A 129,472-nucleotide genomic window follows, 5' to 3' on the forward strand; every position below is an offset into this window, starting at 1 on the left:
CCTCTGTGTGGGCGGGGCTTTCCCTTTGGTGGTGGTCACCTACCCCTGCCCACCCATGGCTACACGGCTACCCTACTGAGTGCCTGGTGTGTGTCCACCACCTCCCCGTCTCGCTGGAGCGTGCTTGAGATGGTCTGCGGCATGCTGCTTAATGATGCCCTCTGTGGCCTTAGGGTCTAATTTAATGACTGCATCTGCATAGAAAAAGACAACATGCATTTAAACAACAAGTCTCCATATTTATGCAAAAAATACATTTCCGGTACATCCACTACTGGTGTAATCGTTAGTTAGTTATCGTTTATTAAGGGGACGCCTTTGTAGAAAGCGACTTACAAAAATAGGTAGACATAGTTGTGCATCTATACAGTCAAACTCCAAAAGGCTGAATGATTGAAAGTGTCCTTTTCTTTCAGGGGGAGGTCCCTTATCCTTTGGCCTCATGAAGGTATTTTGACAGGTAGAGCCATACTGGGTGTGGCCTCTGCCCATGGAAGTGTTCATGCGCATTAAAGACTTCCTCTACCCTGGTACAGCCATCCCTACTACGTTGTTATCATTTAGAATGAGATATTGATGATGTAATAGGGATGGCTGTCTATCCCTATCCATCCCTACTACATCATTAATATCTCGTTCTAAATAACGTAGTAGGGATGGCTGTGCCAGGCTAGAGGAAGTCTTTAATGCACATGAACACTTCCATGGGCAGAGGCCACGCCCAGTATGGCTCTACCTGTCATTTAATTACCTTGGGCCTCACTGCAAGCAAGGTATTTTTTCACAGGTAACGTCATACTGGGCGTGGCCTTTGCCCATGGAAGTGTTCATGCGCATTAAAGTCTTCCTCTAGCCTGGCACAGCCATCCCTACTACGTTATTTAGAACGAGATATTAATGATGTAGTAGGGATGGATAGGGATAGACAGCCATCCCTACTACATCATCAATATCTCATTCTAAATGATAACAACGTAGTAGGGATGGCTGTACCAGGGTAGAGGAAGTCTTTAATGCGCATGAACACTTCCATAGGCGAAGGCCACGCCTAGTAAAACTTTACCTGTCATTTAATTACCTTGACTGTCTCCCATCCATGTACTAACCAGGCCCTACCCTGCTCAGCTTCCAAGATCTGACAAAGGTCCACAAAAGTGACTACTCCGGTGTGTGTGACAATCATTAGGACTTTATGAATTTACCCTTGTGATGCTTAAGTTAAAGGTTATTGTATGTTAAAACATACCTGTCAAGAACTTTGTGAACAGTATTTCCCGCCAATACGGGAAAGTTGCAGCACCTGTTGGAATAAGTCCATGAAAACTTTGACCTAAAAAATAGTGTGCACGTGCACCTTATACTGTGTTATGCTGTTCATTAATTCCAGACTTTTGTAAAACTTACCAGGGTATTGAAAGCTTTGGCATCGGACAGGCGTTGTTCCTCTCTCTTGAAGGCTTCCATGTCCTCCATCCTCTCCACACGACTGGCTGAAGAGACCGGTTCAGCTCTTCCTATGAGTCTCACCTCATTGCGAATGTCTATCAACATGTTTAGCACTTTCTTCTGGTACACTGAAAGAAAGAAAAGTAACACTCTCAAAGCTTTTGTTGAAAACAAGGATGGGTTTGCCGTACTTCCTAGAGGTATAATCCCGTGAAGCACGGTCTTATTGCTTAAGTAATTGAAATACCGGCTCAGTGGCCTAGTGGTTAGAGTGTCTGCCCCGAGTCCGGGGAGGCTGTGAGTTTAATTCCCGGCTGAGTCATACCAAATACTACTTAAAAATAGTACCCATAGCCTCCCTGCCTGACACTCAGCATCAAGGGTTGGTTTGGGGGTAAGTCCTTACGACATACTAGCGTCATGTCCAGGGGGTGTACTTGTACATCAAGCTGCCTCACGCTACGGAAACAGGAGATATGCTCCTGCCCTATGAGCCTAACGGCTTGAGAACCATTGGTTCAAGGCTACTTACTAAGTCATTGAAATAGCTCAGCACTTACCTGCTGGTGGCAATGGGAATGTCCCTGCTGGCTTCTCAGTCACTGTCTCAACACCTGTAGTAAGAAAAAAAAGTTTAAAAAAGAGTGTTTTAGATTGCATTAAAACTTCCAAAGACACATGTTGGATATGGTTTAATATATTATATATTATTTAATATATTATTGTGAGCTTGCTTGTCTTTGTGGGATAAACCCAGTCTGGTTATTATGTATAAGCTGGGGAAGGATCTTTTCCAGTCTTTTGGCAAGGATGGCTGTATATAATTTGTAATCAATATTCACCACTGAAATTGGTCTGTATGATCCACATTCTAATCTGTCCTTTCCCTCCTTTGGGATAACCGAGATAACGGCCTCACTCCATGATGGAGGCATTTTAGCATCCATTAAACATGTATTGCAAGCCCGAAGAAGGTTTGTTATTAACTCGAGTCGAAAAGCCTTATACCACTCTGACGGGAAGCCATCCGGACCGGGTGACTTATTCGCTTTGAGCCTGGAGATTGCACTGTTTAGCTCTGTCTCAGTTACTGCAGCTGTTAATGTTTGATTTTGTTCCTCTGATAGAACAGGTAAATTGAGAGAATCAAGGAACTTTCCAATTTGTTGCTCGTCCTCTAAGCGGGGTTGTGTGTACAAGGACTTGTAGTATTTTTTAAACGTCCCTGGTCATTTTTTATCAGACTCCAGAGAGAGAGGATCCTTAGTGGAAGCATACTGTTGTGGTTTGGCAACCTGACTGAACAGGACCACAAAACCTGAGAAGAAACGGCTTCTGTTGCTCTCCCTGCGGTTTCCTTCCTATTTTTTCTCCTTGTTTAAGTTTTTTTTTTTTTTTTTTAGGGAGTCGTTCCTTACCCAACGCAAGGGTCCAAGGACAAGATGTTGTGTTGCTGTGAAGGCCACTGAGACAAATTTGTAATTTGTGATATTAGGCTACACAAATAAAATTGACTTGACTTGACTTGACTTGACTTCAAAAATCATAAGAACAGCACTGCCACAGCTTCAGGGCATGTGCACCACCCGTTGCAGAAGGAGCATCATGGTGTCCTTCATGAATGGTGTCCTTCATGATACCCTAAGCATCATGAAGGACACCAGCCAACCAGCACATGGTCTGTTCTTACTCTTTCCCTCTGATAACGCTTACAGAGCATCAGTGCTCAGACCAGTCGCCTCACAGTTTTTACCCCAGGTGGTCACAATAATGAACAGTAGGTGCCTTACATAACTTTCATTGATTTGTTATTTTGTGGGATTTCTGATTTCTTGTTCATTGTTTTTGTTATTACTTATTATTTCCTTATATATGTGTTAAGAGAGGCAGGCATATACATTTCATTACATTTGAGGGTACATGGTGCTTTTTTACATGTACATGACAATAAAGTGAAACTTGAACTTGAACTTGAATCAAACAATCATATATTTCATAGTTATGATAAAAACGGCTTCTATTGCTGGCTTCTAACTCAACACACACACACTTGCTTGCTTACTTGCTTAAGGTTGTCCGTCGTGTCCGGCAATGACAATCCTGCCTCTGTCACTTGTGAGTCTTCTTATGGCTGTAAAGCCCAATCTGTGATCCACAGGTGAGAGCACTGACTGGGGGTGTAGGTGTGGCACTCCATCACACACACACACACACACACACACACACACACACACACACACTCAAAAATCTATACTTGTGGGGCCCCCTCATTGACTACATTCATTTCCTAGCCTTTAACCCTAACCTTAACCACGCAAACTACATGCCTAACCCTCACCTTTACCCTAACCTTAACCTAATCCTAATTCTAACCTTAACCCTATAACCAAGTCCTAACCCTAAAATAGACCCTTTTACTTGTGGGGCCCCATAAAATGGCTCCACAAGGTAGGTGGTTTCTGGTTTGTCTATCCTAATGGGGACCAAATGTCCCCATTAGGATAGTTAAATATGGTACACACACACACACACACACGAATATCCTGTGGACTTGTGACTTGAATTGACAAGTCAGTCACTCTCAGCTCACATGTCATGGATCTCTGGTCACATGCATGTCTGTTGTTCCAAGACTCAAACACAGGTTGGTTTGAAATCTCTTAAATTTGTTTGGTGAACTTGTTTATCAATTAACAATATTTTTGCAATGACACATTAAAAGGGAAAAATGGAGCTGGCAAAAATGGCCCACGTTCTGAAATGAGAGGCAGGTCGCTCACCTGATTTTTTTTTTTTTTTTTTTTGTGTCATGCATGATACAATTTATTTCAAGTATGCATGTGAGTATCTGAACACTGCATGTATGGTATCCATGCTTGGTCTGAAAGATACTTCTTCAGATTTCTACTACGCAAATGTTTGCTCATGTGATTTGTGTGCGACATTCTGCACTGATAGTATGAGGAGCAAGGATCGGACAAAGGGACAAATGTATTGATTGCAGTTTGAGTAAACCCATTGTATGTCGGACAAATAAGCAACTTCACATCCACAATGGTGCACCATTCAGTGGTGCCAGACAGTGTATCAAGATTCGATGCGCTGATTTAATTGCAGTGGGTGGAAAAAGCACAAGAAGAAAGGCACATTGACTCAATTTCCACAATCATTTTAACGTGACAGGCTAGGATTTCATCCGGCCTGCAAATGTAAACCAGTTGCTTGCTGACAGTTAGTGGTATGTATGGCGATGTTGTACTGCGTCATGATCATTTAAAAGTTTGTTCAGGAGGCTTCCAAACATCAATGTTGCAAGAAAATAGGTCAAATCATTTGGAGACAATGTGGTCACATACATTATATTCATACAAATACATACATACATTCCTTAGGGCGTGTTTAACCTAATTCTGTTGCTCAGAGTGAGGAGTGTCATTTGTGACTATGAAGACTTTCCCATGACTATTAAATTAAGCATTACAAATACACATCTTCACACAGATAAAAGATGCTTGAACCTGAGCTAGAATCTGAGTAGAAACATGACTTGGTTAGTATCTAGTCTTTGGCTGGACCATGACTACTACTACGACTACTAGTAGTCGTAGTAGTAGTAGTACTTCTTCTTCTTCTTCTTCTTCTTCTTCTGCTTTCGGCTGCGGATCACCCATTTCAGTTACTTCCTGTCCTCTGTATCTTCCTCTGTCACGCCAGCCACCTGCATGTCCCCCCTCGCCACATCCATAAACCGCCTCTTTGGTCTTCCTCTTTTCCTCTTGCCTGGCAGCTCCGTCTTCAGCATCCTTCTTCCAATATACCCAGCATCTCTCCTCCACACATGTCCAAACCATCTCAATCTTAACTCTCTTGCTTTGTCTCCAAACCGTCCAACCTGAGCTGTCCCTCTAATATACTCGTTCCTAGTCCTGTACTTCTTCGTCACTCCCAACGAAAATCTTAGCATCTTCAACTCTGCCACCTCCAGCTCCAGCTCCTGTCTGTTGGTCAGTGCCACTGTCTCCAAACCATATAACATAACTGGTCTCACTACCATCTTGTAAACCTTCCCTTTAACTCTTGCTGGTACTTCTGTCATAAATCACTCCTGACACTCTTCTCCAGCCACTCCACCCGGCCTGCACCCTCTTCTTCACCTCTCTACTGCACTCCCCGTTTCTTTGAACAGTTGTCACCAAGTATTTAAACTCATCATTTATTATTATTATATATTATTATCCACCTTCATCACTTCTATTCCTTGCATCCTCACATTCCGCTGTCCTCCCTCTCGTTCACGCATATGTATTCCATCTTGCTTCTGCTGACTTTCATTCCTCTTCTCTCCGGTGCATACCTCCACTTCTCCAGGTTCTCCTCAACCTGCTCCCTACTCTCACTACAGATCACAATGTCATCCGTGAACATCATAATCCGTGGAGACTCCTGCCTGATCTCGTCCGTCAACCTGTCCATCACCATTGCAAACAAGAAGGGCGCAGAGCCGGTCATTGATGTTATTAAACGGTTGTTTTGTGCGACTATGTTTAAAAAGCGGCTGTTTTGACAGGTCCATGAACAGCTGACGATGTAATAGAAAACTGTTTGTGCAGCCAATGGGGAAACTCCAACTTGGCCGTCCGACCAATGGTGAAACTCCATCACTCACTTAGTCCCTCACTTACAGACAACTGCATGTTTAGGGCTAGCCTCGCTGTTGCAGTCCAGCCAAAACAACACACCGGAATAGCGGAGAAGGGTCTGTTTAAAGACTGCAAGACAGGGGCGGAATGTGTAGGGGCGTAACTTGTAGCAGAACTTTCATCACTTGCCCTAACACCTCCCAATCTTAACCTCAGCATGCGGGGGGGGGGGGGCGCGGGTGTTGTCTCTTTTTTTTACGTCAATTTCTGTGGTGTTTTCCATGGTATAGCATGCCTTGTGATTAATATGTAGTCAAAAAGGGGGGGTGTAATGGAAAAATTTAGACTTACACTTTTGTTGAACTTCTGCTATTAGAGACCATCTGTTTGTCCTGCACTTGCACTCTCGTTGAACTTGTTATTAGAAACCACTTTGGGCCACGACCGATATCCAAACGTAAACCAAGAACTGGTCTGGGCTGACTTTCGATCTTGTCTTGTACTTTATAGTACTTATATTAATAAAGAATGGACTGGAGACCAAGGCATAACGTTGACCATTTACTAGGCATATCTTCAAGTCTCAACACTCGCGCATGCGCACTCATTACGTATCAAAACCTGCTCACTACATCTCCCCCTTCTAAACTGATACTTTCAGGAAACTTAAATCATATGTTAACAAAGCCTAATACTGATTTTACCAACAAGGCAGGGGGACAGGTGGCACCTTAATCATCTCTGTAAACGTGAGCATATGTAAACTGGTTAAATGAACTTCACATTACACATCTCGTATCTAGACACACATTTCACATCTCATATCTAGACATACATTACTTACCACACATTCCACATCTTTTTTTTTTGACATATGAACATATCAAGACAAGTACATAACCTAACTGAGAGGTAGGGTAGACTACCTGATCCTCTCTGTTGTGGTATGGCGGTTATTCTGCTCCGTGTATACTCACAACACTAAATTACAAATTCAGTCTTTTAACAGGCTTGACTGCCCTGCCAACTCTGGTGTGTAGTCCAGAGTCCTGCTGGCTTCCAGACAGTGAAGGCACTACTCTCAAATGAGAACGGTTTCTTCAGAGACTGCCTGTTGAGGTTTGGATCACATATGAACATGGTGTCCCTGCTGATTCAGAGACGACTCCTGTGTGTGGAACATTCCGTATCCAAACTCTCTGACCTGGCTGGCGTGGTGGTGTCTCCCGTGCTCTATGTCGTCTGTTGTATTCTTCAGCCCGTTGTCTTTTAAGCTCCTGATCTTTCAACTCAAAAGCTCTCAAGTCTGGCCATGCTGGTTTGAGAGTGCTTGGACACACCGGAAGGGGTGTTTGGATGTTGCGCCCCATCAGGAGCTGCGCCGGTGATACTCCATGGGCAAGAGGAGTTGCTCTGTACGCCATAAGCGCTTTGTGAGGGTCCTCACTCTTCTGCAACAAGGATTTCACCGTCTTTACCGCACGTTCAGCTTCCCCATTGCTTTGCGGGTAACAGGGGCTACTGGTAACATGTTAAAAGTTGTAATCTTTAGCAAAATCTGCGAACTCTACAGCAGCAAACTGTGGTCTGTTGTCTGTGACGAGTGTATCCGACACCTCGTGGCAGCTAAAGATGGCTTTTATTTTCACAATCACAGCTGTTGCTGAAGTGCTTGTTAAATTGGCAACCAATGACTACTAAACAGACCCTTCTTCCACTCAAATAAGTCAGCTGCTAGCCGTTCCCATGGGCGTGATGGCAAGGGTGTGGTCATCAGAGGTTCTGTGGCATTTTGACTCTCTTTAGCACAAATTTCACACTGACGTACCTTCTCTCTGATCTGTTTGTCAGCCCAGGCCACCACACTGCTTCATGGGCCCTGGCCATGCATTTCACCATTCCCTGGTGACCTTGGCGAATTTTGTCCAAGATGTCCTGTTGCATGCTTTCTGGAATCAGTATTCTCTTTCCTTTCATCAACAGGCCATCCACCATCAACAGGTCGTTTCTGTATTGCCAGAAAGGCTTTAACTGTGGCGCAGAACTGCTTCTTTCCCACGCTGTGTGGATCAGGGAAGACAGCTGCTTACACACCGGATCTTCTTCTTGTGCTCTTCTTATTTGTAGCAACTTCTCATGTGAGGCCGGGAGTTGCTGAATGACCTCATTGATTTGAGCTGTCACGTCGTTCTGAAGCGCAAGGTCTTCCTCTGTTTCAGTATGCTGGAGTGGAGCTCTTGATAGAGCGTCGGCTGCAATAAGATTTTTCCCTGGTACATGTACGATTGAGTAGGAAAAACGCAGAAGTCTTAATCTGAAGCGCATTATACGAGGCGGGACGTCATCCAGCGGCCTTGAGCTGAGAAGACTGATTAACGGTTTGTGGTTGGTTCGCATCACAAAGTGTAGGCCCAGGAGGTAGGTCTGAAATCTTTTGCAAGCCCAGGTGACAGCAAGGGCCTCCTTTTCAATTTGGGCATATCTGCGCTCTGTTTCAGTCATGCTGCAAGATATGAAAGCCACTGGCCTCCAGTCTCCAGGTTCTTAAAGCTGAGATAAGACCCCTCCTAATCCGTAAGACGATGCATCTGCTGACACCCTGGTCGGTTTCTCTTGTACTGGGCAAGGACAGTAGATGAGCTGAGCTCGTTTTTCACTTTTTCAAAGGCACACTGCTGCACTGCTCCCCACATCCACATGTTTTCTGCTTTCATGAGTTCTCTGATTGGCCCAGTGAGCTATGCGATGTTAGGAGAGAATTTCCCCACATAGTTGACCATCCCCATGAAGCGTTTTACGTCGGCCACATCTTTGGGTGGTGGAATCTCCCTAATTGCCCTAATCTTCTCAGGATCTGCTTGTATGCCCTCTGAACTGACAACGTGTCCAAGAAATTTGACCTGCTTCACTGCGAACTGACATTTGTCATTCAGAGTTAGGCCCCGCTGCTGCAGTCTTTGCAACACTTGATGCACCCTGTCATCATGCTCTTTGGGCGTGGCACAGAACACCAGGATGTCATCCGCATGACACAAAGTTCCTTCTAGGCCGTCAAGTATCTGCGTTAAACGCTTCTGAAAGTGTTCTGGCGCGGATGATATTCCAAAGGGAAGCCGATTAAAACAGTAACGGCCAAATGGTGTGATGAAGGTGGTGAGTGGGGCTGAATCTTTGTGCAAAGGCATCTGCCAAAAACCGGTAGTGGCATCCAGTTTGGGAAAAATCCTAGCTCCAGCTAGCTCCAGCTAGCTTAGCTAGTGTCTCATCAACAGCTGGAAGAATATGTCGCTCCCTGCACACATTTTCGTTCAGGCGGCTTATGTCGACACATAGTCTAATTTTTCCATTAGGTTTTGGTACTACAGCCATTCCTGAGCACCACTCTGTAGCTTCCTCTATGGGAGAAATAACGCCCATTTCCTCCATCCTTTCTAACTCTTCTTGAACTTTTCCTCTTAAGGGCAATGGCACACGGCCTGGCACAGCGAGGGCAAAGCGAGTGGCATTTTCTTTTAATTTAATTTTGTATTCTCCCTCTAGCTTACCTAAGCCTGTGAAAACTCTGGGATATTGTTCTTTGTAGCTTACCTCAGCTGCTGTGACAGCTTGCACAGGGCTGAGCAGGCAGAGGTCTTGTATCACTGGTAAGCCAAGCAAAGGAGTCACTAACCCTGGCACAACATACACCTGCTGCTTCGCTACAATTCCATTGTGACTAATATCCGCAGTAAAATGTCCCTTCACCTCTATGGGAGCGTTACGTGGTCCACACAGTCTTTTGGTTGTCGGTAACAGCTTTCCATGTCGCTTTTGTGAATACAAATGTGCCGGGATAGCTGTCACTGCAGCGCCCGTGTCCAACTTGAACCGATTTCTGCCAGAATGTGTTGGATTTTGTACAATTCACCGTGCCCAGGAACAATGTCTCTACGCTTTCACCCAAGTCATTTTCCTTAATTTCTTCCACTCTCATTTTCGTTTTACAAACAGCGGCAAAATGCCCCCCTTTCTTACATTTCTTGCACTCAGCAGTGCGCGCGGGACAGGCATTGAATGAATTTTCATGTGTCTTCCCACATCTGCCACATTTGGTATTTGCATTATTTTGCACTCTTTCCTTTGGTTTAAAACCACTTTTTCCGTGTGGAGAGTATTTCTGTTTGAACTTGAATCTAACTGCATCCATGTTTGCATCTGTGCCATCTGTGCTACTCTGTCTCAATGCAGGCTGTTGCTTTTTAATTTCCTCACTTTGGTGGATTTTTGTGACAGCTTTCACGAGAGTCAACTCAGAATCTAGCTGTAACTTCTCTGCAAGTCCATGGTCTCTGATACCTACGACAAGGCGGTCTCTGATCATCTCATCTTGGAGAATTCCATACTGACAATGCTCAGCCAGTTGATGCACAGCAGTAATAAACGCTTCAACCGTCTCACCAGGCTCCTGGTTACGTTTGTTGAATTTAGCTCTTTCGTAGATCACATTATGCTTGCATATGAAGTGTTTATCGAACGCTTGCTTTACTTTGTCCTACTTTTTCTTGTCCTCATCCGTCAGTGCTAACGTGTTCAGAACGTCCTCCGCCATGTCTTCCATAGTGTAAGCTAGCGAGTTAACTTGATACTCTTGACTCTTTGCATTTAGTCCTGCTGCCGCTATGCGGAATCTTTCAAAACGTCGGATCCAATTAGGCCAACTACCAAAGTCTCCCAAATCAAACGCTTCAGGCGGACTTATTGAAAATAGAGAATCCATCTGTTTAACCTTCCGGATGCTCCTCTCAAACGTTATGTCAACGCAGCTCCACGTTAGCGTTAGCTCTGCTAGCTCAGTTCCTTTCTCACGTTGTCAGACTGCACGGATCATTCCGATCACTTGCGTCGGGTGATTGGATTCATCTGAGGCGAGGACGACGACTTCTGACACCATGTCTTGTACTTTATAGTACTTATATTTGTAAAGAATGGACCAGAGACCAAGGCATAACGTTGACCATTTACTAGGCATATCGTCTAGTCTCCACACTCGCGCATGCGCGCTCATTACATATCAAAACCCGCTCACTACAGGTCTGAGGCGTAACCACGAGACATTCCATTTCCCTCTCTCCCTTTCCTCCTTCCTGTGTATAAACGTGACTGCTGGACTACCCCTCTTTGAGCTTCTCTGACAGACTGCATAGCACTCTGTTACGACGTCGCTCCTTCTTGCAAGAATTAAATTCAGATAGACAACTCTGCTTCATTTGTCTGTTATTTCAGTTCTTACCAGAGACCTTGCAAAGACAAAATATTGTAACGTGCATGGGTAAGTAGACACGTTGGCCGTTGGCTAACGGGTCCGACCCTTTAGTCGAGCGGTTAGCGATGTTTCCCGCGGTGCGGGAGGTACGGGTTCGCGTCCCGGCTGCGGCAGTTCCTGTGGTTGCCCCCCGAATTCGCTACATTGGTGTCAGAAGTGGGATGCGCGTGGACGAGCTTTCCCGAAGGGGGAGGGGAAATGTAACGTGCATGGATAAGTAGACACGTTGGTCGGACCCTTTAGTCGAGCGGTTAATGATGTTTCTCGCGGTGCAGGAGATACGGGTTCGCGTCTCGGCTGCGGCAGTTCCTGTGGTTGCCCCCTGAATTCGCTACATTGGTGTCAGAAGTGGGATGGTGAGACCATAAGGCCATCGGAAGCGTATGCGCCCAGAAGCGTGAAGAAGTTGATATGCTTAAGCGCGGGGAAGCGCTCCCCGAAGGAGGGGGGCAGTGTAACGTGCATGGATAAGTGGACACGCTGGCCCTTGGCTAACGGGTCCGACCCTTTAGTCGACAGGTTAACGTTGTCACCCGCGGTGCGGGAGGTACAGGGTCGCGTCCCGGGCCCTGGCTGCGGCAATTCCTGTGGTTGCCTCCAGAATTCGCCACAATACTTCTGTTTCCACAACAGGGGGTGTTTTGCACTTGGAGGCGTTTCTTGAAATGGCAAATGGGCGTTTCTTGTACTTTGGGGGGGCGTGTCTTGTACGTTACACCCTTGTCTTGCAGTCCGCAGACAGATACTGTTGGAATAGGGGGGAGGGGGATACAACGACACCTTTTGTTCCCCCACTTTCGGGTGCTGTGGTCGCAATTCCCTACGACATTGCCGTCCGACGCACATGGCAAGACTCCACACACAGTTGTAGGTGCAGCAGTGGGAGACGTGGCAGGTGTTTTTAGTGAGGTAGACAAACTGCATCTCTGCCTCACTGTGTCAATGTCCAACGCCACAGACCTACATCCGATCTATATACGATGACAGAGAAACAGCTCAACAACCTGCTTTTCCTTCGCATCCACAAAGGCCTGACTGATGACTGGGACATGAACAAAGCGTTTGATAGATTTTGCTTTGGGAGTGATAGGCGCACTCAGTACTTTGGAAAATAACAGGGAACTAAACCTCGCTCGATGTTGACAGACATGCAGCCAAGTGTGGGATAATTATTGGATGTGCTCTGCTTGTAGAATACAGAAGTGTGAAGCACACTGGTCACGTTTCCTTATTACAAGATGTCATTTTTAATGTTAAACGTTAAAATTTTAAATCGAATGTTCTAATTAGTACCACCACTCACAATAGTGACCAAACTTTTCTACTTTTCAGGTTATATATTTACTTTCCAAGAGTTAATAAGTACATTTTTTTGTATAATACATCATCAACTTGTGCTGAAGAAATGTGCATAGTGTCACAGGAGGCTTGAACACGCTCTGCTGCTCTGCTCTCCACTTGTATTGGATGGGAAGAATCCGTTTTAATATCAATAAATCAATCAATCAGTCAATCAATCAGACTTTATTTGTCTAGCACTTGTCATACAAACAAATTAAACACAAAGTGCTTCACACAATAAAACAATAAACCCCCCCCCCACACACACACACACACACACACAAAACCAGCCCGGTCAAAAACCAACCAAAAAAAAAGTACAGACAAATTTTATAAAAGTACACACAAGTTCAAAACTGAGTTGGTAAAATAAATAGAAGTGCCATAAAAACTGGTTAATTAAAAGTAACAATCGGAGCAGAATAAATAGCAAAATACACTCACTCACTCACTCACACTCACTCACACACACACACACACCAAGAATTTAGCCATACGTATATGCTGTTTTAAAAAGTAGGGTTTTTTTTAACCTGCTTTTAAACGTGTCCAGTGTGGGGGCCTCTCTCAGGTCCTCAGGCAGGGCGTTCCATCTACTCGGGGCGTAAATAGAAAATGCAGCTTCCCCTGCTCCACACCTAGCATGAGGGATGGTTAAAAGGCCGCTGCCACTGGACCTGAGAGTTCCTGCTGGTCTGTAAGGCATTAGTGTGCTGCAAGGCCCCTTAGCGCTTTGTATACAGTTAACAGAATTTTAAAATCCAGTCTAGTTTTGACGGGGAGCCAATGCAGAGATGTAAGAACAGGTGTAATGTGCTCATACTTTCTAGCTCCGGTGAGAACACGCGCTGCCACATTTTGAATTAACTGTAGTTGGCGCACAACTGGTTTTGGGAGGCCGGTGAATAGTATAGTCTACTTGTTATAAATGCATGGATTCATTCTCACAGTCTGACTTTGACAGAAAGACCCTTAGTTCTGAAATGTTTCTAAGATGGTAGAAGGCTGATGTTGTGAGATGCTTGATGTGGCTCCTCACATTTAAGACCACTGTCCGTGATTACACCCAGATATCTAGCTTCACCTTTGCCCTCCAGAGACAGAGAGCTGAGATGAGCTGAGGTGACCTGCAATTCTCTGTCTCTGGGTCTTTGCACCAAAAATCGGTATCTCTGTCTTGCCTTTGCTCAGTTTGTAAAAAGTTCTCTGACGTCCATAGATTAGGAGGGTCAATACGCTGAGTTAGGGAACGTATGGGATCTAGGTCACCAGGAGATTGGGACATGTACAGCGTGGATCATCTGCATAATTATGGTAATTTATTACGTGTTTCTGTATAATGTGTATATAGAGCATATCGAGGTTGAATAGTAATGGTGCAGGCGTTGAACCTTGGGGATATAGGGCACGGATTCTGATTCTCTTTCCAACCTTACTAGAATAAACATATTGGCTGGTTGTGTCAGTTGATTGGCGACAGTGGAACAGTCCCCTAAGGGTCTGCACCGACAGGAGGGTTTGACTCAATAGGAGAAAGATCTGCTACCATCTTGATCTGAGAGTACCCTGACGAGGAGGGGCTGCGTTTCTTACCGAAATTTAGCTGTACGAAACCGCCTGGCTTGGGCGGAGAACGAAAGGAAGTCGACGTGAAAAAAGTTCACTATTACGTCATTCGAAACTGGATGTCCCCCCCCCGGCGCCGCCGCTGCTGCTGTTCAGACATATGTATAAAATCAATCAAAAGTTAATCTGCTTGGCCAGACTATAAAGAAAATGTCATCAGTGGCAGTAAGTGGGGGGGGGGGGGGAGAAGTGATGCGTCTACACTAACGTTATGCAATATAACGAGGCGAGTTAAATGAGCAAATTAGAAGTGGGTCTTATGTAAGTTATATTATAACAGGTGGCGATTCTTTAGCCTTGGATACTGTGAAGCTTTCTTTTATGTCCATTAAGTATGGGCTGCTTTCACCGTGCCCTGTGACTGTCAAGTCAGTTGTACTGTATGCTGAGCAAGATCGATATATAGATAGAGAGAGAGAGAGAGAGAGAGAGAGAGAGAGAGAGAGAGAGAGAGAGAGAGAGAGAGAGAGGGAGAGAGAGAGAGAGAGGGAGAGAGATTGGTTGGTTGATTGATCGATTGATTGATCGATTGATTGATTGATTGATTGATTGATTGATTGATCAGTTGATTGATCGGTTGATTGATCGGTTGATTGAATAGAAGCGGTGTGGCGGGGGTTGAGTGGGTCTACCGGCTCCTGCAGGAGAGGCTGAGCAGCGGGTTTTCTGGGCGGGTCTTTCCGGCTCTCCACTCCCCCTTGGAGTTCACTACTTTAGTAGGCAGCGCTGGTCGGATGCGGCTTCACTCTACACACGTGGATTGCAAGCAAACGACCGAGCGCAGCGCAGAAGTGTCGGGAGCCGCGGCCAGCGTTTCCCCCCCCCCCACCCTCCAGCAGCAGCAGCGCCGCTGAACGAGCCCTCGCCTCGCCTCGCCCTGCCGTGTAGCTTTCGGGCCAATGCTGCAAGAACGTGGCAAGTCCGACCAAGTTTTCAAGACACTCGTGCGGAGGAAACTTTTAGACAAGTCCGCCAGAGAGACCTGATGAGCATGAGCCTTGCGTAGCCTCGGAGTCTGTCTTGGGACCACTCCGCCACGGTTCTCCAAAGTGTCGTCACTGTGCACAAGAATGGTAGATAAAGGGCCCCTGTTGACCTCTGCCATAATCTTTTACCTGTCCATCGGGGCAGCGATCTTCCAGGTACTCGAGGAGCCCAACTGGAAGCTCGCTTCCGAACATTACAATGCCCAGAAGGATCAGATACTGGAAGAGTACCCTTGCCTGACGAATGCCGACTTGGACAAAATACTGAAGGTATGGCTATGTAGGAAGCATGCACTTGCACATGAGCACCTTTCCTGTTCCTCATCGGAACGGCCCACGTTACATAGCTGTTTGTAATGTAAAGTAACGTAATGTAACGTAACGTAGGCGTACTTGCCTGCAACTTGCAGAGGGACGTGTAGATTTATCAAAGTTTAACCTAAAATCACGAAAGAGAGAAAGGAAAAACGACTTTGCCCTTCGCTATCCTGAATTGCACTGTAACCCATCTGTCCATACTGACTCAGCCTGAGCTAATGCAACTTCCCTCAAGGCGAGCACCCACAATATTTCATCAGCAGCCCATTTCATTGGCCTTGCAGGCACGTGTTGCAGAAGCAATGGGGTTTTTATTTTTCATTCACAGGACTATTGACCAGAATGTATTTACCTCTCTTTTGCCCCCCCCCCCCCCACATTGCCAAATTTCTTACGCTTAGCTTTTTCAGTATGTGTCCACCATAGCTTAGTGTCTGTGTCCTTGTCCAATGGGGATGACAAGCTGGTTGACTTTAATTTATTTGGCTCGGATTGTAAATCTGCTAGATTTTTTTTTGCATTTCTGGGGATGCTGGTAACCTTTATGACTACCTGAGTCGCAGTTATCAGATAACCGAGGCCCAAATGTATTCCCAGTAGAAATGGCATTGCTTCTCTGTCGTTGTCTGGACGGGTGTATATGAGCTGCTGAGGTCTACAGATGAGGTCTACAGATGAGGTCTGTAGGTGAGGTCTGTAGGTGAGGTCTGTAGGTGAGGTCTATAGGTGAGGTCTGTAGATGAGGTCTATAGGTGAGGTCTGTAGGTGAGGTCTGTAGATGAGGTCTATAGGTGAGGTCTGTAGATGAGGTCTGTAGGTGAGGTCTATAGATGAGGTCTATAGATGAACGAACTGAAAACAGCCCGAGGCTCTGTTATCACGGTGTGCTTTGCACGTTACTTCCTTCAGCATGTTCCAGCTTTTGGCCCTTTCTATTGGTGTCTCTTGGTTGGGTCTGTCACTCCGGCTTGGCTTTCTGATCAGCACACCGGTATTGAACCCTGAATAGAGGATTTCCAAGTTAGCAACGTGTTTTTGATACGCTTGCTTGCACCGCTGCAGTTTCCCCCTCTTCTCTCCCTCTCTCTCTCTCTCTCTCTCTCTCTCTCTTTGCAGTTTGCAAGTATGGCCAGAGAGGAAAGACGTGTCTTAACCTGCCCTCCTTTTGGGGCCAACGTTAGTATTGGGAAGATTTATTGTTGCCCATTTTCTCACCTCCCCCCCCTTCCCGTGCTTTTCTTTTGCATTTAAGGAAAGTGAAAGTGGTTTACCGTAACCCCACACACACACACACACACACACACACACACACACACACTTTTCCACCTCTGAGACGCACACGTCTCTTTTTTAGTGAATACCAAAAACAAAACAAAAGTCCCAATGTCTGCAGAGAGAGAGAGATGTTGGTCTTCTCTCTACCGGGGTAGGTTTTTTTTTTTTTTGTTGCTCCCCCCTCCCCCATCTGAGTTGTGGTCTCAGTAGCACTCCCAGAAGCCGGTCAGGTCTCAAGGGTCAACGTCTGAGGCCGGAGCATGTCTCGCCCCCACCCCCTCCCCTCCCTCGTGCAGAAGGCAAAGACTGCAGCCGTGGACTATGAAGCCTCTCTGGAAAGGATAAAACCGAGTTGTTGTGTTTTCGCTCCATTCCCCAGTCATGCAGCTACTTCTCCTTCTTCTTCTTAATCCTCTTCTTCATCTTGTCCCCACACATTTCCTTCCCCAGCTGGTATTTGGTTTAACACCTGTTACAAATTCCTTGCATTTGCATCACCCACTCAATGTGCAAATGGAAAAAAAAAGGGGAGCGACTGCCCTCCCTACTGTGCCCTCCTCAGGAATCTTTTTTTAAGTTTCATTTCTGTCTTAATGAGTAGAAAGTCTACCAGATTTCCATAATGGAAAATTCGTTTAGCTTGTAAACGATAAAGGAGGGGTGGGGGTGGGAACCCTAAGCAGGGTTAACAAGGCGACACGTTTGAGAAAAGTAGATCTTCTGTGCTTTTATTAAGAGAGTTTACTAACTGTAAGAGCCTTGAAGTGGTCATAGTTGTACTGATTGTGTTTTTATGGCCCGTCGGTGTTTGGCTCTGGAGAAACCCTCCTAAACGTTTCCCAGACAAGCAGTGGCTCCGCGTTATCTGTAGTGCGAAGTAGACGTTCAAGTCGCTGTTGCTCTGGTTATAAGGTAAAAGGCTAGCAATGCATTTTGCAGCGTTTCTGCATCGCCCAAAGGCAACGAGGACATTGTTAGGAGACTGTCAAAGTTTACGAGCTACTCAAATCTGCACAGCACTTGAGCATTGAGCCACACACACACACACGCGTGTGCGTGTGCGTGTGGCATGGTATCGGACTCATAAGAACATGTCTTCATATTTCCAGATAACCTTTCTTCCTTTTTTTTTTATTACTCAGCTGATTCTTCTCGTCCTGGTGTCTCCAGTGTTGGCCTTTTGAAACGATGCAATGCAACCCCAAGCCTGAGTTGCATTGCATGCATGTGTGGGGCTGCTGCACGAATTCATTGCAGCCCCTGAAAAGTCCAAATGTTGCATTTCTTTATCGTTATTTTGAGAGACTCGCTCCTAGTTAATATCTCTTTTCCTGTCACGCATAGTGATTACAGATTAACCCACAACGGTCAAGGACTTTCAAAGCCGTCTGTGCAGGGAAGGTCCAGGTGACCTTAAAGAAGGACCCTGCTCATTATCCACTGTTGTTTTTCCACTTGTCCTGTTTTCACTGAAACTCAATCGAAGCTAAACGTTGTGTTTTGTTTTTTTTGTTTTGTTATTATTTTTTGGCAACACCACTGGTGTTGGCTTCGAAGTCAGTCCTGAAATTGATTTGGGAGGTAATGAAATGGCTGTATTGCTGTCAAGGTATATTTGCTGTGTGCTAAGCTTTGAAGAGATGGGACTTCCTCTTGGGAATATATCAGCCGGAATTTAAAGGATTTTACTCGACTGAAGCTGTTGACACAACATCCAGCAACGAAACGCCCGTGAATGTGTATAGGCGACTCTGTTTATTCGAGTTCATTCATACTTTTTTTGGTGATTGTTTGTTGCTTGTTTTGTTTTTGTGCTAATGGCCATGCTGAAGGCGCAAATGTGGGGTGAGTGACGTCACTAGAGGTGGGTTCCACGTAGGCGACACAGTCACAAGAGGACGATCCGCGGAAGGGCGTGTTGAAGATCGACGGGCTTGCAGTATTGTCTTGTCTTCTCCCGAGTTCTCCTTTTCCACAGCTACACGAGTCTCTTTGGGGGAGTCTCGTTGCAGCTGACTCCGGGGTGACTAATCGTGTTTGCGTTGCCAAACAAAGGAGTTTGTGAATACTGCAAACTTGTTCACAGACGCTCAGTTGTCACACAGAAAGTGAAACGTGGCTCCCGTTAGGAGTGTGCGTATAAGCGCCGAGTGAAAGAAGCACAAGTAGGACACAGTTTGAGTGGCGTGCCCACTCTGTCATGTGCTCGAGTTGCCGTCCAGTGACGTTTAGCTCGAAATAGACGAGTCTTTCATTTCCCCCTGCACACGGTGTAAAAACGTCAACGCTCATCATACCGAAGCAAGGGAAGATGGCCAGGGTCGTCACTGCCATGCACTTGGATGTAGGCTACTCATTAACCAGTAAAACAAAAAAAATGTCATCATTGACCCGCAGATTGGATTCGCTGCAAAACTTGAGTTGCTCAGTTCGCTGCCCAATGAAATTGTTATGTGCTTAATCCTGGAAACAAAGGCGAGCCCGGGCCTTTCAAGTGCATTCTTAAAACCATCAAACCATCACTGTTGCTATATTGCATTTCCATTTATTGGCCGAACTTTATGCACTGTGGAAAATGTTGAACGAGTAAAGAAAAGAAACGCCATGTGTTAAGTTCATAAAGTTACAATTTCATGCAATATAAGAGGCTTAGTTGTTTAAAAGCTCTCTTAAATCTCTTTAATGATATCATATGTGCTGCACAACAGATGTAAGTTGTAAAAGAAAGCCTTTCGCTATCTGGGAGTTTATAGCGTGCGTCTCTTTCCCCCTACCAGAGTTGAAGAAGGACTCGGCGCTGCATAGTAAGTGACGTGCGCGCTGAACACTTTCTCCAACTGCACCAGTTCCTTACACCCAGTCTGTGCAGGCGTTTACTGGTGCTTTGTTTTGGGGGGGGGGCATCAAAGTGCTCACAGTCTGAGTGCACATTAACCCCCCCCCCTCCCCGCCCCTGTTTTTTGTTAATATAACTAGTTTCTCATCTCATTCTGCACAGACCGCTTCTCACTGGCTCTTTGATGAGTGCAGACGGTGAATTCTCAGCATTGTTCACCCCCCCCCCCCCTAGCTGAAACGTGAAATCAGTGCGCGCCGACGAGGAGGAAGAGTTTCTCACTGACTTCATTGTTTGGGGCCCCGAGCGAGCGTGGTCCACGCGGGCGGGCAGCTGTTCCTAGCGCGCGCGCGGCACGCTGAGAGTGGAAAAGTACCCGGGGCGCGGCGGGGTCGCTCACGCAGCCCGCGGCGCTGATAACGGCTCGGGGTTCGGCCATTGCGGTTCGACCGGCCCTCCGCTCCACAGGTCAGCGCAGCGCGGGGCCCACCGTCGGCTAACATGCGTTGGGGTTTTGGCTAGCCAGCGGCACAGCACACATCGGTCTAAATCACCGGCTATAGATGTAGTTCCGAGATGAAGCCGCAAAATTGTTGTTTGTTTTGTTTTTTTTTAAAATTTGCTTGGCGCCATTATGTCGTCACTCACGTTACGTTCTTTTTTTTTCTAAATATGGGTCTGAGAATGACGCACGAGGTCTTTCTGTGACAGCCAGCAGCACAGCGCCCTCCTTCATCCCGTCTCCTCCTTAGCTTTATTGGTAAAGCTGCGAGCTTGGCTTGAGGTCAAATCAAGGAACGCTTTCTGGTAAGGAAATGGATAAACGGTTGTGAGGGCACTGACTGCATGACCATGACTGACAGCCCATTGGGGGATCTCTGTGTCGTTATCCTCGTAGCAAATGGTCAGCCTACAACGCCTCAAGTCTGACATACACCACCTCCAGTCATGTCTACGGGAATGGGGGGGGGGGGCACAGTGGTCGCTGTGATATATGGTTTGTGAGGCAACTGTTCTGGACTTGCAGAGGATAGCAAGACTTTGAATGAGCTACTTATTAGCAGTTCAGCAAGTTTGCCGCACAATCTTGTTTAGCCTTTTTGTTTTATTTTTGGTGCCCCGCCCCCCCACCCCAAATGATGGCCATTGCATTGTGTGCGCACTACTGGGTTACTTCAGGAGAAACCCCTCTTAACCATCCAGTCTTTTTTTTTTGCTTTGCTTTGTTTTAAGATTTCATCTTTGCAGAGGCCTTCTTGCGGCCCCAGCATTGGTCATATGTACTGAAATCCACATCAGTGACTGCAGATAGTGACAGTTTTGTGGGTTTTGGGAGAGAAGAGGGAGGATTTAGATGTCAGTAAGCGGCATCAACCCCAAACCCCAAGCTATGAATTTACTTGATGCACAACTTGTGTCAGTCAACCCGTTGGGAGGACCATTGTTCTTTGCTGCGTGTGCTTTTCTTGACAGGATCCTCCATTTGCTAAATGAGGCATTTTATGTAATAGGCAAGATTTATACCTCCTGTAACAACTGTGGTAACTTGGAATTTCTATGACAAAGCCTTTTTATTTAGTATATTGCAAAGGTTCGTCTCCCAGATTTTACTGCTGCTCTGTATTTTTTACGTCCATTTGGTATCAATTTAAGTCATGTCAGAAACCCAGTAGCCCAGAATGCATTTTTGAATGCATTCAAAACTACTTAATGCCTATGGTTATAATGACATTCTTGCATTAGGATGAGTTTGTTTTACTACGGTCTTTTGTTTTTCTTGTACAATTGATAACCCAATTTTTGCCAAATCATCACTGTCATAGGCTTCCAAGGTAACTAACTGCATCTTAAACTTTAAATGCCCGTATTAGAAAATGTTGCACCAGCAATGAATGTTACTTAAAACAGTGTTGTCATGTACAGTAGGGATAGAAGTAACGCTACTCATAAGAGGTTTTATCATTCACTTTTACAAAAGAAAATGGCCCGTGTGTGTGAGGGCGCTCTGATGGTCTTGGGACCAAAGACATTACATTGCAGGGTCTTCTTCATGGGGTCTTTTTCTCCTCTTGAGTTAAATACTTCATTACACCTGCTCTGCAGATGTTTGAAAGTGTGCAGATATTTTGATCTCTGGAAATAAAAACTGTCACCGGTTATGATCCCTGTCACAGGTCAGTTTTTCCATTGTTAAACATTTTGATGCATGCTCAGTAATCCAGGTAAGGAAATCCCAGAAAGTTTAATCGGTTCATCTGGACACAAAGTTTAGTGGGAGGAACATTTCATCCCTCATCTAAGTGACCTCTCCAGTCTCGACTGACTGCAGGTATCCCCACCCTTATAACAATGACCGAAACCCACACGCTGTTTCATATGCAAGTTGCCGAGACCATTAATTAGAGTAACAATGGCCATGTGTATTAAGTCACAGAGGATCGAGGAATGGGAGCAATCGCAGCATTGTAAGATAGTGACGGATTGCTACACATTTCCTATTGTTGAACATTTCCCATTGTGAAACGTTTCAGGATATTTTAACAATGCACTTTGATACACGTGAAGCGTGCATGGAAGATTTTTCTCTGTGCAACCTATATATGTGCTGACTCCTGTAAGACTTGTGGGTTGTCATGTGCATGGTAAATGGCTCGTCTGCTGCAGGTTACCAGAGATAAGCGGAACATCTTGTTTTTGTAGTTCCAGTTTCAGCTGATGCGGCGTTTGCTAGCATTTTCCTTTTTTCATTTGTCCTTCGCACCAGTGAAGAACAATTTCACTTATCATGTAGGGCATTAAACATAACCAGGATTTAGTGAGATGAAGTCTCTCTGTTGCAGAGTTAATTATTTTAGCATGCCGGTTGATTTTTATAATCTAAACTTGGAAGACTTTCAACCATTTCCTGTCAGCGGTTTGGCTTTCACCCTAAAGTTCCTGAAGGTTATACTTTGGTGTTCACAAAGCCCTGCTAATGATATCGACTAACTCGCTTGTCTTTTCTTCTGAGGCTTCATTTGGTTTGGTCTGGGCATGTAAGGAGATTGGTCCAAGTGATAAGATAAGTTGAAATCCAGTTTTCCGACATTCAGTGTTTTAGCAAAACTCTAAAACGGGCTAACCAGTTTTAAATTGCTGCTAATCTGTCGCTCCTCATCTAGTTTGCGCTTGAATGGAGACGGTGTCTTTCATTATGCCTCATGCAGGGCTCATGTTTATTGCTTTGTTCTCAGGGTCATTCATGACCTTAGGTCACTATGGGCTAACCAGTGGTTGACCTTTTTACCGTTTAAGGGTCCTAGTAAAATGGGAAAGCGCAGTCACAGAGGGTCATTGTCTTGAGGCCAAGTCATCACAGGCTGGTGGTTTGTGGCCTTCAGCACTTAAGACGACTGACAATTTCTCCTCACTAGCATATGTCCTTTTTGGGAGGGGGGTACTCCCACTTTTCAGTGACTTCTGTTTTTATATATGCAATCTTGCGAGCCGTGGTCTACTTTTAAAAGTCGATTTCTACTTTCAGATGGACATGAAACTCAAGTCACGGTTTTAGCAAGCACTCTTCCTCTATTCCTGTGAATCAGCACTTTCCATGTCTCAGACCTAAGCACTTTTTCTAAAGCAGACGGTGTGCCATGCGCAAATCAGCCTCATCAGCCGCACTACAGATTAGTGTTAACCGCAGACCCATGACACACAAAAACATGTCCCTTTGCAAATCTGATCGGCAGAGTAAACCTGGCAGCCGTTGCTGAGGAATTTCACCTTACTATCCACCGTAACAGAGATAAAACCTCACGTGACTGACATAGGAATCAGGAAGATATTTCCATTTATGGGTTTTAGGTGACATGTTTTAATTAACCCATTTCCTCATGTGGCCAACTCCTGCTACCTATATGCCTTTGTAGAGGTTAAGCAGCCAGCAGTTTGTAATTTCTTAGAAAGATTTTGGCTCAAGGGTTATCTGGTCATGTGTGGGGGGGAAATTGTCAAAAATTATATGAACTATGAAATTGGCTTGATTTGTGTATGTGTAGTAAATTTCATGACCGACCATGTTATTTACTTTTTAACAGTCAGGGGAAACCCTCAAGCTCACAATATTTAACTTCGCTGGTTTGTGTTGATGCCAGGTGTTAGATTCTCACTACTCGGTCTGGTGACCCAAAACCCACAACCTCCCCTCCGCTGATAAGAGGGAAAACAAGACAGGGCTGCGTCCCATCCTATGCGCTTTAACTCCTCCAGTTTGGAACAGAGGGATTTGGGAAGCGGCGTCCCTCATCCCACAGGGAAAGGTTTCCAGAGAAAATGTAGAAAACAGTGCCGGGGGCTCAGCTGTAGAGCCGAGTGAAGTCATCCCTCTTAAATTTCCAGTCACGGTTGGAGGACAGAACGTGTCCATCACCGCTGTCTTCACAAAGCTCGACGGGGGTGACTGTGTTGATTCAGTTGATTCAGCATGTGAAAGAATAGGCTGTTGTTGTGCCAGCTAATTACAGAGTAGGCACTGTCACAGACCGGTTATTATTAGAGAACTAGACGTCTTCCAGTACTTAAGAGCTCAAGTGATTTTTGCCAACCCATGCACAATTTCCCCTTTTTTGGGCACGTTTGGAGAAAGAAGGAACTTGTGTGTGCGCATGCATGTGTGTGGTGGGGCTGCATTGTCCCAGCACACCTCACCGGGGGTTTGCCAATACCCGGGAGAGACGATGCAATTTTCTTTTGTGGCTGTTAAAGCACACACATGGTCGGGAATGATTGATTAAGCATGTCATCTTCTTGTAAATGAGTTTTGTTTTGTTTTTTTTGTTTTTCCTCATTTTTTCATTCTGGAAGGCAACAGCAGTTGAACTAATGTTTGTCATGTTCAGGATGGGGAAACGGATTTGGCCCCCTACCCCCCCCCCTAAAATTCCTTCAGTTAATTAAGAAACACTTGGCTAATCCTGACAATTTATTGATTGAGGTGTTTGGAAGACGTTTCGCAGTGGTTTTTGACTCCTGGTTGTGTGTAGCACTGAAACGATTGATCTATCAGTCTATGTCGATTACAGTTTTGGTAGCTTCATTTAATCGTTTCGTCTTTTTACTTGATGAATGACTCAAACTTTTGTTGGTTGCAGTTTCATGAATGCCAAGATTTGCTTACCTTCCTCTGATTTATATCACTATGAAACGAACACAAGGCAGCCCTTGGAACCTTGAGATGGGCATTCATCAGTACTTTTTACTTTTACCAGACTTAATGATTGATTTAAAAAAAAACTAGATTAGTTGTGAAGATAACTTGGTTGAGGCCCAAGTTGTGTGTTGAAAATGAAGAAAACTGCATTGCATCAGTTTTGACCCAGTTTTGTCTTGTTTTGGGTTGATCTTATCAAAGGTTGCAAAGCTCTCCCGTCAGGAGGCCGAACCTGAAGAGGCTAACCTATCATCCAGTTCTTAACAATATTACAGGTGGAGATCCATTTAAAACACACAAACAAAGAAAATAATTGCTATACATCAAGTTTTCGTTAAACATAAAAAAAATCCATATAAAATTCATTATCCATAACATAGGCTGTTTGTTTTTAACTTGAATCTCATATCTTGGCCAATCAATTTTCAGCCCCCGAAAGGCCAACTACTTGACCCACCTGACTCTTTTTTTTTTATCTTATCTTGCGATGATGAAATGGTTGTTTAGGGCTGCGGGTCCTGGTTTTCCTGTTTCTCTGCCAGCGTAAGCAGTATTCGGTATTCTTAACCCCTCAGGTTAGGGAACATTCCCAAGGGTCCCCGAGTGCAGTCGCCGGCAATGTTCGGCCCATCAGAACTTCTCGAGATAGCATCAATGTATCTCAGGAAGGATGTGGTGGGAGAAATGGGGCTTATAGACAAAACAATCTTCCCTACTTCCTTCTGCGCAACCAAAATGGATCCTTGTATCTATCACTGTTATCCGTTTTTTTCCTCCAATCCCGTATCTCTCTTAATTGAATTCCAGCATGTAACTAACTTGGTCATTAGTGTGATTGTCTTGTGAGCACATTGTTATGATTCCAAAATGTTGTCTACCATCTCCCCCTTTTTCTCCCCAATTGTATCCGGCCAATTATCCCACTCTTCTGAGCCATCCCTATCCCCGTTCCACCTCCTCTGCTGATCCAGTGAGGGCTGCAGCCTACCACATGCCTCCTCCGATACATGTGGAGTCGCCGGCAGCTTCTTTTCACCTGACAGTGAGGAATTTCACCAGGGGGACGTAGCGCATGGGGGGATCACGCTATTCCCCCCAGTTCCCCCGAACAGGCGCCCCGACCGATCCATGTTGGTAGGCAACGGAATAGACCGCTACCCTACCCGGAAGCCGGACAGTTTTTTTTTTTTTTGTTTTTTTTTTTAATCAAACCGAACCAACTATAAATTCCTCAGCTCAGTTGGTATCGATGTTCATGCACAACTTCATGAAATTTCAAGTAGTTTTTGAGTTATCTGACTATCGGAAAAACAAGATCAACGATGAATATGTGCCATAAAAATTTAGGGCAAATATCCAAACTCGTTGAGCTTGACAAACTCCACTGATAGCATTGCATTATGCAAATGGCGCCTCATCTCATGACTTATTGACTGTTGTGAATACTGATTAACTGCACCATCTGTCAATCTGTCTTAGCATTCATGTAGCAGTCACATACCACATGAACATTTCTGAATTCTATCGGATTTCTCTTTTCCCCCTCAGGTGGTGTCTGATGCTGCAGGTCAAGGCGTCACCATAAGTGGTGACAAGACCTTCAACAACTGGAACTGGCCGAACGCTGTTATCTTTGCAGCAACCGTGATCACCACAATTGGTAAGTATTGTGTTAGGAAATAGTATAGGAAATAGGTTTGCATATATGAAAGGGGTAGTGATGCTTAAATTATCATTGCTACTCTGTAATTTTATTGTATTTAATAGTAAATTTGGATTGTTTTGCATTTCACATTTGACAGCAGAGAGTTTGTTCCAGCTGGACCAAATTTGCATGCTTGTATAAGCCACATGCACAGAACAACAGCAAAATGGGATTGTGTAAAAATAACCTTGATCAACCTAGCATGATTTGTCCTTTTTTCCTCTTTTTGGTGTGATGCCAAATCTGATAGGGCAACTGACTTTTCCATTAGTTGACTCAATTTTTGTAGCATTGACAAGATTTCCTATTCAAATTTGTTTACTGTGGCCTTTTTTGAGATAGTTGCAATCAAAGGTATGAAGTACTGTGTTATTTGTCAGACAGTTTTTCAAATTGCCTTTGAAAAACTGCGTTCCAAAACTTGCCTCCATATAACTTTGAGAGGCATTAAAGCATCAGTGCATGCATTTGTTTGTTTTTTAATCTACACTTTAACCAACCACTTTTCTTTTTCAATTTTTAAAGGCTATGGGAACATTGCCCCCAAAACATCGGCAGGTCGTGTATTTTGCATTTTCTATGGGCTTTTTGGTGTGCCATTATGTCTTACCTGGATCAGCGAACTGGGAAAGTTCTTTGGTGGCAGAGCCAAGCACCTGGGTCAATATCTAACCAAGAAAGGCGTTTCACTGGTAAGTCTGAGCTTTCAGTCACTGATAAAATTCAAATATGCATCTTCCCGTTTTTGACTTGAAAACCTTAATCTGAAATTTCTTCTTGTGTTTGTTCTTTTTTACAGAGAAAGTCACAATTCACGTGCACAGCTATTTTCCTACTGTGGGGAGTACTGGTTCATTTAGTCTTACCACCGTTTGTATTTATGTCCCAAGAGGGTTGGACATATATTGAAGGCCTGTACTTCTCCTTTGTCACTTTGACCACGATTGGTTTTGGAGATCTTGTTGCAGGTAAGCTCTTTAAAGGAATGGGTCGTCTTTTAAACTGTGTTTGGTTTATTTATTTTTTTAAAAATTCTACCACAAAAAAAAACTTCCAAAAACACAGTGATAGTTTCCACAATGCAAAGACAGTAAAGATTAGATATCAAATTTGGTCATTCTCTACATATTTCAATGAGCCTTCTTGAGTTTTCTCCCATCATTGGCACGGTGGCACAGTGGTGAGCACTGTTGCCTCACAGCAAGAAGGTCCTGGACTCGAACCCCGGGGTTGTCCAACCTTGGGGGTCATCCTGGGTCGTCGTCTGTATGGAGTTTGCATGTTCTCCCCATGTCTGTGGTGGGTTTTCTCCGGGTGCTCCGGTTTCCCCCACCATCAAAAAGATATGCATGTTAGGGTTAATACTCCTGTCTGTGCCCCTGACCGAGGCAAGGGGAAAAGTACTGGAGTTGGTCCCCGGGTGCTGCACGGTGGCTGCCCATTGCTCCTAGCTACACAGCTAGGATGGGTTAAATGCAGAGCATAATTTCCCTACAGGGATCAATAAAGTATCTCAAAATAAAAAAATCATATGCACTTTATTCAAATCTTATTTGGTTATACAGATGCATTCATCATATACACAAGAATGATGTTGTGATATGTTGTCAAAACAGGTGTGTTTTCAGTATTCAAGACCCCATTTGCACCCGTTATCATTCAATCTATACCTAGATAAGTTATCTGGATAAGGAAAATGCAAATAACGCAAGGTGTAAATGCAAACAGCACACATTGTGATTGGCTCTGCCGGAGGACCATCTCTGAAGTAGTAGTCCAGCTTGCATTATAGTCAGATCTCTGCCAGAACAGGCCAGGTATAACGGCAATGCATACAGCATGCTCACTTTGGTGTGGACATACCACCGCATTAGTAGAAACATTTTCAAGTGTGTCAATAGTTAAACGTATTTCAACTATTTCTGAAGGGCAATTTTGGTATTAACCATTCCACCACTATAAATGAGTCACTGTATTCACAGCAGTCACATTGAACGATTACGGCAGAACAGCTTGCTGTATTTGATACTTTAAAGTCATGAGGACCCCTTAAGGACAACTTTTGACAGTTTCGTTTGCTCCATTGGTTCTGATCACAATCGGTGGATGAGCCAACTTCCCATCCATTCGTTTTCCTTGTATAGCGAGCATATAAAATAAGATCTATTCACAATGCATACTAAAATGTATATATTAACACCAGGTGTAAACGCAAAAGGCTTTATCAGATTGTTCACTATCCAGATAAAGATCTCATGATACCAGGTGTAAATGAGGTCAAAGACATTTGGTTAGATGTGATTAGACGACATTAGAAAGTGTTTCCCAGAATTCATTTTATTTCCTCTTTCAGGTGTGGACCCAAATGCAAATTATCCCACTCTGTACCGTTACTTTGTGGAAGTGTGGATTTATCTTGGCTTGGCATGGCTCTCTCTGTTCTTCAACTGGAAAGTGCGGATGGTAATCGAGGCCCACAAGGCACTGAAGAAGCGCCGCAAGCGTCGAAAGCTGTCTCTCGATGAGCTTCGCCACTACAAAGAGACCCACAAAGCGGCGCTCCATTTGCCTCCCACTCCCAATGATGTCAATATCTTCAGCTTCCTGTCCAAGAAGCAGGAAGGCTACAATGACTTGATTAAGCAAATTGGCACCAAAAAACATGTTGGAAGCAATGGTAACAGTGCCGCCATTGCCAGTAAATCCAAAGAGATGAGTCGTTCCAAGAGCTGCAACGATGCCTCCACCTGCAATGGTCACACCATCCTTAGCCTTGACCGATCACCACGCCAAAAGAGACGCTATAGTTTCAGCGACCGTGTCACTGTGGCCTTTTCAAAGTCCAAGAACTACCTCCTGGGCTCGGACAATGGTTTGCTGCTAACGGAGGACCATGGCGAGCGTGAGCTGGAAGTCAACCAGCAGAGAATGTTTGAGAACCAGCTTGACAAAGAGGTGGATGTGGAGGGCGGAGGACAGGGAGGAGTAGGAGGTTGTGGAGCAGGTGGCCGGAGGACATGGGACTCCAAGGAGTACCAGGCCTTAACCTTCCAGAATGCAAATATCACATTTATCGACGAGGAGAACTTCCTAAACCATAACTTGGAAGAGGACGATGATGACGACGACTCTAAAGCCAAGCTGTCCATCACAACCTGCGACGAAAATGTTGAGTCAGAGACTGACTCCAAAGAGGAGCAGGGCTCTGAATCAGAGGGGTCTGTTTTCACGAGTGATGGGTCTGAACACGGACAGTCTTATGAAAAGCTTGTAGAGGAATATGCGAAAGAGGAAAATACAGAGTCTTGATTAACTTTTCCTTTTAGTTCACAATAAAAACCGGATTTTTCTGCTTAGGAGCAAAAAGACATTACGATCAAAATGTGATGATTCAAAGGAACCGAATGATAAATTAGCCTAAATTACCTGGACTGCTCATAAGAGATGTTGGATTTCCTTTTGAGACCTGAACAAATGAGGCCCTTTATCAGGAAGAATGTAGATCACAGGGCATGACATCTAACAACACATTAACAAGATGTACTATTTATTGCTTATGTACAGTTTAACAAATGGATCCCAAAGGTTTGTTGGAATATCTCCAAACAAGACAGGAGTTATTTTCCATGAAGATGTGTTATTTTCTTAAAGGTTGATAGGAAAATACAGAAAAGAGGTGATGGTGTTGATCTGATTGCAGCTAGCTTCCTTAATTATTTTCACCATATTGGTGCTTTTGTCATATTTATTAAAATGAAGGAAACGGTAGCTTTGCATATCTTGGTAGTCTGTCAGTGCACAGTCTGACCAACCGAGGAGGGGCAGTTTAACTTTCGATGCAGATTAGACAGTAAAACCTGAGCCAAACGATTGTCTTTAAAGAAAATGAAGGGCTATGGGGCCAATTCCCTCTTTGTGGTTTTTTTTTTCTTTTTCATTTTGTCTTTTTGTATGATCCTTATTTGTTGTGTGTGAGATTCTTATTAACTGCACTGGAGGTTATTAGGCATGGGCAACAAGTCGGAGTAAACTTTGAAAGTCAAACCATTTAGTGTTTCTGGATGAGAGCAGCACTCATTACCGTGACTCTACAACTGAGAGGTTTGAGCCAAATGTGAATGCCCTGCTGAAGTGGCACCCAAACAGTAGTTTTTCTATGTGCACCTTCTGAGTCTGAGCACAAAACCACCTTGTGAATACAACCGTTTGTTTCCTGTGAATGCTTCCAGGCTTCGATGAATGCTGCAAGTTTTGTTTTTTAAACCTCACGGCTTCTTCAGCTTTCTTGTTTGCTTAATGGTCCAGTGACACTTTGACCATTTTAAGACCTTTTTAAAGATGTTGTCTCAAACACCGCTAGAAGCATCTATTAGATGCTAACAGTCTAAAACTGGTTTTGTGAGCACAATTTTAGCCATTGTGGTCTGCTGCTGACAAAGTCAGGTGTCTCCACGCTTTCATTTTTGGGCATTTGAGCATGTCGGCACATAATGAGGTGAAACCCTGTCATTCCTTTGCAGACCTTTTTTTTTCCCACTGTGTCTCTTCTTAGCACCCTTTCACTTTTTATATTTAACATGTAAATATTGGCTGAAAGCCATCAGTAGCCACAAACACTGCATTGCTCAGGACGTGGCCTTGCTGCTTATATTTGCTTTTGGGGGCTCGTTCTGGCACAAATGACTGAAATGCAACTTTGTTAGCGAGCCAAGGTTGACTTTTGACAAATCAATGATCTCTTGACGTAAATTGTAGTCATGAGACGGCAGTATCGGTGTGCTCAGTTGAGTTTTCTATAGTATTTTCTTTCTTGTTTGCACATGAACACAAAACTCCAGGGATTACTTCATTTTTACAATTTTAGTGACCAAAATATCTGGACCTTGGCTTCTCACTGTGTTAACCTTGATCGGTTCCTTGTTGGTTTCTCTTCCCTTCTCTCATTGCCTTTTGCACAAGTAAACTTGAAACAGCGGTGCCAATCAAAACCGTGCATTGCACAACACTGCATAGTTGGATGGCAATGTTGTGCAATGTGACATGAGCCTGCTCAGGACACATCATCATTTAAGGCAGATATTTGAGAAGTTAACGATGGTAAATTTACAGTAAATGTATTTCTTACTTTAATGATACGGACACATGGACCACGCTCTTAATTTCCAACTCTGCCCTGATTTTAGATGATTACTAATGGGTACAAGTGCCTACAATCAACCCACTGCGAAACGGGGGATATGCAATTTTACATCTATTGGATTTATTCTCCTCCGCTGTAAAAGCCTCCACACTGGGTGTCTTTTTTTCTGTTTTTATCTTTGTAGAAAGCCACTGTGTGAACTGGTCCTTTCTTCCCCTCGGTTTTCCATGAGGGCAGCTTTTTACGCAGCGATGGCGCCCAGTAGAACTGTGATACAATTTCTAGCATATTCCATCATTGTTGAGAAGGAATAAGTTTTGACTGTCTTTAAGTTCTGCTCTCCTGACTCGGCTCCATTGTGTTGAGACTTACTCCGGCATATTTTGTCTGTTTTTATGATTAAATTATTCATATTTGTAAGTTTGTACATAAAATTCCAGTAAAACTGTATATGTGTACATAAATATATATATATATATATATATATATATATATATATATTTCATTTTAAATAAAATCTGTTTTAATAGAACCCTTTGGCATTCTTTCTTGTGACTGATCCCAGAGCAATGTAAAGATATAAGAGCTGAACTGTTTTTACAATTTTGCAGTGATTTCCTTGCGTTCAGATCAGCTATTAGAAGAGCTGTAGCTATTGGGAGGTTTTTGTGCATCAGCCACTTGTGCACTTCACTTCATTATGAAATTTATGCTTCAGTATTTGGTGTAAAAACATTTAACACTACGTGGAATTTATGTTATGCACTGGAAATCTGTAAAAACAAACACGGCGCAAATCGAGGAAGCCTTTCTTTGAGCGTTCCCTCTTTGGGCACAGTCATTTTTCTCTTGATTATACTCCATACAAGGGGCTCTTCATATCATATCTTCATGTCTTACAAAATAATGCAGTTCATTTTAATATGTTTAAGAGAGGATGTAATTATGGAGTTTACCAATACAAGAAAATGGTGCAGGAGTTTGCAAGCACGCTTGTCAAATTCTGTCATCGATGTTCAAGTTGCTATTTTGAGGACAACAGGATGATTGTCAAACGAGGTTCGAGAGGTTGTGAGATTTTCCAGAATGCTCCCCATGCTGCCATCCATTTCTGTTACACTGGATAGGTGTACATACACACTACAGAGTATCCGCACTTTAGGTGCAAATTCTGGGTAAAGAAAGAAGCAACTAGAATTGCCTGTCGTGTGTACATATTGCCAGGTTTGAGTGTGGCAGAAATTAGGCGAATGACTGCCATGCAAACTTTGCTAACGTGCTAGCTGTCTTAGAATTCTGCACCAGGAAACTCCTGCAACACAGTAGGAGCAGGACTGAATTAGGGATTGAAGACATGCCGGTTTTTCAACGTAAGCTCAACGTGTTTATATAAGTTAGCTTATCGGTTGATGATTGGAATGTGAGTGAATTTTAAAAAGCACAGAGCCAATAGCGTGTTTACATTTCCTGATCTGGCAAAAGGACCTGAGATTAGAGCGTGCATACCAGTCAGTTGTTGGCTCAAGCTAGGAATGAACACCGCCGTCTGAAATGGTTCAGGACAATAACCAATCCCTGGGCCCACCCTGAGCTATAGATACACCTCACAGACCCCTCGTCGTGTTTTTACGTACGTTCACGGATGACCTTTGGCAACAGGAACGTGGTGGTTGGAGGGTTTGTATTATATTCTGAAATGCCTTTTGTGGTTGGTTGGCGTGACCCCCCTCAAGCTCAAAGTGACACTTAAAGGGGGCTTTTATATACGATGATCATCCCACTTACAAGAAAAATCTGCCTCTCGAAAGATATTTAACAAAATATATCAGCTATGTATGATTCACCAGGATCTTGAGGGCATCCTCAGCCTTACTGAACCAAAGCTAAGAGTGTCCCCTTTGACAATTTTCTGAGACTGACGGAGAGCAGAGTGGGTCCTGTTACTGTAGGAATCCTAGCACACTAATCACTTTTGTGCTTGAAATGTCTAACGACAACCATGTTCTGTAAGTATCGTTCATTTATTGTGAATTCTGGAGCCAGTTCTACGTTTCCCAAAACGCTGAAAGTCTCAAGACTGGGAATCATCTTCCACACCCAGTTTGGGTACCACTCTTGCCCAACGATTGCAACAGCTGATGTTAGCAAACAATGTAAAGGCCGCATGCTTTTTAAATCTATTAAATCTGTCATTTCACATGCAATTTTCCAAATCCAACTCTTTATGTAATCCTGATGATGATTTATAGCCTATCTGCCACAATAACAGCAAGACTGACTTTGCAGCCAGACATAAAGTTGGTGAAGTCATAAAAAGAAGGCTTAAAGCATTTGCATTGCCCTGTTATATTTTGACCTTTGACCAGCTCAAAGTGTCTGCAATGTCAAAAGCATATCTTGCTTATCAGGTTGAGGTTGATGCATTTGTGAGGCCAGTTTACCTCTGTTCTAAGATACTACCCTGGATTGATTGACATACACCCATTTAATGGTCTGTGACACACACACACACACACATACAAAATCAAAGACATTCATATGACGTGATCCTAAAGTCCAAAGAAACAAGTCAGTTCCCGCACACACTTATCACCTCTGCATTGATCTATGTAAAAAAAGTGGATGTTTCGGCCGCAAAGACCTTCCTCAAGACATGTCAATCACAGTGACCCACTGCTGAAACACAGGCCATACCTGCATGGTACTCCACAGCAGTGCTGGAGGTGTGTGTCCGTGATCACATATCTTCTTCTTCTTCTTTCAGCTTTTCCCCTGTTTTTCAGGGGTCGCCACAGCAGATTTTACAGTTTCCATCAGGACCCTATGAGGGCACAGCACCAATGCTGGCTGCTGTTAATGCGGGCCTCGGCCAATGCGGTATGGTCTTGTCAATCCACATACTGATTTGGCAAAATTACGTCGGGTGCCCTTCCTGATACAACCACTAACCCTAATCCATGACCACATATCACATATTTATCTAATGCCCCGTTTAGACTGCAGGCAAATCCGATTTGTTTCTCAAATCTGATCTTTAGGACCGACTGTCCAGACTTTTATTTGCAGGTGATCAGATCGGCTTTGGCTTTGTTCAGACTGCAGCCAGACTGAGACACATCTTTAGAAATCAGATTTGAATCAGATGTGAAACCACCTCTGAATGTGGCTCAAATCCGACTCGCGAAGACCAGATTCCAATGTGTTTTTTGCTGTTCAGACTACATCAATCAGATTCCAATCTGGGTTTGCCAAAAATCAGATTTGGGCTGCCAGTCTAAATGGGGTCTAACCCTCAACTGGCAAAAGCATACAGCATCTATAGTCAGGCACATTCAAAATCCTTTTGATATCAGTCAAAAGCAAAACTTTTGAACTTTTTTCTTTTCAGGTTAGTGGTGTAATATGTAAGACACGGCGCAAGTCTGCAGTATACAAATGCCCCATGGGGTCCTATAACTTTAGATGCATCCGTGTACAAATATACAACATATATATAAACCAAAACACAGGTACTTTTCTAGAGGAAAAGCCCACCCGGGGGGGGGGGGGCAAACAAACAAAACCAAAAAAGGCATGTGTTATATGTGGTGGTGGGAGTATTGGTGCGGGGTTCCAAAGGGCTCAGATCAGTCAAACTAATCATGGAGGCACACGTCTTTTTCCCCCTTTGTTTTCTGTTTCCTTTGTGCTGGCTAGGTGTCTTCAGGAAGGTCCTTGTGACTCGTTCTGACAGATCCATGCGGAGGTGATAAGCGTGTGCAGGGATCGACTCTCCTCTTTGGAACTGGATCTTCGGCGGGGTGTCGATTCCCCTGCACCACGAAAGAGACAAAGCAAGTGGTGTGCCTGTTGCCTTTCCGCTCATCGTGATCCTCAAATCAGCGTTTTAAACTTTTAACATGCTGCCCCAGATGAAAAGGAGCAGGAGTCACTGGTCCCAGGACCTCGTGCTACACTTTACAATACAACCATTGATGGAGAAGGGGGTATCCCAGATTCGTCCCATCAACAACACACATGATGATTGTCCTCCCCATCTGCTCAATCTTCGGCACATTGACGAGGGATCCTTCCGAGCTGCACAAATGCGCCGCTTGTCCGCTCGGTGACTGGCCTCGGTGGTTCATCGCCGATGAGGATGAAAGGGGCGATTCGGAGCTGCGAAAGAGAGCGAGGAGACGCGACACCGCGCCGTCCGGACCTCTCGGCACGCTGGCCGGGGCGAGACAGCCCGCATCCGGACAGCCACGCCTCGTCCTTTCCTCTTTGCTTTCAATGTTTCTGGGGGATTCTTCAGTTTAGGGGGCACTTTTGGCTTTTGAAATTTTGAAAAAAAATTCTTTAAAATCGTTTTTATTTTTATTTTTTTCAAAATCTCTGTTAAGTGGTCTGGAACACGTATCTTAGCGCAGCTTTGAGCGTCCTACAAAATAATGTAAACTACTAATAAGACACGTTAGCCCCTAGCTAGCGGGCCTGACTCTTCAGCCGAGCGGTTAGTGACGTCGCCTTATGGTATAATACACCCATATCGAATCCCGCACCGGGCAAGAAAATAACCGGTAACACTAAGTTTGATATTATGATGCTTTTTTCAAAGTTGCAACAGCAAAATGTGATGGTAATGACACGTGACGGTAATGACAATTTTCCCTTTTTGGAGAGAACAAGTTGGCTACACATGACTAAGCTAACTTGTTAGCTAGCGTACGGCGTACAACGAATATACGTGAATAAAGTGAAATTTCTTATTTTTGAACTAAAATACTCAACTAGTAACTTGTTTAGTAATGAAGCCTATTAAACATACTCCCAGATCGGGACATGTAAATCTTCAAATTACTTACATTTGTGGACATGAACAAGTCACGCTTCTGCCACGGCTGCTCGTGCGCCTCATGCGCTTCCCGTTTCCATAGCAACCACATTGTTGTTGTTTGAAAAACGTTATTGCTCTCTTAAATGTTGGGTGTGATGGTAATGACAGATGTATGACGGATGGCGATATTTAACTATAAAAATGTGCAAATTGCACATATTTAAACCATATGAATTTGAAATATGTCTTTTAGAGGGGAAGTTAAAAAGTCTGGGTTGGGGACAAGCCCAAAACAGTGAAATTCTGGCACATTTGAATTTTCCACATACTGAAAAAGTATTAAAATGTCACCACTGAGACACAAATCTTTTTTTTTCATAGCTAACACAACCCAACTCTAACAAATACAATAATTGTTTTTTTTTTGTTTTTTTTAAACAATTTTTTTTTCTTGAAAATCTACCCCGGGGACAGAAAAACTCCCTTAATTGAAGAATCACCCTTCTACGTGTTTAGTGTGTAGCACACGGGAATGCAATAAACCATCCTCAAAAATCTGCAACCTGAACAGGAAAAATGAAACACAATGTGAGGAAATGATGAAAACAGACATGCATCGCTGCTGTGCGTATTTACACCTGTCTTGAGGGTATCGCCAACGTCACCACATGTAAGGAACTGTATAAAAGGACTCCACGTGTCTTCAGAAGCCTGCAGCAGTACATAAACTTAGCACAAAAAGTAAGAAAATGTGTATTTGGTAGATTATTTCTTTGGTGTAACAACGCTTCTTGGCAATAAATCTTATATCAGGCACCTGATTGTCAGCACCTGGGGTACCAGAAGCTCAAAACAAGGGTCAATAGCAGCAGCAAAATAAGCTGTTTGGCATTGGAAGGGAAGATTTGACAAATTTTTCATGGGCGCAACCCACATACTCAGCTCTGCTGCTCATCCCACAAATGCATGTTCCTTACAAATGTGGCCCCATTTAAAGGGTAAATAAACATGCTTTCCAACGGTATAAGATTTATTGCCAAGAAGCATTGTTACAACAAAGAAATAATCTACCAAACACAAACTTCCTTACTTTTTGTGCCAAGTATACGTTAGCTGCTAGCTGCTCCATCGACCTACACAGTATAGAGCCATTTATTTCAGTCATCTCCTCGTAGTGGTTCTCAGTCTGCTGTCAATCACTTATTTGTTCCTTCGGTTCAAGTTTAATTGATTTTATATCTTCCAGAATTTACATAATTCTTTACTTAGTCTGTTTTTTGTCATTACCTTCTTTTTAGCCATGCATTTCATTGCATTTTAATGTAAAAATTGTGCCATGGAGTTTGATCCATCAACATACTTCTCACAATGTTGCACAATAAGAAACTTTGCTTAAAAAGGACACTTATCTATGCATGCATATTCTGACTTTTTCCACCGGACATTGACAGGATATCAAACCTCACTCTTTATTAAGACAGAAATATTATTATTGCAGAATACCTTGTTATCTACGTAATTCCTTGAAATATTTACTGCATTGCACAGTAACCCTATTTTATAGTAAGGGCTCATAAAGAGATCAACATGTGTAAATTTGACCTGTGGACCTTTTTTTTTTTTGCCCTCATAAAAATATGATGAAGAAGCAAGTAACAGAAGTCCAAAAGTCTCCCAGCTGAAGAATGCAACCTATGACAAGATCCAGTCATTCTTTTTTTTATGGGCCATATTAAAAAGTGGGACGTGAGCAGATTTATCCGGGCACACAAGAGAATGACTTTCTCAGACGACACCAATATTAATTCTGGAAAGATCCTTCAGATTGGTTGCATAGCTTTGAGCCACGCCAGCCGATGAATCCCTGCAAAGGATGTTTCATTTTGATTAGGTTTTTGGGTTTTTTGGACTGCGACAGGATGAACTGATCCTTGTACACAAAGTGCTTGAGATATTATAACCGCCGCTGGACATGGAAAGCAGGTCGGAAAAATGGACCCTTGGTGTGACGAGTTGCTAAAATTTTGCACAGATGCGTTGAGGCAGCACCGGCGCCTGGCCAAAGCCAACATGTTATCTTACCACTGGGATGAGTTAAAAGAAGACTTCTGTGACAGGAATGAGGAGACTGTCTTTAAAGTTGTGTCACACCCGGTACACTTAAAACCTCTGACTTCTTCCTCCTCTCACAAGTCTGATGGAAGGTGCCCAATATTAGACTCCTAGAGAACACTACAGCAGGCCGAGAGCACAGTATTCACACTGGGCTTCCTGTGTGTGTGTGTGTGGGTGTGTGTGTGTGTGTGGGTGCGTGCATGCATAGGTGTGGAGAGACGCATTATGCAAGGTCCCCTGAGAGCAGCCAGCAAGTCAACCTCCGCCTTTCACACTATAATACTTCCTTCAAGGTTTGTGCTCCCCAGATGCAGAGTGTACTTGTGAACAGATTACAGCGGCGAGGCTGACCTGGTTTGACAAACTCTACAGCAGCCAGTTGCTTCAACAAAGGTCATGAATCTGGCTCACGCATACCTCAAAAAAGAAAAGAGGAAAAACCCAAACAACCCCTGGGATAAAATGTGAAAGCCCGTAATGCAGTTGCACACAAAAGGCAGTCGTTCCTCAGTAGAGTTATGTAACAAAATAACGGCCTTTATGGACAAATTGCCACTTAATCCAACTAGTCACACACAATGGATAGATGACACAAGTAGCTCATTTATTTTATTTCATTTTCCCCCCCTTTTTCTTCCCTATTGCACACGGCCAATTACCCCACTCTTCCGAGCCGTCCCGGTCTCTGCTCCACCCCCTCTGCCGATCCGGGGAGGGCTGCAGACGACCACATGCCTCCACCGACGCACGTGGAGTCGCCAGCCGCTTCTTTTCACCTGACAGTGAGGAGTTTCGCCAGGGGGACATAGCGCGTGGGAGGCCCACGTTATTTCCCCCAGTTCCCCCTCCCCCCTGAACAGGCGCCCCGACCGACCAGAGGATGTGCCACTGCAGTGACAGGGACACATACCCACATCCGGCCCGACCAAGCCGGAGGTAACACGGGGATTCGAACCGACAATCCCAGTGTTGGTAGGTAATGGAATAGACCGCTACGCTACCTGGACGTCCCTCATTTATTAATTATTGTACAGTTATTCTACTTCCTGTATAACACAGCCTAGGCTGTCTGGATTGGTTCAGCCTGAATGATGTAGGTTTCAAAAAAAGGGCAATTGCGTCATTGGAAGAAAAAAAAAAACCCCAAAAAAATCAAAAACAAACAAAACGTAAAACAAAATGAATCCTCAACGGTGCCCAGGCCATGCCAAGGGCCAGGATCGCCATTCACGAAGTTTGTATTTATAAACCAATGTCAACGCCCTGTCCGGGTCAACAACATGTCCACCCTGGGACCGAGTGATGCCAGCTTACATCCTTGTCAACAAAGGAAGAGGGGGAACCAGATGGAGAGTTGTTCTTGAGGCCTGTAAAACTCTGCACACAACAACAGCTCAGTAAGCAAAGGCCAAAGAGCGGGAAAACCTTTGGCAAGACAGGCCCAAGGTCCTCTCTGACACCCAATTGTTTCCTGAGTTTCTGTGTCCGGCCTTCCGGAACGGAAACTTTTGGGCACCCCCAAGAGGTGTGTGTGTGTGTGTGTGTGTGTGTGTGTGTGTGTGTGTGTGTGTGTGTGTGTGTGTGTGTGTGTGTGTGTGTGTGTGTGTGTGTGTGCACATGTTGGAGGATGAAGGGGTGCTGGGACTGTTAGTGAAGCTTAAGGAAGTGCATTGGCTAGGTGCCAGTTGTTTTCTGAGCGCGCATTAAAAAAAAAGGAAGGGAAAGAAAGGGACCGAATGGACGAGAGATGGGTTGAACAATGCCACAAAGGGCTGTTCACATTGCCCATGGGCTGTGTGCACACGGAGGGAGAACTTAAGACACCTTGACCTTTGACCTTACTTGATCCCGTCCATATGACGTGAACTGAAGGCATGACAGGAAACAAGAGTACGTAGGTACGTCTTCGTCATACAGCCGGTGAGAAGGACACGACGTGTTGATATTTATTTCTATATCAGAAGATTGTTGTGTTGTCGTGTTGTTATTCTATGTTAAGTAAACTGAGAGAGCCACGAAACCGGAGTCAAATTCCATGTTTGTGCAAACCGACATGGCCAATAAACATGATTCTGATTCTGGTTACATAGAGAGATTCTAACACTTGCTTTATTTGTCACAATAAACAACCTGTCGAATACTACTCATCAAGATCATTTGAAATAGTAACACTGTGTTTTTCTTGTCTATCTGAGCAACAGACAACATCAGAAGACATCGCTCCAGCACATCAGCGCAGAGCTGCCTGTAAGACCTCTCGTGTCATGTTATGCTATCTGCAGCTGACCAAATTGCGCAACGTAATTAAAATCAAATAAGCTTATCATAAACAGGAAATTTGCGGGGAGAATGTTGATACTATGTCGCTCTGTCAGCCAACGCAGAGGAGATGGTGTCGTGTGCAAGGAGGAAATTCAGCAAAGATAGGAGTGAGCAATTTTTTCCCCTCTTCTTGGCTTCACCACAACACCTCAAAGAAAACACATCGTCAAAACAACTCAAGAGGGAACACGACAAACTAAAGCTCAGTCTAGATTTGTCTAACTTGTTGGTAGACTTGGACACTATTTGTATATCATAGTTCCTCACACAGTTGTTGAATAACGTAGAGGCTCAAACTACACAAGATGCTTTGGATATATGAGACCAGTGTGGCCCCATTCAACAACACAGGAGCCCATTTGTAGTTGTCATTCATAGTGCTGAGCAATAGAGGTCAGCATTCAGGGTGCCGTTTCACATTGTGCCTTCAGGTCGTTATGATTGATTAAACAACTCAGGCCCATTTAATTAGCGGCTGGCTGCAGTTGCATGATAAATGCTTGAAATCACTCAATCATATACTTGAAATAGGCCTTTACAAGCTCAAAATATACTCTGGAATGTAACCTCGATCATTTGCTACATTTGTAAAATTGCAGTTTTTTTTATAAAGTGCTTTATAATAGCTGTAAGGAGAGCAACAACAAAAGAGAGCATGTGATGATCCTCTTCAACAACAGCTAACAAAACCTTTTATAAAACTAAACCACAAAAGTCGTTTTTGTGCATTGCTTCTGTGTAAAGGACCTATCCCATACCCTCTGAAAATAGGCTGGGATCAAATTAATTAGTTTGGTAATTAAGTCAAACTTCCACAAAATGTGTTCACTAACTTAGCACAATGGAAAACATGACACACTGTGCCAATATGATTACAATACTGAAACTTTTAAAATGTAAAAAAAAAAAAAAAAAGGAGGATATGTTTAGCTGGAAAATACCGTAGCAGAAGAGTGGGGAAAATAAAAGAGCGGGGAAAATCCTCTCGTCTCACGCCCTCTGGTGAATAAACCAAAATAGTGTAGATGCATAAACATTGATAAATTATGTTGTATGTCTCTCCTTACCGATTCCCTCATTTCAGATGGAAAACAGGTGACTTCACTTCATTGTATATGATTTCAACAACCAAACGCCTTTAAAAAAAAAAAACAACGACCTTTATCGGCTTTTATTTTGAAGGATAAGAAATGCTTACCCGGAAGTGCATCGGTCTCATTACGATGTGTCGTCACCAAAACACTACGGAGGACTGGGGTGGGAACTGCAAACATTGACACTAAAGACAAACATCAACTTATTGATATCAATCAAAGCAACAAATTTGGATAGAAAAAGTCTGAATTTGTGACAATTCGGGCGGGTTGTCATAGGACCGATCCAGCTGCCGGACTTTGAAAACCAAGTGTAGCGTTTCTCTGCTGGACTGCTGGTGACAGGGCAGATAAGCTAGCGGGCTAACGGGCTAACGGGCTACCTAACGGACGAGGCGGTGTGAGCTAACCTCGCTCCCTGTCCACTCGCCCCAGGACACGGGGCCGGGACAAGAGAGATGTCCTGCTGTTTGCTGGAGTTCTGCCGGGTCCAAGAGCTCAAAACAGTCAAGGGGTTCTTGTACCAGGAGCAGAAAGACGACCCGCCGGAGGAGGAGAATAATCAAACAGGTAGCGGGGCTAGCTTTTAGATGGGCAGATGGTGATTCGAGCACAAGTTGACTGTGTATTCACGTGTTCTATCGAGTTTGCAAGAAGTGATCCTTACAAGGTCTCTAGTGGTATTTTGCAATTAATATGAATCATCTAAATTCTGCTGTTGGTGTCGGCTAATACTGTTGACAGCGTGTCAAGTGCAGGAAGAGGGAAGGCACAATAGTAAGACACCGTTATGTGCCACTGTAAATGTACTTTGTACTTTGACTTTCAAATTCGCTGCCACCTGATGATCTGGTGCACATTTACACTAATGCATTTGATATGACATCACTACCATGTACCAAATTTACCGCCACTACTTGTTAAACTATGATATGAGTTCTATGTACAAAATGTACTATAACGTACTACTAGTAGGAGTAGACGCTGTATGACGCCAGTTAGTAACACTCCAATCAATCTGAAAATTGCTGGCTCTCTTGTAAGTTGCCTTGGATAAAAGCGTCTGCCAAATGAGTAAATTTAGGCTAATCCCACCAAATATTGTGCTCTCACTATCTACTACTTTCGGCTGCTCCCATTAGGGATTCGCTACAGCGGATCACCCTTTTCCATCGCTTCCTGTCTTCTGCATCTTCCTCTGTAATGCCAGCATGTGCTCCCTCACCACATCCATAAACCTCCTCTTTGGTCTTCCTCTTTTCCTCTTGCCTGGCAACTCCATCTTCAGCGTCCTCCTCCCAATATACCCAGCATCTCTTCTCCACACATGTCCAAACTATCTCAATCTCGCCTCTTGCTTTGCCTCCAAACCGTCCAAACTGAGCTGTCCCTCTAATGTACTCATTCCTAATCCTGTCCATCTCCTGTCTTTTTGTCAGTGCCACTGTCTCCAAGCCATACAACATAGAAGGTCTCACCACCATCTTGTAAACCTTCCCTTTCACTCTTGCTGGTACCCTTTATTCTTAAATCACTCCTGACACTCTTCTCCACCTACGCCACCCTGCCTGCGCTCTCTTCATCTCCTCTCTTCTGCACTCCCTGTTACTTTGAACAGTTGACCCCAAGTATCTCACTATCGAACCCACATAAAAGTTCTTGTATGGGGGACCCCTTAGCAAGTTTACAGTTGCCAGCAACCCAGTTGCATTACTGCAATATTGGTTGAAGAAAGTTCTGTTGTGTCAGAAACATCACATGAATTTGCAGCAGTTTGTGACAGTGGGGTTTGGTTATTAACGTTGATAAAACAGGAAGATCAGATAAGATTATGCAGGCACTCATTACAGGGGCATCTGGATGTCCACAAAATTGTTTCCTTGTGTCTTGCTGTGGAATGTAATGCAAGCAAGCAAAGATATCAACCGACCTCGCAATTTTAAATCCTCTACATTGATCTAAGGTTGGTATTGTCCGTATATGATTATGCTTGTCATACTGCATGAATAATAGCCAGGTGGTTAAAGGATTATATTCACATGGGCAAGGCATTGTGTAGGTGTGTGATGGAGCTTCAGTGGTGCTCTGCAATACCAGCAGGGGACAGAAAGAGGAGGGCGATGGATGGAGGGGGGAAAAAGGAGGGGAGGCAGAGGGAGGGGCGGGGGAGAGAGCTGCCTTTTGTGCAATGAGTCATCCCATACCTGAACAGATTACCGCAAGATGCTTAGTAAAAGGGAATGGACACACAGAATGAAGGACAACACTCTTTGCATTTGAGTGACATGCTTTCACGTCATAGGTCCTTTGATATTTTTCATATAGACATACGTATATGTTAGCACCTCAGCCTTTCAGTGCATTGTCAGTGGCTCAAACACACTACCTGGTAATGGTGCATTGTAGAGGACTGTGGCAACAGGACCTCTCTTTGGATGTTGCTGTAAGATTTGTCACTTTGTCCTCCCACTCATGGGTATTTTTAGGCTCTCTCTTCTCAACACAACCTTCAGCAGCCCTTCACCCCACCCCCACCCCCTCCCTCTCCCTCTCAATTTCTCAGTCCTTTATTAGGTTTATGTTTGTTCTGTTTTAGTAGTAATTGGCTTCAACAATTTATACTTTCAACATTTCGTAGCTGGTCACATTCTTTCATATCTATGTATGAGCTTTACAAACCCATTACTTAGTAACAGGTTATAGCATGTCAAATAAGACAGTTTTTCTTCTCATCTGGAAACTAGGGAGACAAACAGAAGGAGACTCTTGTCATGGGTTGAGCAACAAGAAACATATTAGAAACCACTTTTCAGATCCCTGACCCCGGTGACAAAAGCAATGAGCTAAACCATTGTTAAACTCATAGTTGGGGGAGCCAGGAATGCAAAAAGGAAAAATTGCCAGTGGGGAAATCGCACCTTTGCAAAAGAGATGCCGTCAACTTGACTCAGTCTTTCCCCAGCAGAGAATGAGCTTACCTGGGACACTTCTGACTGGGAATCGGCATGGGATAACCATGACGTCAAAGAGGATGATACCACCACTGCCACTGTGGTTTGTGACTACTTTATATTCATTCTTTATATCCACAATTCCTTCTACATTTGTTCATTACACATCCCTCCATGTATTATTTACCCAAGAAAACGCGTGATGATAAAATCAATGAAAATAACTTTACATGTTAGGGGAAGGAAATCCACTGACAACACACAGTCATGCCACGTGTGGATTTCATTTTCACCAGGCATATCCAGTATTTTTTACCTTATCTCACCTTATTTGCTTTTTAACTCAAGGTGTTGTACAGTTGTTTCTCTCACAAATTCTAACTGGGGGGGGAAATAAAACCTCTTAACAGTCTTCTTGTCTTCTTTAAAGGTGGAGGAGGAGAGCACTGAGCAGAGCGCCCCTTGGCTGCAGGACTGTGTGGTGTCCCTGTCACCCTGCTCTGATCTGCTTGTGGTGGCCCGAGAACACAGAGCTGTCTTTCTCTCAGGTCTGACAACACACACACACACACACACACACACACACACACACACACGCGCACACAAAACATAAATGGGTTATATAGTGCAATTTATTCCATCTTTCAGCCAAGTGGCGTACAGATGACAGTGGCAGGGAGGAGATGACTCTGGCTGTGTCGTGGACTGGAACCCTCAACACTGAGGAAGGGTAAATGAGAGACTGCACAGGGGATAAAGAGGGGAAGAAAGGGCAAAATGTTGAAACTATTTTGAAATCAGAGTTTCAACACAGGTTGGAAATATACTTGTGGTAGTTTGCGGGTGTCTGTTGGTAATATTAAACAGTGCTTTATTGTATGTAACTTTATTAGTCTAACCTAGACCCTTTTGCTACCACAAAAGGTACCGGAACATTTGGCCCCTTTTTGGCATTAGAAAATGTGAATTTGCTAATGTTTCAAATGCCACCGGTACAGTTGCACTGATTTCTTGTTGATTTTTGATATGTGTTTGAGTTGTGGGACTTGTCGTACCAATAGGACCTTAGGGGTGGGATGAGCAGCACTGTTTATCGCTGATTGGTTATGCACATTGCATCGCTCAAGTGACTAAAAGTAATCGCCATGTTTATAGCCATATACAATTCAATTGTGTGGTTAGTTGTGTTCTTTGAACACCTTCAACTTTGATTTGAAGCCGGTGGAAACAAAAACAGGAAAACTGTACCAGTTACTGTTGGATCCTGTTTGGGCCAATTCTTTTTTCCTTATGCAATGGAAAAGGGCCAGTTAACTTAATTCTTCTGTCTTTCTAATTGCAATTGCCCAAAGAGAAAATGGACATCACTGCTAATGTACAGCACAGTTGCCGTGGCGATTTGAATTCAAAATGACTAACAAAATCCACGTAATGACACAATAAGAAACAAGTGCTAGCAAAATTTGTGCCTGCTGCTCTCTCTTTCAGAGTATTTGCAGTAGTGTACATAGTAGTAGTAGTGTATATCCCTTTTTTGCACGAGGAAGCCGAGCGAATTGGGATGGGAAAGGTAGAGAAAGGGGTGTTGTCCTTTCGTTAATTGATCACAAATGGTATTTGTTTCTAGGATGGATAAGAAAAATTGAAGAGTTCTAAAATGGGACGGGAAATATAGCTAGTTGGGCCACCCAGCTAAAGCCTATGTGTGGAAAATATGGAAAATAGCTGAAAAGTACATGTTCCACAAAAGGGCAGATGACAGAGGAGAGAGATAATGTAATAAAGTAGGAGAAAACGAGAGATAAATCAATAGGAATGTAAAGAAATGCTGAGGATGGTAGACTGCCATGGCGACTAGAAGAGGCGTCCTTGAGACAGGCAATGTACAATGTGATGCGAATTCAGTTACATCAGCATCACTTTCTACAATGTGTGTGTGTTTTTTTTTCTAGAGAGTGTGTGAGCAGTGTCATCTGCATACCATTGGCTAGCCAGAAAAGGTAAAGCATCTTTCGTCCACATGTCGGCACGTGCAGGCAACACTGCCATGCGTTTCCCTGTGATATCAGTAGCTTTTGACAGCAAGAGATCATTTGCTGATGTATTTGTTTGTGTGTTTACTTGTGTGTTTTGTGTGTGTGTGCGTGTGTGTGTGCGTGCGTGTGTGCATGTGTGTGCAGGAGCTCAACAGGGAGGCCTGACTGGACGTGTATTGTAGTGGGCTTCTCATCTGGCTGCGTGCGCTTCTACACAGAGGTATAGTCTTATCATAGCCATAGTAGCTCTTTATTGTAAAAGACTCACTGTTGCATTTTTTCTGATTGTTTTATTAGTGAAATGAACCAGTGTTTATTTAAGTCCACACAGTATTTGTTTAAGTCCATGCAGTGTTAGGTTTCCTAATGCTTACTTAACACTGGAGTAAACTAGATCTGTATTTAGAGTTTGCTGACAAGTTGTGAAAGCTTTTCTTCTTTCAGTAAAACTTCTCCAGAATCCATTCAGAATGTCACAAACTTCAAATAGTCAACAGAACAAAAATGTTTACAAAATGCACTAGTGCTGCAGGTACTCAGTAATACAGTTGTACAAAATGTATTGTGTCTTGTCAGAATGGTGTTCTGCTTTTGGCCCAGCTGTTGAACGAAGACCCTGTACTGAGACTTAAGTGTCGCACGTATGAGATTCCCCGTCACCCTGGAGTCACTGAGCAGGTAACATATATATACACACACACGCACACACACACCTACCTTCTCCCATTTGTGTATGTCTGTTCCTGTGAGTACTGTGTCTGAACTTGCTTGTAAAGCTGTATGAATATGATGCTCTCCTCTGTAGCATGAAGAGCTGAGTATTCTTTACCCGACTGCTCTGGTAACCATTGATGGCTTCAGCCTCTTTCAGTCTCTGCGTGCTTGCAGGAACCAAGTGGCAAGAGGTATGGTGACCCATTTGTTTGAGTGAGGATGTGTGTATGTGAGTGTGCGTGTGTTTTCGTGTCTATGTAGAGAGACTATGCAGGACAAGGCTGAAAAAACTAAATGTATAGTATTTAAGGGTTATGGTTATTGCCATCGTATTAATGGAAACACAAACACACTTCCGTGCAGATGTGCATACAAATACACTGATTATTGGATTGCATTTATATAGCGCTTAACAATTAACGGCTCACATTTTACCCATATACACGCATACACCGATGGCGGTGTCAGCCGTGCAAGGTAATACTAGGTCACCAGGAGAAGCTAGGGGTTAGGTGTCTTGCTCCGGGACATATCAACATTTTTGCTAGGAGGAGCCGAGAATCGAACCAGTAACCCTCCAGTTACCAGACGACCTGTTTTACCTGTTGAGCTACTGCTGCCCTTTCAAATGAGCACATTTTCCTTATACATACCAACACATGTCTCTAGCGGGGGGCTTGACAACTTACAGCCAGATGTGGCGTACTGTCTTGCAGTGCTTACATTTGCATTTGTGTCTGCCTGCAGTTTGTGGCCCAAGACAATCTTTTCACAATGAAAAGTGCATGCCAGAATTTGTAAAATGGCTACCTTTCAGTAATGACCAGTTAGTTATGTCGACCAGTTAAGACTTGCATGTCCAAAATGTGACATTGTCCTTTTAGTTTAATTTTAAGCACCCTCCTTTTCTTCCTCTTTACCCACGACTGCCTGCCAACTCACCCTTCAAACACAATAGTTAAGTTTGCGGATGACACCACAGTTGTAGGCCGTATCACCAACAGTGATGAGACGGCTTACAGGGATGAGATTCAGTGCCTCACATTATGGTGCACTCCAACAATCTTGTCCTCAACATGCAGAAGACGAAGACACTGATTGTGGACTTCAGGAGATCTAGAAGCTGCAGCCACTCCTCCATACACATCAATGGGGTGGAAGTGGAGTGTGTCTCCAGCTTTAAATACCTTGGAGTCCACATCAGCGAGGACCTCTTCTGGACATCAAACACCCAGGCCCATGTGAAAAAGGCCCAACAACACCTGTATTTCCAGAGGAGGCTGAGAAGCGCCCGTCTATCCCCCAAGATTCTCACCAATTTCTACCACTGCACCATAGAGATCATCCTGACCAGCTGCATCTCGGTGTGGTACGGCAACTGCACCTCAGTAGACCAGAAAGCTCTGCAGGGGTCGTCAAGGCGGCCCAGCATATCACCGGTACCCAGCTCCCAGACATTTATCACAAATGCTGCCTTCAAAGGGTTCTCAGCATCAGCAGAGATTCCACCCACCCCAACCATGAACTGTTCTTCCTCCCTGCGCTCTGGGAGGCGCTACAGGAGCCTCAAAGCCTGCACTAACAGGCTCAAAAACAGCTTCTTTCCCCAGGCTGTTACCCACCTGAACCTGGCTATCCACTGAATGTCTGTAAAATATGTTTATACTCGTGCTCGTTTTTGTTTTTTACTTTATCTGTAGTTTCTAGTCTTCATTTGTCTATATCTTATACTATGTTTGTCTATGTCTGTCTTGCACTGTTTGGCGAAGCTGCAGCCCTCATTTCATTTTTACACATGTGCCTGCACATTGTTTTTGATTACAATAAATTGAATTGAATTAAATTAATTTATATTAACCTAATCAACGCTTAATTGCTTTTATCATTCTTGCCCCCCACCCCACCCTGTCTCTGCCCCTCCAGCGGCTGCTGCAGGTAGTGAGGTGATCCAGCCACCTCCCCTGGCCTATAAGAAGTGGGGCCTGCAGGACATGGACACCATTGTGGACCACAGCAGCGTGGGTAAGACCCAAAGGGATAGAGGAGGGAGTGGGGAGGCAGGAGGAATCGATGGGTGGGTGGGTGGGTGGGTGGATGTGATCGATAGCAGGAAATGGATGCAATCATACACCTCACCAGCAGAGTCTGAGAGGCAGAGGGATTTCAAGGACTGTGGCCAGTTAGCACGATTCCTACTACATTGCAGGTCATGTAGCTGCATAAAGGAGTGATGGGGGGGATGAATAGATACATGGTTGGAGAGAGGGAGGGAAGGAGGCTGTGGGAAGGACATGGGCAGCACTGAGAACCAGAGAGGAGGATAAAAGATAAAGTGATCGATGTTACTGTGTGGAGGACTAAAGGGGGGGATAGTGGAATCAGATGGGAGAGAACAATGAAGCTCTCACCATTGGAGGAAGATTAAATAGTGGTACTAAGTTGTTTCTTTCTCTCTTTTAACTCCTGATTTTGCCCCATCACTTTCTCCCTTTATCCACCCACACATTCTTTCTTTTCCTCATCCTCGTCATTTCCTTATCTGTCCTTCTCCCCCTGTACTGTCTGCCCTCCTATGACCCTCCCACATCTCTCTCCCAAGGCATTATGACGCTGTGTGTGTTCGACCAGATGAAGAACGCCTCTATCCTGGGGGGATTCCATGCCTCAGTCAAGGGCAGCCCCCCCGCCATGAGCCAGTACATCACAGTGGGTGGGGGGCCCTACACAGGCTTCTACTATGCCATAGAGGTAGATTTTTTGGGGGGGGGGTGTACTTGTGTTAGTATGTGTGAGAAAGAGAGAAGGAAGAGAGAGAGAGATTTGGAAGCGCTTCATTGACACAAATATATGCAACTTAAGCGCCAAGCGTTATCAATGATACACAGTGTCTGTACACGGTAGATACGGACACGGAGTACAAGGACAACAGGAAGAGAAACGCTGTGAAATGGGATGGATGAACACATACATGTATTAAAAATATGAGTGTGTGTGTGCATTTGTTTGTGTGACTAAATTCTGTTGTTCTAATGTGTAATTTAGTGTAATAATGTATCTCTCCCTCCATATCTCTCTTCAGGGGAGCTCCCAGCCACTGCTCTCCCACGTAGCTCTGGCTGTAGCCAGCAAACTCACCTCAGCCCTCTTCAGTGCCGCCAGGTCTGTGTGCGTGCTTGTGTGTGCGTGTTTCTGTGTTTTGAAGTGAACAAGCACAGGCGTTTCATTTTCCCCACCCAGACGGTGCTTAGTTCTGTCTGTCATGTATAGTTGACCCTGGGGAGGCCTGATTGCTGTTTGTATTGACAGTTCACTACCATTGCAACAGCAGCAGCCCAACAAAGAAGCTCAATCAATACTCTGAATTATAGCCTGCTCCCCAACCTCACTGCCATCTTAATCCATATAAAGCCAGAGTTACTGTTTTCTTTCTCCCCTGACACTCGCTTTGTTCTTGTGTTCCGTCTCTTCCATTCACTTACTCTCCTTTATTAATTTTCTCAAAACACAATTTTCTGTTATGTTGACTAATATGCCTCTCTTTCTGTCTCTCTCTCTGTCTCTCTGTCGCTCTCTCTCTCTCTCTCACTCTCTCAGTGGCTGGTTAGGGTGGAAAAACAAGAATGAAGAGGAGCCAGCTCAGAAACAGAAGCCCAAAGTGGAGCCAGCCACGCCCTTAGCTGTCAGGTAACCAATAACAAATCTAAACCAGACTGGACCGCCCATCCTTTGTGTTCCATCTTGTAACCATGAAAAAACCTGGAAGCACTTGGCATTTTCACTTGGTACCCATATTTATGTTTCAACAGAAATCCATGATAGACAACCATTCCAACCTGTTCCAACTTCAGGTCTATGAAAAAGACTTGAGTGTAGTCATATGAAGTTTCTTAGGGCTATGTTGTTATCAAAGAATGTCATTGTTCCTTATTAATTATTGTCAGTGTCTTCTTTAACCCTACCCTCCTAACCGGTCCCAATCACTTCTTCCAGGTTTGGGCTCCCAGATTCTCGGCGCCATGGCGAGTCCATCTGCCTGTCCCCCTGCAACACCCTGGCTGGAGTGACAGACGACTTTGGCCGAGTCACCCTGCTGGACTTGGCCAGAGGCATCGCCATCCGCATGTGGAAGGGTGAGGAGAAAGCGGGAGAGACTAAGAGGGAGAGGCTAAAGAAAAGCATGGGACAGAGGACAGGACATCTCTGTAGAGTTGGACAAGTTTAAACAAATTGATGACTGTCTATAATGTGTTATTATTCTTGGCAAAAATTATATCCAGAAATAAACCTTATACCAGGAGCAAAATAACCAGATAGCAGTGCAGCACTGTCGCTTTGCAGTTTTAACAGCACCAATTTATTTAATCTCTTGTGGTTGAGGTGTTTAAACCTGGTCTGCTCATTTGAAAGGAGAAAAGCTTTCTGTATTAAAAAGGGTTCGACCATTGGGTTAACTGTAAAGAGAGCTGTAGTTTCTTTTCAAGAATTATTTGTCTCTCCCTGCCCTTAGGTTACCGTGATGCCCAACTGGGTTGGGTGCAGGTGTCAGAGAGACGGGGTGAGCGGGATTCCTCTCCATCCACTCCCCTCCCTAGACGCCATGCACAGTTCCTGGTCATCTACGCCCCTCGCAGGGGAATCCTGGAGGTGTGGGGTACGCAGCAGGGGCCCCGGGTAGGAGCCTTCACCGTGGGCAAACACTGCAGGTAGACATGCACGCACTCACACATATTAATCACTTGGTTCATTGACCTGAAAGCAGAGAAACAATTGTCAATTGTGCAGTGTTGCTGAAGTAGCCAGCAACAGCATGGGTGGGCACAATGGTGAGCTTCAGTCCTACTTAACTGACCTTTTTTGCCTGTCACACCCTGCGGAAAAAGAGGTCTATTGTCAACACTCCTGACCAACCTCTTTTTGAGGAATGTGAGCCTCTTCCCTCAGGACAGAGGATCTGGTTCTGATGGGTTTCGTGCAATAAATTTGCATATTGTAAAAACTCTGCACAAAGCTCCTTTTAGACCTCAAAACTTTGTGTCTACTCCATTTTCAGACTTTTATGTTTTTATTTCAGTGGTTATACTGTTTTTGATTGTGTTGTGATTTGGTCTGGTTCTGTATGTTGTGTCATGATGCAAGCCAAATTACCCATGTGGGACAGTTAAGAACTGAACTAAAATAAACTGAACACATGCCAAATGACAAAGGAATAAATCACTTGATATTATTTATAACCTGTTGTTGCCTGACGTGTGTGTGTGTGTGTGTGTGTGTGTGTGTGTGTGCGCGTGCGTGCGTGCGTGCGTGCGTGCGTGTGTGTACGTACTTCCAGGTTGCTTTATGCTGGTTACCGTTTAATGGGGGTGAACAGTGTGACCAGCCAGGGTTGGCAACTCCACACTCAGCAGGTGTGTCTGCTGGACCCCACCACCGGAGCACTCAGAACAGTCACTGTGCCGTTCCACCTGGCCCTCAGGTCAGTACACACACACACTCAAATCCCAGAGGCGTGTTATGTCATAGCTTGTTTGTGACCTGGCGTCTCTCTGTGTCTCTTCCTCGTTCCAGTGACAAGAAGAGCGAGAGAGCCAAGGACATGCACCTGTTGAAGAGGCTGACCACCATACTTCGGAGCAGGGAGGTAGAACCAGGTAAGAGGCCGATAGATAGGACAGCCAGACGGACAGATCTGTACAGGTGACCTGGGAGGACTTTAACTCTTATGATCTTATTCTTCTGCCTGTCCAATTCTCTTCTCCTCTTAGATATCTTGGAGAATGAAGCCAAGAGTGTGTTGCTGGACATCAAGCACCCTGCCATTAAGAAGCAGGCAAGGACACCCCCCACCCCCACCCCCACCCCCCGACAGCACAGACGCAGAAACAAAATCAATTGCTATAAAACCCAAGAGTCATTTGCAATTTCCTAAAACTGCATGTTTTGTCATGGGTTGTTTTTGTGTTTTCCTTGTAGGCATTGGAGTCCCTGCTGTCCAATAAGAATGCTCCCGTCTCATGTTTGACCAACATCACACGTGCATTACACGACAGTCTCAAAGAACAAGGTACAGTATGATTTTGCTTGGATGTGCACATGGGATTACTCAAGATTCGGGATCCTTTATTGCGCCAGGTAAACTACAGCAGGGTTCAACAGGAATATGTTGTAAGAGGGTGTTGGTGCGCAGTTTGGGGTGAAAAGGTTTGATGATGGGGGGATGAGTTTATCACTGAGCTCTTGGCTGGATGCGGGACTGTTTACACCGCCATAATACATGAAAACTGTAGTGATGTAGGAATATTTGTTATCTCTGTGGTCTGCTGTTGTGGCTTTAAAATTTGCGCTCCTCTATTGGTGTGTAGTATGTTATTGGAAATTTTAAGAATTTAAATTTCCAATCCTGAATGTTTACGTGCAAACAAATATCCTTTTTGAGACTTGCTAAGGCTGGCATATTTAAAATGACAGCTAATTCACAGATGTCCAACTCATTAATGTTTTTGTAGCTGCTCAGTTTAATGCCAACTGTCTGGTCTGGTAGCAGTTTCCCGCAAAAAATAATTTGACTCATAGTTTTTACATCTTCAACATTGCTGCCAACTTTGGAATAACATGGCAGGTAGCAGCGAGTTCAAAACAAAGGGAAGTCGTGACTAATAATCCAATAATGCAGTCAAGGCTTGTAGGAGACCTACCAACAGATACCAAAACATCAACAGCTAAAACTCAGGTTCAGCTATGATATTTACGTGATGTTGTCGTGTTGTCTACCAACACGGGGATGGTCAATTCAAATCCCTGTGTTGCCTCCGGCTTGGTCGGGCGTCCCTACAGACACAATTGGCCGTGTCTGCGGGTGGGAAGCCGGATGTGGGAATGTATCCTGGTCGCTGCACTAGCGCTTCCTCTGGTCGGTCAGGGCGCCTGTTCAGGGGGGAGGGGGAACTGGAGGGAATAGCGTGATCCTCCCACGTGCTACATCCCCCTGCCGAAACTCCTCACTGTCAGGTGAAAAGAAGTGGCTGGCGACCCCACGTGTATCGGAGGAGACGTGTGGTAGTCTGCAGCCCTCCCCGGATCGGCAGAGGGGTCGGAGCAGTGACCGGGATGGCTCGGAAGAGTGGGGTAATTGGCCGGATACAATTGGGGAGAAAAAGAGGGGGGGGAAAGCCCAAAAAAAAAAGACGCAGAGTAACTTCTGTGAGCTTGTCATAGACTTTGTTTATGGCTCTATGTGTGTAAAAGCATTTGTGTGTCTGTATGTTTCTGTGTGGGCGTGCTTGTTCGCACGTGTGTGTGTTTACTCCTCTTATAGACCCTGAGGCGGTGGACCAAGCACTGCTCCAGCTGTGCTCCTCCCAGCTTAAACTGCTGCAGCTCTACACCGACATCCAGCAGCTGCACTCAGCTGCCGCGGACACTGAGGCATGCTCTGAAGCAGTGCGTTTCACACACATGCACATGTGCGCACAAACACTTGTACACATAAACTGCATCGCCACATAGTCGTATCCTGTGATAAATATTTGAATTAAAGAGACAGGAGTGTTTGCACCCTTAACAGTGACCCCACAGGGAATACACACACATACAAACCATACCGTTTTGAGCGTTGTACATTTTTACATTGCATTAATTTGATTTCTGTAGATTCAAGATATTTCTCTAATTACACAAATGGCAGAAATACTTGAAGCATCTCAGATGGCAATTGTTATATTCGAAATTTTAGATCATCTTTTACTCTAGTTGCTCTCTATTAGAGGCACTAAACTCTGGAGCTCATGACCCACCATTACCTGAAGATGGCATACCTTCATTAATGATGTTCAGTCTTGGTTAAAGAGTAAACAAATGTGCTATCATGATGATATATAATCTATACTGTACTCATATTACTTACTTATATTACCTTTAAAGTATTTTACTTATATTACTTATTACTTTATATTACTTATTACTTATATTTCCCCATAGTCCCATATCATTCGTTCTGTCTCCTCTTCTTCCCTTCTCTCTCTCTCTTCGCTTCCTCCCTCTCTTTGCCCTAGTTGGAGTCCCTGGTGGGCATAGAGGAAGAGTTGTCGCAAGTGGGCCCAACCCTGCAGCGTTACGCCCAGCTCACAGTGAGGCCCTGTGTCTCCTTTGCCCAGGACTCCCCCAACTCCCCCTTACCCGCCCATGCTTTCCTCTCCCAGCTGGAGTGCACCGAGGACGGGGAGGTCAGGGTCATCCGCAGGACAGATGCAGAGTGGAACCAGCTAGGTAACAAACACGCTCAAAGACATGGCTGCAAGGAAAATGCACCGACATACACACAATAATTTCGATATATACCTTATTAGTATACATTACTCATATGCATTATACTCCCCTTGACACTGACACAACATTAAGTTACAAAAGGGTTAAAGAAAATTAATATGCAAATGTGCATTTTATGTTTTCATTCTCAACCTTTAATCGAATAAGTGGACATTCTGTATACGGACATAAATGGTAGCTGAGAGACAGATTTAAAATACCATGTAGATAGTTACTGTTGTGGACTTTGTACTCATATTGCAGAGTGTGTCGGTGACTGAAGTTGTTTTCTTTGGGGTTCCTATGTAGGAAGCTTCCTGTTCTGGGGCTGCCTGTGTGGAGAGAGCCCCCTTCACAGGGTGTGTGACACACTACAGCAGACGGGCATCAGCCCACATCAGCTACTGGTGAGACGGAGGGAGGGAAAGAAGGGTTGATGGAGGAAGAGTCAATGATGTCACATATGGGTGATACTGAGGAGACTGTATGGGGCAGGTGGGGGGGTCAGAAATGAGAGAATTGAGAAATTATTATATAGTTGCCAATTATTTTATGGGTTTTTGTACATGCGTACAGTGATTGCCTGTTGGCTCGGTGCTCTGCCTAGAACACTAGCACGGTTCCTACCCACAAAAAAAGATAAATTTTAGCATTTCTGAATTTTTTCCCCCAAAATTGTTGGCAGGTCAACCACCGTCCTCAATATTTTGTTATTTTTCAGTGACTGTGCTTTCACCCCCCCCTTCTCTCTCTCTCTCTCTCTCTCTCTCTCTCTCTCTCTCTCTCTCTCTCTCTCTCTCTCTCTCTCTCTCTCTCTATGTCTCTTTCTCACTCAGTCTCTTGTGCTGAGTGTGTGGCTGCACAGAGAGAAGGAGGTGCTGAAGAATCCAGCGGGGAGTGTTAGAAAGCTACACACACTGCTCATCGCTCTCAGCAACATGAAAGGTGTGTGTTGCACGAGTGTGTGCATTGTACACGTTTGTGTTTCTTCATGGAGAAAAGAAGGACGCTTGTAATGTGATTGTTTTGATAGATGAACGCAGCAACAAGTCATGTGTAATCCAACGTTGCACTGCTTCTGCTTTTCTCAGGCGCAGTGGATGAGTCTTGGGATCCTCAGTCTATCTCTCCCTGGTGGCAGCAGGTGCGCTGTGCCTGTGTCCAGTCTCACAGTGCTGCAGCCTCACTACTGGCTGCCATGGTAGCTCACCGTGCCGCTAAGGCTAGCATCACAATCCTGGCAGACAGCAAGGTAGGGAACACACACACACCCTGTGCTATAACACACTTTCACATATAATACATAATACTGACCAGTAAGAGACTAACACACACTGTCATTTCTGTGTGTGTGTGTGTGTGTGTGTGTGTGTGTGTGTGTGTGTGTGTGTGTGTGTGTGTGTTTGTGTGTGTGTGAGATAGTTGCATTCAGAGTGGGAGGCAGTGTCCCTGGAGCTGGAGCAGTGGGCGGTGTGTGTGCGCCAGCTGGAAGATCTGCTGGCTCTGCAAACCCTGCTATGGGCTCCTCCACCCAAAGGAACAGCAGGGGGCGCTCCATCACAGTGCTCAGTTAAAACCCTGCTGGAGGGTGGCAGAGGTAGGTTGAAACACTACACCCCAACCAGAGGGAAGGATGTTCATCTTTATTCTCACTCTTTCTTTCTTTTGTTGTCTTTGTTCTGTTGTTCTTTCTTTTGTCCGATTACCTTTTTATTTTCTTGTCTATCTGTCTTTCTTTGCTCCCTTCCTCCTCACCTTCCAGCTACACCTCTACTTTGTTCACTTCTCTTCTTCTCTTCCACCAGTCTTCCCTCCAAATGTTACCCCCATCCTTTGACACTCATTTTACAGATCATGTATCAAGCAAAAGAGAGATTTCGGTGGGTTAATGTAAATGTGGGGGTCTCAAGCAAGCGTCTGGTTTTGCTAGCACTTTAAAAGGTTTGGCGTCAGCCTGGTGTTTGCAGGTATTCAAGGCACATCTTCTTTATCTATTCTTGAGTTGGTTATTTTATTTTATTTATTTTTTATTGTCTTTCTGTCTTTCACTACCTAGGTGGAATAGCTGACAGTGTATCGAAGTGGGTGTTCAGGCAGGACTTGGCCCCAGAACGTCTGAAGGAGATTCTCCAGACAAAAAAAGAGAAAGGGGGAGAGGATGGTTCAAAGCAACAAGAAGAGGGAGGGGGAGAGGAGGAGGAGGAGAAAGAAAGAAACCAGGAGGACACAGACCCCAACAGGACAGCAGGTCAGTGCTAAGGAAAATTTGGCCACTTGGCAGACACGGTGGTAACAGATCAAACTTGCAAATCTACTTCTTTCTTTCTTTTTTTTTTGTTTGGGACATGGTGTATCACAGGTCACTGTACCCATTACTTTGGTTCTGAATTGATCCTGCCTACGAGGGTGAAATTATCTAATGTCTGTTTAGTATTTCGGATGTCCCTGAAAATACCTGTCCTTTTATAGCAGTCTATGGACAATCTGCACTTTGTCCTCATTTGTCTATGGTCGGGCTATGACATAACTACCCCATGTGCTATAGTTTGTTATTTGACTCCCACAGTAACTACATTTTGTAATAATTTTAACTACATTCAACCAGGGAGGTGCTGTGAGATTTCAAGTTTCCTTCTCAAGGAAGTCTTGTTCAAGAAATGGCAGTGTTAATTACAAGTTTCACACAAAAAATAACAATAATGCACAGCAGTTTATCAAACATAGCATTTTACTCTAATACTCTTGTCTTACAGTACTTTCTCTGTGTTACAACACCCAATTCTTTAAATTCACACATCAGAGGTATAATAGAAAGTTTAACTTGCACAAACAGGTGTTGCTTGAGGACTCGCAGCACTAGTAACCTGTTTTGTTCACCTTGTGTACATTTTGAAATAAAATCCAAGCCAAACACTATATATATTTTTTGGCTGCAGAGTTGTTGGCGGCAGTGTGCCAGCGGTTCCCAGACTCCCTTTCTGCCGACCTGCTCTTCGCCCACTGCTGCTGGGAGTATGTGGTGCAGTGGAACAAGGACCCTGAGGTACACACCCATGCTGCTCTAGGCACATATACAAGCTGTGTAGTCACACACACACACACAGGTTTGTTTTGTTTTTTTTGTATGAAACTTTATGTATATGGGGAGGAGTTACAATCTGAGCGGCACGATGGCGCAGTGGTTAGCGCGGTCGCCTCACAGCAAGAAGGTCCTGGGTTCGAGCCCCGGGGTAGTCCAACCTTGGTGGGTCATCCCGGGTCGTCTTCTGTGTGGAGTTTGCATGTTCTCCCTGTGTCTGCGTAGGTTTCCTCCGGGTGCTCCGGTTTCCTCCCACAGTCCAAAGACATGTAGGTCAGGTGACTTAGCCATACTAAATTGTCTCTAGGTATGAATGGGTGTGTGAGTGTTTGTGTGTGTGCGTGCGTGCGTGCGGGCGTGTGCGTGTGTGTGCGGGCGGGCGGGCCCTGTGGTGGCCTGTCCAGGGCGTCTCCCCGCCGGCCGCCCAATGACTGCTGGAATAGGTTCCAGCATCCCCGCGATCCAGAGAGCAGGATAAGCAATTCAGATAATTGATGGAGTTACAGTCTGTTTTATTGAAAATTAAGGGGGAAAAATCGAAAGCTAATTAGATCACCTTGAAAGTAGGATGGGTGAAAAAAAAAAGGATGAACGACAATTACAGACGAACAGCAAATATATAAGAATCTAAATAAAAGACTGAAAAGATTTTTGCAAGGCATCCCAAAGCTAACAGGCACAATGGCAAAGACCCAGTAACCTCTTGATCTTAAACCTAAACTTGCTCTTCCTAGGAGGGTCGGTATATGTGTTTGGCTGTAAAACATTTGAAACTGGTCTCCAGTCCACACATCCAACTTGGTAAGTGGGTCACTTTACTTTCCTTAACATGCCCTTTAATAGTTTTACCCTAAAAGGATTATGACAAATACTACGGCTTACATTGACACCTGAATAAATACTATGTCGAATCCAGATATCTGCTGGTTGTTTAAACATGTAAAACATAACATACTAACATACATTGTATTGTTCATTTTTAAATTTACTATCTTTGCGTACGTCCGTTCCATCTCTGTATCTCTGGCCTTGGCTCTGTATAAACTATTAAAGTTACGTGTGAGCAATAGAAAATTACAAACAACGAATAAACAGTAAGACGGCAGTCGATTAGGGGAGGCAGTGATAGTATTTACATACGATAGTCTTAGCTTTGTGGTTAACAGGTTGTTACACTAGTTTTTTGTCGGTCATGGGCCACCATCTCTTCTGGCAGGGATTTCTTCAATGATGTGGAGCACATTTATCGTCAAGCGTATCTCAGCGGCGGCCTTCCTCATGGAAAAGGTGAGCTGCCCAGCACATTTCTGTGAGAGATGTCTTGATCGTGATGATTCACGATTGATTTACTCTGTTTAGTGTTTCCTTTTCTAAAATCTTAACTCTGATTCACAATTCATCTTTCGTAGGTGGGGAAGGCACCCAAAGACCGCTTATGTCGACGGGTAAGTAAATTCACCTTTTAACCACAAATTCCAAATGCCTCTTACTCTTTGTCAGATTTTTTTATTCCTAAATCTGATATTAATTTGTTGGAATATATATATGCAATAAATATATAGGAATACATATATATGCCACATGGTGTGTGTGTGTGTGTGTGTGTGTGTGTGTGTGTGTGTGTGTGTGTGTGTGTGTGTGTGTGTGTGTGTGTCCATGCAGGATGTGGGAATGGGAGACAAAGCCACAACATCATTCCTGGCCTCCTCTATTCAGCTATTGCAGATTCTCATGGAGGTGACTGGACAATTGAATAACAATCATTGCTCTTTATCTTTTATCACTTACAACGTAAGTAGTGAGAGCACAAGACAAAGCATGACGGATGATGCATTTCATGAATACGGCAGCAGAGCATGAACACTTAATGAAGCTTGGTGTCCCCCTGCACTGTCAGCTGTTTGCTGTTGTTGTATTCTTTTGCTTTTGACCAAATGTGAGACAAGAACAAGGTCTAACACAATTCTAAATTAGTTTTTAGATTGAAATTCACTGTTGTTGGTCCTATGGTTTTTAAATGACATGGGAAAGGGGGTGAGAAGTATCTACACTCACTAGTCCTGGAATTAAAAAGACTAGTGTGAATATAATAAAATGAAAAAAATTTGGAGATTGAGCTATATCGCATAGTTAGCTGGCTGGCATATGATTTGCGCATGTGCTGCATCCAGCACTTCAATATATGAGTTGGTTTTGGAACAGGCTTTCCATGAACCACTTCCATGAACCACTAAAACTGCAGGTTCTTACCATGTTTCCTCCTCACCAACCCATTCTTTGCCTCACCATTTCAGGCAGATTCGGCAGTAGAGGAGGTGCCTCCTCCAGAGCTGTGCGTGGAGGAGGTGTGGTGCGGGGCTGAGGGCCCGGCCTCCATAGCCGAGCTGGCCCTGGAGCAGAAAGGCGTCCACTACCCCTTGGTCCAGCACCACTGTCTGCTGGCTTCACTGCTGCATGCTGCTATGACCTTCAGTCTGAAGGTCAAACCTCTCAGCTTGTTTGATAGCAAGGTGAGGACTGCTTTGGTATAGACCCACACAGAGACGGAACCATAGAATTTGAGCCACATTTGTTTACTGATGTCTCTGTCCTGAACCAAGGGTAAAAATGCCTTCTTCAGAGATCTGACCACCATCCAGCTAATGCCCAGTGGGGACGTGGACCCTGGCCTAGTCTCACTACGACAGGAGGTAAGAAGAGAGAAACAGAAAGGTAGAATGATATACAGAGGACAACAAAATGCAGAGGAAGAGTTTGATGCTTTTTAGTGTAAAATCTCAGAAATGCATCAATCAACTCAATATATTTCTTCCCCGTCTTCTCCCACACCTCCCCTTCTGCTCTCCCAGTTCCTCCTGCATTTGCTCACAGGCTGGGTACAGGCCATAGACGATGCCCCCGGCTCAGCCCCAGGAGCCAGCTCAACTCCTCTCCCCACCAATGGCCCCCGGGCTGACTGGTGGCCCTCAATGTGCCTGGAACTGGGCTCCCTGCTGCAAGTCAACCCTGACATTCTCCGACGACACCTGGTCTGTGAACTCTACAACCAAGGGTTAGACCTCAGGGCCGAAGAGGTATGCAAGAAATGAGGGGTCAACAGCTAGTAATTTAAATAATTTTATTTAAGTTTCAAATGTGTTCTCTGTCATTGAATATGTTTACATACACTTTTATTACATATACTGGGAGTAATCAATTTAAGTTTATTAACCTTCCTGTAAACGTACTCGCTATGAAAACAGATCATTTACTGTGACAGTCACAGCTATTGAAATTCAAATCACCTGTCAGCAGGATTGTTCAGTGGCATACAGCAAGCGGTTTCCATTCACAAACTGTATTGGTATTCTGCATCTTTGCCTCCAGGTGATGTTGGAGGTTGAAGATAAGGACGTGTTGGGCTCCCAGCTGCTGGTGCTGACAGGCCAGAGGCTAAGCTACTCACTGCTTCACAGCCAGAGCCAGACACAGGCTGCCATGGAGCTGCTAGCACGCCTGCCCCCTACCCTGTGCACCTGGCTGAAGGCTATGGTGAATACTGTATATCTGTATACGTATATCAGGGATCTTAGATTTGCATTCCCATAATAATTATAAAACAATATAAGGCATGCAATATCCCAATATACTCTGTGTGTGTGTGTCTCTCTCTCTCTCTCTCTCTCTCTCTCTCTCTCTCTCTCTCTCTCTCTCTCTCTCCCTCTCCCAGGACCCAAGTGAATTGCGGTGCCCGCTGGTGCCCCTGGCCCAAATCAGCAGGCTGGTCAGCCACCTAATTGAGATCCTTCCGGAGAACCACGGCCAGTACAGCTTGGCCCTCCATCTGCTGGAGGCGGTGGAGGTGCTCATTATGGAGGACTGATGGAGGGATGGAGAGAGCATCCAGAAAGGGCGGAGGGAGGGTGAGTAAGGAAGAGGGTGAAGCTAAATAGATATTGACGTGAGGAGGGACAATGGGGAGAACGAGAGGGTGAGGGAGGAATGGAAACCGACTGGAGAGCTATTTTACCCGCAACAGAAAGGCAAAAACCCCTCTAACTTGGTCCATTGAGAATGTCTTACCTTTAACGAGGCTGATGAGGCCACTTCAGTGTATCGCATCATGGAGTCCAGATGTCTGGTGATACTCAAGAAAGAGGATCACATCCAAGGGGAAGGTATGACCTGTAATGTTGGTCTCATTATCCTTCTCGCCTGTCATTGTCAGAGATGAGAGAAGGCCGGGTTTTACGTCTTATGGGTTAGCTTGCAACATCGAATCATGGAAAGAAGGGGATAGGCAAGAGATATATACAGTATATAAATATGTATAGAGAATGAGAGTGGAAGGATATGATGGGCTTTTAAACAATTTTACTCAATCCGTCATTGTATTTTTGCCTAAATATGTAACATACATTATATGGAATATTAGTGTTTGTAATACTGAGGAGTATTTTGTGAGGATGTGTTTGAGATGGTTATGATAGAACTGAGCATGTCTTTACTCAAATGTCATTTATGTATTTTATTTCACTCTGGGGGGGCTGACTTTCCTAAACACCACTGCGTCCAACCTGTCCATTCATTCTGAATTAAGGCCGACTTTGCTTCTTTTTTTTTTCTGTATTGACTTGTGCCATATCAAAGTTCTGTTTTGCATCTCTCCATCCTCTTCATCGCACTAAAGAAATATGGACCTCGTATTTTTTTTTATTTATACACGCAGACTAGCTGTGCCTGTGGACCTCCTATTCTGTAGCTGCCCTCCACTGCAGTGATTTGACACGGAATAAAGAGGTTTGATGCTACTCAAACGGTTTGATTTTTGTCATGGCTGGGAGGGCTTATGGGTTGTTATCAGCTTGTTGTATATCACTTCTTTCAATATTGTCACAGTTTTAGATGAGCTAAAAGCTTCACAGATTTATAATTCAGACAGGTCTTGTGCATATTTATTTGAAGGGATGCAGTATCCAGGATAAAGGTTTTATACAAAGGTGTCCATTTACAAGTCCAAGAACAGTGGCCCATACTCCTAATTAAACTCCCCTTGTCACATAGTGACATTTACTGTAGTGACTTCCATTTCCACAATTTCAGACAACATACAAGCCCTCTATTATTGCCTGTATCCTCAATACACACATTTATACAGTACATTTACACTAAACTATCATGCCCATCCCAGAATGCTTGCTCAGGCAAGTTGTATTGAACAAATACTGATGCAGTCAAGCCTCAGTCCACTGACCAGGGCAAACATTGGCTTTTTTTCCCCCATCTATTTGTAGACAATTCACACATGCCACTTGTTTTATGTATGGCATTGCATTTAAAAAAAAAAAGACAACAATCCTCTCTTTACCGAATAAATAAAAACATACTTTGTTTCCCATCATTAATCCGTTCCCTCGCATTGCCAGGAAGTGTATGGACATCTTTCCAAGCAGCTGGTTCTCTTAGCTGGCTCCTCGCCATTAGGTTAGGGTGACTTTGCTTCACGATGCTGATCCAGGGCCAGCTTTACAACTCTGCATTTATTTGAATCAAAAGAATCTAGAGCAGGAAAACCATTTCAGCACTTAAGAGCAACTCCGGACTGAAGCAGAAAAACCAGAACAGATTTTGAGTGCTGTACGTCAGCTGTCAGGGTGACCATGCGGCTGGTGTGTCAGTGTGTGTTGGAGATGACAGACTGGCAGCGCGGACACAGGCAGTCTGCTGACTCTGCAGTGTAGCGACGGCACCGCGGGCACCGAGCCGCGGAGGTAGGCACCACTGCTATGCTGTAGGCACTGTCTTCACGTATAATACCACCTGACAACCGGAAGAAAATGACGGAAGGTTACTGGGTACTGCATATTCCACTCAAAAATGTAAATATTCCAAGGACTCAAGTCTAAATAGTCGGATGTCCTGACTCCATGTTTTGTTATGCTACCTGAAGTGCAGGGAGGTGCAGAGTTATTGTATACCTGAGAATATCCTTGTAGATGCAGTCAGAACACTGCTTATTGATTGTGGCTGTAATTACACATTATCTACCAAATGTTCTATATATCATGATGTACGTACACCAATGTGTCATCTATGGAACAACATCATGCTGCATTAACACAAATGTCAACATCTGACCAACAGGCTACCTAGCTATTACATCATTAGCTTAGCATTAGTATCGACCTTACCCTCAAGGTTGATGAGGAAGGTGCCGTTGCAGAGCAGGGCATCAGGGGGCAGGTCTCTGGGCAGGGAGCTGGTCAGGGTGGTCCGTGCAGCCATCATCAGCTCAGTCAGCTGGGAGGAGGTGGAGCTGGGCTCCTCCTGGAGAGACTAGAGGAAATGGGGCCTGATTAAATGTTTGAAATTTTACCTTACACTTTCATCCAGAAGTGTCTTACTCACAGTACCACTGTTGCCAAGTAAATAAATCTAAAGCTTTTATAAGGGCTAGCTGCCCGCTACTGCATACGTTTTTAGTTCTTGTTATGCCTTGGCGTTATCTTCTGAGACATACTGAGCTATAGAACCTATCCACCCCATTTTGTTTCACTGACCTATTCAAAATTAGTTTACACAGACTTGTAATCATAAACACCATTCTCAAATCTAGTTATGTAAAAGCACAAACCTCACGTTTTTCAAATAATTTCATGATTCTACCTTTGCATTATGTGTATTCATTTGTATTTATTTAAAATCTCCGAAGTACTTGCAGCGCTAGCCTTACCTCCATCAGTTCAAACAGCAGGCCGGGTTCAATGGCGATGATGAGGTCATACGTAGCGGCGTTTTTGCCCGGGATAGAGGACAGGAAAGAGTCTCTGATGGCACATGCCCCCTCCACCGCCTCCTCCAATCCTGGCCTCCGCCACACAGAACTGCTTTTGATCCAGCCACTCCTGAACAAGGTGTCCCCCTCTGTGGACACAAATACAGTTTAAAGACACCCATCTATATTGGTCATATATGGAGCGATTCTCTACTAAGAATAACTTGGAAAATGAACATGCAAACAAACACACACATATAGACATAGTACACACACACATACCCTCATGTCCAGGAGCATGCAGGTAGACCTCCTCAGCCAGATGAGGTAGGATGGGTGCTATGGATCTGGACAATCCATCCAGCACTTCTTCCAAGACTGTCTGACATGAACGTCGGCCCAGCGAGTCCTCTGCATCACAGTACAACCTGGGACGGAGGGGATAAGGTGAGAAATAGAGGAATATGGAGAAAGAGAGACAGAGAGAGGTAAAGTAATGAAAGACATTAAAATGAAGATTGCCGCTAGAGGCTTCCATGATCAAAGCTGCGTGCAGCATACACACAGTCTATGAATGCGGTAGTTATTGTACAGTAACAGTCCCTCACCTGTCTTTAATGATACTGAAGTAAAAGCTGGATACATCCCTGGTGATGAAGGCCTGAAGGATCCGGATGGCCCGGCCTGCGTCAAACTCATTGTATGCGTCTGTCACCTGCCAGAGACGCATGCAGGTGAACAAGTTTTTGTTCTTTCAGTTGGAGAATATTTGAGTCGTACCAGGCCACAAGAAGAAACAAACGCATGAGAACACAATTCTACATAAAGGTAACACACACACACACCTTGATACTGTACTCGCGGAGCTGGTGCAACATGTATTGGTCGATATAATACATCTCTTTGGGGTCCACAGCTTGAGTGCGGGGGTCAAACCCATGTAGATTGCCGAGCAGAAACTTCAGAGTGTTCCTCAACTGGGAAAGGGATGGAAAGGTTAAATGGAAGAGAACATGGAGTTGTTGAGCACAATGGCTGAATGTACCCGTTCCCTCAAATGTTTAGAAATTCAGTATCTAGCCAGAGTTAGTTCCATTTTGCTCTCATCATGCAAAGTTGGTCAAATTTTTTTTGTCTTGGTTTGTTGAACTGGGTTGGTGTGTAGCCACCTATATACCAGCACAAAGGACTTGACATCAGATCCTGCATGGTATCGAATGAGTGAGCAGTGTTGGTACCTTGCTGATGCCGTCTCTTGCTGAGTTGAGAGCGTTGGGGCCGATTTGGATCTCAGAAAAGACATTTGACTCTGCAACCCACCAGCGCAACGCGTCAGCCCCGTAGGCTGTTGTACCGGGGTCCTGAGGAAGCGGGGAGGGGAGATAGGATGAAGAAAGAGAAGGCAGAATTGAGAGAAAGGATAGTTTGATGTTCTGATGAACTGGCTGAGTTCTTGGGAAGAGTCATTGTTCAAAATGGCGGGATGACCTGAAGGCTTCAAATGCTAATATAATAGCCCTTTGTTAGGAAGAGTCATTCCATCCTGGAAAGAGTAATTATCACTTAAAAGGTCATCTTTTCTGTAAGTAGAGGAAAATGGGCTGGCTTCGTCCCAAAACCACCTAAATTTGTTTTACTTTAACAATGTTTGGGATAACATCAACATTCACCTTTAAGAACAAAAACCACAAACTGAAACTGACCAAAGGCCGTTTGTTTTCTCCTACTTTCTTTCCTACCTTCCCTCCATTAATGATGGTGTCAGGATCCACAGCATTGCCCAAAGACTTGGACATCTTCTCTCCCTTCTCACTGACCGCAAAGCCATGGACCACCAGAGACCTACACACACCACCACAAACATGAACTTAGGATCTCAAACATATGGCATATATATATTAAGGGCAACCCATGATGCCGTGATTATTTCTTTCATGCTGCATTAAAGCGACAATCCTTAAGATTTACATGCAAACATATGTCCTTATCTGATACTTTCTATTGGCGGTGAATCTGACAACAGTTAATCCAGGCGGATCTAATTAATGAACCACTTTTTAGGTTCTCATTAAAATGATCACTTGAATAGGACTTTACTGGGAAACAAGAAACAAAGAACAGCATTTCGTCTTCACTATAGCAGTCACCATAGCAGGGGTAAAGCTATGGATATAGGGGGCGTCCAGGTAGCGTGGCAGTCTATTCCGTTGCCTACCAACATGGGGGATCGTCAGATTGAATCCCTGTGTTACCTCCAGCTTGGTCGGGCGTCCCTACAGACACAATTGGCCGTGTCAGCGGGTGGGAAGTTGGATGTGGGTATGTGTCCTGGTCGCTGCACTAGCACCTCCTCTGGTCAGTCGGGGCACCTGTTCGGGGGGGAAGGGGGAACTGAGAGGAATAGTGTGATCCTCCCACACGCTACGCCCCCTGGCGAAACCCCTCACTGTCAGGTGAAAAGAGGTGGCTGGTGACTCCACATGTATCGGAGGAGGCATGGGGTAGTCTGCAGCCCTCCCCGGATCGGCAGAGGGGGTGGAGCAGCAACTGGGACGGCTTGGAATAGTGGGATAATTGGCTGGACACAATTGGGGAGAAAAAGGGGTAAAAAATAAAAAATAAAAAAATAAAAAGTGGATGTAGCAGACCAAGAAGGTAGAGGACCTTTACCAACATATATGTCATCGTCATCATCAGCTAAAATCCAGGTTCCGCCATGATTTTTATTGTTTTTCCCCCAGTGTTGGGGAAGGTGCAAACACAACAGCACTGGCATCTTTTTTATGAATTTTTTAAAACATTTTTGTTAATATTTTTTTATTTTGTTTTTATTTTTTTAATCTTTTTTCTTTTTTGTATATTTTATCTCTTATTTTTATTCTCTTTTAATGTTTTTTTTTTTTTTTGACCTCTTGGATTTGGAGTGGTCCAACATCACTGCAATTACTGGTATCACGATGGGCTTCATGTCAGTATACAACATAAAACGGCAACGTTCAGGATCGTAACTTTAAACGCCAGCAGTGCGAGTCCATGCGATACTGACCTGTATGGGGCTTTATTCCTCACGGCTACACTGGTGAGCAGCGAGGACTGGAACCAGCCACCAATCTGGTCCTTCCCTTCGATGTAGACATCCGCCCTGGGGTCAGACTCTGGGGTAGGGAGGGGTGGTGAAGGTAGAAAGAAAGAAAGCAGGTTATTTATATACCAATGACAGAGGCAATGAAGTAGGAAAAATATTGTTAGTATCTGGGGCAGCTCAAAGATTCTGGGAGGTAAACCTGACTTTATCCACAGACGATATAAAAAAACTGCCGAAGGAAGAAAAGCCATGACTTGAGTTAGCTTGGATGTCGCAACAAGACGTATTTGTACGTGCCAGTCAGAAGTTTTTACATGCAGTACTTTAAACCGACCACTTAAGATGCCTTTGGGAACTTCATCCCCCCAAACAGCCTGAAAACCGAGAGGAAAAAGAGCTTTTCAAGATGGTTAGTAGATCTGCAGTCCGACAGGCAGGTCCATTGCAGACATGCACAACAGCTTTTCAGCACCTCCAACTGCTTCAGCGACACAGCATTCAGACAAAACGGACAGGGGCAGAGGTGTGTGAAGCGTGTATCAACCCTGGGAAAAGAAAAAAAACAACACCCCAGTGCTGTTCAAAGCTTGCTGCAGGGTCGAGGAGAAGGGTGGAGAGACACCTACAGAAGGAAGTAGGGAAACGGAAGGAAATGAAGTAGTAGGTAAAATGGTGAAAGACAGAGAGATAGGCCAAAAGAGAGGGACATTATACATCGGGAGACAGAGGTTGCTTTGCTGCCAGTAGGTAGGTGGAGGAATAACCTGCGACCAGCGGTTTGCGGAGCGGAGCAGGAAGCCAGCTGAGACGCGAATCGGCCTCCTCAGAGCCTTCGTCCTCCTCCTCTGAAAGTCACAACACAAACGAAACACTGCTGTCGGGCACAGACAAACACATCCCCAGTCACCGCGTCCACTTGTTAGCCACATTACCACAGCTATGTGGAGTATTATAACAGAGTGCGTATTTGAGAAATGGAGACAACTGATGGGAGTCCTAAGGAACTGAAGGCAATGCAGTACTGGCTGGTTTTTCCTCATTCTTAAGTAACAATATGAGTGATGTTCATGAAGTCGGACCAAAACAACAGCGGAAGTGGGGAAAGTTGCTGTGTGCATCTTATGGATTGCGCCTCCGGGTAGCATAGTGGTCTATTCCGTTGCCTACCAACACGGGGCTAGCTGGATCAAATCCCCGTGTTGCCTCTGGCTTGGTCGGGCGTCCCTACAGACGCAACTGGCCGTGTCTGCGGGTGGGAAGCCGGATGTGGGTACGAGTCCTGGTCGTTGCAGTAGCACCTCCTCTGGTCGGTCGGTCGGTCGGGGCGCCTGTTCAGGGGGGAGGGGGAACTGGGGGGAGGGGGAATAGCGTGATCCTCCCACACGCTACGTCCCCCTGGTGAAACTCCTCACTGTCAGGTGAAAAGAAGCGGCTGGCGACTCCACATGTATCGGAGGAGGCATGTGGTAGGCTGCAGCCCTCCCCGGATCGGCAGAGGGGGTGGAGCAGCGACCGGGACGGCTCAGTAGAGTGGGGTAATGGCCGGATATGATTGGGGAGAAAAAGGGAGAAGAAAAAAGACAAATGCAAAAAAAAACAAAAAAAAAACAACAAACCACAAAAAAAGAACAAAATTATCATTTTTCACTGGTAAGTCCAAAAAAAAAAAAAAGATTTAAAGACTCATTACTGGATGAAGTTACAAAATAATAATAATAAAAAAAAGCATGTTTTCAACTTTATTGTAAACAGTCCTGCTAGAAATGAAAGCTTTAGAAAAGCATCTTGTTAATGAAACACAACACAATGGCTTGTGGATGCTGAGTTTGCAGCGCTGGCCACTAATCCAAGTTTCTTCTCAGCAAACTGCTGCAGTTCCTTTCAATGTGCTCTGTAACACAACAGACACTTCTTAAGACTGCATTATTCAGGTGTAAGAAGCTTTCTTCACTATAACACTAATTAAATGGGGCTTACAACCCAAGTGTGAGCTTATTGCCATTGGCTTAATGACCCGGAGACCTAATTCTGTTGTTTTGAGCACAACCTGAAAGAATGCCAGAAGACCGCACACAGTAACCTGGCAAGAAGATTTCTGACATCCTATAAAAGCAAATACATGATTGCTTTACAAGTGGCATACCTTAAAAGAATCCACTTTTCAGGCCCATGTCCACAATCTGTGGCTGTACAGACAAGAATCTCCCCCAAACCCAACCAGTCGCCCAGCCAGTACAAACTAACACATGCTTTGTGGAGGGGAACACAAAACGGGTTTGCCTCATAATGAGAGCAAAGCATTAAAATTCTCAAAATCCTTCCCCCGGTAGAGCCAAGAGAGACCGACAGATTTCAGACTTACCCTCAAGTACAGCAGCCCACGAAGCTCCACTGTCAAACCAGATGTCCAGCACGTCCTCCCCGCGGACATAGTCGGTCACTGGTCCCGCTTTACTCTGACAGAGACACACAGATGTTCATGTTAGCCGCAATGTGAGCCCAAACCCCCACCTGAACCCTAAAAACCCCCTCTTCTCCCTCTCATGTGGCACACCCTTACCTTCTTGAGCACCTCCGCTGGCAGGAGGGTCTCCAGGGGCAGCTCCCACCAGCAATCACTGCCTTTCTCTTTAAACAGCTTTGATATATGGGGCACTGTGTGTCTGTGGAGAACAGAGAGGGAAAACAAAAGAAGAGTGTACATTTTTTTTGCGTGTGTGTGTGCCGGTTCATAGCTAGGGTCATGTGGTTTGTCAATAATACTTCAAAAGAGGAAAAAAATGCATGCATGTGTGTACTGCACATGTGTTTTGTACGTGGCCCCGTGTATGGTTACTTGTTCATGAGTGCTTCTCCGGTCTCTTTATGGTAGAACACGGGGATGGGGACACCCCAGCTCCGCTGTCTGGAGATACACCAGTATGTCCTTCTGTCCAGCATGGTGAGCAAGCTGCCCCGCGCAGACTCCGGCAAAATGCGCACCTTCTGCAGCACCTCCTGGAAACATGCACGCACACCGAGGTGGAAGCAAAAGGCAGAAAGATAAATGAATGAATGAGTAAGGGAATTTGCAAATGACTAAATCAGAAGAGACATACAATCTCACATTCAAAGAAAAGTTAAAAATGTATTGGTAGTGAAACCGCAGTAGAAAATAGTAAAGTCTGTTGGCGACAAAATGGCTAAAGCAGTGACTGACTGTCATGTCTCATGTGCATTTGAACTGTTATAATCCTGTTTCCTCTTTTGTTGCTTACTAAAAAAGTGAATTGTCCCTTAAACAATTAATTATCATTATCCTCATTCACACCAACTGACAGGATAGCAGTTTGCTATCTCCAGAAATTCGCCTCACAGAGAATCATATGAAAATAAACCAAAACCGACTCATCAGAATTACTGCGAAATAGGTTTAATAAATATTAGTAGGGGTTGCTGTGTGGTACATATTGAAATAAAGAAGACGCCATTTTGTTGGTGTTGGACCCTCCCTACGCCACCTCACCCAGACTAGTCTCACACAGCAGTCCTCAACAATAGCCACGGCAGCAAATTAATATGTACTGAAGGTATCTGCAAATGACAGATGTCACAAGACATGCTGGGAAATCTGCCGCCTTTCTGTTCGAATTTGCTTGTCTTGCTTTCTCGAGAGGCTGAGCTGCGTGTCCGTTTTTATTTTGTCGTTATTCACGTCGCTGTGTTTGGTAGAACTCATATATAGCCCCTTTAAAAGGAGCTTGACTGACTGTAAGGTTTCTGCCCAGCTTTACCTTGGCCTTGTCTTTAAGTGACGCGGTGTTGATGAACCACTGTTTACTGGGCCTGATGACTACAGGCTTTTTGGTTCTCCAGTCGTATGGGTAGCTATGAACACACTGCTCCTCCTTAACCAGCGCCCCGCACGCTACCAGCATAGAGATTACTAGTAAAAAAGCACACAAGACCACACAGATACAAAAACATTAAGGGCACAAAAATAAACACAGAAAGGGTAAACAGAAGCACACGCACTTATGACTACATGATCATAAACAATAATCCCACTGTTGAATACGGTGATCACAATCATCAGTCGAGGTTATTCGTCTCAAGTTCAAGAAAGAAAATTAATTTGTTGCACATTTGCAACTCATCCTAATACTAGGCCTATCCATTGTTTTTCACTTTATTCATTTCCATCTTCTTCCAAAAATGCTCCATGATGGGTTTCCCCTTAAACTTTCCCACCCATTACTGCATACTTTTGGTCACATGGGTGCACGTTGCACACTCAAAAGATGTGACCTGTAGGGGCATTCAGGTAGCATAGCGGTCTATTCTGTTGCCTACCAACACGGGGATCACCGGTTTGAATCCCCATGTTACCTCCGGCTTGGTCGGGCGTCCCTAAAGACACAGTTGGCCGTGTCTGCGGGTGGGAAGCCGGATTGCGTGTCCTGGTCGCTGCACTAGCGCCTCCTCTGGTCAGTCGGGGCGCCTGTTCAGGGGGGAGGGGGAACTGGGGGGAATAGCGTGATCCTCCCACGCGCTACGTCCCCCTGGTGAAACTCCTCACTGTCAGGTGAAAAGAAGTGGCTAGCGACTCCACATGTATCGGAGGAGACATGTGGTAGTCTGCAGCCCTCCCCCGGATCGGCAGAGGGGGGGCAGCAGTGACCGGGACGGCTCAGAAGAGTGGGGTAATTGGTCAAGTACAACTGTGGAGAAAAAGGGGGGGCTTTAAAAAAAAAGATTTGACGTGTAATGTCGCTTGAATTAACACATGGGGACTTTTCAGATGCATTGAAATATCACACATTTACACGATTATTGATTGCAGAAATATAAAATCTCAAAATCTGATTGTCTATTACTAAATGAGCAGCATTAACACACACATACACATTATTTCTCACACTTGAGTCTACCTTTATCATTGCCTTCTTCCATGACAGACAGATTTTGCAGCTCGGGGCCAGCCAGCTCAGTGAACTTGCCCTCCTCGTCCACCATGCAGTCCTAGAGAAGAAGCAACACACACATACACACACACACACATAGAAAAAAAATGCATAACCTTGTTGTCTGATGTCCAGATACATATCTATCTCGTGTAAAATTGCTGCATAAAAAAAACAAAACAAATGAACTGCATGGTCAGCCTTTGTATTCTGCTACAGCAGTTGACAACATACCACAGACAGATTAAACTGAGAAGCCACACTATAGTCCTCCATGCCATGGGCTGGCGCTGTGTGGACCAACCCTGTTCCTTTTGCCATCGTCACATGATTAGCTGGTAATAAGGGCACTTCCTTGTCAGGAATTGTGGGATGTTTACAGATCCCTCCCTCAAGCTGTGAGCCTTAGGGGAGAGAGATGGGAAGGAAAAGGAAAGTGGATCAAACATGGACATGCGTCTGTGCATGAGATAACGTGTTGTATTTAAGTGACAGCAGCTTTTCAAGTGAGACCAAGAGAAAGACACAACTTCAAGTCTGGAGAAGTGTTAGTATATGGAGATGGTACCTGAGAAAGTGCCTATGGTTTCCAGCTCTGTGCCCAGTAAGGCTGACAGGCTGGCAGTGCGGTCAGCGGCCACTAAGAGGAGCTGAGAGTTGTCTGCCCGCTTCAGCACAGAGTACCTGTCCACCGAAACAAAGACATTAGGAGAAACCTACCAAAAGGCATACATCCACTACAACACCACTCTGGTTAAGGACAGTGTGATTTCAGTGGAATCCTTACCTTATCTTACTGAGATACATTTTATTTAATTTAGCCATACTGAGATTAAGAACCTCTTTAATGAAGGACAGCAGCAGCATCATGATAAATACTGAAGGTGAACATTTTTCCAACGGTCACACATGAACAAGACAATTGTATAAGGTCACCAAGCTCTCAATGTTTAAATACCCAGCAGTATATATCTGATTTTGAATGACAGAAAGCAATACTAATAATCATAGGGACTCAGTTTAGAAAGGAATTTAAGGCGTCTGGGGGGGGCGTGGCAGTCTATTCCGTTGCCTATCAACATGGGGATCGCTGGTTCGAACCCCCGTGTTACCTCCAGCTTAGTGGGGCATCCCTACAGACACAATTGGCCGTGTCTGCGGGTGGGAAGCCGGATGTGGGCATGTGTCATGGTCCCTGCACTAGTGCCTCCTCTGGTCGGTCAGGGCGCCTGTTCAAGGGGGAGGGGGAACTGGGGGAATAACATGATCCTCCCACGCGCTACATCCCCCTGGTGAAACCCCTCACTGTCAGGTGAAAAGAAGCGGCTGGCGATGCCACATGTATCGGAGGAGACGTGATAGTCTGCAGCCCTCCCCGGATCGGCAGAGGAGGTGGAGCAGCAACCAGGACGGCTCCAAAGAGTGGGGTAATTGGCCGGATACAATTGGGGAGAAAAAAGGGGGGGGAAATCCCCCAAAAAATAACGGAATTTAAAATACCATGATTGGTGTGGCCCGTGTGTAAAGCAGAGGACAGTTCATTGTGTTGCTACTTACTGTGCATTGGGCATGTAGCAGACAGCCTGGTTGGCAGGGATAGTCCAAGGTTGAGTGGTCCACACCAGCACATGGATACTACCCGGATCAACTGGGATACAAACCAAGTGTGGATGCACACAAACACACACACACACATACATACACATGCACGCACGCCAATACTTGTCAAGTCAATCATTTATTAAACTGAGGAAAAAATGTCAGTGTAAACAAAGTTGTGGGCAGCTTGTTGAGCTTGTCGCCACACACACCCACAGACAATCAAGATGGTAGTTTGGTTTACAGTGTGGTTGATTGTACGTGTGTTTGTTACCTGCTTCTAAGGTTAAGTTAGGTGGCGGTTTGGACAGAGGGAATGTAGCATAGATGGCCTTGCTGACATGCTGAGGGTCGTATTCCAGCTCTGCCTCAGCTAAGGCAGTTCTAGAGAGATGAAGAAAGACAGAGGATATGGGCACAAAGTGAGCAACAGCAAAAAAAAAAAGGTGACGGAATACAATAAAAACAATAATATTTGTAACAGCAATAATCGGTTGAACTTCCAAGGAACTTCTTATCTAATTTAACTGCAGTTCCTCAGTGCTGCCTACCTGGAAGAAGGTGACCAGAAGACTGGTTTGTAGTCCTGGTATATTAGCCCCTGAAATACAACAAAGTGGGACACCAACATGAGAACCAAAAGCCAAAAAGAAAGAGACGTAAGGAACAGTACGATGACTTCCTCAACACATGTTAATATTGCTTTGCTAATGGTCAGGTGAAGAAAAAAAATCCTCAGCTTTTCAGCCTGGACATAAGCCAGAATATCACTGTAGCCATGTTAACACCAATATGTCAAGTCAAGTTCATTGGTGTAACCATAAACTGCAGTTACAGTCCTAGAGGGCGTTACATTCACAGTGAGAAACAGGTAGATATAGTAAATGACAACTGTCTATAAACTTCATCATTAAGCCGATTCAGGTCAGGGAAAACTCCACTGACAAAAAATGGCCAAAACAACGAATGAAAATAACAGATTGTCATCATCCACCTTGCTGTGCATCTCCTGGAAGACCTTGAGCTGTGCTGCCTCATAGGTACCATCAAATGTGTAGTAGCAATTGTCCCAGTCAGCCATCACCCCCCAGCGCTGGAAAGCAGCCTTCTGACGGGCTATGGCCCCTTCTGCAAACTCCCGGGCTGGATGAGTCACATGAGAAGCCGGTAGTCAGACATAATGTAATTAGCCTGCCTTTAGGATCTTAGCACCCTCAAAACTAGAATTACATTGTCTACTATGTCTATCACTGCTGTGTCTAACTAAACTTTGCAAAGACAACGATTTTGCACTTTATTCTGACATTTTGGTGCTTTCTAAAATCTAATTTTATACGAAAAAACTTCCAATGTGCTTTATGTTCATTCAGTGTACGCATCAAACCCCCGTGCCTCTCCCTCACCTTTCTGTCTGATTTGTAGCGGACTGAGACCACTAGTGCCAAGCTCCCCCAGGGCCTTCAACTCAATGGGCAGACCATGGCAGTCCCAGCCCGGGATGTAGTGGACCTGTCTCCCCCTCAGCATCTCGAAACGGTTGCGGATGTCTTTCAGGATCTAGGATAACGGAAATGCAAACAAAGTTAAACTATATGGGCAGGTTAACATCCAAACAAATTAGAACAAATAGATGGTGGCTTTCTCTTTAATTTTAATTTTTAATTTAAGCAGGCAGCATCATTGCTGACTGCTTAAATCTATCCTTGGCCACATCAGAAGTCAAATGATCAATAAGGTCGCTTGTCGGCATCTATAGCCCATTGTAATAAATCTAAGCAAAACACATGAGCCATCATAAAAATACCATTAATAGACTACCTTGTTGAGTGCATGTCCAACGTGAGGGTCTCCATTGGCGTATGGGGGTCCATCATGAAGGCAGAACTCCTTTTTGGCTTTTCTCTCTCTCTGCCAAGAGTAGAGACCTGCAAAGCCGCACGCCTACATACAGACAATCATGGGTGAGGGAACTATTTTAATTTACTGTAAAAAATAATAATCTGCACACATGCACACAAACGCACATCTGGTGTTCTTGCATTTGCGACCTCCCTCTTTGAAGACATTCACTGCCTAGCCCCCAACCCTACCTCTATCTGCTAGAACTACATGCCTAACCTTATCCCTTAGCTTAACCTTAACCCAGCCCTAACTCTAACCCCAACTCTAAACCTGGATGCCTACATTAAAATAGACCTTAAAGAAGTGAGGCCCGGCCAACAGGTCCGGGAAAATGTCCTCATCATTATGTTAGCAAACTCAAACTGGTCCTCACGCGCACACACACACACACACACAGAGAGAGAGAAAAGGTGTAGAAAGTATTACAGACATTAAGTCCCTGGTTGTTTATTTGTACCTGCTGAATCTCCAGCTCCCGGTCCAGCAGTGTCTGTCCGGTTAGTTTCATGGGGAAAGCGGTGCGGGGGAGCAACACACTGTCCCGGTACTGCCCCTGCACAGCGCCGTTTCCCGCAGGCTGCGCACTAGAGCCGTCGGTGGAGCCGACATCACAACTGCGGCTGGAGCTGAAGGCGACTGCGGGGTGGAGGAGCGCTCTCGCCCGGCGTGCACCCTCGCCCCACCTCGCTACGCTCCGGGTAACTACCGGGAGCCGGCACAGCAGCATGGAGAGCGGAAACTGCCAAAAAGTATTCTGTCTGACTGGCTGCCTAAAGAAAACCTAGCAGGACTGCGGGGCCGATAAATGTGGTTATCTTAGCTGCTGTTTTGTTTAACTTCGACCTCCAAGCAGCGGCCCATGTTGCTTCCGGGAAGTACGGACGGCTACGGAAAGCGAGAAGGGACTATGGCGGCGGCGGGGGGGGGCGGGGGAGGCGTTCCTGACGTTTTACCATTGATATGGCGTTTGAAATCCACTTGAAGGTGCTATAATTGCCATTTTAGCTCAAAGTCATTTAAGTTATAACCAAAGCCCGTCTCGTCTCAAGATCTGGCTTTCAGTTTAAGATCATTTGATGTAACGTGGCAGCGGTTTTAATCGTCGCTTTTAACGTTGGACGTACACGAAAAACGCATGCAGCCCAACTGCAACATGTGATTTCAGTCCGTTTCTGAAACTGCGAACAAATATTAAACTCCAGCTGAGTAAAGTAACTGTGCTATTTTGTCAGTTGTAAATGGGGTCCCCCCCCAAAAAAATATACTGTTTTACCTCTAAATATACTTGCACGGTTAATATCAGTACAATGGGAGGCTCCTATGCGTGCTGTCAATCTCAGTGGTCTACAACAGGTGCTTTTAGGGAGCGCCCATCTGACGTCACCGCTGTCCATATAAATGAATGGGTCCCCCCTGCGCGCCGCTGCGGTCATCAGTTCGGTCCCGCAGGAGGAGGTACGCGGACGGAGCATCAGTCTGAGAAGTTTGCAGGCTCGCCGAGAAACGACGCCAAGATGAATTACGTGGCTGCCGCGTGCTTCGGCGCGCTCCTGCTCGCGCTGCTCCTTTCGTCGCAGGTGAGTTTATCCGCCCCGCATTTACTGTGTCCTCTTTGCCGGACTGGGAAGGAGGGCGAGCAGCCAAAGGCGATCCGAAGTGTGTATCCGTTAGAATTCGGTTCTCGCCTTTGCGGATCCGGGGTAACTTTTCAGCAGCCTACTTTTGATTTTTGAGCTTATCGCAGCTGTTCGTCTACTTTTGCACGTCTACCCCCCCCCCCTCCCCAATTCTATCGGGAGGCTAATTACGTCCACTGCTTTCAGGTCTAAAATAAGCATAAGATGCTTATATATACCGGAATGAACTTTAACTTTGTACGCCTCCCCTAGTAAATTATTGGGGTACTACATTTACCACACCAAAACTAGGGCACGTTAGGAGTCTTGCGCACTTCACTGGGCCTCCGCATTTACGCGCGCGCCTTTTTTTTGGGAAACGTTGTGTTGCTCTTGACCCGACCTAAAAAAAAAATGACTTTTTTTATTTCCTTTTCATGTTTCAGGCGGAGAACTCCACAGTTACCCCCGTTGTTGCCAACCACACCACCGCCGCCGCCGGCGGCAGCAGCTCCGCCGACACCACCGTCCAAAACGCCGTCGCGTCCCCGCGGTGCAACGCGGCGGCGGCGCTGCTGCTGCTCCCCGTGGCGCTCCTCTGCTCCCAGCTCTTCTACGGCCCTTACTGATTGATGAATTTAAAGGACTGCCCAACCCCACCCCACCCACCACCAACCCCCCCCCCCCCAACCCGGTACTGAAACAGTCCGTCAACACTAACCAGCGGCTGGCTGGGACGACGGTGACCAGATGGCGAGTGTACGTGCGTAATGCAGCGGCGTATCCGCGCGCCCCAGGCTGGGATTGTATATATTGGAGCCGTCGTGTCTCCGCGCCGGAGCGATGCTCGGCCGCGAGGATGCGCGCGGTTCGCTGTCCCGCTGTTAAGCGTCTGCAGCGGTGGTTTTTGGACTAGTTTCTTTTAATTATTTTTATTATTGTTGTTTTTTTTTTTTCTTCCTTTGCACTGTTGGCTGGCGCCTTCCTGCGGAAATGGTTCCTCGGGCACGTTTTCGCTCCCTGCGATTTGAAACCGCTGGCTGGGTCCCTTCGTGTCCCGAGGCTTGGCGGAGGCCCCAAGAGATTGTAAAGAGAGAGGGGTTTTTGTGTCGCGGCTTCCCCCCCCCCCCGATGTTTTGTGCGTAAACTTTTTTTTTTTTAAGAGTTAAAAATGTGTGGCATTTTTAAGATGTAAAATAAAGAACGGTTCTTTAAACTAAATGTTTGCATCTGTATTCTGTGCTTGGGGTGGGTGGGGTGGGGTGCTCATGGAAATATCTGGGCTCATTTGCTTGCTGTAAAAAGCCTCAACGCACTTGTACTGCGCTGTTGCCTGTGACGTGGTGCAGGGATCGACCGTTCAACCCCAGAAACACTTCCACCAACCGGCACGCTTGGTGCTGAGGTGGTGAAATAAGGAACCGAAATTCAGACGAATCAAGTCTGTCACGAGAGGGGGGGGGGGAGTACTGCAACCTGAAATGGTGGCAGGTTTGTTCTACACGGAGTTTGCCCCAGTGATGAGCCGAGCTACAGCCGCGGCTCATCATGGTTTGTCGCGTATGGTTGATCACCGTAGTTCCTGTCTCTCAGCCGCCTTCTCGGGAACCTCCCCGGTGGTTCTGTATTATTAGTGTAAACTACTAAGGCAGGCTGAGCCTTTAGCCGAGCGGTTAGTGAAGTCGCCTTGTGCAGAACACCTCGTATCGAATCCCGCACCGGGCAAAAAATAACCGGGTACACTAGATCCACCTGCTGTAGTGGGGACCCATGGCTGGCTGAAGATGTGCCACTCACTCTCCCCGTTGTTCACTTGTGAGCGCTTCCACTGCATGGGGCAGATGATGGGGCTTTTGCGTGGATTAAAAAACGCAATTTACGTGGCTCAGTGATTTTTGTTTTTGTTTCCTCATTCGGGCAGGTGCTACGTCAAAACATCCTTAAGCGCCAGTAACGTCGGTTAAGTCGCAACCCCTTTTTTGTTTTTTTTTTAGATACCAGCTTGGATAAACAAATCCATACAACCTTTACGGTGGATTTTGACTTGAACACCTGGTTTGAACAGGACGCAGACACGATGACGTCCACTCGAACAATAAAGCTCAATTTAAACAAGTCAATTATATTATAACGTGCATGGATAAGAAGACACGCTGGCCGCTGGCTGGCGAGGCTGATCTTTTAGTCGAGCGGTTAGCGATGCCTCCTGCGGTGCGGGCGATACAGGTTCGCTTCCCGGCCGCGGCAGTTCCTGTGGTTGCGTTCTCCCCCGAATTCGCTACAATATCTTAATTTTAATCATATTGTTTTAATCATATTGGCAGTTGAGTGCGTGGCGCACGAAACAAGCTTGTACTAAAATGTATTTTTTCCTACATCTATCTCTATATATATATGGATGGATTTCGTGAAATTCGCCCATTGACCCCTACTCATTTGACCCTTGCCGTGCGTCTAGCGCACCTAGTGGTCATTTTCGGGATGGCATACGTTTCGTTCACGCTAAAATGCCTTTGGTTGGAACGCCTCGTACAACAGGTGAGCGTCCATCCATCCATCCATTATCCAAACCACTTGTCCTGCTCTCAGGGTCGCGGGGATGCTGGAGTCCGTCCCAGCAGTCATTGGGCGGCAGACGGGGAGACACCCTGGACAGGCCACCAGGCCATCACAGGGCTGTGTGTATACATATACGTGTATACCTTTCATCCAAATGACCTTGGTGCCATGTCATCTTGAAAACTAAATAAGAGATCAACAATCTTTGTGCAGCTTTCGATAAGCTTGGTTCAATAATGATCCACAGAAAATCTGGACAGCTTTCAACCCGTTTTGGACATGAAAACAGCATTTTCCAGTTTTGCTGGATTAGATATGGACATGGACATGGCCTCAATCAACCCAGCACCAGTTCCAGGATTCAAACCAATGACCTCCTTCCATACCCTTGCTTTTCAGCCACAGGGCTATTGGATGTGGTTTAAATGTGGCAGATACGGATAACCAAACTGCTGGTAAAAGCTGGGCAGGGACTGGCAATAAGCTGGAGGCCAACCTCGACATGCTGTTTAACAAGCTGCAGGTGAGAATAAATCCGCCTCTCCTGCTGTACACGGGGAAATGCACAATGGCAGTTTTTTTCCATCCATAAAAGGGGTTTGCTGAGACCTCCCGTTCACACACTTGCATTTTTGTGGGAGATGAGAGCATAGCTTATTGCCAGCCCCTGCCCAGCTACAGGTGAATGTACCTGACAGAATAGAAAGTAGCTGTTTTCTGAGAGAGGTCCCATTTTAATGGCAAATGGACCGGTGAGACTCAGGGGGGAATAAGCATTTCATGCATAAAGTAAACCACGAAGGGATTTGAACAAACAGAAAATGACCATCAAATGCAAAATTCTTAGTAAAAAAAAAAAAAAACAATTCAGAGGACAGACTCCTCTTGTTGATGACAAAAATAACCTTTATATCAAATCTTTTTTAAAATGAGCATTTACAGCATGGAATAGTTACATGAATAAAAATGAACTTATAGGGGAAGAGAAGGTCTGCGAGCCAGACCTAATAGCGCTCCATCAACGGTGCAGCCTGCATGACTGATAAGCAACAGAGGACCTGTGTTTACCCATCAGCGTGGTCAGCTTTTAAACCCATAAACCATCTGCCTGACCAACCTAATGGAGACGCAGCCTCACAACCACCACGCTGACCTGGACTGTAAACTGCAACAGGCGTAATCTCGCCGCTAATGTTTGTTTTTTCACCACACACAGTTATGGACGAATAAAAACACTCCGATAATCGACTAAAAGCATGTGAATAACGCAGGAGCTGGTGGCACAAGTCTCTCTTGCTTAGTGCTGAAACTTTGCCGCCAGAAAGGTCCAGTCTTTGACTGCTGGAATTCAGCTGTTGTTGCCTCCCCCACCAAGTATAGCCCCCCCCACACACACACACACACATTTACTCACAGCATGACCCCCCCGCCTCCCCCCAGCTCTTGATCTGTGTGGGAATTGCATCCTGCCCTGATCACATGACAATAGTCTCATTGTCCAACCCATCTTATCTATTCCAGCACTCGACTCAACTCAGGGCATAGCCTCCCCCTATGTACCCCCGCTCTCATGCCTGCCTTTTGCTAAACCTGACCACTGCATCCTCAAAGTCCATCACGTCTTATCATTCTTCTTTTGGGGGAGGATGGTCTTCATTTGAAGATCATTTTCCCTCTGTCAATACTGCATTAAATCCCAAGCTCAAAAGGGCTTGGTGTTGTTGTGTGGCCATTAGACATGTGGCCATCAAACATTGTCAGTGGAGTAGATGCGGGTGAGTGAGAGAAGGGTTCTTAAAGTTAGCCACCAGTGCATGACAACTCGAGTCTCCTCCTTCCAGCCCCTCCACCTAACTCCTCCCATCCACCTGGAATGTAAGGAGAAACCCACGTCAAGGTGTGTGTGTGTGTGTGTGGGTGGGGGGGTATCAGCAGAGGGGTAGGGGATTACATGGGAACAAATAAAAGACAGGGGAGAGTAAGGGCAAGAAATACAGGAACGTAAAGGGGATGATGGGGGTGGGGGTGGTTAAGAGGGCGGGCGGGGGGGGGGGGTAGATGTCTATTCATGGAGCTAGGAGACAGAAAGGTGAAGGATAAACCAGCTCTCTCATCAATGAGCCATTCAGCCCTTCAACAAACTCTCAGGGTCACTAAAGCAAGACTGCATTCCAAACACTCCCAGCCGAAACACTACTGTCACCAAAGCTTGTGGGAACAATTTTTAGAGTGGTAAAACTTAATATATTAACTTTCCTTCAAGGAAAACTGGTGTTTGTTTGTTTTTAAGCCAAGCCTTATTTTCCCATCGTAAGGAGTGAAATTGAACAATGGTAGCAGAATCTTTTAACCTGATTCGGTGGTGAGTGAGCTGGAGTCAGCCGACTGCTGTGCACCTAGCTACAATGCAATTCTTTGGGGCAACAGCGTCCGCCATATAATACCTGCTAAAAGTCAAGTGAAGTCAATTTAACAGGACTAGAATGTTTTGAAAAGTGTCAGAAAACACCTTCCATGGTTTAAAGACAGTCCCCGTACAATCAGTACAGCGATAGACCTTTTTCTTTTCATTTTCTTTTTTGTGCTTCTCTTCCAACTCTCTCGCACCTTCTCTGTTGTTTTCCTGCAACATGGCTACGGCTCTTTAGGCTCTTCTCACTAGCACTGTTAGCACTGTTGCCTTACAGCAAGAAGGTCCTGGGTTCGAATCCCAGGCTGTCCCAGGTCCTTTCTGTGTGGAGTTTGCATGTTCTGCCCGTGTCTGCGTGGGTTTCTTCCGGATGCTCCAGTTACCTCCCACCATCGAAAAGACATGCATGTGAGGGTTAATACTCCTGCCTGTGCCCCTGACCAGGCAATAGGAAAAAGAACTGGAGTTGGTCCTCGGGCACTGCAGCTGCCCACTGCTCCTATACCATAGGATGGGTTAAATGCAGAGAGCATATTTCATTGTAACCTACAGGTGCATCTCAAAAAATTTGAATATTGTGGAAAAGTCCAGTATTTTCCTTAATTTCATTCAAAAAGTGAAACTTTCATATATTCTAGATTCATTACACATAAAGTGAAATATGTCAAGCCTTTTTTGCTTTAATCGTGATGATTACGGCTTACAGCTCATGAAAATCAAAAATCCAGTATCTCAGAATATTAGAATATTACATAAGACCAATCAAAAAAGGATTTATAATACAGAAATGTCGACCTTCTGAAAATATGCTCATTTATGCACTCAATACTTGGTCGGGGCTCCTTTTGCACGAATTACTGCATCAGTGCGGCGTGGCATGGAGGCAATCAGCCTGTGGCACTGCTGAGGTGTTATGGAAGCCCAGGTTGCTTTGATAGCGGCTTTCAGCTCGTCTGCATTGTTGGGTCTGGTGTCTCTCATCTTCCTCTTGACAATACCCCATAAGCCACAGAAGGTCATTGCTGAAAGGGCTGGCTGGTCGCAGAGTGCTGTATCAACGTGTATCCATGGAAAGTTGACTGCAAGGGAAAAGTGTGGTAGGAAAAGGTGCACAAGCAACAGGGATGACCGCTGCCTTGAGAGGATTGTCAAGCAAGGCCGATTCAAGAACTTGGGGGAGCTTTACAAGGAGTGGACTGAGGCTGGAGTCAGTGCATCAAGAGCCACCACGCACATGCCCAGGAACAGGGCTACAAGTGTCGCGTTCCTAGTGTCAAGCCACTCCCGAACCAGAGACAACGCCAGAAGCGTCTTACCTGGGCTAAGGAGAAAAGGAACCGGGCCATATATAGCGGTCAATGTCTTTGGAATTAAAATGCGCAGAGAACTCTGTCGGCTTGAAGTCGACGCTGGCGCCATTCACTTTTGCTCGGCGCACGCGCTTTTCTTCCTGCCAAAATGGCCGCGTAAACAAAACTAGTCACGTGACGTTATCTCTGATACTTTCACTTAATGTCCCGACACCATAGTTGTTTTTTTTTTTTACTTCGTCCCACTCCACTCAAAGCCTGGGCAAGGCGGATACGCTGGTCTCTAGTGATTGGTTAGGGAGAATCGAATCCCCTCCCCCACGGAAATCGGTTAAAGTGTAACGAGACGTTGCAGGATTGGTCCGTCGAGAGGTCGGAAAGAGAGAAGTGTGGCGCTGCGGCGGTTTTTCAAACGTTATACGTAGCTGTCAATGGTCAAAAGTTAACAAGTGGGTAAAAATAGGGAATCGTTCGACGAATCTGAGAAGAAACGGGGGTTGACATCGGGAAATCGGGAAAAGGGATTTCTCTGGTAAGCATGGGAAGACCTGACAGAGCAGCAAAAGCTACGGCGGGTAGACGCCGCTATGCCGTGAACGGGCCGGCGTGGGGGAGATTCAGAGGGAGTTGAGTGAGGACGGTACGGGAGCTGGCCTGGAATCTGGGCGATCAAGAGAAGTGAGGAGATAACTCTGCCCAAGTTGGTGCGAGGAAATTTAGGAAAGTGACGACTGGCGCTGAGGGAAGAAGCGGTGAAATGGGGGATGAGGGACGGTTCGGCGAAGGGAATGGTGTTCAGTCTACGAGCCCAGTAAAGTTAACTGCGATACTAAAAAAAAATAAGGTTGGTGAGGTTAAACTGGCGGGAATCTGCTGATTGTGTGTAGAAGTGCAGAGCAGAGAGAAAGGGCTTACAGGGTGAAAGAGGCAGGAAAGTATTGTAGCGAATTCGGGGGACAACGCAACCACAGGAACTGTCGCGGCCGGGAAGCGAACCCGTGTCGCCCGCACCGCAAGAGACATCGCTAACCGCTAGACTAAGGGGTCACACCCGGGAGCCAGCGACCAGCGTGTTTTCTTATCCATGCACGTTACAGTATAAAGTGATGTGCTGGCCGCGCTGAGAAGGGAAGCAGGTGGAATAAGGGAGTGATATGGGGAACAGAGGCGTCCCGTCAGGACAGGCAAACCAGGCATTTGCTTGCCCCCCCCCCCCAAAATATACATGGGAAAAGGGGCCCCCGATGGCCACACTTTATTGGCACATTTTGCAACGACAGCTATAAACCCCCTTAAACGTCCCAGAAAGGCAGTCCGCCGCCCCGTTGTCCACTCATGGTGGCGCATTTTGCAATCATAAAATAAAATGACATCCCATAAAGCGTAAAGGCACTAGTGCGCCGTCGCTGAAAACGGAAACCCCCTATGCGGCGCCCCTTCGAGTCGTGAGAGTCGGCTAAGCTACCTGTGTCGACAGCTACTTACAACGTAACCGTCGTAGGTATGAAACGAACATACCTCAGTGGTAGCCGGAAAAGAAAGAAAAAGCGAGAGGCGGAGGAAAAGCGACGTCAAGGCAGTGGTAAGTGGATATAATTATGCTGAACAAATACGCCATGAGCATCTGAGTGATATGCAACCTACTAGCAAACCATTACATATGTTATCGATAGCTGGCTAGCACTAGCTAACTAACGTTATCCAGCTAACATTAGCTCACAGCTCTAACCATTAGGTTAGCTTACAAAACATTTGTAAAAGTTAACTAGCGATGCATTTGTTAAATATTTAGTTTACATCCGGGTACAAAATACAAGAAAAAGAAAGATGCATGATAATTTAGCTGATGTGTAAATTGTGCTTGCATATAAGACACGATGGTTAAGTTTGCTAGCTAATGTGTAGTAGCAAGCCTAGCTAGATATGTTAGCTAGCTACCTTAGCTTTACATTGCGCGCCAGTTAGTGAGTTAGCTAATTTCAGAAACATATTCTTACTCTAACTCATTTTAGAACTGACTTTTTTGGCATCTAATTATCTTGTTGTGGACCCAGTATAGATCAATTGCGATAGCCAGTATTTTCTCAATCTATGCACAAAAATCACTTTCTTGACATGTCATTGTTTTCCATTTTTAGCCTTATAAGAGCATTGATGGAATTCTTTCAGCCACTGGAATCTCCATCTGCCACCTCTGACACTGACTAAGTTTACTGGCTTACTGGCCCCTTTTTGTTTCCGTCTGATCTCTTTCTCTCTCTCATATGTATTCATATGTATTGTTTTTCTTGCTGCAGTTCTATCAACTTCCACACAGCCTGTGGTGGAAGACGATCAGCTACCTCACCATGATAACGAGGACACCCTGCCTTCCCATCATGTCATCATCACTCTGACAGAAGGTAGACCTACTCCAAATCTGTTCATAATATTAGATAGCCTCGCCTAGTGACCAATTGAGACAAGTGAACACTGTTACTCTACTCCAAGAAACTCATACCCCCCCCATGTGTATTCGTGCGTATTCAACTTTGTCACTGACAGGGGATGTACCTGTGGTGGAAGACGATCAGCTACCTCACCATCATAACGAGGACACCCTGTCCCCCAGCTCAGCGCCAGCAGCAGCAGCACCACCACCAAGGGCTCAGAGGGAATCGGAAAAACATGGACAATATCTGACGACCTTGCAGAATGGCCTAGTAAGGTACCAGATGCAGAGCGTTGTTTTCTTGTCAGAAGAGGGCTGTTCAGGTTACTGACCTAGTTTCCAAAAAATGCGTGTAAGATTCCACGTAGATTCACAAATGATAACTACTACAGAAAAATGAAAAATGCGGAAAAGATTAAACAATCATGGCTACTCTACTCTATAAAAGCAGACGCTGTCTTCTGCTTTGCATGCACTCTGTTTGGAAACTAGGAAAATGCACTCAGCAAAGAAGGGTTCAGCAAGTGGAGGAATTTAGGGTGTCATCTTAAAGAGCATGAGTTCTCAAAGCCACATGCAGACAACATGATTTTTGAATAGCACAGTTGACCGAATGCATTTTTTGACTGAATTGATTAAATGCATTTTTATGGGGGCGTTGTTGGGCGTGTGTGTGGGGAGGGGGGGCTCAATGGTCTTCTTTGCCTGGGGCCCCTCAGAGTCTAGGATTGCCACTGATGGGGAATACCAGTTGGAAGTCGCCATGAACAAAATAAAAACAAATTTGAAAGGTGCGAGGCTGAAGGAAGCACGGAGGTTGCATGTGTTCAGGGAAGGGTGAGGACACATAGCGAAAGCATACTGTTGGAGTTTGATGAAGAAATCCTCCCACAGAAGGTGGTGCTAGGATACATGACCTACTCTGTCAGGGAGTATGTGCCAAACCCTCTAAGATGTTTTCATTGTCAGAGATTTGGATATACTGCTATGACATGTAAAGTAAGAAGAAGGTGTGCTAGATGTGGTGAGGATCATGAGTATGGACAATGGGGGTAAAGAAAGCAACCAAAATGTTGGAATTGCAGAGGCAATCATACTGTGGCATATGGATGATGTGAAGCCATGAAAAGGGAGGTAAAGATTCAACCGGTCAGAGTGCAAAAGAAGACCACATATGCAGAAGCGGTCAAGATGGTGAACCAGAGGAGAGGGAGGGAGACAGGAGACACAAATGGTAATAATGATAATAATAATAATAATAATAATAAACTTTATTTGTATAACACCTTTCATGTGTAAAATGCAGCTAAAAGTGCTTTACATTAAAAACAGGGGAATCAATAAAACTCGAACAACAATACAAATAAAATAAGTTGAAAATAATAAAACGCAGACCTAGGCAAAAAACAAAACAAGGCAAGAAATAAAACTACAGTACAAGATAAAAAAAAATAAGAATAAAAAGAAATATCAAGTGGAATTAATTAAAAGCAAGAGCATAAAAATGGGTCCTGAGCTGATTCTTAAAACTATCTATGGACGTTGCTTCTCTTATTTGTTGGGGGAGTCTATTCCAAGCCGTCGATGCATAAAAACAAAATGCTGCTTCACCATACTTTTTGTAGCTCATTCTACAGACATTGAGCAGGCCAGCACCAGAGGATCTAAGAGAGCGGCTTGGAACATAATCAGATAAGCAATCAGATAGGTATGAGGGTGCTAAACCATGTAGAGCTTTTAAACACAAGTAAAAGAATTTTAAAATCAATCCTCAATGCTACAAGAAGCCAGTGTAAAGATGCTAAAACTGAGGTAATGTGATCTCTCATCCTGGTTTTTGTTACGACCCTTGCTGCCACGTTCTGTACTAGTTGCTGCCTATTGATACTTTTTTTGGGTAAACCAGAAGAGTAAGAAGTGTATTGCAATAGTCTAGACGTGAAGAGATAAAAGCATGTGTCACCTTTTTGGCATCTTCCAGGGAGAGGTAGGGTCTAGCAATTCTAGCAATATTTTTTAGGTGAAAAAATGCACCCTTTGTAACAATGTTGATATTTGATCTAAAATCTTACTCAGAGTCAATGATGACACCCGGGTTTTTTTTTTACTACAGTCTTATTCTGTACAGCCAGACTTCCCATTCTATTTGATATCATTTCTTTCTGTGCATAAGTACCTACAATGAGAATTTCTGTCTTGTCTTCGTTCAATTTGAGAAAGTTTTCACTCATCCATTGTTTAATACTAGACAGACAATTCGTCAAGGGATTGAGAGCATCGGGATCATCTGGCGCTACAGATAAATATAACTGAGTATCATCAGCATACAAATGGAAATTCACTCCATGATCACAGATAATTTAACCAAGCAGCAGCATGTACAGGCAGAACAATAAAGGACCAAGAATGGAACCCTGCGGAATACCTGAGAAAATTACATGTTTGTCTGAGACATGGTCAGAAAGACTAACAAAATAGCTCCTGCCCATAAGATATGTGTAGAACCATGATAGGGCAGTGCCTGAAAGGCCAATCCAATTCTCAAGGCGGTCTAGAAGTATATCATGATCAACTGTATTGACGGCAGCCGTTAGATCAAGGAGTAAAAGAATGGAAACATTTTTATTATCAGCGCTCACTCTGAGATCGTTGACTACTTTTACAAGCGCTGTTTCAACACTGTGTCCTTTTCTAAAACCAGACTGAAATTTATCATGGATCTTGTTTTCATGCAAAAACCCATCCAATTGTTTATGCACTGCCTTTTCCAAAATCTTGCCCAGAAAAGGCAGATTAGAAATAGGCCTATAATTGCTCAGCACTGACGGATAAAGATTATTCTTCTTGGGTAAGGGCTTTACTAAAGTTGTTTTCAGTGAATCGGGAAAGATACCTGATTCTAAAGAACAGTTCACAATATCCAAAACATCACCAATCAAACTATCTAAGACCTCTTTAAAAAAGGCAGTGGGAATTGCATCCAGAGAGCAGGTGGATGACTTCATCTGCTAGATGGTTTTACAAAGTTCCTCTTCACTAATTTTGCAAAAGGAAATTAGATTTCCCTTAGAGTCGTTACTAGCTGTTTGACTTTTTGGTTTAACAACCTTATTCATGATACCTGCTCGGATATTAATGATTTTATTATCAAAGAATGATGCAAACTCATCACATTTTGATTTATAGATGCAGGGCATAACTGCTCATGAGACTGGGGAGGATTTATAAGGCGATTGATTGCGGAAAAGAAGACTCTAGAGTTGTTCCTGTTTTCATTTATAATGCCAGAGAAATAAGCCTGCCTTGTGCAGTGCAGATCTTTGTTATAAACAAGTACAGATTTTCTAAAAATCTGTAGTCTGTGATTTTTTTTCTTAGTTTTCATAGGAGCCACTATGTCGAGAGCTGACTCTAGTTTAAAGTTGAAGTGGTTAACTTTATCATGCACTGAGGAAATATGAGCTGACAGAGGAAGACTGCGCAGGTGATGAGGGAAGTTAATGACTCCAGAAGGACTAAGAAAACGTCTTTTTATGATACACTTTGTGTTGTTTTTTGCTAAGTCAGAGACAATCATGTGAAAAAACAAACCGTAGAGATCTGATAAATCAGTATCAACAATCTTGTCCACAGCAATATTCAGGCCTCTAGAGATCACTAAATCTAGGGTGTGGCCAAGGTTGTGGGTTGGCCCAAAAACATGTTGAATAAAGTCAAAGGAAAGCAGAAACTGTCCAAACTCCATAGCTTTGCCGTCTGGGGCGTTATCCATATGTAAATTAAAGTCCCCAGAATTTAGAATTCTGTCATAATTAGTAAAACAAATCAACAGTAGTTCTGATATTTCAGGTAAAAATAGGGCTGTATGCTTTGGGGGCCGATAAATAGTAACCAGTAACATAGAAGGTTGACTTTTCAACAAGATCGCCTAATACTGAAAGGATGAGAAACTGCCTAGATGCAAGCGCTTACATTTAGCCAACATAACAAACAGCAGGAAGAGCCAAAAGAGGGTAAAGTGTGGGTTGGCCTAAAGAGATTAGTCACTTTCATTGCAGGAGTGATAAATGCTATAATGGAAACAAAATCAAAAACAGAAAGAATACAAATAATAGTAAAAGCTGCAGCAAACAATCTGAATATTAGTGAACTGACATGGGAGGAGGTGAGAAATGACCTCAGGGCTCATCAGGTAAGCCAAGAGTCAGCATGGGTTGGTTAAAACAAGTATGATTCTTTTATTACAGTGGAATGCAAGAAGCTTGGTGGCAAACGGAAAATTTAAAAACTATATTGACCAATTACGTAGGACACCGGAAGTTATTTGTCTACAAGAGACATGGTTAAAACCAAATCTTGATTTTAGAATTTTCAGCTATACTGCTGTGAGGTGTGATAGGGAAGAGGGGACAGGTGGAGGGTGTGCAACATTTATTAAGGAAAATCTACCAGTTAGGGTTGCTAGAAAAGGGACGGGGGGGTATATAGTAGTAGAAATATGGACAAATGAAGGTCAATTCACCATCATAAATTATTTTAACCCTTGCAGAAAACTAGATATAAACAAGTTAAAGCAGATCCAAGGACAGGTTACAGATCATTTTTGGGGAGGTTGGGGATTTTAATTCACATAGCACGTTATGGGGAGGGAAAAAGACAGATACAAATGGAGAATTAATTGAGCAACTGTTGGGGGATGATAACTTGGTGTTTATCAATGATGGGAGAGAGACAAGGATAGATGTGTACACAGGTAACAGCTAAGCACTAGACTTGACACTGGTATCATGAAAGGTGCCAGGGATATGTGAGTGGGAATTATGGAAAGACTCAACAGTCGGTAGGGACCATTATCCAGTATTTAGTAAAATACAGATAGACCAGGAAACAAGGGGAGCGAAAAGAGAGCCAAGGTGGATATTTAGTAAAGCAAAAGTGGGATCACTTCGAATATTTATGTGAGAGGGAATGTAATGAAATAGGCCTGAGTCAGGATTTAGAACAAGTTGATGGAAAGTTTAGGGAAATTGTACTAAAAGCTGCAAATCTATCAATTCCCAGAAGCAAAGGGAAAATTGGGAGGAAGGTAGTCCCGTGGTGGACTGAGGAATGCAGTAAAGCCATTAAAGCAAGGAACAGAGCTTTTAAAGTATTGAAAAGAACCCATAATTTCCAAAAACTAATCGAATATAAAAGGGCACAGGCACAAGCAAGGAAAACTGTGAAGGAAGCAAAGAAACGAAGTTGGAAGGATTTTTGTAACAATATAGGCAGATCAACACCTATAGGTGATGTATGGGGAATGATAAGAAAGATGAGGGGGATCAGAAGAGAGTGGCAGTACCCAGTACTAATAGAGGGAGATGAAACAGCGGTGTCAAATGAAGATAAAGCAGAAATATTAGCTAAGACATTCACCAAAATCCACAGTTCTAACAATCTAACAGAGGAGGGGAAACGAGGGAGGGAAGCAACTAGAGAAGCATACTCAGAGTTTTTGAAAGATCAGGAGAGCACAAGTTGTGTATTGGATGCATCTTTTGCTATACAAGAAATGAGGAGAGCTGTTGCAAAAACTGGCCTGACGTCTCTAGGGAAAGACCAAATCTGTTATATAATGTTAAAACATTTAGGAACTCAGACAGAAATGAAGTGTCTAGAAATATATAATAAAGTTTAGGAGGAGGAAAGGTTACCCACCAGTTGGAAAGAGGCTGTCATTATACCCATAATAAAACCAGGAAAGGACCCAACAAGTCCAATAAGCTACAGACCAATTAGGGAAAATAATGGCAAAGATGATTATAGAGAGAATGACATTCTATATAGAAACTAGAGGGTTATTATCCCCTTACCAGAGTGGATTTAGGAAAGGTTGAGGAACAATGGATCCAGTAGTTTGTCTGGAAACTAAAATGAGAAAAGCCCAAGCTAATAATGAATCAGAGATGGCAGTGTTCTCTGATGTAGAGAAAGCTTATGATATGGTATGGAAAGAGGGATTGTTGATCAAAAAGGGGAATAACTGGAAGAACTTTTAATTGGATCAACAAAAAAAAAACTTATTTGATAGATTTATTCAAGTTAAAATTGGAACAGCATTGTCTAATAAATACAGGGTAGATAACGGAACTCCTCATGGCAGTGCTATCAGCCCAATCCTTTTTTCTATTATGATTAATGATGTATTTGCTGATGTAAATTATGACATTGGGAAGTCACTGTTTGCTGATGATGGGGCTTTATGGAAGAGGGGGAAGAATTTAGCACGACTTACAGGGAAGATTCAAGAAGCGATTTTGGTTGTAGAGAAATGGTCACACTCATGGGCATTTAAGTTTTCTGTAGAAAAGACAAAGTTTGTGGTGTTTAGTTGGAAGAAAATAAGGGAAGCAGGTGTAAAGATGTATGGTGAGCACTTAGAGCACGTAAAGACTTTTTGGTTTTGGGGGGTTTTATTTGACACAAAGCTGACCTGGAGAGATCATGTTAATAAGATACATTAAAAAATGCAAGATGGTTCTCAATGTAATGAGATGTTTGACGGGGTCAGAATGGGGAGCAAATAGGAGCACTTTGATGACTATTTATGTTGCGTTAATAAGATCAGTGTTTGATTATGGAAGTGTAGTGTACAGGTCAGCAGCAAAATCACAATTAAAAAAGCTCGAAGTGATACAAACTCAGGCACTGAGATTATGCTGTGGGGCTATTAAGACTTCTCCTAATATGGCCATTCAAGTGGAAATGGGAGAGCTGCCACTGACTCTAAGATATAAGCCGATCATGGTAAACTACTGGGCAAATCTACAAGGGCATAGGGAAGACCATCCTACTATGAAGGCCCTCAAACCATGTTGGGAAAGTGGGAAAGCAAAGAGAGAATGTTTTATTTGCTTGGGCCGCAAATAAAATGGCTGAAGAAATGGGATTACATGGGAGAAGTTATTGTTCCACAGTGCCATACACGGTGACTCCGCCATGGTTATTTCCCCCTGTGATATTAGATTTCTATATTGAAGAAGAAATGAAGAGAGTGAAAGGAAGAGGTAATTGGGCAGAGATAGTGGACAGCAGATTAAACACAATACATCAGTCATTCACTCCAATATATACAGATGGATCAAAGGAACCAAAAAGAAAAAAAGGAAACGCAGGACTTGCTTATGTTATCCCAGAGTTAGATGTACATATCAAGGAAAGAACGCCAGATCACTTAACAGTATATACAGCTGAGATATTGGCTATTGCATTGGCATTGCAGTGGATAGAGCAAAAAAAGCTTAAAAAGGTCATTGTGTGTTCAGATTCATTGTAAGCTCTGGTATCATTACAGTCCATGTCATCTCAGTGCAGACCAGATATCATCTACGAAATCTATGAGACACAATTCAGACTACATCAAGCAGAGACAGCAGTTCGGTTTATGTGGATTCCAGCTCTTAGGGGTATAGAGGGGAATGACATGACGGACTCACTGGCTAAACAAGTCCTGAAACAGGACAGTCATGAAGGGGCCCTTCAGCAAAGCTGAAATTAAAACAATAATAAGGAGCAATATCATGACGGCTTGGCAAAAGTTATGGGATGAGGGAAACAAGGGCCGTCACTTGTATAAAATAAAACCAAAAGTGGGAGGGAGGATATCTGTAGGGAAAAATTCTCGTGAACAAGCAGTCGTTTCAAGATTGAGGTTAGGATACACAGGATTAAATGGAACAATGCACCTATTAGGGAAGCATCCATCAGGACTTTGTGAATGTGGATCAGAGGAAACTGTTGAGCATGTTATTTGTCACTGCCAGAAATACTCAACACATAGAGAAAAGCTGAAGAAGGAACTCAAGACATTTGGGGTGGCAGTATTTAATCTTAAGAATTTATTCAGTATTGAGGGGGGGAAATATAAACCATTGTTTGTGTTCTTAAAAGAAATTGGCATAATGAAGAGGATCTAGTGCTATTATTATTATTATTATTATTATTATATCATTGTTTTTTGTATTTGGTTTTTTCTCTCTTATTTTATTTATTTATTGCCTTTCATCCTTTAATACTCTGGCCCACACTCCAGCATAGTAGGTGGCGGTAATGCACCTTAAACGCTAGTTGCCCCACCCACCATTAAATAGAAGAAGAAGTAGTAGTAGCAGTAGTAGTAGTAGTAATAGTAGTAGTGTAACGAGTTGACAAATATGTCCAATATCAGGCACGGTTTGACTCCTGACAATAGGAAAAGAGGGCTAAGAAAAAAGAAAAAAAACAAACAAACAAAACAGTTTTCCTTTAAACTTCTGCTAGACAACGCAACTTTTTAGACAACCCCCGGCATTGAAAGAATATTCCAGAAACATCACAGTTCCCTCATGGGACTGGCTTTTACAACAACAGTGATTCAGCATCTTTCCCTTGGCAGTGCTGTGGTGCTTAAAACAGTGGCCTAAGCTTAGTTGGTCATCAATAAATGTAAGACTATCAGGGCGCTGGAAACAGCATCTCTGTGAGGTACCAGCAATGTTACCAGCGGGCTTCCAGGAACTAATGGGAATATTGTAATCTAACGACATGATTCCATGTAACTACCCTGTGGGTCCACATCCACATATACTATCGTGACAGTCAGTTAAAAACAGATCTAACAGTGAATGGTAAACTGGATCCTCAGAAAATTAAAGCAAACAAACAAACTTAGCATATTGGTCATGCACTGTCATTGGTAAATTTACACCTTTTTTCAGAAAAAAAGGGAACATTTTGGGAAGTATTTTTATTCAGAGGTTCCCACGGTTCATTGCTGAAATTAAACCCTCGCTTTGTGCAATGACAAAACGACATCTTAGATAATAAATAAAAATCTCTAAATTCAGCTTGATTGTGTTCATAATAGATATTCTTTTGAAAAGCCAGAATTGCAATGCGGACCGCCACTGCAAAATCCTTATGGAGTTTGCATACATGTATCTCACCCCCCCCCCCTTTTTTTTTTGTTTTGTCATTGGATGGACAGCTAGGGGAAAGCGTGGGGTCATTTGATTATCAAATCCAGAGGTAGGGGGTTTGACTTTGTTTAAGTTGGAGAGTACTGCTGGCGTCGTGTGTGGCTGCCGCTTCTCCTTCTCATAGGCCCCCTTCCCATCCCCCCCTGTATGTTTGTGCTATGATTATCTGTTGTCTTGTTTCACCCCTTTTATTGTAAAGCGACTTTGAGTGTTAGAAAAGCGCTATATAAGATTGATTTATTATTATTTGGAGATGTTTTATTGTGAAATATTAGAATAAGTGTTGTGCTGGGTGGTGCATGTGTCTCAGTCTGCTCTGTGTTCCTGTGTTTACCAGGAGCTGCTGGATGCAATAACACTGGGATCAGTTCTTATCAACCACCTGTTAGAGAGAGAGAGAGAGAGAGAGAGAGAGAGAGAGAGAGAGAGAAATGAAACTGCGAGGCATTAAAAGGGCTGTGTAATCAAAGTGGAATGGTATGTACGTGAAAGACTAATGGCTAATAGCTATATCCGATAGCTAATCCTTAGGTAAGCCCTTCACTGATGAATATTGGATCATACACATACAAATCCCACAACCCTTGTAAGAGTGAAATAATGGTGTGGTGTGTGTGTGTGTGGGCAGCGCAGTGCATAGCGCGGTCGCCTCACAGCAAGAAGGTCCTGGGTTCAAGCCCCGGGGTAGTCCAACCTTGGTAGGTCATCCCGGGTCGTCCTCTGTGTGGAGTTTGCATGTTCTCCCCGTGTCTGCATGGGTTTCCTCTGGGGGCTCCAGTTTCCTCCCACAGTCCAAAGGCATGTAAGTCAGGTGAATTGGCCATACCAAATTGTCCCTAGGTATGAATGTGTGTGTGTGTGTGTGTGTGTGTGTGGTGGGGGGGCCTGGACCTGGTGACCTGTCCAGGGTGTCTCCCTGCCTGCCACCAAGTGACTGCTGGAATAGGCTCCAGCATCCCCATGACCCTGAGAGCAGGATAAGCAGTTCAGATAATGGATGGATGGAATAGATTTGTGTGTGTGTGGGTGGGGGGTGGGGGGGGCATTGATATTACTGTCCATCACGTTTGAGAGTGAGAGAGAGATCGATCTAATTTCAAAGGCTGGGGGTAGCTTAGTAACCAGCAGAGACTCGCTGCTGGTTTCTCTTCAGTACAAAGAACCAACATGTCAAAAATACGGAAACATTGTGTACAACACCACAGGGAAGTATAACAACAAAAGGAGCACAGTTATTTTTAAAGTGCACTTTAACTGATATGACCCCATTAGTCATTTTTTTACGACTGTATGGTGTTATATCAATGTATGCATATCTTTTTATGATGACATTATCAGCATTTTTATGATGTTGGCCATCACCCAAATTATTCTCCAGAAGCAACACTTCGCATTCGAGACAGTGGGACTACATAGAAGAGTGCTATATAAAGTTATTATTACTATTACTATTATTATTACATTTGCATCTAACAATGCTGCGTTACTAATAATGTTTTTGAAAATGTTGTTGAATAATATCCAACTGGCTGTGGGGTTTTTCAACAATATTCCGTTCGGTGTTGCCATTGCCATTAAGGTACACACTTTTGGCCCAGATAAGCAGAGTCTCTAGTGCATTTTATGTATGCATGATTAGAATATCCTGCACAGACAAGGATGTTGAGAATGAATACAAAGAAAAAGAAACCTAACGTTTGCTCTGTAAATGGTTTTGATTCGGTGAACACTTCAGTGAAGTGAAAAAGCTAGAATAGGTTTAGCAGGTACACTTAAGTGTATGGATCTGGGTCCCATTAGGTGAAGTTGGATATGTAAAGACTCCTACTTCTTTCCTTTCAACTTAATCCTTGCATGGAGTTTATAATAATCAGTTAACTTTTTCTTTAGACACATGATTTATATAATGCAATATAATCCGAAGTGCCAAAGCTGAGGGGCCCAAAAATACAGTACATTATTGAAATGTGATAAGAAAAAGGGAAGTGTGAGGCTGCGATCATAAAGGGCAGAATGGTATTAGGCACTGGGGAGCATGGAAATGTGAATGTGTGGTTGTGCGCGCATGTGTTGTTCTGTATCTGTGTTAGCTGGTGAGTTTCCAATTACTTAGAGAGCTCCTCATATTACACCTACCTCCTGACATGTTTTCCTAACATGACAATATTAACAGCCCAAAAAGACCGCTGACATGTCTCATAGTACAGTCAATTGTGTAGGACAACGCAGAGGCAAACCACAGTGATGACCCGCTTTGAGTCTCTCCCAGTTCCATGTGATGTTTTGCACCCCGCCGTTAACCAGCAATCATCCACTCATCTACGCGGGGGGCTATGGGTTTTGATCCGTGTGGGAAAGGCTATATATATATGTTAGTGGGCCACATGGGGCCCCCATAGACCCTCTTCAGTAGGACAGTGAAGCGGTGATGATATACTGTATTCAAGGCAAGTGTCTCTAAATAAATGTCACATTAGTCAAGCCAATTTTATTTGTATAGCCCAGTATCACAAATTACAAATTTGCCTCAAGCGACTTTACAGCAACACAACATCCTGTCCTTAGACCATCGCATCGGATAAGGAACAACTCCCTAAAATAAAAATTCTGTCGTCTTTCAATATTCTACACAAATAATATTTTCTCTTGACATATTTTGTCTTCCCTGATGAAACACTCACTCTGAGTTGGTTTTGTCTTCTACGTTGGTTAAATGTGCAATCAAATTGTATATATAAACCTGAATATTTGGCATATATCTATCTATCTATCTATCTATCTATCTATCTATCTATCTATCTATCTATCTATATAGCTATACGTCTATCTATATATATATATTCGTAAGATATATAAACCTGAATATTTTGAATATATATATTCATGAAGAGTTTGGAAAATATGCGTTTGTAACTAATACAGGTGTACTTTACTCCATTGTTAAGGGTAGAATCTGTTGATGCCAAATATGTAACTGTAAAAGCTGTACATTCAGTTCTCTTATTAAACAATTGGACATTAAGAAGGGAAACAACCACCAAAGTTGTTTCCCTTCATACAATGTCTGCTTCCTTCTTTTACTGGCAGCAAAGTATTTGCATCTTTGTTTTTGAATGTATGGAGTGTGAAACTCAGGGTTGCCACTCTCACGCACCTGACGTGAGTCTCCTGCTCTCGTGACACCAAGGCAAACCAAGCGAACAACATTGTCACTAGAAGACAGCTGAGTATTTGAAAACTGGGTCTTTTATGTGGGCGTTTCCATTGACATGCGTGTTAAATTACTCTCCGATCGATGCATGATGCTTATCTCCGTGTTGAATAAATGCTCTGTATAAACAGCCAGCTATCTAGGTTACGTCAGCTGTCTAACGTTAAGCACACGGCAGAGAGAATGAAAGCGACAAATGAAAGCGCATGCACACAAAGTTTCACTCCGGCCAGGTTAGCAAAGCTGGCAACTCTGAATGAATGAATGATGATTTATTTCGAACACGTAAACAAGCAGGATATAACATACAGATACGCCATTGCCAATAATCTGAGGTGATCAACAAATCCACACATCAGGAAGTATACATTTTTTTCTACCCTCTCTCACCTACTCTGAGGTTAATTCAGCTACTAGACATAACAAAAAGGAAAAGAAAAAATATAAATAACAGAAAAATATATAACAAAAACAATAGATAACAGCCCAAATATCCATTTGGTGTCATATAAAGGAAAATGAAAACATGTAATTGGGGGGGGGGGTGTCCTGGTATAGTAGTGGTCTATTCCATTGCCTACCAACTCGGGGATCGCCTGTTCAAATCCCCGTGTTACCTCCGGCTTGGTCGGGCATCCCTACAGACACAATTGGCCGTGTCTGTGGGTGGGTAGCCGGGTGTGCGTATGAATCCTGGTCACTGCACTAGCACCTCCTGTAGTCAGTCGGAGCACCTGTTCGGGGGGGAACTGGCAGGAATATCTTGATCCTCCCACACGCTATGTCCCCCTGGTGAAACTCCTCACTGTCAGGTGAAAAGAAGCGGCTGGCGACTCCACATGTATTGGAAGAGGCATGTGTAGTCTGCAGCCCTCCCCGGATCGGCCGAGGGGGTGGAGCAATGACTGGGACGGCTCGGAAGTATGGGGTAATTGGCCAGGTACAATTGGGGGGATGTAATCAGGAATGTTTGGAGTTAAATAAAACTTTAACAGTTAACACAACTCTTCATCGTCCCTATATCGCTTGAAAATCAGACATTTTTACTTCTTGAACTGTGTAATGTTTGTACCTTGTTTTGAGTTCCATGCTCAGACTGTTCCACAATTTTACCTCACAGATTGAAATGCCCATGCTCTTCAAAGTTGCATGAACACAATTTCTGGAAGTTTAATTTCCCTCTCAAATTATATTCCCTTCTCTATCTGAGAATATTTTTGTATATTACTCGGTAGTAGATCGTTTCTTGCTTTTAACATTATTTGTGGTGTGTTAAATTCTACTAAATCCCTGAACTTCCAATTTATCTATTAATCTATTGTGGTCCATTGTGTCAAAGGCTTTTACCTTTTTTTGGTCTATGCAGTTAGTTATTTCTTCAATTAATTCAATGAGCACCAGAGATGTCGATCTGTTTGTTCGAAACACGTACTGGCTATCGGTCAACAGATTGTGCTTCTCAATGAATTTGTCTAGTCTAACAGCAACTAGGTTTTCTAGTATTTTGGAGAATTGTGACAATAATGAAATTGGTGTGTAGTTTGTAAATTGGTGTCTATGTCGGGTTTTATATAGGGGTGTAACTTTTGCTATTTTCATTTTGCTTGGAACTTTACCAGATTGAAAGGACAGGTTATTGATGTGTGTTAGTGGTTTAGCTGGCAACTCTAAATTGCACATGTAGTGGAAAGCGTGAGGGGCGGCCAAATCAGTCCACCTTTACTTACCTCAAGCTTTTCCAGGTTTATACATTGAGGGAAAACATAATTTTCACAACACGACAGATACAGCTAGTTCAGTTAGTAGCCACTGCGACTCTGACACAGCTGTATTAGCCGCCGCCCGTTGTCAATATCTACTTTGGCATTATCATTTTCATGATAGCAAGGGGGGGGAAATCCTCCCCTGATCCCTGATCAAAGGTTATTTAGCACAACAGGAAGTAAACTAATACCAGGCTATGGCGACAGATGGGTTGAGATAATATTATATAATGTCTTGGTTTTGTATTGTTACTGTTCGATCATGCACTCTGTGTCATATTTCTTTTGTTTGGAACATACAGAAAACTTAAATTCAGGAAAACCTTGGAGAGGTGAACAGCATGGGTACACAGTTACAACCAGTGAATCTACAGTAAATTACAACAAATGCGGAACAAAAAATTAAGAGCGAATACAACATAATGCTTGTCAAATGCAATGTTACAGTATTTGTCCTTAGGGTGGAAAAAAATATATATTTAAGGTTGCTGACAGTTTATGCAACCCAAATATATATATATATATATATATATATATATATATATATATATATATATATATACATATATATATATATATATATATATATATATATATGGAAAAGGATAGCAACCTAAATAAACCAGCCTCTTATGGCCCCTGTCCAGCTGTTTTGCTGATCGCCTGATTAAAAAAAGCTGTGGACACACACGCACATACACACACAAATACATGTATACACAAGAGCTAATGCTGCACACTTCCTTTCGCAGAGACCACCCGTACCATTTTCCTGTAAGTCACTTGAGAATGGTACTTTTTTTATTTTGCAATGCAAATTTCCGACTCTAAGCAAATGGGGAAAAAAACCCTCTCCATTTATTTAAGCTGAGAACACTCTTTCTCTGTGCTTCTGGGGATTAGGCATGTGATTGGATCCACTATCTCACTTCACAATCAGCCATATTTTAAAAGAGGAATATGAGCCACTGCAAACTGCACATCTCCCCCTGCAATAAAAGAAATGACTGATTGTATCACATTTGTCATAGGAGAGACAAGGGCACAGTGGGGACAGTGCACGGTGAAGTAACTGATACTTGATTTTGAGGCGCTGCTATGAATTTTAACGAGATTCAAAGCCGGGCTTCAAACCGTGATGCATCTTAATTTAGTACACCATTATGACGCCTGTCTCAGTTTGCTGCCCAGTATCCCTGAATGTGCTCAAGCCTTTATGCCCTTAACAGTGCCCCTGCACATTCTCAAGTATCAGTAGATAAGAGATGTACCTAGGACCATAGTGCACAACAAGGGTATATAATAACACTGACGCATCCAGTTCTGCAGCCTTCATTTTGAGTTTTCGGAACATTGGCATGACCAACCGCAGATTATGGGCATCTGTCTGTCACGAAGCCACCTATGTTCATGATGTAAGCCGGTCACGTGTCTTTTTGGGGATTCAGTTAATAGGCCTGTCTGTGTTGATCCGACATTCTGTATCGAGCCACCTGCTGATGTCTCTGCCGAAAGAGCTCATGTTCACTTTCAAGAAGCGTGCTTGTTATAAAAAGATGACTATTCATTAGAGGGTGCTGGTGTGTGGTGCAGTCCATGTTTACACTCCAATAGTTTTCTGTGTATCTCGAAAGGGCCGTATTGGCTTCTATTGTATAAAGCAAAGAAAATGCACAGAGTCCCAAGTTTGCACAACTGATAATGCAGTGCAGCTATTTCATAGCCCATGGATTGAAATATGAATAAAATAAGCTGTGAGCACAAAGAAAGCCTTTTTGTGAAAGCCCATTATGTTCACATGTCATGGTGTGGAGGACAGGCTGTTGCACAGGCTCTGTCAATCACAGCATCTGAACCTCTGTGTTCCCGAGGCTGTCTGTATAAATTATAGGGTCAGTAGATGTAGGTTAGAAAATGTTCTTGCGGTGTCATTTAAGTTTAGCATATCTATACCAAAGGGGGATTATAGGATGGTATTTGATTGATGTGTGTTTGTTAATCAGATATTGGCCACACACATACCTACACACAAGCATTCTTCCTCCGGAAAAAAAGACGTGAAGTATTTAAGCACCCATAAGTACGTACGTGTATATATGAAATAGACAAATGGCTTTGAGTTCGTATGTGTGCAGGACTCCTCAGTCTGCTGAGTCGTTCCCTCCCTCCGGAGGGTGTGTGTGTGTGTGTGATACAGGGGTCAGGTGGGAGTGATGATGGTGAAAGAGGGGCAGGTAGCTAGACCACAAATCCACGTCCGATAGAGAGAAGGTCAAAGGAAACAAGAGCTTTGCGCAGGCTGTCTCTTCTGCAGCATGTCTGTGTGTAGACGGGTCTGCATTACCGAAAGACTAAATCTATCAAACAAACACTGTTTACATGATGCATTCATCCACCCATTATCCGAACCTCTTATCCTGCTCTCAGGGTCGCAGGGGTGCTGGAGCCTATCCCAGCAGTCATTGGGCGGCAGGCGGGGAGACACCCTGGGCAGGCCGCCAGGCCATCACACAGGGCCGACATACACACACATACACACACGCACACACACACACACACACACACACACACACACACACACACACACACACACACACACACACACACACACACACACACACACACACACACATTCATACCCAGGGACAGTTTAGTATGGCTGATTCACCTGACCTACATGTCTTTGGACTGTGGGATGAAACTGGAGCACTCAGAGGAAACCCACGCAGACACGGGGAGAACATGCAAACTCCACACACAGGACGACCTGGGACAACCCCCCCAAGGTGGACTCTACCCCGGGGCTTGAACCCAGGACCTTGCTATGAGGCGACCGCACTAACTACTGCGCCACCATGACATGATGCATTTTGCACATTAAAATGTAACGCAATACAGTTCACATCAAGTGACAGTGCACCGATTAAAAGGCTGCAATGACAAAAGAAAAAACACAAGCCAAAGTAAAATTGATTAAATTAGAACAGACAGAACTCATTATTGATCAACAGCAGATTAAGAACTAATAAAAGAATTAGTTATCCTAAAAGATGTGCTTTTTAAATGGCTGTTTTCAGTTCCAATAGGAGACTATTTATTACACAGTTTAGCAAGTATGTGCGGCTCAGAACTCTACCAGGAACAGATTTATTCAGCATATTATCGATATAACCATCACCATGTTTATCAAAAGACACATAAATGAGTAAAATGAAATTCAGTGGTTTTCTTGGGCCGTGCTGACAGCAATGCGTCAGGGTAGTTACAGGTTTAACAGTAATAGAAGAGGATCTATGATCAATAGTCAGAGTGAGGTTGTGCAAAACTCCACAGCAGTTGAATCTTATGAGAAATACATACTTATATAATACCAGTTCACTAGACTAGAGAGACTATGAATGGACGTAAATGTCACAGCCATACAACCATGTGAGAAGCCCTCTTGTGACCCTTGACCTGGCGAAACAAGGAAGTGGTTTGTGAGATCCTGGGTTCTATTTAAACGATCTGTAGAGGTGTTCCCTTATTTACATGCGCAAACAAGTGCAGAGATTGTGAGGCAAAAAGGGGGCCACGAGTCTTGTGTTTGTAAACGTTACCATGTTCATTTCGAAGAGATCGTCACAGAGGAATTGATTTAAAACGAAACGAAATGCCTCACAGTTGTTGCGCTGTTGGCTGTACAAATCGTAAAGATGGTAAAAACAAGCATCTGCATTTTTATCGCATGCCGAAAGGGAAAACGCCGATTGAAAAACGAAGAAGACTGGTGTGGATTCATGCGATCCGTCGGGGTGACTGGGAGACGTGGTCAGGAGAGCAAATATCAAACGTGAAGATTTGTGGAGAACATTTCATATCTGGTATGTATCCGTGTCTTACACAAATAAGTATTGTGATTGAACATATGTAATAATAATTATTATTGTTATTACATTTTTATAGCGCTTTTCAAGACACCCTAAGCGCTTCACATTGAAGGTGGGGTAAGCACTGCATTGTGGATGACACAACGGGCTGTTGTGACCCTGAGAGGCCACAGCAAGCCCAGTCACTTTCTGGGGCAGGGTTCAGTCTGGAGATTGTGCAGAATCAATACACCTGGCTATTGAGCTGCCTGAGCACTCCAAGCATGAACTCCCTCAAAGTCTGGTAACAGCTCTGAATGTGATACTGTCCTAGTAGAGCAACTGCCAAACCAAAGTTTGAGTTGTTAATGCCTAGCCTTCCCCAAGTTTGACTACGATTCCATCAGCTTTCTTGTGTCTTGATGTTTGATGTCATAATTTGACTCCAGCCTCGATCTCATAACCATACAAACAATTCAACTTTCTACTGGAGACATATGAGAAAGGTAGAAATAAAAAACATCTTTGTTCAAATTGATTTAAAAGTTTTCTTCATTTTTCAGGGGCGAGATCAGATGATCCAGAGCACCCAGACTGGATTCCAAGTGTGTTTAACTGCACAGAACAAAGCTATAGTTGAGAGGAAGATAAAAAGGCAGGCACGATACCAAGTAATACAAGCAAAAAGAGAGAAGTCAAGTCAATTTTATATGTATAGCCCAATATCACAAATTACAAATTTGCCTTAAGGGGCTTTACAGCAACACAATATCCTGTCCTTAGACCCTCGCATCGGATAAGGAACAACTCCCTAAAAAAAAAAAAACCTTTAACAGGGAGAAAAAATAGGAAGAAACCCCGGGGAGAGCAACAGAGGAGGGCTCTCTCTCCCAAGACAGACAAGTCTTTGCAAGCTTCAAACCAAAATGACAATGAACCTGACAGTCCCTTCAGTGATGTCACATTTTCTGAGGTAACTGAAGACAGCATGCCATGCAATGGTATTGGTGTACAGTGTGATAGTGATTTAAGTGAGGAAATTACACATTTGAAGATCAAGATATCCCAACTTGATGCAGAATTGATGGAGAGAAATAGGGAAATTTATAAAGTGAGGGAGGAGAATGCCAAACTAAAAGACAAGATGTTTGGGTTCCAATTTGTCAAGCAATCAAATGCAGTGAAATTCTTCACTGGATTAGCAAATCCGTCATTGTTTCTTTGGGTGGTAAGCCAAGTAACAGGCATAAAGAAGTGCCTTAATAGATTATCAGTTGAGGACCATGTGCTCATAGTGTTCATGAAACTGAGACTTGTCTTACTAAACAATGACATTGCCTGTCACTATGATTTGACGACTATGGTGTCCAAAATGTATTGTTCCTGGTTACTAGGAATAGCCTCAGCCCTGCAGAATCTCATTATCTGGCCTAGTAGGGCTGAAATTTGCATGAATTTACCTAATATATTTAGAAGAAAATACAGAGACTGTGTTTGTATTATTGACTGTACAGAAGTCTTCATTGAGTGATCAAGAAGTCTGGGTGCTAGGGCAGACTTGGCTGAATTATAAGCACAATAATACCTCAAAGTATTTGATGGAAATAAGCCCTGTTGGGGCTGTCGTGTTTCTATCATCTGTTTCTGACAAACAAATAACTATGGAGTGTGGATTTTTAGAAAATATTTACCCAGAGTAAATATTTTCTAAAAATCTGGACATTCTAGTAGCTAGAGGTTTTCTGGTGGAATATGAACTTGCCAGAAAGGGTGCTTATCTAAAGATCCCTAAATTCACAAAAGAAAAAAGTCAACTGCCAGCCAAAGATGTGGATGAATCGCAACGTCTTTCAGATGTGAGGATACATGTGGAGAGAGTTATAGGTCAACTGAAGAAATTTTGAATCATTCAAAATATTTTGCCAATAACGCAAGTTGACTTACTAGACAATGCAATGATTGTTATATCAGCTGCAGTTAATCTGAATAGAAGTATTGTTTGTTGACATAAAAAACAATTTATTTTATAATAATATCTTGATATTATTTCAACAGGGGTAAATTTTGACCCCAGATTAAATATGACACATTTTTTTGGAATACTTTACTTTGGGAAAATTATTATTAACTGTATTAAGTGTTTTGAATGCATTTTCAATTTTTGAATACCAAAGACTTTTGTGAAGAAATAGCCAAATGCAAAAAATCTCACCTAACATTAGGGCCATTCAAAGAAATAAGGTGTATGATATTTAAGTACAGTGTGGGTCTTGTGTACATTAGCATCAAAGAATTCTCAATTAATTCTTAAGAATTATCCAAATGCAGATAAGAATTCTTTAGCCGTATTTTGGAACAAGAATTCTAACAAATTTCCTATAAATTCTTAGGCAAGAAAACAGTGTATGTAAGGCCTATACAGTATCAGTAATGGAATTGTGTGTTCCAAATAGGTTTCATCATCAATCAATTCAAATAATTGCACGTTGCCAGATTGTCAAAAAGAAAAAGTTTGGATTTAATGTTACCATTATGCTTATGCTGTGTTGCTTTCCTTCAAATCCTCTTTAAACAATGATACATCTAAACTTGTAAATACTGCTGCATTCGGTTAGATTTTATAAAGTTCTTTGAAGCTCTCATGAGAACGTGAATGATCACCAGATGATGGATCAGTACATGTATAACTCATGCAGTTTGGGGCGGGTATGTCTTTAGCAGACTTGGGAAGTGCATGTCTTTTTGGCCTTGAAAAGTCAATGCTGCTGATTGGTGCTGGCTGAACACAGTTTCTTGAGGCTGTCCAAGAACAAAGCTGACTGGTGCATGCAGTTGGCTCATTAGATTTAAAATGAACAACTGCTTCTAACGTGAAAAGAAGGGCTGCTATATGGCTACATGACGAGCCTAGGCCAGCCGTACAGGTACAGTTCCCTGTCAGGACCCATCCATATTCCTTATTTAAACACACCTATGCATCATAAAGTGTAGTCTTCTGACCTTGACAGTGGCTTGTGAGTACCTTATAAGTATATGACAGTTTATGAAGGTTTTGCAAAGTTTATGGAAAACCATACCTCTGTTGGGACATTACTGAAATAATAACGACTAATAAAGTACAAGAACAGGTGAGAATATGCTCCGGGTTTCTTAAACTAAATAAAAACGTTTCTTAAATAATTTTTTCCCTGAACTCAAGTGTCTTCTCAGCATTCAGTTTCCCTGTACTTAATTTTTGGGGTCTGAGTTTGGTTCCTTACAAAGAGTTTCTTATTAAAGACCATGATTATCCCAATATAAATTATTTTGTTTGGCCTGAGATATTCTAAGGACGATTGGTGATATTTTTCTATCCTTTGTGTAAACTTACACATGTGGCCTAAAAGGACCGGTGCAACTACGAGAGCTTGCCTTTGGTTTGATGAAGCAAAACTTGTTTTCCTTCGATAACGGATTGTAAAAGCAGTCTTGGACTTGTCCACCAACATAGTCTTCTAAAGACTTGTATACCTTCATTGATTCTTTCGCAAATATACTTGGTGTGTCTATGAGGTGTTCAGTCACACCCCTTCAGCCGGTGTTTGGCCACTTCGTGACGTCACTTGTCCGCTGAGCTTCAGCAAGCAGAAAATGATCGGGAAGTTTTTCTCCAGTGCTTAGCAGGCACGTAGCCAGGTAGGTGGTTTTCGTGTCTGAACCCCCCCCCCCCCCGAAACCCCACGGCCCGTCTGAAATGGCACCAATAATTATTTAGTTATCGTTTTGATTATTTGTCACCGCCCCTCTAGCCTACTCATACACTGCATCTATCGTGACTGACAGGCGTTAAACCTGTCAGTTAATTTGTTTCCAAACATGATGTATCTTATTGGTCTGTTTCGTAAAACAAATAAAATCACAGGCTTTTGATTGGCTCAGGGGTCTGACGAGTCAGCTAAGCAACCTGCCCCTGGTTATGCTAGCTAAATGGTCGATCTATAGTTTGCTTTTCAAAAGCAATGGAGCCGCCGAAAGCTACCTGTAAATCAGGCAAGAGCAGTAAAGTTAATATTCGTAAAATCAGTGATTTTTTTGTTTCAACGTGTCCCGACTCAAAAAAGAAAAAAAAGAACATTACAGATGATCTGGTCACTAACGTTACCGATTTCCCGGAGCAAGTGTTAGCAGACCCGCTGTCCTCCTCCTCGGAAACGGAGCCAGAGTTAGCAGACCCGCCCGCCGTCCTCTACCTCGGAAACGTTTTCACACGACTTTGTGGATTATATTGGTGGGGAAATATCAGACGAACAGAGAAGAGAAATATACTCACTGGACTGGACGGCCAATATCGGACAAACATTCCCTACAAAACTAGGAGGTAAACTACGTTTCCAACGTCATGGGATTGACCAGTTTAGCTGGCTAGTGTACTCAACAAGGTCCGACGGTTGTTTTTGTAAACCTCTGCTCCTTACTGCCATCTAAGGTCAGCATGCTGAACGACAGCTCAGCTCAAGCGCTCTCCAACCTGTATCCTGATTAAGTGTCACCGCATCTGGAAGTTGTAAAGTCAGAAATTGACACCTGGCGGGATAAATGGAAAGATGTAACTTATGTTCCACAAAATGCCATTGAGGTATTAAATGCCTGTAACAGTGAGTTGTTTCCAAGCATCTTCAAGCTTCTCCGCGTTTTGACCACGCTTCCTGTCACCAGTGCCCATGTTGAGAGAAGTTTTTCCCGTCTGGGGAGGATCAAGGACAAAATGCGCAGTACAATGACGGAAAGACGGCTTAATGGACTGACATTGCTCTCGGAGCACAGAGACATTGTGGTGACGCCGGAAGAGGTACTGGACATCTTTTGCAGACAAAAAAGACGATTGGACCTGTTTTTATAAGGTAAGACCCACTTTTATTTATTAATGCATTGATGATTATCTATGGGCCATTAATACGTTGACATTTACCGTACGCTTGGGTATTAGGCTATAGTATACAGTGTGGGAATTTTATTTACCGGTAGCTTTCGGCAGTGTTGCCCGACCCCCCCCCCCCCAAAAAATATGTTTCTGGCTACGGGCCTGATGCTTAGCATAAGTTTTGACTCGTAATGCTTTCTGTCTTCCTTGCTTAGACATTCAACATATTCTGGGATTTCCCTTTTCTGAAATGTCTAACTTTTCTCTGTTTAATTTTCAGTTTGCAAGGTCACCGAACCCACAGACTGGGTGAACGCACTCGTTGCAATTGAAAAGCCCAAGACTGATAACGCAACATCCAGGAAAACTTCAAGTGTGTTTAGACCCCAGATCCCTTAACAAGGCGATACAAAGACCTCACCAACCCCTTCCTACTTCAGAGGATGTCACCACGAAGCTTGCTGGAGCACAATTTTTTCGTGTCTTAGATGCTAGGTCAGGCTATTGGGCCATAAAATTAAGCACTGATTCATCGCTGTTGACCACATTCAACACAGTGTTCGGCAGATACCACGTTCTCGGGCTGCCATTTGGCATTATTTTGGTTCAAGACGAGTTCCAGAGGTGCGTGGATGAAACATGAAGGCCTTGATGGCGTAGCAGCCATAGTCGATGACATACTGGTGTTTGGCAAAACCGAACAGGAACATGACCGGCGCCTCAGGGCTACGTTGAAATGCACAAGGGAGAGAGGGGTGAGGCTAAACCTTGATTCGCATGCCGGAAGTCAGCTACTTGGACACACTGTCAAGCAAAGGCATAAAACCAGACCCACAGAAGGTGAAGGCAGTCAAAGAGATGCACCCACCACGGAACAAGGCGGAGCTTGAAACAGTCCTCGGGTTAGTCAACTACCTGGCCAGCTTTGCTCCACATTTCTCCAAGGTAAATGCATCACTACGAAAACTGCTAAAACAGGACAGTGAATTTGCCTGGGATGCCAATCATGACAGAGCATTCCAACAGATGAAAGCTCTGATAACACAACATCCAGGCCCAGTACTCGCGTACCTTAACTCCCAAAAAAGAGCTATGGCTCCAAGTAGACACTTCCAAAAGTGGCCTTGGCACTGTCATGCTCCAAGACGGCAAGCCAATTGCCTATACGTCCAAATCACTTAACAGCACAGAAGAGAATTATGCACAAATAGAGAAGGAGCTCTATGCAGTACTCTTTGGTTGTAAACAGTTCCATGAGTGTATGTACGGCTGGAGAGTGATTGTGGAATCAGACCACAAACCATTGGAAGCGATACTTAAAAAACCACTGGCAGCAGCGCCACCATGGCTGCAGAGAATGATCTTGCAACTACAAAAATATGACATTCACATCCTCCACTGCCCTGGAAAAGAGATACCGGTGGCTGACACACTCTCACGAAAGTCAATCGAGTACCACGATAGCACCCTGCATGAAGGTATGGAGGCCCAGGTGCACACGGTTCTTAGCTGCATCACTGTGAGTGACAAGAGACTGACAGAAATCAAAGAGGCAACAACACAAGATCCACAGCTTGCTGCACTGAGAAAAGCCACACTGGCCGGCTGACACAAAGAAAAGATGCCCACCCAGCGTCCAGGAATACTGGAATCACAGAGACAAGCTTTCTGAAACGGACGTCATCTTGTTTAAAGGTGAGAAAATCATAGTTCCCCGTAAGCTCAGGGCAAACATGATGGAGCGCATACACGCAGGTCACATGGGTGTGGAAAAAAGCAAAAACCAAGCGAGGGATCTCTTATTGTGGCCTGGCATGGGAAAACAGATTGAGGCAGCAGTGGAAGCCTGCAGCATATGCCAGGAGCGACACAGCGCAAACCCAAAAGAGCCCATGCTATCACATGCCATACCTGAGAGACAATGGCAAGTGATAGGCACCGACTTATTCACATGGTACTCACCGGACTATCTTGTTATAGTGGACTATTATAGCAGTTTTTTGAGTTAGACTATACAGCGATACTTCATCAGCTGTCATCACCAAACTCAAGGCAGCAATGGCTCGACATGGCATCGCTGAGTCTGTCATCAGTGACAATGGACCGTGCTACAGTTCAGGTGAGCTTCGGCACTTCGCCGAGACATGGGGTTTCACTCACACCACCACAAGCCCCCATTACCCACAGAGCAACGGCCTCGCAGAAAAGACTGTCCAGACAGCCAAATGCATACTGGACAAAGCCAGAACCGAGAACAAAGACCCCTACCTGAGTCTACTGGAGTATCGCAACACACCTGTAGACATCCTGAAGTCAACAGCACAACTTCTAATGAGTCGGAGGCTGCGTTCGATCCTGCCAGCAACGGCAAAACAACTGCAGTCACAGTTCACACGTCAGCAGACTGTACGCGAGAGGAGAGATGTATGCCAACACCGCCAACCGGCATATTATAACAGATCTGCCGGACCTCTGCCCCACCTGCCCGTAGGTGCACCAATTCATTTCCAGCAGGAAGATGGATCCTGGAAACCAACAATGGAAACACGGCCTGCAGACACAGATAGAAGTTACCACATCAAAACCAGAGAAGGACAGACCTATCGACGCAACTGCCGACACCTCCGCGAAAACAAAGAAGATGCAAGTGTAACAGACACCCAGCAGACGGAGCCCAGCACCAGCAACACACAGGTTCATCAGCAGGAACCTGCTGAACCCCTAGACCTGGACAGTCAGCCAAACGGACAGCAGCTTGGCTGTACCACACGATCAGGTCGCACTATCAAACCAAGGCAAGTTCTTGATTTGTTAGCATTTGTAAAGGGTGTAGGCGGATCGCTGCCCTATGGGGGGAAAAATCATGTGAATGCACTTACCTGTAATGTGTTGTACTTACCTGTTCATATTCCTGTGAATGCACTAACCTGTAGTGATCCTACCTGTTCATACTTTGTCTACCTTATCTGTCATCACAGTTATTGCACCTTGATGTCTTGATGAGATCCAGTACCTCCCGCCTACTGAATGTTCATACAGGGCACATCGTTCCTCTGTTGAAGTTATAACAGAGACATTTTCCATTTGTTGCGCAGGTTCAAGCTACCAGCATTGCATCGACCAAAGAATGTGTGTGATGTGGAATTTATGTTGTCCCAGCTTAATGTTCTACAATAAGCATGTGGTGTGGTGACAAAGGCATTGTTCTGTATTTCAAAAACGTTACACCAATAGGATTGTTCTGGTAGCCTGTAAGGCAGCACTTTTCAGGGAAAGGGAGATGTAACATTCTGATACGCTATTCAGCATAACCTTTGTACCTTACAGCTTGCCATAGAATAGTGACATCGGCAAGTCTCGCGAGATTGGAGCAGTCACGTATGTGAACCAAGATAGTGGAATGAATAAACACAGTACTGAGCCGGAATATGCATTTTTCATTTTATTAAGTTTATAATTGTGCCACAGGGCAAATGCTGCAGTATCCAGTTATACTATAATACATCCATGGCTAAGTCGCATGGCGCAAGTGCATTTAGGGCGTGTCCAAATCCGTTCGCTAATTAAACGGCGCATAATCTGGGCGCAAAATAAGGCACATGGCGAAAAGAGGTAGTCTCTTACTTAATTAATCATAGTTGTGTTTTGGGCATAAAATGAATCAAGCCAGTCAGTGTCATCTCTCTTTCCGTTTATAAACCAGATGCGCTTGCAGATTGGCGCGATGATATTTAAATGGCGGATTCGGCAAATTGGGGAAACGAGCGGTTTTCTGCTGAGGAAACGCGCGCATTCGCTTTGGTCGTGAGCAGACCATCTACAGGAGCAGCGGGAATAACTCGGATTCCATTTAGACATTTATTTTTGTTTTGAATATCGTGATTTACACAATAATAATCTTTAACATTATGTTTTTAGTTGTACTAATCTTTTGCATGTTTGTAACAAGCAGTGTACACGCGTTGTGCACCTGGCTATGTAGGCGCATCTTACTATCTGAATAATGCGCCCTTGGAAAATACTGCACCATTGACTTGAAACCAGGTTTTTGTTGATCAATCGCTTTCTGCTGCAGTGCGCCAATAATGTGTCTGACCAGACCTCATTTTACAAGCAACATGCCCATGGGCGCGAGTACATTTGCTATTTAAACAGCGTGGGTCAGAGGTGGGTTCAATCTGTTCTGTCATGGTGTGAATGAGACGAGAAATGGGGTAGGGGCAATTCAGAATGAAGAGTATGTCAACAGTGCATTGGGGGTGAAGAGAGTGTTGGACAGAGTAATGAGTATGAAGCTGCAAATCGAAGGTGTGATGAATGCTGTGGGCACATGTTCCCTGCAAGTTGGGTATGAGATGGAAGAGAAAGGAAAATTTCTGGAGTGAGTTGGATGAAGTGGTATGAGAGTGGACCCAAAGAGGAGAGAGTGGTGATTGGAGTGGACTTCAATGGGCATGTTGGTGAAGGGAACAGAGGTGATGGGTAGGTATGGTGTCAAGGAGAGGAATGTAGACAGCGGGTGGTGGATTTTGCGAAAATGATGGAAATGGATGTGGTGAATACATATTTCAAGAAAAGGGAGGAACACAGGGTGACATAAGAGTGGAGGAAGGTGCACGCAGGTGGACTATATCTTATGTAGGAGGTGCGATCTGAAAGATTTGAGACTACAAGGTGGTGACGGGAGAACATAGCTAGGCAGCACCGGGTGTGGTCTGTAGGATGACTTTGGAGATTAAGAAGAGGAAAAGAGTGAAGGCAGAGCCAAGGATCAAGTGGTGGAAGTTGAAGAAGGAAGACTGTTGTGTGAAGTTCAGGGAGGAGCCAAGACAGGCACTGGGTGTTGGTAAAGAGCTGCCAGATGGCTGAGTAACTACTGTAGATATGGTGAGAGAGACAGCTAGGAAGGTACTTGGTGTGTCATCTGGACAGAGGAAGGAAGACAAGGAGACTTGCTGGTGGAAGGAGGAAGCACTGAAAAGTATACGGAGGAAGAGGCTGGCAAAGAAGAAGTGGGCTAGTCAGAGAGATGAAGAAAGTAGACTGAAGTACATGGAGATGCGGCGTAAAGCGAAGAGAGAGGTGGCAAAGGTAAAGGAAAAGGCATATGGTGAGTTGTATGAGAGGTTGGACACAAAGGAAGGAGAAAGGGATTTGTACCGATTGGCTAGACCAGTGGTTCTCAACCTTTTTGGGGTCCTGGACCCCCTGCGTATTTTTGATCTACCCTGAGGACCCCTCCACCTGATCTTGGGGGAGGGGGGTTGCAATCTGATAGAAACAGTCGAAACTGCATTATAGCATTTATTCACTCTTTGGGGCAAAAATAAGAGCTTTCAGTTGTAACTTAGATATAGTTAACAAAACAGAATTCTTATGCAGTAACTTTCAGATATATGTAACAAAACAATATGTATTCAGTAACTTTCAGATAAATGTAACAACAGAATTTTTATGCAGTAACTTTCAGATATGTGTAACAACAGAATTTTTATGCAGTAACTTTCAGATATATGTAACAGCAGAATTTTTATGCAGTAACTTCCAGAAATATGTAACAAAACAGAATTTTTATGCACTCTGCAAGAACAAAAACAAACATAAGTATGAAATCTCAATGGATATTGTATAACTATACAATATCCATTGAGATTTCATACTTAGTTTTGTCTGTAGAGGCAGATGGTGTGTGTGTTTTCAAAGCAAAGCATCCTCACTGTTACGTCTCGCCGCTCCACACCCGCTCTGCAGTGTAACCTTGGCCAAGGCTCAACGTCTCCCCGCTCCACACCCGCTCTGCAGTGTAAGCGTACCCGGAGCTCTGCCAACTCCACCTGATGCCTGTTTCCTCGTTACCCCTCCACTCTCCTGTTGGCAATCACCTCCCTATATCTGGCTGTGTCACTCTCAGCTTGTTGCCAGTTCGTGCCGTTCCCTGGGAGAGTACTTGTGCTTGTCCTGCTAATCGAAGTTTGTTTACTTACCTGGATCTTCCCTGGAGATTTCTCTGTTGGACCTTCCTCGTTGCTCCCCTTCCCCTGTGCGCTGCTTTCCGTTTACGAAGAGGATTTCTTCACTCCAGCGTTGCTGTGATTTTCCGTTCTCCTTTGGTATCCTCCTGTTTACCCCCCCCCCTCCTGCCTGGATTAAGGGCCGACTCCACTGTTCCCGGATTAAAGGGCGACTCCACGGTTCCCGGCTTAAAGGTGGACTTCGCGTTTCCTGGTGAGAGTGGACTTCCTGAGTTTTCTCTTCAATAAATTAGCCTGTTGGTCCCGCTATATTGTGCCTTCTGTGTTTGTGCTCTTGGGGTCGGGTGCAAACCCTAACAGTACGAACTGGCCATGACGACCCCAGCCAGCACAGACGGCACACCCACAGCCAATCCGGTGCAAGCAGCCCTAGTAAAACAAATTCAGATTACCAACGCCCATTCCCAGCAATTACAAGAGGCTTCGGTTGCTGTGCAGGGTCTCCAGTCTCAAGTTCAACCCCTGCAAGCTTCTGTGGAAGCTTTAGCTGTCCAGCAGGCGGCGATGGCGAGTCAGCAGGCAGAGATCATGCAACAACTGCAGACCATTTCAGCAGCTCTTGCCAACCAGCAGCTGAACCAGCCTGTACCGCCAGCAAGTGCGCCCCCTGTGGCCGCCGCTCCAGTAGATCCTCCGGTTCCTGTTTATTTACCCCGTGGAACCATCATTACCAGTCCACGCCCATTTGACGGTAACTTTGAAACTTGCTCTATTCATTATGCAGTGTGAGCTTGTTTTCACACACCAGCCCACCGTGTTCTCCAGTGATGCTGTTAAGATCGCTTACGTGACCAACCTGCTCAGTGGTCGAGCAGCGCAGTGGGCTACGTCTTCTTGGTCCATGGGGGCCAGCTACTGTAACTCTTATAGAGACTTTGTCGCAGAGCTACGTAAGGTTTTCCACCATCCGGTAAGCGGTCGGGATTCTGACTCACGACTGAATAACATCCAGCAGGGCGGCGCCAGCGTCACAGATTACTCCGTCGACTTCCGCCTGGCTGCCGCTGAGAGCGGATGGAATGACCAGGCCCTGCGTGCCACTTTTCGTAGAGGATTGAGCGAGGCGGTGAAGGATCAACTTGCTACCCGAGAAGAACCCTCATCTCTGGATGACCTCATTGCTCTCGCTATCCGCATTGATGGACGTATCCGGGAGAGAAAGCGTGAGAAGGCCTTGCGTGGAACTTCCTTCAATCCCAGAACTACCTCTGCGTCAGACCGAACCGCTGTTCCCGTTTCCCCGGCCAATCCCTCCTCTGACTCTTTCGCGACAACGCCACCTGGGGATGTAGAAGAGCGGATGGAGGTAGGACGTGCTAGACTTACTCCTGCTGAACGGGAGAGCCGATTCAAGGCAGGTCTTTGCCTGTACTGTGGTCTTAAGGGGCACCGACTCCGCGACTGTCCCTCACGGCCAAAAGATTAGGCTTACCAGGACCAAGGGAGATCCTAGTAAGCCGCCTTTCCTTCTCCCGTGGGTCCGAATCTCGCGGCCATCTTGTTCCTATTGCTTTAGTCTGGGCGGGCCAGAGACTTTCCCTTGGAGCCCTGATTGATTCCGGAGCAGATGATAGTTTTATGGACCTTGACTTTGCCTCGCAGGCAGACATTCCCCTTGAGTCTCTTGGGACCCCCATTGATGCGTTTGCCTTGGATGACCGGAGATTAGCCTGTATCACACAGCGGACCGTCCCCGTTACTCTCACCGTTGCAGGTAACCACACAGAGACAATGCAATTTTACATCATACGTTCCCCGCTTAATCCAGTTATCTTGGGACGCCCCTGGCTCAGACACCATGAACCCCACATCTCTTGGTCCACAGGCACAGTCCTTGGATGGGGCTCTACTTGCCATGCCCAATGCCTTCGTGCAGCTCCTAGTGCTACGCCTTTGAGCTCGCCTACTCCCCTGCCTCCTGATCTCTCCTCCGTGCCCCCTGTGTATCATGACCTTGGTGAGGTATTTAGCAAGACCCGTGCTAAGTCACTCCCGCCTCACCGCCCGTATGATTGCGCCATTGATCTCCGTCCTGGGGCTACTCTTCCCAGTAGCCGCCTCTACAACTTGTCACTCCCTGAGAAGGCGGCCATGGATGAGTACATCACCGAGTCCCTTGCTGCAGGTCTCATCAAGCCCTCGTCTTCCTCTGTTGCTGCAGGGTTCTTTTTTGTGAAGAAGAAGGACGGGGGACTTCGACCTTGTATTGACTACCGGCAACTGAACGCAATCACCATTAAGAACAAGTACCCGCTTCCACTTATGAGTTCGACTTTTGAGCCTCTCTCACAGGCGACCATCTTCACCAAGCTAGACCTGAGGAGCGCTTACCACCTCGTGCGAATCAGGGAAGGCGATGAGTGGAAGACCGCCTTCAAAACACCCCGAGGCCACTATGAGTACTTGGTGATGCCGTTCGGACTCACAAACGCACCAGCAGTGTTTCAGGCGTTTATGAACGACGTACTCCGTGACATGTTGGATGTGTTTGTCGTCGTTTACCTGGACGACATCCTCATTTTCTCCCAGTCTCTTGAGGAACACGTCCAGCATGTTCGCAGGGTACTGGAGCGCCTCCTCCAGAACCAACTCTACGTCAAGGCGGAGAAGTGCCTGTTTCACTCCCCCTCTGTGGATTACTTGGGATTCATCGTAGAGAAGGGACGGACCAGAGCAGATCCCCGCAAGGTCCAGACAGTGGTGGACTGGCCGGAACCTACCAACCGTAAGGAGCTGCAGAGTTTTCTAGGGTTCGCAAATTTCTACCGGAGATTCATTCGCAACTACAGCCAGCTGGCAGAACCGCTTACTGCGTTGACCTCCCCAGCCAAACCCTTCATCTGGTCTCCTGCTGCCAGCTCTGCTTTCCAAGTCCTCAAGACAAGGTTCACCTCGGCCCCAGTGCTGCTCCATCCTGACCCCAAGAGACAATTCGTGGTAGAGGTTGATGCCTCGGATTCAGGCGTAGGGGGGGTGCTCTCCCAGCGGTCGGCTGAGGACCAGAAACTCCATCCTTGCGCCTTTTTCTGCCGGCCGAGCAGAATTATGACGTTGGAAACCGGGAGTTACTGGCTGTAGTGGCTGCTCTGGAGGAATGGCGCCACTGGCTCGAGGGCGCTGAGCACCCGTTTCTCATCTGGACGGACCACAAGAACTTGACTCACCTGAGGGCAGCCAAACGTCTCAACAGTCGTCAGGCTCGGTGGGCTGGCTTCCTTAGTCGTTTCAACTATGTTCTGACTTACCGTCCTGGGACACGCAACGTAAAGGCTGACATCCTGTCTCGGCTACACCCGAAGGAAGGCGCGTTTGAAGAGCCTGAACCCATCCTCCCTGCGGCTAGAGTGGTCGGTGTGGTCACTTTTGGTCTTGAGTCGGCTGTTCGCACTGCCCAACGTGCTCAACCCGCTCCGAGTAACGTGCCACCCCGTCGCCTCTTCGTCCCAGATGCTGTTCGGTCTCGAGTTCTTCAGTGGGGTCATAGCAGTCGTTTCTCCTGTCACCCAGGAGTTAGTCGTACCCAGTCGTTCGGCGCTTCTGGTGGCCAACTATGCGGGAGGATGTCAAGAGCTTTGTAGCGGCCTGCACTGTTTGCGCCCGCAGCAAGGCCTCTCACCAGGCGCCATCTGGTCTGTTGCAGCCACTCCCTATTCCTAGCCGCCCCTGGTCTCACGTGGCTTTGGATTTCGTTTCCGGACTACCACCTTCTCGGGGAAACACTGGTTCTCACCGTCATAGACCGTTTCAGCAAGGGCGTCCATCTGATAGCCCTTCCCAAACTTCCTTCGGCTGCTGAGACCGCGGACCTCTTGATGCAACATGTCTTCCGGCTTCATGGCCTGCCATCAGATGTAGTCTCCGATAGAGGTCCTCAGTTCACCTCACAAGTGTGGCGTGCATTTTGTAAAGGCATCGGAGCCACAGTAAGTCTGTCTTCGGGCTACCACCCCCAAACAAATGGTCAGACCGAGAGGGCAAACCAGAGCATGGAGACAGCGTTGCGTTGTGTATGTAACAGCAAGCCCTCCACCTGGAGTGACTACCTACCGTGGGTAGAGTACGCCACCAATTCCCTGGTCAGCTCTGCATCTGGACTTTCTCCATTCGAGGCATCCCTGGGGTATCAACCTCCCCTGTCCGACCCACAGCAGGATGAAGTGGCCGTTCCCTCCGTACAGCTCCACTTGCGACGCTGTCAGCGTATCTGGAGGACCATCCGGACAGCACTGCTCAAGGCTAGGGAGCGCGCTCGCAGAGGGGCTGACCGGCGACGTACCCGTGCGCCGGAGTACAAGAAGGGACAGAGGGTCTGGCTGTCCACGAAGGACGTTCCCCTCCAGACAACCGACAAGAAACTCTCGCCCCGCTTCATTGGTCCTTTTGAAGTCCAGAAAGTCCTGAGCCCGGCAGCTGTTCGGCTGAAGCTGCCTTCCTCCATGCACATTCATCCTGTCTTCCACGTCTCTCGAGTTAAGCCCGTCTCCAGCAGTCCTCTTATGCCCCCGGTTCCTGAGCCTCCGCCTCCGGAATTTGTAGATGGTCATCCTCAATGGAAGGTCCGCCGGCTGCTTAAAGTCCGGCGCTGCGGCCGCGGGTTCCAGTATCTCGCGGACTGGGCAGGTTATGGACCTGAGGAGCGCAGTTGGATTTCGCGGAAGCTCATTATGGATCCCTCTCTCCTCGCCGACTTCTACCGTGCCCACCCGGGGGCGCCAGGTCAGTCGCCAGGTGGCTCCCGTAGAGGGGAGGGTACTGTTACGTCTCGCCGCTCCACACCCGCTCTGCAGTGTAACCTTGGCCAAGGCTCAACGTCTCCCCGCTCCACACCCGCTCTGCAGTGTAAGCGTACCCGGAGCTCTGCCAACTCCACCTGATGCCTGTTTCCTCGTTACCCCTCCACTCACCTGTTGACAATCACCTCCCTATATCTGGCTGTGTCACTCTCAGCTTGTTGCCAGTTCGTGCCGTTCCCTGGGAGAGTACTTGTGCTTGTCCTGCTCATCGAAGTTTGTTTACTTACCTGGATCTTCGCTGGAGATTTCTCTGTTGGACCTTCCTCGTTGCTCCCCTTCCCCTGTGCGCTGCTTTCCGTTTACGAAGAGGATTTCTTCACTCCAGCGTTGCTGTGATTTTCCGTTCTCCTTTGGTATCCTCCTGTTTACCCCCCCCCCCTGCCTGGATTAAGGGCCGACTCCACTGTTCCCGGATTAAAGGGCGACTCCACGGTTCCCGGCTTAAAGGTGGACTTCGCGTTTCCTGGTGAGAGTGGACTTCCTGAGTTTTCTCTTCAATAAATTAGCCTGTTGGTCCCGCTATATTGTGCCTTCTGTGTTTGTGCTCTTGGGGTCGGGTGCAAACCCTAACACTCACTGTTTGTGTGCCACTTGGGTGTGGTGTGGTGAAAAGTTCATGTGTGCTGTGTAACCGTTAGTGAGACACTTGTACTTGTCTGCCGCTCATGAGTTTTCTGTAACCTGGGTTGAATAGTGGCAACAGCTGTAATGATACCTCTCTCTTGAAGTCTGTTTCTCTGTTTGGTCTTTATGTGTGTCAGAGCTGAGAAAGTGACCTCACAAGTATTTAGACCCGAATGGCTCCAACTGGTAGAGAGCCTCTTTTGCAAGCTCTGGGTACTCCTTCTCCACACAGCACCAAAACTCTGTTAGTGATGTCTCTGAAAACTTCAGTCTGAAGCCACTGTCTGAAGACAGGTCAATGAGGCTCTCATGGAGTTGCTCTGGTGCTGTATCCATGCTGCTGGGCATGAATGGCTTGCGTATCCAGTCATGTCTAGTACACATGTCCTCAATGTCTGGGAAGTAGGCTTGAAACTCAGCTGACAGTTTGGCCAGGTGCATTTTTACAGTTTTCAAAATGTTCTGCTTCATGTTCTGTTTCATGTCAGCTATCCAAGAGTTAAGCTGAGGGAAATTACTGACATCCCCCTTTTCACACCGTCTCAACCAGAGGTCAGTTTTCCTCATGAATGCTGAAACTTTATCAAACATCTGAAGAACAGTTTGATCATGACCTTGCAAGCTCGTGTTCAACTCATTCAGACGGCCAAAAACATCAGCAAGGTAAGCCAGGTGAGCCAACCAGGTCTGGTCTTCAAGTTTAGCAGCCAGAGGATGTCCATGCTCGGGGAGGACATCGCGCACCTGCTCTCTCAGTTCCCATAGTCTCTGTAGTGTTTTCCCCCTTGATAGCCAACGTACGTCTGTATGTAGCAGCAGCTGATGGTGGTCACCGCCTGTTTCGTCGCACAGCTTGTGGAACAGTCTCGCGTTGAGAGGTCGTGATTTAATGAAGTTAATCACTTTCACAGCGTCAGTCAAAACACTGTCCAGTTCTGGGCTCATGCGTTTTGAAGCCAACACTTCTCTGTGAATTATGCAGTGCATGCTTTGGATGTTGGGGTTTACCTGCCTGATGCGAGAGACAACTCCGCGGTGCCGACCTGTCATAGACGCTGCCCCCCCCCCCCCCGTCTGTGCATACACGCGAGCAGCGCTTCCAGTCCAACGCGTGCTCCGTGAAAAAACAGCCAATCAAATTAAAAATGTCCTCACCCGTAGTTTTTTCAGGCAGTGGCTTGCAGAAGACGATGTGTTCAACTATATCGTTGACTGTGTCATCTTTGAAACGAGCAAACATGACCAACTGGGCTTCTCCATTCACATCAGTAGACTCGTCTAGCTGTACTGAAGAAGAGCCCGCTCTTTTCAGTTTATCGGTCACCTGCTGAACAATGTCACCAGCCATCTCATCCACTCTGCGGCGGCATATTGTGTCGTTAGACAGACAGCGGTACTGACCGGATTGCATCTGCTGCTTTTTTATCCACCATAGTTTCAGCTCGGATAGCTGCTGCTGGTGCAGTTAGCTCCTCTGCTATTGTATACGGCTTTTTAGCTTTAGCGATTAGCAAAGCTACCTGGTAAGATGCCTGAAGGGAAGTTGCTGAAGTCTGACTTGCGGCACGCATGTGATTTTGCGCTCCCCTGAACTCCGACCATTTTCGTCTGAAGAAGTCAGCAGTCTTGCCCACTGATGACTGGTGCCTGGTGCTTAGGTGCCGCTGCAGGTGTGCCGGTTTCATGGCGTGGTTTGACGGTACCGCTCCACATAAAAAAACACAGAGGCTGCTGAGGTTCCGAATCAGTTGCCGTAAATCCAAATAATATGTCATCTTCTTTGTAAAGTCTCTTTTTGCTGTCTGTTTTGGTTTTCTTTTCGGGTGGCCCCGAGTCTCCTTCGTCCGTTTTTTTAATTTGAGCCATCTCTCCATGTTGCCACGACTTCTTCTTCTTCTACTTCTTCTTCTTCGTGTAACTGTGCTTATCATCTTCTTTGTTTGTAACATTAGCTTAATTTCAAGCGCTAACCTGAATCTTGCAAGTTACTGAGTTTTCCCCACAACACCTTCCTGCAGATGTTTCACAATAAAATCATTAAGAAATGAATGGTGTACGCCCACTGAAACACTAGGGGGCTCATAATTTGGAAACGGATGCAGATCGTGTTAAGTTTGTATTAACAGCGTCATGCAGTAACTTTTAACAATGCAAACGGGAGCGAGATCTCTTATTAAAATACAATAAATGACACTTGTGAAACAGATATAATTAGAGAAAAAGGTCCTGTTACCCTTTATAGTTTAGGTAGATAAAGGTCTCAGTCACATTTGAGTAAAATAATTCTATTTCTATAAATGTCATAGGATCTTTTTTTTTAAAGATATTTTATTTTCACGGACCACTAGGGGTCCGCGGACCCCCGGTTGAGAAACACTGGGCTAGACAGAGGGACCGAGCTGGGAAGGATGTGCAGTGGTTCAGGGCAATCAAGGATAGACATGGAAATGTGCTGATAAGCGAGGAGAGTGTGTTGATAATGTGGAAGGAGTACTTTGAGGGGCTAATGAATAAAGAAGGCGGCAAAGTGGCGCAGTGGTTAGCGTGGTCGCCTCACAGCAAGAAGGTCCTGGGTTCGAACCCTGGGGTCGTCCAATCTTGGAGGGTCATCCCAGGTCATCCTGTGTGGAGTTTGCATGTTCTCCCCGTGTCTGCATGGGTTTCCTCCTGGTGTTCCAGTTTCCTCCCACAGTCCAGACATGTAGGTCAGGTAAATCGGCTGTGTGATGGCCTGCGGCCTGTCCAGGGTGTCTCCCCACCTGTCGCCTAATGACTGCTGGGAGAGGCTCCAGTGTCCTCACGACCCTGAGAGCAGGATAAGCGGTTTCGATAATGGATGGGTACTGGGCGGGAAAATGACAACTGCGTTGGTCTGAAACGTGCAACGACACTTGCGTTGTGCATGCGCCGGGTGTAAAATAACCATTGAGTTGCGTTTGTTTCCAAGAACGACCAATAGCCTCCCTCACGATGACCTAGTCTGCATGAGAAATAGGCCATCTAAAACAAAACAATTGTTCTAGAAAGTCTCATTGATATGAATTACCATTTGCGTTTTATTTTCCGACGCTGTCGTTTGGTAATAACAGCAAGCCAGCAGTGACTTATCAAAGTGAATTAGAATCGGTGACAAACTTGTAAATCAAAGAGGAGGACCATAAATCCTCCTGAGACCCAGCAATTCATTTTTATCAGCTCTAGTGGACATTACTTTTTTGCTCAAATCTCTCATACTATACATGTCCCGCTATTAAGTCCTGTTGTTCCTCAAAGAGGACAACTGGGGCTTTAAAATGACATCACGTGTGGGTTGTCTGACCTTGCCAGCTTACCTGTGCCTGTCTTTTCAAAGTGGCTGCCTTCACAACTAGCACATTTTATGGAAAAAAGGTAAGTGTTACGACCCTCGGTCTGGAGAGGGTGCAACTATTAGTGTACTGAGTAACAGTGAGGTGAGGGTGCAACACAGTGAGACATAAACGTATAGATATAATAAATATATTTATTAACAATGACAGGACAAGGGAACCGAACGGTTGCCAAAACAAACTATTAACAAAAGTAACCCACCCTTGACAGTGCTGAAAAGCACCAAACCTAAAGACAAAAAGGTGGCAACCGCTGCTAACCTAGTGTGTCTAACAGAGGTAAGCTACGTGATGGGGTGTTTGCCCATGGGCATCTTACCTTGATCCCCTCGCCCAAAAGAGCTAAACAACTAAACATAACTCAAAATAGTCACAATGCAAACTAAACCAAAAACGGGCCAGACGTTACAAACACAAAGTAACTACATCACACAAACTAAACTAGCTGGCCGGTGAACTGAAGACATGTGGGGGTTTAAATGGGAGACTGCACAGCTGATGAAAATTGGATGATTCGTTGACCGGTTGATTAGGTGATGAGGAGCACCTGGCGGATACCTGAATGTAGAGTCAGAGTGATACAGGAGGCAACACAAAACTATACGGACACACCCGTGGCCGTAACAGTAAGCATGCCATTCATAATTAAAAACATTTAACGTTATATTTTGATTGTTTTGAGTAAGTAAACATCTCAGGAATATTTGAGAGTTTTCAGACCTGAGCTTATGTATTTTCATTTGAAAAACAATAATTTATAAATTTACTCTGTAATGGACGTCAGGACTCTGTACTTGTGGGGTTTTTTTCCGATTCACCCCCTTTTTTTTCTCCCCAATTGTACTTTTTGCCAAGTACCCCACTCTTCCGAGCCGTCCTGGTCACTGCTCCACCCCCTCTGCTGATCAGGGGAGGGCTGCAGACTACCTACCACGTCTCATCTGATACATGTGGAGTTGCCAGCCACTTCTTTTCACATGACAGTGAGGAGTTTCACCAGGGGGACGTAGCGCATGAGAGGATCACGCTGTTCCCCCACCCCCCCCCCTCGAACAGAGGAGGCACTAGTGCAGCGACCAGGACACATACCCACATCCGGCTTCCCACCCGCAGACACGGCCAATTTTGTCTGTTACCTCCGACCAAGCTGGAGGTAACACAGGGATTCAAACCGGCGATCCCTGTGTTGGTAGACCGCTATGCTACCCGGACACCCTGTACTTATGTTTGTCTCGCATTTTTTCAGTAGACAGCTCTATGATGGAGGCAGAGAGGATTCTTAACAGAATCATTGAGGGAGATGCAGACGTAGATCTATCAAAGGATTAGAGTCCAGTGAGAGAGGATGAGACAGGAGAGGGTGAAAGTTCAGATGAGGAGGACCCAAGGTTCATGTCTGTGTTTGAAGAATGCAGAATTACTCCAGATGATGCCATCCTAAGCCGTAGAGACTGGAGCCCACTGCAGTACTTCCAGCAGTTCATTGATGAGCAACTAATTCAGAATCTGTCTGTCTTCAACAACCAGCGCATGGTACAGGATTCAGGCTGCAACTTGAACACAACACCAGAAGAGATCAAGAACTTTTCAGGAATCTCTCAGTGTACATGGCATGCCTTGGATATCTAAGAATTAAAATGTATTGGGCTGCCAAAACAAGAGTCCCAATTTTAACTGACTCCATGACACGAGATCATTTTTACAAGATGAGATCTTCACTGAAAGTAGTCAATAATCTGGATGTGCAAAAGATGAGAAGAAAAAGGATCTGCTTTGGAAAGTAAGACCACTCCTCAAACGAGTGCTCCAAGGTTGCCTCAGCCTACCCAGGCCAGCAAAGGTCTGCATTGACGAACAAATGGTTCCCTTCACAGGCCAGTGTCCAGTTCATCAATATGTTCCTGGCAAACCAAATCCAACAGTATTGAAGGTGTTTTTTCTCACAACTTCAAGTGGCCTTGTGTTGGACTTTGAGACCTACCAGGCAAAGAACACCTTCGTTCAAGACCAGCAAATGGGAATAGGTCCAAATGCAGTCCTGCATTTAACTGAGACAGTTCCCATAGGAACACTGATGTACTTTGACCGGTATTTTACCATCATCAAGCTTCTGGAGGCTCTTCTGGAAAGGGGCCTTCCTGCTACGGGAACAATTCAGAAGAATCGAATTCCAAGAGTGCCACTTCACTGCTGACAAGGTCCTGAGCAAAAAAGGAAGAGGATCATCAGAAATGATTGTACGGAGACCTCATGAAAGTGCATTCACCAAGTGGGTGGACAACAAGCCTGTTGTCATGGTATCAACCATCCATGGGACTGAGCCCCAGGACACCCATTCCAGATGGAAAGAAGGAAAAAAAGCAAGTCCCAGCTCCAAGACCTGCAGTGGTAGCGGAATATAACAGCAACATGGGGGGGGGGGGGGTGATACGTGCGATCGCATGCTCAGCTACTACAGAATGTCAAGCCACACCAAGAAGTCAAGTCAAATCACACCAAGAAGTCAAGTCAAGAAGTGGACTGTTCGTACCATGCTCCACTTCAATGATGTAGCCATCACCAACTCATGGATTCAATATCAACAAGACAGCCAGGCCTTACAATGACCTGCAAAGAAACCCTCCCAATACCTGGAGTTCGAACTCTTCTTGGCTGAGGAACTGATATCCCAGGCACAGGTATGTCAACGAGATGAAACTGACTTAAGTGACGAAGAATTCTCTCCAGAAACCAAGAAAAGGAAGCCCCACCCAGATGAGAGCTTAAGGAAATACAGTGCAATCCATTTGCCCCAAATGCTCAACATTCCAGATGCAGAATGCCTGGATGCAAAAGCAAAACCTTTGTGAAATGCATAAAGTGCAACATGTTCCTCTGTCTCCAAAAAGTCAGAATGCTTCATGAAACACCATCTCTAGTCAAACATCTAATGAAGAAATTACAAAAGGTTCAGTTGAAATGGCGAAGTTAATACAAAAGAATGGGAAATCTACATTTTCTATTTGTTTTGTATGTGGTGTTTTACTGTGGTGTATTTTACTGGATGATTCCAGTGGATCTTTCTATGTACATACAGAGGAAACTGAGATAGTGTATATATCTTATAGTCATTGTCAGCAGAGCTTATGAGAGAAGGAACCTACAATAAAATGTTTGGTGTCTGGAAAGCTACAGAATGTGTTGGTTTTAACATCAAAAGTACCTTTTATTCATCCCCAACCTATCAACACGCTTTTTCATTTCATCCACGAATCAACGCGTCAGTAATTCACCAATTTCCATTTCGGTGTCAAAATTTCATCTATCTATTCACTATCCATCCACTTCCACAGTCTGTCCAGAGTCCCGTTCATATTGTAGGCCTACCCATCAATCTATCAAAGCTTAACCCATCAAAATATAAATTTTTTGTTTGTATTTTGCACGCAGACCATCAGACACACAAAACCACATCAGCCAATGTGACTATTATTCTGAACAGGTGTTTGGTGGAGACTCTTGACTAATCAGGACACTTAGCATGTGAGGGATCAGGACCAGTTTTCTCCCTGCAGGAAAACAGGTTAGGATCAGGCAGAGCTGGAGTCACTTGAGAGCAGAAGTTAATTGTAGCCTTTGTAAGCAGAGCGGTTCCTTCATTTAGGCTTGTTTCCAATACTCTAACCAGTTGATTGGATTACTCTCATCACAGTTGGTTGCAGTGCTTTACGCGTACAATCTTAGCATTTCAGGGCAAGTGGCTTGTCAATGTGAGGTATTTTTTGAGTATACAGATATTTTTGTCATGCAAAATACACACATTTTTTGCATATATGGAAAACAACTACTTTTGGCTGCTCCCGTTAGGGGTCGCCACAGCGGATCATCCATTTCCATTTCCATATATGGAAAACAACTGGCTCATGTAAAAATGTTTTTTGTGTATTCATGGTGTGTATTGTATTCATGACTTTGAAGTCTCAGAGTCCTGTTCAAAAAAAAAAATCTTTTGCTTTAGATGCTATTGATCAGTACTTAGCCTCCCAACAGTGTGCGCTTTGAGACAAGAAAACCTCCTTACAATATGTATGTGAATGTTCACATTCATC

The 129,472-nt window shown here is 44.7% G+C and overlaps 3 protein-coding genes across 7 annotated transcripts; 2 read left to right on the top strand and 1 right to left on the bottom strand.

Annotated features, from left to right (window-relative positions):
• The first annotated feature begins 15,295 nt into the window (after nucleotides 1–15,295).
• Nucleotides 15,296–32,338, top strand: kcnk5a (potassium channel, subfamily K, member 5a). The gene is made up of 5 exons (XM_056295625.1): nucleotides 15,296–15,611; nucleotides 26,510–26,621; nucleotides 27,192–27,358; nucleotides 27,466–27,634; nucleotides 29,020–32,338. The coding sequence occupies exons 1-5, from the start codon at nucleotides 15,426–15,428 to the stop codon at nucleotides 29,973–29,975; spliced, it is 1,590 nt and encodes a 529-aa protein (XP_056151600.1). The 5' UTR covers nucleotides 15,296–15,425; the 3' UTR covers nucleotides 29,976–32,338.
• Nucleotides 32,339–42,320: 9,982 nt separating this feature from the next.
• On the top strand, nucleotides 42,321–64,027 carry rab3gap2 (RAB3 GTPase activating protein subunit 2 (non-catalytic)). 4 transcript variants are annotated; one of them, XM_056295696.1, is made up of 35 exons: nucleotides 42,321–42,726; nucleotides 45,119–45,210; nucleotides 45,538–45,655; nucleotides 45,756–45,837; nucleotides 47,060–47,107; nucleotides 47,288–47,363; nucleotides 47,720–47,821; nucleotides 47,949–48,048; nucleotides 49,781–49,879; nucleotides 50,457–50,605; nucleotides 50,937–51,016; nucleotides 51,452–51,541; nucleotides 51,848–51,987; nucleotides 52,365–52,560; nucleotides 53,187–53,330; nucleotides 53,423–53,505; nucleotides 53,620–53,684; nucleotides 53,828–53,918; nucleotides 55,170–55,294; nucleotides 55,906–56,119; nucleotides 56,468–56,565; nucleotides 56,995–57,103; nucleotides 57,250–57,410; nucleotides 57,581–57,755; nucleotides 58,215–58,406; nucleotides 59,095–59,201; nucleotides 59,972–60,038; nucleotides 60,454–60,524; nucleotides 60,647–60,682; nucleotides 60,900–61,028; nucleotides 61,532–61,747; nucleotides 61,838–61,927; nucleotides 62,087–62,311; nucleotides 62,604–62,768; nucleotides 62,947–64,027. In XM_056295696.1, the coding sequence occupies exons 1-35, from the start codon at nucleotides 42,615–42,617 to the stop codon at nucleotides 63,097–63,099; spliced, it is 4,200 nt and encodes a 1,399-aa protein (XP_056151671.1). In that variant the 5' UTR covers nucleotides 42,321–42,614; the 3' UTR covers nucleotides 63,100–64,027. The 4 variants fall into 4 exon arrangements, with proteins under 4 accessions (XP_056151671.1, XP_056151673.1, XP_056151672.1 ...); XM_056295698.1 differs by having other exon boundaries at nucleotides 60,900–60,974; XM_056295697.1 differs by having other exon boundaries at nucleotides 45,122–45,210.
• A 99-nt stretch (nucleotides 64,028–64,126) lies between these two features.
• On the bottom strand, nucleotides 64,127–78,387 carry iars2 (isoleucyl-tRNA synthetase 2, mitochondrial). Of its 2 annotated transcripts, XM_056295700.1 has the most exons (24): nucleotides 77,978–78,387; nucleotides 77,437–77,559; nucleotides 77,022–77,175; nucleotides 76,613–76,761; nucleotides 76,170–76,219; nucleotides 75,893–76,002; nucleotides 75,577–75,667; nucleotides 74,588–74,703; nucleotides 74,254–74,423; nucleotides 73,987–74,077; nucleotides 72,850–73,001; nucleotides 71,913–72,073; nucleotides 71,637–71,739; nucleotides 71,439–71,532; nucleotides 69,841–69,921; nucleotides 69,038–69,146; nucleotides 67,731–67,833; nucleotides 67,230–67,352; nucleotides 66,837–66,968; nucleotides 66,600–66,706; nucleotides 66,274–66,419; nucleotides 65,950–66,140; nucleotides 65,408–65,552; nucleotides 64,127–65,036 (listed from the first exon to the last, which is right to left on the bottom strand). In XM_056295700.1, exons 1-24 carry the CDS (start codon nucleotides 78,245–78,247, stop codon nucleotides 64,891–64,893), a joined length of 3,117 nt encoding a protein of 1,038 aa, XP_056151675.1. In that variant the 5' UTR covers nucleotides 78,248–78,387; the 3' UTR covers nucleotides 64,127–64,890. The 2 variants fall into 2 exon arrangements, with proteins under 2 accessions (XP_056151675.1, XP_056151676.1); XM_056295701.1 differs by lacking the exon at nucleotides 69,841–69,921.
• Nucleotides 78,388–129,472: the final 51,085 nt, after the last annotated feature.

The sequence above is a fragment of the Lampris incognitus genome, chromosome 16 (genome assembly GCF_029633865.1).
Source record: "Lampris incognitus isolate fLamInc1 chromosome 16, fLamInc1.hap2, whole genome shotgun sequence".
NCBI lineage: Eukaryota > Metazoa > Chordata > Actinopteri > Lampriformes > Lampridae > Lampris > Lampris incognitus.

Coding starts and splice junctions, on each gene's coding strand:
- iars2 (XM_056295700.1), bottom strand. CDS start 78,247: ATGCTGCTGTGCCGGCTCCCGGTAGTTACCCGGAGCGTAGCGAGGTGG. Junction 74,078..74,253: donor CTCAGTTTAATCTGTCTGTG/GTATGTTGTCAA, acceptor CTTCTTCTCTAG/GACTGCATGGTGGACGAGGA. Junction 73,002..73,986: donor GGAAGAAGGCAATGATAAAG/GTAGACTCAAGT, acceptor CTTTTTTACTAG/TAATCTCTATGCTGGTAGCG.
- rab3gap2 (XM_056295696.1), top strand. CDS start 42,615: ATGTCCTGCTGTTTGCTGGAGTTCTGCCGGGTCCAAGAGCTCAAAACA. Junction 50,606..50,936: donor GCTTCTACTATGCCATAGAG/GTAGATTTTTTG, acceptor ATCTCTCTTCAG/GGGAGCTCCCAGCCACTGCT. Junction 61,928..62,086: donor TAGTCTCACTACGACAGGAG/GTAAGAAGAGAG, acceptor CTGCTCTCCCAG/TTCCTCCTGCATTTGCTCAC.
- kcnk5a (XM_056295625.1), top strand. CDS start 15,426: ATGGTAGATAAAGGGCCCCTGTTGACCTCTGCCATAATCTTTTACCTG. Junction 15,612..26,509: donor ACTTGGACAAAATACTGAAG/GTATGGCTATGT, acceptor TTTCCCCCTCAG/GTGGTGTCTGATGCTGCAGG. Junction 27,635..29,019: donor TTTTGGAGATCTTGTTGCAG/GTAAGCTCTTTA, acceptor TTCCTCTTTCAG/GTGTGGACCCAAATGCAAAT.